Raw genomic sequence first — 144,179 nt, 5'->3', positions numbered from 1 at the left:
CAGCCAGGTCTATGACTTAAACATCCAGCATCAAACGTTGCAAGGGCTCTGTAAATGAGAGTAGAACATTCCAAGACATGTTACTCCTCAGCTCCCCTATCTCAGCTCCTTCAGGTAGTGGCCTCTCTTTTCATAGAAAAATATCCCTGTCAGGCCCACTTTTAGGATAATACTCCTTCAAGGCCAATAAAGACAAGCTGTGTTCTCACAACAGCCAGCATAAATCAACCTCACACATCTGCTCACACTCCAGGACTCACTTCTCCGTGGACTTCCAACTTATTCTTATGCTAATTATCTGAGTCCCAGTCTCCTAAAAACCTTAAAATTGAGATTTCACATAACTTTTCTAGAGCACCTATATTCTTTTAACAAACACTCATTGAGCACCAGATCCCTACCAAATAAAACAAACCATACCCCAGTTTGCAGGTTGCATTATCCAGCCTTATGTTTTTAGAATCTTAATTAGTAGTTTGTTTCATTGTATTTTGTCATTTAAAAAGCATGTTTAAGCATCTTTTATTACACTCTGGGCTGTCTTATGATACCTACATGTTTATGATTTTCATTTACATTTGACCCAACAGTCCTGTGAAGCAAGGAAAGCAGATACTATTTTCACAGAAATTAGACATTTTTGTACAGCAGAAACCAACGCAACATTGTAAAGCAATTATCCTCCAATTAAAAATAAAAAAAGAAATTAATTTAGAAACTTGTAATTTTGAAACTGTGGAGTATCTGGTGACCAGCTCTATTGTTTTCAGATGAGGGAATAGTCTCAGAGCATTGAAGGCTCTTGCCCTCTCTGCCAGCTAGTACATGACAGAACTGGAGTTAATACTCACATCTTCTGACTCCATGGCTGGTGTTCTTCCCATCATGCCCAAGTTGCCGTAATCTAACAGCTAATGCAGCCTAACAAGATGGGATTTAAGATATGCAGGTATAAACAACAAACCAGGGATGTAAGGTTGCATATAAAGAGGTCTAAAATGATAAAACCAATTAAAATATTAAAAAATAGAGACATCACTTTGCCAACAAAAGTCTGTATAGTGAAAGCTATGGTTTTCTCAGTCATGTATGTATGTGAGTCTTAGACGATAAAGAAGGCCGCGCACCAAAGAATTGATGCTTTCAAAGTGTGGCACTGGAGAAGACTCTTGAGAGTCCCTTGGACTACAAGAAGATCAAACCAGTCAGTCCTTAAGGAAATCAACTCTGAATATTCATTGGAAGGACTGATGCTGAAGCTGAAGTTCCATTACTTTGGCCAGCTGGTGCAAAAAGCCAACTCATTGGAAAAGACCTTGATGCTGGGAAAGATTGAGGGCAGGAGATAAAGGGGGTGAGAGAGAATGAGATGGTTGAATGGCATCATCAACTCAATGGACATGTGTTTGAGCAAACTCCAGGAGACAGTGAAGAACAGGGAAGCCTGGCGTGCTGGGTCACAAAGAGTCAGACACAGCTTAGTGACCGAGCAACAACAAGGGAGAAGTGAATTTCCTAGGGTGGAGATTAATGAGGAATAATAGAGTTACTCAGCCTTAGACACAGCAGCAGAGCCCTGGAGACCACGGCCTGCGGGAGCGGGGGAGATGTGTGGTTGCCACAGAGTGGGGGTAGGAGTGTGGTCAGTGCAGGCAGAGGTCAACACACGGCCAACTTGACAAAAACCTGAGTCACAGATCTGGCCTAATCAGAACCAAGAAACAGACCAATGCCCAAGGTAGGCACTATTAGGAAGACCTGAAAAAAAAAAAAAAACAAAGAAAGAAAACACTGCTAAGTCACTTCAGTCATGTCTAACTCTGTGCGACCCCACAGATGGCAGCCCACCAGGCTCCCCCAGTCCCTGGGATTCTCCAGGCAAGAACGCTGGAGTGGGTTGCCATTTCCTTCTCCAATGCATGAAAGTGAAAAGTGAAAGGGAAGTCGCTCAGTCATGTCCGACCCTCAGCAACCCCATGGACTGCAGCCTGCCAGGCTCCTCCGTCCATGGGATTTTCCAGGCAAGAGTACTGGAGTGGGGTGCCATTGCCTTCTCCGAAGAAAACGCTACATGATTCCTTTTAAAAAATCAGGAGGAAATGTGAAAAATTATAAAGATGGACGCTGGTGATGGCTGTACAACAATGTAAATGTACTCGATATCACTTAACTGTACACTAAAAAGAGTTAAAATTGCGAGTTGTATCATATGTATTTTTACCACAGGTTTTGAAAAATCATGACATAACTCAGGTTAACCTATTTCTGTCTACCTCATAGGGAAATCCTTCTGGGTCAAAAAGAGAGAATCTGTTAAAGCAGTGGTTGGGATGAAATAGGGGAAATACACCCTCCTAACTTCCTTGGAAGAAAGGTTATGAGCAACCTAGATAGCATATTAAAAAGCAGAGACATTACTTTGCCAACAAAGGTCCATCTAATCAAGGCTATGGTTTTTCCAGTGGTCATGTATGGATGTGAGAGTTGGACTGTGAAGAAAGCTGAGCACTGAAGAATTGATGCTTTTGAACTGTGGTGTTGGAGAAGACTCTTGAGAGTCCTTTGGACTGCAAGGAGATCCAACCAGTCCATTCTAAAGGAGATCAGTCTTGGGTATTCTTTGGAAGGAATGATGCTAAAGCTGAAACTCCAATACTTTGGCCACCTCATGCGAAGAGTTGACTCATTGGAAAAAACTCTGATGCTGGGAGGGATTGGGGGCAGGAGGAGAAGGGGACGACAGAGGATGAGATGGATGGATAGCATCACGGACTCGATGGACGTGAGTCTGAGTGAACTCCGGGAGTTGGTGATGGACAGGGAGGCCTGGCGTGCTGTGATTCATGGGGTCACAAAGAGTCGGACACGACTGAGCAACTGAACTGAACTGAACTGAAGGAGACACTGTAATTTTGTGGGTGTTTCTGATTCACACAATAAAAAGGGTATAACTGGTCAGGGTTCTGGGATTAGGGAAATCCAACAATCTGTGTCAGTTATGCAGACAAAGAACTGTCCATGTCAGAGATAGCTTTGAATGTCATTCGTAGGTGAAAAAACTGTTTACAATGATCTGAGCCTAAAACTTAGCTTCATTTTACATGTAAAACAGAGTATTTTTTTATTGTTTTAAATGCACTGAATTTTCTAGGAATGCAGCTACCACATAAATGTAAGGAAGAGTGGACATTTTCTCTGTCGTGACTTCACTCAGAACTGTTTATTGTTTGGAAAATCACTTCCTCACTGACAATGCCACGTGTGTATCTGAGCCATTAATACATCATCTTAGTCTCAGTCTGCACTTGTAGCTGTCGCAGTCACAGTGATTCTGTGTCGCCATCTGACTACAGCACATATTTATTATAAATTGCTGTCTTTTAATTTCTCCTTTATGGTATACTTAGGGCTTCCCTCGTTCTTCAGATGGTAAAGAATTCGCCTGCAATGCAAGAGACCTGGGTTCAACCCATGGGTTGGGAAGATCCCCTGGAGGAGGGCATGGCTACCCACTCCAGTATTCTTGCCTGGAGAATCCCCATGAACAGAAGAGCTTGGTGGGCTACAGTCCCTGGGGTTACAAAGAGTCAGACATGACTGAGTGACTAAAGCTTTCACTTTTCTTTGTTATACTTAAAAGGTTATCTTGTAAAATTATGTATGGGACTAGGTTATATTATCTATTACTTCATTTTAGAATAAAAGATATTTGCAATGGAAAATGGGAGCTGAGACTGGTGAAACGTATCTACATCTGGCCCAGATGTCTTGGTGATCAGAGTTATGAGTAATTTTCTAAACACTTAGGAGGAATCTGCTGCCTGAACAAGACCACCCCTTTATCGTTGGCCTCCTACATTCCTTTTGTGCTGGATCGAGACTCTAGCCTTGTTCAGACAGACCAGAAATAGTTCTTTCAGTAGTCTGCGACATCTTCACTGGGGAAGAGGAATATCAAATACTTGCCCACGAGAGTCTGACAATGGCACCTAGCACAGAGTGTAGTTAGTAAGAATTCTGAGGAAAAGGGTAATGATTAGCCAGAAAAAGAGAGTCTACAATATGTTGCCTGGCTCCAAAGATTGCTTCTAAATTAAGCAAAAGCTTTAATAGATACATGTAAAAAATTTACACAATCAAAAGCAAGTTGAACTTAACTATGGTTGCAATTATTTACAAGATTGATCAACTCCTAGATCATTTTGAAGAGCTGATCACATTTTTATGTGCCTTGGGGAAAATATTGAAAAAGTTATTAAAGCAAAGGAATCTCACTGGGAAACATAGTCTCTGTCCTCACTAAAAACAGTTTCCACACTTTCTTTTTGATGGCCATACCAATTTCCTTTATAATTATTTTCCTCTGATACATATTTACATCAGTTTATTTTCCTTTGCTACATTTAATTCCCTTGAAAATTAAAAAGAACATTATATATTTCTTTCAGAGCACTTTAAAAACAACTCTTCTTTGTACAACTATTTTATAAAAGCAAAGCATGCCCAAACTTAATTTCATGATCTAAACTGTAATTTGAAAAAGCCAATGGTCAATTAGGAAATTTAAATTCTAATTACTTTGCAGCTCTGTTGTTTATAATAGCAAAAAGTTGGAAAAAACTTTAATGTCCACAACAGGAATCCAGCACATTCATAAATGGAATACCATGCAGCCTCTTAAATAATCTTATGGAATTATTAATGTTATTGAAAGATGTGCATGATATATTTAAATCATGAAAACACTACTCAAGTTTTTAGAAAAAAAATAGATATGTATTTATAAAAAACTGAAATTATATACATCAAAATGCTACAAGTCATTGTTAGATTGTATTTGGGTAACAGCAACAAGTTTTTGTGTGTCTGCCTGTACTTTCTACATTTTCTGCATATATATCACTTCTGCAATTAAAAAAAAGCCTTTTCAAAATAAATAAATACATTTAACTTTTACTATATATTATATATAACACATATAGATTATATATATTATATCTAGGAGATAGTGAAGGACAGAGAAACCTGGCATGCTGCAGTCCATAGGGTCACAAAGATTCAGACATGACTAAGCAACTGAATAACAACAACTTTTATTGACTACCAATATTTTTTCTGGGGGTCTCACATTTTTTATAAGGCAACAGGAAACTAAGCAATTTGACGGAATAGGAAGGTAAAAAAGTTAAGCTCATTTTCTTTAACAGTTACTCTTGGCCATCATTATCCAACTTCATCACCCCGAAATTCCAAACTCTTCCGTAGGATCCCTTTCTCATAAATGGTATCATCCAACTAGCTGATCAATGAGACTTTGTTTCCTTTACCCCCAAATCCAGGTGCCCACTTCTGTCTAGCAGTCTCTCCATATTAGTTCCCAATTTGAGTCCCCTCCTGCCCCTGACACCCTGCCCTATGACTGCAGCAAGCCTCCTAACTCCTCTCCCTTCACCAGTCCTGTCCTGACCCAGACTTGCCTACGTTGCTGTCCTAGTGAGGTAACATGACCTGGGCTGGTCATATTACTCCCTGCTTACACTCCTTCCGCAATTTCCACCACTTTCAGGTAAAGGGAAAACAAAACCCTTCAGATTTGGTGCTTACTTATCCCTCCAGCCCCATCTCTCACGGCTCTTCTATTAAGACTCTTCCTACCATCATGAGCTATTACTGTCCTTCCAACAAGTGATGCTCTCTCACACCTCTCTTCCTTCGAACACGTGAAATCCTCTGCTTGGGCCACCCTTCCCAGTCCCTTCTCTGGCTTACTCTTCACCCTTCAAAATGCACATCTATTCTTCACTGCCCTGTGAAGCGCCTTCCAGCCACAGGCTCCATGCAGGGGAGCTAAGCCACAAGTTCATCTCTTGTACTGGAAATCACAGACTCTAGGGTGAAACTAGCGTGGTTCTGTTCTGCCACTGTCTGTCAAGACTGTGCTTTGGGCAAGGTATTTTAAATATTAAGGCTTAAATTCCTCACCAATAAATAAGGATAAAATTATAAGCTTGTAAGGGCTTCCCTGGTGGCTCGGCAATAAAGAATCCACCTGTAATGCAGGAGCTTCAGGAGACATGAGTTCAATCCCTGAGTCAGGAAGATCCCCTGGAGGAAGGCATGGCAACCCACTCCAGTATTCTTGCCTGGAGAATTCCATGGACAGAGGAGCCTGGTGGGCTACAGTCCATAGGATCAGAAAGAGTCAGACAGGCCTGAAGTGACTCAGCAAGCAGGCACACAAGGCTGTTCTCAGATCAAATGTGACAGTGTATATAAAGGTGAAATTAACTCATCCTATGTCTTATCTAATTTTCTTTATATTCTGCTGTGTGTTTTTATTTTTGTTTGCCTGTTTTGCTGTGCTACTCGGCATGCAAGATCTTCCCAACCAGGAAGCTCAGAATCTTAACCACTGGATCACCAGTGAAGTCCCTGCTGTGTGCATTTCTTACTTATGAATCATCTTACTTCCTTTTATTAGAAAGTGGCAGGGTGGGTATAAACAAATGAATACGCAACTGGAAACTCCTGCTCACCTTTCAAAACTCAGAATTGTGTTACCTCCTTCAGGAAGTCTTCCTTAACCACCTCCACTCTCCATGCCTGAGTCTCATTTAGATGATCTCCCACTTGCTCACATATCATCTCTGCACAACTCTATAATTACAGGGCACATGACTTGCTCCCTTGGCTAACTTTTCCATCCTCTTTCCTTAAGGACAAAGACGTCTTACTTTACTTGGCACCAGAAGATCCAAAGCAGTGTCTGACACATTCCAAGCCCTCAACAACTGTTTGTTGAAGAAGTGAAGAAATGGCCATTCACAACTCCCACTTCTTACAACCCAATTAATTCCCTTTAGGCTCTTTCATAGGTAATTTCCTGGGATAGTTTTGAAACTTTAAAAAATCTCTGAAGGGTCTCCAGCTCTCCTAGCAGGAGAAGAGGTATTTAAAGTTGACACCTGTGCTGTTTTCATGCCATTTGCCCAAAGAAGGCCTGCCTCTCCTTCTTGCCAATGTCAGGGTGGCTTTGATTTCAGTACCACTGAAAATATTCCTCGTCCATAAACCCTTTTTTAAATTCTTCCAGTAGTAAACAATGAATTCATCCTTTGAATTCCCTTAACATATAGGGTCTATAATTATTAATCCAACAATCACCATGTACTGCTAAGCACCTCTTTTATATTGTTATACTCAACTGCTACTTTCCTTCAGTCTGTAGTTTAACTTTCTTAAGTTTATTTCTTTTTCTCCCAACACAGAGAGTGTATTCCTTGTAGTAGCCGCCAAGTCTCGCTCATCGTGGCCTTTCCTGCAGTGCTTTGCATGTGTGTGCCCACAGATGTTTTTTAATCGACTTGAAGACAAAGAGACTCTGTTTAAGGAGCTACAGTCTCTGTTTACCAGTTCTCACTGATCCCCAACCCCTTGACTCCCTCAATCCATCCTCTGCCTTTTTGCCTTTTTTGTCCTTTCTCTGAGGGCAGATAACAACACCTTCCATCTTTCTCACCAGGGCTCCTTTGCCTTTTGACTTCCATTTGGTTTCAGCCAATTCAATGTTGTAAAGAGCAATATTGCATAGGAACCTGGAATGTCAGGTCCACGAATCAAGGCAAATTGGAAGTGGTCAAACAGATGGCAAGAGTGAACACTGACATTCTAGGAATCAGCGAACTAAGATGGACTGAAATGGGTGAATTTAACTCAGATGACCATTATATCTACTACTGTGGGCAAGAATCCCTTAGAAGAAATGGAGTAGACATCATAGTCAACAAAAGAGTCCAAAATGCAGTACTTGGAAGCAATCTCAAAAACAACAGAATTATCTCTGTTCATTTCCAAGGCAAACCATTCAGTATCACAGTAATCCAAGTCTATGCCCCAACCAGTAACGCTGAAGAAGCTGAAGTTGAACAGTTCTATGAAGACCTACAAGACCTTTTAGAACTAACACCCAAAAAAGATGTCCTTTTCATTATAGGGGATTGGAATGCAAAAGTAGGAAGTCAAGAAACACCTAGTAACAGGCAAATTTGGCCTTGGAGTACAGAATGAAGCAGGGCAAAGGCTAATAGAGTTCTGCCAAGAGAACGCACTGGTCATAGCAAACACCCTCTTCCAACAACACAAGAGAAGACTACACATGGACATCACTAGATGGTCGACACCAAAATCAGACTGATTATATTCTTTGCAGCCAAAGATGGAGAAGCTCTATACAATCAACAAAACAAAGAACAGCAGCTGACTGTGGCTCAGATCATGAACTCCTTATTGCCAAATTCAGACTGAAATTGAAGAAAGTGGAGAAAACCACTAGACCATTCAGATATGACCTAAATCAAATCCCTTATGATTATACAGTGGAAGTGAGAAATAGATTTAAGGGTCTAGATCTGATAGACAGAGTGCCTGATGAACTATGGATGGAGGTTCATGTCATTGTACAGGAGACAGGAATCAAGACCATCCTCAAGAAAAAGAAATGCAAAAAAGCAAAATGGCTGCCTGAGGAGGCCTTACAGATAGCTGTGGAAAGAAGGGAAGCGAAGAGCAAAGGAGAAAAGGAAAAATATTCCCATTTGAATGCAGAGTTCCAAAGACTAGCAAGGAGAGATAAGAAAGCCTTCCTCAGCAATCAATCCAAAGAAACAGAGGAAAACAATAGAATGGGAAAGACTAAAGATCTCGTCAAGAAAATTAGAGATACCAAGGGAACATTTCATGCAAAGATGGGCTCAATAAAGGACAGAAGTGGTATGGACCTAACAGAAGCAGAAGATATTAAGAAGAGGTGGCAAGAATACACAGAAGAACTGTACAAAAAAGATCTTCATGATCAAGATAATCACAGTGGTGTGATCACCCACCTAGAGCCAGACATCCTGGAATGTGAAGTCAAGTGGGCCTTAGGAAGCATCACTATGAACAAAGCTAGTGGAGGTGATGGAATCCCAGTTGAGCTATTTCAAAGCCTGAAAGATGATGCTGTGAAAGTGATACACTCAATATGCCAGCAAATTTGGAAAATTCAGCAGTAGCTACAGGACTGGAAAAGGTCTGTTTAAATTCCAGTCCCAAAGAAAGGCAATGCCAAAGAATGCTCAAACTACTGCACAATTGCACTCATCTCACACACTAGTAAAGTAATGCTCAAAATTCTCCAAGCCAGGCTTCAGCAATACGTGAACCATGAACTTCCAGGTGTTCAATCTGGTTTTAGAAAAGGCAGAGGAACCAGAGATCAAATTGCCAACATCCGCTGGATCATCGAGAAAGCAAGAGAGATCCAGAAAAACATCTATTTCTGCTTTATTGACTATGCCAAAGCCTTTGACTGTGTGGATCACAATAAACTGGGGAAATTTCTGAAAGACCTGACCTGCCTCTTGAGAATCCTGTATGTAGGCCAGGAAACAACGATTAGAACTGGACATGGAACAACAGACTGGTTCCAAATAGGAAAAGGAGTATATCAAGGCTGTATATTGTCACCCTGCTTATTTAATTTATATGCAGAGGACATCATGAGAAATGCTGGGCTGGAAGAAGCACAAGCTGGAATCAAGATTGCCAGGAGAAATATTAATAACCTCAGATATACAGATGACACCACCCTTATGGCAGAAAGTGAAGAGGAACTAAAAAGCCTCTTGATGAAAGTGAAAGAGGAGAGTGAAAAAGTTGGCTTAAAATTCAACATTCAGAAAACTAAGATTATGGCATCTGGTCCCATCACTTCATGGCAGATAGGTGGGGAAACAGTAGTGGCTGACTTTATTTTTCTGGGCTTCAAAATCACTGCAGATGGTGACTGCAGCCATGAAATTAAAAGACGCTTACTCCTTGCAAGAAAAGTTATGAACAACCTAGACAGCGTATGAAAAAGCAGAGACATTACTTTGTCAGCAAAGGTCCATCTAGTCAAGGCTATGGTTTTTTCCAGTGGTCATGTATGGATGTGAGAGTCGGACTGTGAAGAAAGCTGAGCACCAAAGAATTGATGCTTTTGAACTGTGGTGTTGGAGAAGACTCTTGCGAGTCCCTTGGACAGCAAGGAGATCCAACCAGTCCATTCTAAAGGAGACCAGTCCTGGGTGTTTTTTGGAAGGACTGATGTTGAAGCTGAAACTCCAATACTTTGGCCACCTGATGCGAAGAGCTGACTCATTTGAAAAGACCCTGATGCTGGGGAAGATTGAGGGCAGGAGGAGAAGAGGACGACAGAGGATGAGATGATCAGATGGCATCACCGACTCAATGGACACAAGTTTGAGTAAACTCCAGGAGTTGGTGATAGACAGGGAGGCCTGGCATGCTGAGGTTAATGGGGTCGCAAAGAGTCAGACACGACTGATTGACTGAATTGAATTGATTGAATAGAACACACAGTCAGGAGACCAATGACTGGAAGACAGAATGGTAGGGAATTGCTTTTCTTTCTTGACCAGTTCTGCAGCGTTTGAGTCCTTCCAAAACTTGAGCTTCTCTAGTGACGCCCCTCTTCTAAGGCTCTACCTCTCACCTGGGCTCCCATAACATCATTTGCTCCCTTTGTTTTGGGTTAACATCCTTACTTGATTCCCTTAACCCTGACCACACTTCAGTGAATAATCTCTTCAGAATCCTAATAGAGTGTGCTATTTCCTGCACAGGAGACTCTGGTATAGGTAGGAAAAGACTACGGTAACTTCATAGGTTATCATCCAAACCAAGAATATTTTTGAGACTGAAAGGGGCACTATTAATAATTAATTACACCATGGCAACAGGTATAAATCAGAGCTGCCTCAGGCAACCTGGAATGAATGGAGATGTTCAGTAAATCAGCCATGTAAAAAGAGAACTGTCATAACGAAGAGCTAAAATTTTTCTAAAAGAGATAATATTACAGGAGAGCATAGGATAAGTGCCAAAGGGTGGAATAGACTCTCGGTGCTACAGACGTTCCAGGAAAAGAGAGATCATTTCTCCTAGGGGAAGACATCTGAGTTCAGCGTGATGCTTAGCACTCCTTCTCCAACTAAATGATATCATGCAATCCATGTGTGCTTGGCCCATTTTGTAGATTTTCTCCAAGAAACTTCATTCCCAGTTTAGGCCCCACCTCCACCCCCCACACATACCCAGCATAACTCTCACCATTTCTTTCTGTTGCATAGCTCTGGGTATTTAGAGAAAGGAGATAATTTAAATTTTAGTCAATTATTCCTTTCCAGAAAAAACATCAAACACATTCCTTATTCAGCTATAAATCACTGTAGAAATATGCTATTTCAATTCTTTAAAAATCATCTTTTAGCTTCATTTTGAAACCATATCTGAAGGGTGGCTTATAAGCTTTACTCTCAAAACCAAGCATTCTTTTTAAAAATAACATAAAGCCTAATAAGTAACCAAGGAATATTTTTAATGTATGTGTGTACATGTTGCCTCTATAAACAAAGGTTTGGACAATTAACAAATGCTTTAAAGCCTTGTCATCCTCAACAAAGGGCATCGTTCCCTACCTTCTAGCTGATTCAAAGCCACTTGGCAAGGAAGTGTTTCTAATCCTCGTGTTGCTAGTAGAAGCAAGTTGCTATGAGCCCCAGTGTGTGACTTCAGGCTTGCCAAATCACTGCTTTGTTAGGCATTTCATAATAATGAGAATATTTCATAAAAACACACCCCTACCCAGGCCATGTGGATTAGTAGCAAGACTTTCTTTTCTCCGACTTCTTAACCAGCACAGCCTGGTTGGAATTAGACCAGTGAATGCGGGGCTTGGAATGATCCCTCTTGGGAGATCCATTAAGGTTCTATCAGACCAAGACAAAGGGGAGAGGAAAGCAGAAACTGGAGAAAAGAGCAGGCACAGGAGCTGAAAGGAAATGGTATAGACGGATGCAGACAGGTGGGAGTAAAGAGAGAAAGTCAGTGAGAGCGATACAAGAGCGGGAACAGTCACACAGCAGCCTCTTATTCCACCCCGGCAAGCCATTAAGACCGGAAGGGAGCAGGGCACGTAGAGCGATTTCAGCAGGACGCAAGGCTCAGGCGGGAGACAAGAGGACGCTCCAGTGTGCCTGTGATAGCAGAAAAATTAGAACTGACCTAAGTGGCTTTACAGATTCGTTCCATTTCAGGCCCCATCAGATTCTTCTAAGGCACTTTCAGCCTCCCACTCCCCTTATCATCAGGGAAGATCTCCAGCTGCTGGGCTGATGGATGGAGCGCTTCTCTCTCCCCTGGTACCCAGTACATGTCATATTCTGTAGGAGGAAAGCGAGTGCTGGAAACTCCCTGATGAGAATATTCTGGGTCCATATGGGATGGAACATTCTATCAGCCTGTGAATTTTAAAAACCACCCTAAGGCCCCAAACTAATCCTTCAATTATGGGCCATTGCTTGCCATGCTTTGCATGCATTATGTGAAATGGATTATAACTAATTTTTCAAAGTCAGCAGATTGTTATTTACCCATATGTTGACAATCAGTTTGAAGAGGTGGAAACTCTGTCAGCTACTCCACAAAATACACCACACCTACTCAAAAGTCCTCATTAGCAACATGTAGATTAGTAGCCAATGTAGATCATTAGTCAGCGGAGATGCTAATGTAGATTCTTTTCAGAACTATACTAAAATAATTTTTATTACATATAAAATAATTACATATATAAATACTTTAAAAATTATCCATATAATTTTATAGCATATTATATACCTGTAGAAATTTATATTAAAATGTATAATAAATAAGGTATATAAGGTATACTTTATTATATATAGATATCATAATATTTAGAAATAATTTATAATATATGCATCTAATAAGCATATGATAAAAATTATATGAAAATAATTTTATATTATATATTATTTGTATATATCAATAATTTTGTTACAAATAATTTTTAAAGTGAAAACCAAAGTAAATGTTGCTAATCAGTGTGTGTGTGTGTGTATAATATATAATATTGATAAAAACTTTTTCTATAATATGCTATGGCAAAATGTCCAAATATGTGTGTGCATTTTACAAATTTACCGTTAAAATGGTTCATTGAAAAGTAACTACATTTTTATACAATTCATTTCCATGCATCTCGCAAACACACTATGAAGCTCACTATGTGACAGGCGCTATGCTATATATCTTGATATAAAGACAGCTGGTAAAGAATCCACCTGCCATGAGGAAGACCTGGGTTCGATCCCTGGGTTGGGAAGATCCCCTGGAGAGGGGAATGGCTACCCACTCCAGTATTCTGACCTGGAGAATTCCCATGGACTGTGTAGTCCATGGGGTCACAAGGAATTGGACATGACTGAAAGCCTTTGGCTTTCACTAAACTCCAATAAGGTATAACCCGTGTTCTCAAAGAGTTTTGTGGACCAGTTTGAATGGACAAGTACCTTCACAGTATGATAAATGCCTTGATAGATATGTGCTCAGGTGTGAGGGGTGAAGGGTCTGGGAAGATGTTTCCAAAGGCGGTCTCAGCAGAAGCTGAGTTTTTAAGGGGAAAAGCTAGTTGAAGACAAGATGAGGGGGAACAGAAGGCAGGGGGAACCATATCTCGTTAAGGCACCAGAATGTGACACCATCTGATGCATTTATGCCCAGGTCTCAGGGTAGACCCAGAAGAATGATTGACAACTCGACTAGATAAATAAGGCCCTTTTCATTAAGAAGGGCTTCCCTGATAGCTCAGTTGGTAAAGAATCTGCCTGCAATGCAATAGACCCCAGTTCAATTCCTGGGTCGGGAAGATCTTCTGGAGAAGGGATAGGCTACTCCAGTATACTTGGGCTTCCCTGGTGGCTCAGCTGGTAAATAATCCATCTGCAGTGAGGGAGACCTGGGTTTGATCCCTGGTTGGGAAGAACCCCTGGAGAAGGGAAAGTCTACTCACTCCAGTATTCTGGCCTAGAGAATTCCATGGACTGTTTAGTCCATGGGGTCTCAAAGAGCTGGACATTACTGGACGACTTTCACTTTTGATTAAGAACCATGTGTGTTAAGCTGGCCACCTGAGATTTTCAGCAGTGACATAGCTTGATCAGATGGTAGAGAAAGAAAGGATGAGTTTAAGGAAAAGTGATTATAGGACAGTCTTGGAGACTTTAAGCCACCCATGAAAGAGGGGATGAAAGACAGTGGAAAGAAGGAGGTGAAATGACTCAAGCCGATTAGAAAGGAGAATCTAACATCTCAGGACTGCTTGGATTGAGAGTTTGTGGGAGGAAGTCTAGGCTGTTTCCCATAATCAAGCTAACATCAAGGGTGAGTGAGTAGTGGTACTATTCCTGGATACTGGACTTTTGGAGGATGAATATGTAACCATTGTTGGTTATTTATGTTTTGGGGTGTTTGGGAAAGAAGGATGTGGAGACAAAACATTCCATTTGGGTGAATTTTTGTTTGGGGAAGCTATATGGCTCTGGAGCTCAGCAACAAGGCCTGAATCATAAACTTGAAAATGGATACAACCATTATCTTAAGCAGATGTTGAAGCCATGTGTTCTGGGAGAAGTGAGTGCAGGGAGAAGAGCAAAGGTCAAGAACAGAAACTTGGGGTACAGCATTGTAAGGCAGGCAGCAAGTACAGATTATAATGGAGCAGTCTGAAGCATATTTCTTCTTTTAAATGAAAGGGAAAAGGTTTAAGGAGAGAGAAGCTTAGAGTGTCAGATGCTCCATGGAAGTCAAGAAAGAGTTTTTAAAAAAGAAAAAGAAATACTGTTTTAGCAATGCATTTCAGTGTATTGAAAAAAATTAAATTCTGATGTATAACTGATTGATAAATTTTAATGTGGCAATTTAATAATGAAAGTCATCGATGGATGTCAACACAGCATGTAGTCTACTCTCTAACAGTGGCTGAAAGATCACCCCCTCCAGCCAAAAGAACTGTTTTAAGGTGATACACTTTACACCATGTCACAGGCTGGGTTATCAAAAAACAGATGCTGAGAAATGTGGAGATGGAATCTATGATGAAGATGTTTATGAGAGAGCAATACTGAAATGAAAGGGAAGGAGGAAGGTTGAGAGACTTGCCCCTCTGAGTTCCCATCCCAGGCTGAGTGCCCAGCCTCTGTACCGGTGCTTCACTCAGTCCCTGAAACGGCACAGCATCAACCTGGAGGTCTCTACTGCTGAGATGGACCCTGAAGGAGCAAATGGCTCAAGGGCTCTCCCACAGCTGGCCTGCAAGCCCCTCCATGAAGGAAATCTGGGCACATTTGTTCCAGCCTCACACAGCTTGCAGCATCTTTGGCCAAACATATGAAGCACGTTTGTGAGCCTCTTACAGCTATGATTATGGGTATTTGTTAGCCAACTATTAGCTCTTTGTCCCTTATTGGTATTATAAAGCTGTTTCTCTGTCATTACAAAATATGAAAAAAAATTTTGATAGTAAAAGACATTAAATTATGGCCCTATTACTATTACATTGGTGACTTGGGTGTAAAAATCTGGGCTAGACAAGAATGTCATAATTACATTTGCTTTTGAAATTAAGTGCTGGATGTGTTTTATATTTGAAGAAAATAAATTGAAGTATAAGACAATAAGGCAGTTGAGCTGTTACGATAATATTTAACACAAAGTTGGGTTATGCAAGTTGAGAAGAACATCATTTAATAAACACTTTCCCAAAAAGTGCTCTGTAATTGGACAGCCCTGAGAAAATAGAACGAGGCAATCATATTTGGTTATATATTGCATTTATACCATTTGACATCTCCCGTTTGCAAAATAAATTTCCTCTGTGCCAGCTGTAATTAGGCGCTGAGATAAAGCTGCCTTAATATTCTGCATATTTGATCAGAGCTGCCAGCAGCTGTCGGATCACTGGCTCTGTTCTCATGTACAATGAAAACATCAAAGACATCTGTGGTTTGCCCTAAAATTAGTGCCAGAATTGGCCTCTCTCCTTTATTGTGTAACCAGATTGACTGTTTGCATAACTAACAAGGGAACCTCCAGACATTACTTCTGGGTCTGTGAAGGAAAACAGCCAAAGGAAGATTCTGGAAAGTGGCCAACATGTCCTTGTGCCCCATGTAAGACTTCAGTGTCTGGGGTTTGGAGTCAGAGAGACTCCAGGTTCAGACCTCAGTTTTTACTACTTAATTGTGAATTTAGGCAACCTATATAAGGTCTCTTAGCCGTAATGTCTTTCCTGGAAAAAATGAGAATGATAACAGAACCTACTTCATAGTTTTGTTTTGAAGAACAATGAAGGTAACTTACATAAAGTACTTAGCATATGCCCAGGGCTTAGTGAGCACTCACTGACATTAGCTATCTTCCTTCCTTCATCTAGTGCCCTTTCAAGAAATAATAACTTCAGTGGCTTTGAAATATTCACTTATACTGATAAAACAAAAGTAGGAAGAGAGCTCTCATTAGATTTAAAATCATGAATACATAACACGTACATACAGTTGTCTTCAGAATTCTAAAATTTATGGAAACGTCTTGAAGCTTTCCCTAGCAAATAGTGGAAGTCCTTTTCACTCACGTTTGCAATTTTGTAGCAGGGCCCAAAGAAGACCTTTCATTTCCTTCATTTCACTTCCTGTCGAGACACTGCCATGAAGTGATTTGTAGGGACTCTTCAGGAAAGTATATCAGATCGTTGGCCTTTAACTGCAGGTAACAGAAAGCTTGACTGGACTGCCTTAAATGATGAACATTTATTATCTCACAGAATAAGAAATCAACAGACAGACAGCTCCAGGGCTACTCCATTCAGTTGCTCAGTGTCCCATCAGGGATGTAGCTATTTCCTAGCTCTGCACTCTGCTGTTCCCTCAGGTCAACTTTGTCTTCAGGTGGGCTGCCACATGGCTGCAAGATGGCTGCCATATGCAACAATACATCTGCTCTTCCTGTGTCTCTTTTTAAGAAGAAAGAAACCTGACTCAGAAATGTCCCAGCCAGTGTCTCCTCAGATCTCACGGCTCAGAACGGAATCACATAGATATTCCTAAACCAATCAGTAGCAACAGAAACAGAATTACGGTGACTGGCTTCATGAAGCACAAGGTAGAGTGGAAAAAGATTAATTATCTGCAGAAATTTGGGGTTTTATAATAAGAGAGGAAGGTGGTGGAATATGTGTTTATCTTCTACAGTATCTGTATGATGTATAACTGTGTATAGTTATTTCAAAGCTGAAAATCAAAATCTTGCTTTTCTCACAGTCTTCCAGAAAGTACTACACCGTAAAATAAAATAAGCCACTAAGTATATTCCAGCAGGGCTCTTATACCTGAAGTACTCCAACATTTAAAATTAGAGCTATTTGATGTCCTCCTTCCTCAACCTCTGGGTCCAATACTGTTATTAACCTGGGCAAAGTAAGGTACCCCAAATAGGTACATTAAAGTCAAATCAGCCTTTCCAATTATTTTTCAACTGTCTCAATGCCCTAGCATTTTCCTCTACACCATAGCCCTCTGGGCATCCCAGAACCCTCCCACTAACAAATTGATTTTATGTCTTTGAATTCTAGTCTGCCTATACTGGGAGTTAACACCACTACCAGGCCTTTTCAAAGCTGACAGCCTATGGAAAATGCCTGCCATTGACAGAAAGCAACATGTCTTATAAAGACACCACTTCCAAAGGCATGTGGTTGATCTAAAATGCCCAGACCTCCATTTGTCAGTTAGAATTGCTTGTGTTCCCACTCTCATAAGATTATCTATGAGAATTAACTTGGGATTATATTAAAGATAATTTATAGGATTAACTGAGAATCCAGAAAATAAGACCCATATACAATTTGCAATATAGTCAGTTTTAGGGGAAAAAAATATATAAGTGTGTGTGTGTGTGTGTGTGTGTGTGTATTTAGGATTCGACTTTAACTTCCATTTTTTTCTCACTAGGATTTAGTAAATCCTTTCAGCAGATGTTGAGTGGGGAGTGGAATCTGCTCTGGTCTAGTTCTCTTTTTTTTCTGCATTAGATGAGTTTCTGCTGATTATTTCTTCTTTGAAATGATTACCTTCTTGAATTGTACTGGCCAATGCCAGTGCAACTGTAGAAAATAATTAATCAATTCCTGCTTTGCTTTTTACCCAAAAGCAAAATTTGTTTTGCTACCCAAAATTTGCTCTAAATTTTGAACAAATTCAGACAAAGTCTTCATCAATGGATTTCTAAAATAACTTTGCTTTTTACCAAGACATTTCCTCAAAATGTCTGCTACTAGTGAGCTGTGATGTTGGGATTGTTTCTCTATTTGCTCAGTCCTACAATTCTTAGTGCAGTGAGGGCTCTTTGCTCCTGATTTACTCTTGTGTCTGTACTGTGATGATAGAGGGGAACCTGTGAAGTGCAGGCTGGCTGTGTTCTCTAGAGAAAAAGATATAAGATGTGGCGAACACTGCCCCAGGGAATTAAAGGAAGATGTCCATCACACCATTGCTTATGAAAGCAAAAGGCTGGAGAAAACTGAGTGCTCATAAACAAAGGTGCGGTTGGGTGGATTATGGCGCATCCATATTATAAAATGTGAAGGCTGTGGTTAAAAAGAAGGTGGTAGTTCTGTGTGCCCCAATATAGGTGAATGCCCACAATATATTGGTGGGTGAACAAAAAACAGTTGTATAATAGTAAGCCTGATATGGTATAATTTTTATTGCACATAATGTTAACTGGAATGCAAATTGTCTAGCCTCAAGATAAAGTCTTGTTCAAAACAACTTAACCCTATTCACATAATGGAAAGCTGCCTGCCTACTAAGTAGCTTCAGTCACGTCCAACCCTATGGACTGTAGCCTGCCAGACTCCTCTGTCCATGGGATTCTCCAGGCAGGAATACTGGGGTGGGTTGCTGTGCCCTTCTCCAGGGGATCTTCCTGAGTTAGGGATGGAATCCATGTCTCTCAGGCCTCCTGCATTGGCAAGTGGGTTCTTTACTCCTGGCGCCACCTGGGAAGCCCAAGATGCTATCTATGTAGATATTAAAAAGAATGAACAGCTGTATCTATACTGGTAAAGAAATATCTCCAAGAGGGGTTGTTAAGAGAAAATGCAAGATGTTGAGCAGTGGATAAAAAATGCTAGCTATTATATAAAATGTTTAAATGTTTATTCACATATATTTGCATGCATAAAGAAGATGAAAACCTCAGACAATGTTTTAAGGGTGGAAAAACTGGATAGATAAGGAACAGAGAAAGAAAACCTGGGCCAAGACAGGCACATCTTTTTATAACAATTAACCTTTTGTACCTTTTACATTTTGTGCCATGTGGATTGACTATGTGAAATATAATTTTTAAACCTCCAGGCCTGAGGAAGTAGAGGTCAGGCAATTAGAGGGAGAAGGGGTAAGTCAAGTCCTCTGTTGCAGACAGGTTGACTTTGAGATTGTCTATTAGACAACCCAGGGGTGATGTCAGGGAGCAGCTGGCATATAAGTCTCTCAGGAGAGAAGCCAGGGCTAGAAATTTAAATATGGGACTTTTCAGCATATAGATGATATTTAAGCCCATGAGAATGGATAAGATCACCTAGGGAGAGTACAGATAAAACGAAAAGGACCTAGATCCAAGCCTAAGCTACTGCAAAATAATGCATGTTCATGGCCAAAAGTTTGGAAAATGCTAAAATTCACAGAATTAGAAATAAAAATCAGCTATTAAATTAAATCAGTGAACATTTTTGTATAATGTCTCTTTCTAGTCTTTTCTGTCTGCACCTAAGAATATGCCATTATGAACCTCCTTGTATAAAAAAGTCTGTACATTTCTAAACAAGGAGAAAGGGAAAATGGAGGAAAATAAACTAGTATTCCAACAAATCCAAAAGATTTGAAAAAGAAACACTCTTTAGGGAAGTGTCGTGTAACCATTTAAGAGCATTCAATTTATTATCTGCAGCAAGTTTCTTTAAATATCTCTTTTACCTCTCTTGGACTTCCCTGATGGCTCAGCTGGTAAAGAATCTGCTTGCATTGTGGAGATCTGGGTTCAATCCCTGGGTTGGGAAGATCCCCCAGAGAAGGTAAAGGCTACCCACTCCAGTGTTCTGGCCTGGAGAATTCCGTGGACTGTCTAGTCCATGGGGTCGCAAAGAGTGACACGACTGAGTGATTCTCACTTTCTCTCTCTCTCTCTCTCTCTCTCTCTCTCTCTCTCTCACACACACACACACACACACACACACCAGCAGCTGCAGCAGCAGCATAGTTAGTGATCTATCACTGAAGGATCTTCTGCTTTCTCTAAATACCCCAACCCCTCTTTTCCTTTGTCTGCAGGGCTCTGGCAGTGTTTCCCACTCCTCTTCCTGCGTGCTAAGATCTATATTTTCAGAAACATGTTGTGCTGGACATCCCCCAATCGCCTCTCCAGCCTCCTCCGCTATCCTGCTTTGTGGCCTGCTCTGAGTTTGACCTAAATGGATGATATCACCAGGCCCCTTTGTCTTCTGGCTTCCAACTGAGTGGGGCCAGTGGGGAGCCTTGGCAGGAAGCAGAAGGAAGAGAGGAGAGTGAGGTCAAGTTCTTTTCCCCCTGGGGTCCCTCCCTGCTGTGCTGTCAGCCTGGGTTCCAGCAGCAGCAGCGGCCGCCCCCACTCCTTGCCGCAGGAGGCTGGAGGAGGTAGCCGCTCACAGGTGTTAATAGCCCTGGGGTACTTCCGCACCTCTGGGTAGCTCCTTTAAACCCTGCCCACCCCTCTGTAAACAATCCTTCAATGAAGCTTTTTTCAATGCCCCAGCCTGAGTGTGCCATCTGTTTCCCACCAGGATTCTGACTGATACAATCATCTCAGGCTCCTTTCAGTTCTGTTTCTTTTAGCTCATTTTCTTCACTTCCACAACCAAAAACCTGACTTCCAAGAAGGCAAAACTTCTTCTCTTCATGATGAGAGCAGTGGAAAATTCATAGAGAAACTTGATGAATGAGGGCTAAGTCATTTCAGTGTCCAACTCTGTGCGACCCTATGGACTGCACCCTGCCAGGCTTCTCTGTCTGTGGGGATCCTGCCAACAAGAATACTGGAGTGGGTTGCCAGGCCTTCCTCCAACTTTGTGAATACTATTTCACAACTTTTTAAATCCCATATGAGACATTAACACAGATAACATGAATACATTTCTCTATGCACAAACCAAATCTATAAGGAGTGGCTAAGCCTAGGGAGTTGGGAGTGGGGTAGAAAGGGGAAGAAAGAAGGTAGGCTTCAGTTTTGTCTTCATGAATACTTTCATTTTGACTTCAATAGGCAGGTACTAGTTTTGAACAAAATAATACACTTTATATATATATATATATATATATATATACACACACACACACACATATAATATATATGTATATAATTATATACATTATTTATATATATATACACATATATAAAACTTTTTTACTGTAAGGAATAAAATACAGGTTCCAGGACCCTACCCCAGAAACTCTGAATCAGTGAGTCTGCAATAGGGGCCCAGGATGAAAACCAGTGTTGTTTTCAGACAGCCACTGTGCACATTTGTGTAGCAGATCCTACATGAGGGCCCTGGTAGTTGGGAGCTGACATCAGCCTACAATTCACTCGAACCAGCCCTTGAGACTTGATATTGAGCAACACCTCCTGGGAGAAGGAGTGACTTTCACTAATTTGCACCAAAGCACCTTAAGACCAGAGGAGCCTGAAGGCCCGCAGTCCATAGGGTCGCAAAGAGCTGGACACAACTGGAGTGACTTGGCACTCATGCCCCGAGGTGGCTCTCTCCTGCTTGTCTGCTTCTGTGCTCATTCTCTGCCACTTGGAACTTTGGGCTGTTGTCCTCACTGCCTTTACTAAGACTGAAACCTGAACCTGGGGCTTGAATTGGAGCTATGCTTTTCATACGGCAAGCTTGCAGTGCTCAGTCATGTCCGACTCTGCAACCCCATGAAGTGTAGGCCTCCAGGCTTCTCTGTCCCTGGAATTTTCTAGGCAAGAATACTGGAGTGGGTTGCCATTTCCTACTCCAGGAAATCTTCCCGACATGGGGATCGAACACGTGTCTCTTGTGTCTCCTGCGTTGGCAAGCAGATTCTTTACCACTGTGCCACCAGGAATATATATATAAACTACCATGTGTAAAACAGCTAATGGGAACCTGCTGTATAACAGAGGGAGCTCAGCTCAGTGTTCTGTGATGATCTAGAGGGATGGGTCACCCTGATTAATTAACTTATATACACAGTACAGCATGTGAACTGCTGGGCTGGAGGAAGCACAAGCTGCAATCAAGATTGCTAGGAGAAGTATCAGTAAACTTAGATACGCAGATAACAGCACTGCTATGGCAGAAAGCAAAGAAGAACTAAGAGCCTCGTGATGAAAGTGAAAGAGGAGAGTGGAAAAGTTGGCTTAAAGCTCAACATTCAGAAAACGAAGATCATGGCATCCAGTCCCATTACTGCATGGCAAATAGGTGGGGAAACAATGGAAACAGTGACAGACTTTATTTTCTTGGGCTCCAAAATCACTGCAGATGGTGACTACAGCCATGAAATTAAGAGACGCTTGCTCCTTGGAAGAAAAGTGATGACCAATCTAGACTGCATATTAAAACGTAGAGACATTTCTTTGCCAACAATGGTCCATCTAGTTAAAGCTATGGTTTTTCCAGTAGTCATGTATGGATGTGAGAGTTGGGCTATAAGAAAGCTGAGCACCAAAGAATTGATGCTTTTGAAAACTGTGGGGATGGAGAAGACTCTTGAGAGTCCTTTGGACTGCAAGGAGATCCAGCCCGTCAATCCTAAAGGAAATCAGTCCTGAATATTCACTGGGAGGACTGTTGCTAAAGCTGAAACTGCAATACTTTGACCACCTGATTCAAAGTACTGACTCATTGGAAAAGACCCTGATGCTGCAAAATTGAAAGCAGGAGGAGACAGGGACAACAGGGGATTAGATGGTTGGATGGCATCACTGACTCGATGGACTTGAGTTTGAGCAAGCTCTATGAGGTGGTGATGGACAGGGAAGCTTGGCGTGCTGCAGTCCATGGGGTCACAAAGAATCAGACACAATTGAACAACTGAACTGAACTGAACTGAGAGGGATGGAATGGGGAAGTAGAAGGGAGACTCAAGAGAGAGTGATGTATGTATACTTACAGCTGATTCATGATGTACTGCAGAAACTGACACAACACTGTAAAGCAATTATAGTCCAATTAAAAAAATAATTTAAAAATAACTAATTGTCTTTTTTTTTTTTCTTTTGGCTGAACCAGGTCTTAGTCGCTGCACGCGGGATCCAGTTTCCTTCAGTTCAGTTCAGTCCAGTCGCTCAGTTGTGTCCTACTCTTTGCGACCCCATGAATCGCAGCACATCAGGCCTCCCTGTCCATCACCAACTCCTGGAGTTCACTCAAACTCACATCCATTGAGTCGGTGATGCCATCCAGCCATCTCATCCTCTGTCGACCCTTTTTCCTCCTGCCCCCAATCCCTCCCAGCATCAGTCTTTTCCAATGAGTCGACTCTTTGCATGAGGTGGCCAAAGTACTGGAGTTTCAACTTTAGCATCATTCCTTCCAGTTTCCTTACCAGGGATCAAACCTGGGTCCCTAGCTGCTGCTCCTGGGAACATGGAGTCTTAACCACTAGACCACCAGGGAAGTCCCTGGAGCTAAGCTCTTGACACTTAGATCTTGCCTGTCTTTTTTTCTTACTCCACCCGAAACCCTGCTTGGATTAAGGCTGCTTAAATCCCCTGTCCCTTGGCCTTATTCTAGAGTTCTTTACTAGACTAAACTTCTGCCCTCTAATTTTTCTGGCCTAGCCCAATCCATTATTCCTTGAGCCCCAGGTTAGAAACTGCAATATTTCTCTTGGAAATTTCCTCAAGTGTTTAAATAGCTGTTTAACACTTCTCCACCACTAACTAAGTTACCAAGAATCACATAATCTGAATTTGTGCTCAGTCACTCAGTCGTGTCTGACTCTTTGCAGCCCCATGGACTGCAGGCTGCCAGGCTCCTCTGCCCATGGAATTTTCCAGGCAAGAAGATTGGAGTGATTTAGCTTGATTTTCAATCTCTATCCATATCTGATCTTTTTCTCCCCCGTGAGTAGCTTCCATTTGAAGATACATTGGAGTATTTCCTTATTTTCCTTATCTTAATGGCCATGACTTACAATGTCACCACCGCAGCCATTTCTAAAACAGTCCCATCTGCCCCAACCCTGACTCAACAACCTGACTTTTTAATAAGCCATTCTATTCTGAACTATATGTTATAATTTCAAAGTAGTCATTAAAATATACATTTGAAAATGAGGGAGTATTCCTTCAGATCTCTCTACAATGACATTTTTTAACGAGGAATACAATGTCCATGGCTGTCTCCAATTTTCTAAAGGGTTCCAGAGTGAGCTGAGGTTCTGTTTACATTAATACTCCCTGGCACAGTTCCATTTGACTCTCCCTGAAACAAAGGGGTGGTTCAGGGCCAACCACATCTCCTCCTAGTCTTTGATTCACCTACAGAAGTTGCTTCACTACTTCTGGAAGCTCAGACATCAAATAACAAACTGAGGCTCCATTCACTTTTGGTTCAGCAGACTCATATTCCATTGTCTTTCCCTCCCACTCAGGAGCAAGATTTAGTTACTCATTAATTTTCAGGGGATTTCCTAAGAGACACCAGGAAAGATTTACTGGTGATGTGGGCTGACAGCTATGAAAGCACTAACAAGGGAAGTCATAAAATCTCTTCCCTGGGAGTCTTATGAAAAGCAAAATCAAATGAGTCCTGTTGAGAAGCTGTATTAGAAGGATGTGGGCAACTTGAAACAGGTGAAATGTCAGCTGATTCTATGATTTGGTTGTAACAAATGGACTGCTAATTCAAGATAAGCAACCATCCAGTGACAGAGTTCATGATTCCCATATTCCATGAGTCTTTTAACCACAGATTTATGCTAACTACATCCTCTATCTTCTTCAGACTTAATAAAATGTCTACCTGAGTTACAGTGTAGTATTAACCATTACACAAATAGCAAGTTTAATTTGCTCTTTGATATCTGATAGCAACCTATCTCCCTCCTCCCATGTCGTTCTAATTTCTAGTAGAACAAAGATTTTCTGATGTGGGTAGAATGTAGGATGTGGCTCTTTATTATTCAAGTTCCCTGTTAACTCTCTCTACCCTTCTTCTATAGGAAAGGGTGAACCAAGAACACAGCTTGTCTGTTGTCGTTTAGTTGCTAAGTCATGTCTGACTCCTTGTGGCCCCATGGACTAGAGCCCACCAGGCTCCTCTGTCCATGAAATTATCCAAGCAAAAATACTGGGGTGAGTAGCCATTCCCTTCTCCAGGGATCTTGCCTATCCAGGGATTGAACCCGTGTGTCCTCCATTGCAGACTTCCCTAGAGGCTCAGACAGTAAAGAATCTGCCTCCAATGCAGGAGACCCAGGTTCAGTCACTGGGTCAGGAAGATTCCTTGGAGAAGGGAATTCTTGCCGGGAGAATTCCATGGACAGAGGAGCCTGGTGGGCTCCAGGTCTATAGGATAGCATAGAGTCCGACATGACTGAGTGACTAGCTGTTTCACCCCTCCATTGCAGGCAGATTCTTTACCACTGATCCACCAGGGAAGCCCTTACAGTAGCTTTAATCATTATCAAAACTGGAAGCAACCAAGCTTTCCTTCAGTTCAGTTTAGTCGCTCAGTCGTGTCTGACTCTTTCCAATCCCATGAATAGCAGCACCCCAGGCCTCCCTGTCCATCACCAACTTCCAGAGTTCACCCAAACTCATGTGCATCAAGTCGGTGATGCCATCCAGCCATCTCATCCTCTGTTGTCCCCTTCTCCTCCTGCCCCCAATCCCTCCCAGCATCAAAGTCTTTTTCAATGAGTCAACTCTTCCCATGAGGTAGCCAAAGTATTGGAGTTTCAGCCTTATCGGTCCTTCCAATGAACACCCAGGACTGATCTTTAGAATGGACTGGTTGGATCTCCTTGCAGTCTAAGGGACTCTCAAGAGTCTTCTCCAACACCACAGTTCAAAAGCATCAATTCTTCGGCTCTCAGCCTTCTTCACAGTCCAACTCTCACATCCATACATGACCACTGCAAAAACCATAGCCTTGACTAGATGGACCTTTGTTGGCAAAGTAATATCTCTGCTTTTGAATATGCTATCTAGGTTGGTCATAACTTTTCTTGCAAGGAGTAAGCGTCTTTTAATTTCATGGCTGCAATCACCAACTGCAGTGATTTTGGAGCCCAAGAAAATAAAGTCTGACACTGTTTCCACTGTTCCCCCATCTATTTCCCATGAAGTGATGGGACCAGATGCCATGATCTTAGTTTTCAGAATGTTGAGCCTTAGGTGAATGAATAAACTGCAGTACATTCACTGGGGGTGGGGGTGGGGGTGGGGGGGAATATTACTCAGCAATGAAAAGAAATGAGCTGTCATGCTATGAAAAAACATGGATGAATCTTAAAAGCTTACTGATAAACCAAGGAAGCCAGTCTGGAGAAAAGGCTACACACTACATGATTCTAAATATACGATATTCAGGAAAAGCAAAACTATAGGGGAGGTGCGATTGCCTCTTGCTAAATCAAAATGGAATTCAGCTTTGACATAAGTTCCCACACCTCATTTCTCCATACAATTTACAATAGTAATCACATGCTTTAACCAAATTGTTGGCATCCAGTGAACATAGCAACAATCCTTAACTTTACCTGTGAAATCAAATATTTATATCATTTGTACAGCAGAGGTCTCCAACTCCTGTTAGGAACTGGGCTGCACAGCAGGAGATGAGCCCTGGGTGCTTGAGCTAAGCTCCATCTGCCACTCCCCATTGCTTGCATTACTGCCTGAACAACTACCGCCATCCGTGGAGAAGTTGTCTTCCACTAAACTGGTCCCTGATGCCAAAATGTTAGGGACTGCTGTTTTACAAGTTTGCTATGGTGACCCTACCACCATCATGTACAAATGCCCCTACAGAGACATGTATCTGTGTTTTCCTTTTAAGGACTTTGTTGCTGCTACTGCTAAGTTGCTTCAGTCGTGTCTGACTCTGTGTGACCCCATAGACGGCAGCCCACCAAGCTCCTCTGTCCCTGGGATTCTCCAGGCAAAAACACTGAAGTGGGTTGCCATGTCCTTCTTCAATGCATGAAAGTGAAAAGTGAAAGTGAACTCGCTCATTCGTGCCCGACTCTTAGCAACCCCATGGACTTCAGCCTACCAGGCTCCTCCGTCCATGGGATTTTCCGGGCAAGAGTACTGGAGTGGGTTGCCATTGTTGTTACTACAATACAAATGATTTTAAACTATTCAAGTAAAAGAATGTTATAATAACTGAGTCTCAAAAGCCAAGCACCTGAGAAGAATCAGAGCAGAGATGTGGAGCTATATTTATTTATTGTACACTGAGATTTTTTAATTCTAACATTCACAGTAATAGAATAATATTCAATTATTGAGCACCTAGTATATGCCAGGAGAAGGCAATGGCACCCCACTCCAGTATTCTTGCCTGGAGAATCCCATGGACAGAGGAGCCTGGTAGGCTGCAGTCCATGGGGTCACTAAGAGTCGGGCACGACTGAGCGACTTCACTTTCCCTTTTCACTTTCATGCATTGGAGAAGGAAATGGCAACCCACTCCAGTGTTCTTGCCTGGAGAATCCCAGGGATGGAGGAGCCTGCTGGGCTGCCGTCTCTGGGGTCACACAGAGTTGGACACGACTGAAGCGACTTAGCAGCAGCAGCAGCAGTATATGCCAAACATTGTTCTAAGGGCTTTCTTATGTACCTCATTTGAGTCTCTTAACAACCCTGCGAAATACTCCTATTATTATCTCCATATTAAAGACAGGTAAAAGAAACCTGCTCAAAGTCACTGGCAAGGGAGTAGTAGAGCCATGATGAGCCACTTGAGGTTCAAATAAGCTTTTATTATCCAAAAGGGCTTTTGCATCCAGAAAAGCATGTTTGTAATTGCTTATATTTTGATTAATATTCAGCTTAACAAAATATACCTTTTAAAATCCATTTTTGTTATGAATTCTATACCAAAATAAGAACAATCATTTATACTTCTTCTTTGATTGACCCTCATTTATTGTTTATATTTGACAACTCATAAATATTCAATAACTTACACATTTAATTAATCAGATTCTCTCAAACATTCTAAATTAGAATGACAAAAACTCACCTGACAAGTTAGTATAAAAAACTAGAAAAATCTTTCTCATAGGCAATTTTATATATTTAATAAACACAGATCTTTACATTTAGGAGCTCAAATCCTCTTAAGCCTAAGACACAAACAGAATATATAGAAGTGGCTTGATTACAAACCTAGTTATTAAATATGTTCTTAGATTTAATATAAAAATATTAAACTATAAGCTTCTGATTTAGCAGTTCATTATTTCTTCCTGAAGTTACAAATTTATTTACCCAAACAAAGAGAACTGTTACCCCTCCAAAACTAGTTGTTTTAGGGGCACCGAGTATGAGCACCTCTTCCAAGACTAAGCCAGTAAACACTGGGGAGCGCCTCAGTTTGTGGTTGGATTTTATCTCCATATCTTCTGGGATTCCTAAACCTGTCCTTCCAGCTTGAATAGCTATATTTACAATCCCTCATCCCTTAAAATACCGGAGGCTTTCCAGGCCCTCGGTTTTTAATTTCCTCTTGATTAACTGTTTCAAGGCCTGGTTAATAATGCATATTTGAACCTGCTACTCAGACTTCAATTTCCCCCCTTTTGCTTTCATCTTTCTTATCAACCACTATTTTATGGCAATATTTCCCCTCTTCTAAATACCCTAAAAAACCTTCCTGTGCTTTCTGTAGCATCTCTATCTCTGGGAATGAGTTTCTAACCATTACTATCTTCAACAGCAAAGCACGCTGTTGGAACACTTCTTTTTCACTGTGGAAGTCTTACTGCAGTGTTGGGCTGTGCCTCCAGGAAGTACAGAACTGAATTGTCCTGTTCAGAGTTCCACATGAAACCAGCATAAAGTATTTTTCCCATCAGAGTATGGTCAGAACATAAGAATACCAAGAAACATTCAAGTGAGTGAAAGTCGCTCAGTCATGTCCATTTTTTTGACCATGGCATACGGCATGTGGGATTTTAGTTTCCCAACCAGGGATCAAACCCACAGCCCCCATACTGGAAGCATGGAGTCTTAACCAGTGGACCACTAAGGAATTCCCCACAGCGCTCCTTTAAGCTCTGTCCATATAGCCTCAGGCCTAAAAGCCTTCTCAAGAAGTCATATTCAGTAAAGAGGCCCAGGAAACAGGGTCAGGCATGTCTGAGCAGGAAATTAAGGGGTTCCTTGATACCCAGAATGTGGTCAAGACATAGGAGAACAGCTTCCAAGAGGGCGTGTCCCACTGGCCCTGTGGACTCCTCACCCTATGCAGAGTGATAGGCCCAAACGTGGTTAGAATGGAGGCCTACAGCCCATTTCTAGGGAAAATATCAGTGGTAGAGACATGAGTTTCCTGAAAAGTATACCCAGTGTATTTTACTAAACAAAGCTGCTCTGTTGGATGCATCTGTTCCCGAATAACTCCTTTGCATTACATTTTTTCCCCAAGAACAATGGGAAAGAACTTAATTTACTTTTCAGTATAGCTTTTCCCAAAATAAAGAAACTGTCTAAGTTTAAGTCTCAAGCTTAGAAAATAAAAAATGCTTACAACTATGAAATGGCAAGTTTTAAAAAAATGCTGCCACACCCATGAAGTTTTCCCCCGGAATTAATGTTTTGAGCACCCCAGCACACCACAGCACCCTATTACCTGAACTTCAAACTTTCTGGAGTCAATCTAGATTTAAGAGGCGACAATGTAGAATGGATATTATCTTATCTTTGATGATATACAGAGTTGATACATTTGATACCAAGGGAGAGATATTGGGCTCTGTACCAAATGATGTCTCTAAGATAGAAAGTCTTAAAACATAAAGCTATTTGCAGCTAACCATTAATGCAGATGTTTCACAATCCTTAGGATAAACGTTCCTGGAATGAAGACAACAGCTACTGCCTCCTTGCCACTGCCTAGGACCCTGGACATTCCTCTTCCTGAGTGCCACGGTGGTGGCCACACATGAAGTTGTCACCTAGACCTCTTCTCTGGGGACTGCTCCTAGCGCTGGCTTGTTTCCCAGAGGTCAAGCCTGTGTTATATAACTCTGCAGCCCTGGCAACAGTTTCTTGGTGTGGGGGCACCTGACTCCAACTGGGTCAGCTTGATTTCCTTTGAATTAGGAGAGAAAAAGAGAATGTTTCTCTTTGTAGCTGAACCTGAAGCAGGCAAATTTGGGAGCTGAAGACCAGTGATGAATTGTCCCATGCAGGCTGGGCACCAAGGAAGCGTATCTGCATAGACATAAGTGAACCAGATGTTCAGAGAAGAGAAACGAATACTCCCTGCATTCCTACAGCAGCTGCATTCCTGGCTTTGTGTCCTGTGGGTCATCACTGGAACTGGACAGTAAATTCTTTGGAGGAGCTTAAGTTAACTCGTAAGGGTTTTTGTTACTTGCAACTGTTCTACCCAGAAAGGCACCACGAGTGAGGCACTAATTTGACTCCACTCTCTCCTTTAGGCCACCATGCAAACACTCAGGAATTCCAATTCTTTTCAACTCTTAATACTCTATGTTCACTGCCGTACCTTCATTTAGGCACACAACTTGAAGTCATAGAGACCTAAATTCAAGTCCCAGTCTTGCCACTTACTAATTGTGTGACCTTGAGCAAGTTACTGAACCTTCCCAAAATAGGGATAATAGTAGTATTTGCCTCATGAAATTGTTATAAAAATTGAACAGTACTTCATGTAGCAAAACACATGACCCATAATACCCAATAAATATCTATTATTATGGCTATACCTCTACTGGTTTTATTTCAGTTCAGTTCAGTTGCTCAGTCGTGTCTGACTCTTTGCGACCCCATGAATCACAGCACACCAGGCCTCCCTGTCCATCACCAACTCCCGGAGTTCACTCAGACTCGCTTCCATCAAGTCAGTGATGCCATCCAGTCATCTCATCCTCGGTCGTCCCCTTCTCCTCCTGCCCCCAATCCCTCCCAGCATCAGGGTCTTTTCCAATGAGTCAACTCTTTGCATGAGGTGGCCAAAGTATTAGAGTTTCAGCTTTAGCATCATTCCCTCCAAAGAAATCCCAGGGCTGATCTCCTTCAGAATGGACTGGTTGGATCTCCTTGCAGTCCAAGGGACTCTCAAGAGTCTTCTCCAACACCACAGTTTAAAAGCATCAACTCTTTGGCGCTCAGTCTTCTTCACAGTCCAGCTCTCACATCCATACATGACCACTGGAAAAACCATAGCCTCACTAGACAGGCCTTTATTAGGGCTTCCCTGGTGGCTCAGGCGGTAAAGAATCTGCCTGCAATGCAGGAGACCAGGGTTCCATCCCTGGTTCAGGAAGATCCTCTGGAAGAGGAAATGGGAAACCACTCTAGTATTCTTGCCTAGAGAATCCTTTGGACAGAGGAGCCTGGCAGGCTATGGTCCATAGGGTCACATAGGGTCGGTCACGACTTAGTGATTGAACACACATACTATTATTAAAGGAGAAAGTTCAAGTTACTTAGAGTTCCCAACTCAATTGCTAATAGACTCAATCATAATTTTTTTAGGAATCTATTTTAATGATTGTAATAATGTATATAAGGGACTTTGCTTTATTACAGTATACTAAACTTATTTCGGAGAAGGCGATGGCACCCCACTCCAGTACTCTTGCCTGGAAAATCCCATGGACAGAGGAGCCTGGTGGGCTGCGGTCCATGGGATCACAAAGAGTCGGACACGACTGAGTGACTTTCCTTTCACTTTTCACTTTCATGAATTGGAGAAGGAAATGGCAGCCCACTCCAGTGTTCTTGCCTAGAGAATCCCAGGGACAGGGGAGCCTGGTGGGCTGCCATCTATGGGGTTGCACAGAGTCAGACACGACTGAAGTGACTTAGCAGCAGCAGCAAACTTATTTTAATTTAATTCAGGTTTCTATAAGGTAGGAAATATTAATATTTATAGCAGATTTGATCTACCAGATACTCTAATAAGCATTTTATATACATTTTCTAATTTAATTTATAAAGATGATATTATCTCTATTTTAAAGATGGCAGAACAGAGGCTCACAAACACTAACTTACCAGGGGACAGATCTGGGATCCAAATCCATGTCTGTCTGACTCCAAAGTCCATACTCTCTGCACAGTACTTACTATTTAATCTCCTGATTCCTGGGTATATTTTTTAAATATTCATTTCACTGTGTCAAGCCTTAACTGAGGCACGTGGGGTCTTTCTTGTATCACACTGGATCTTTCCGTTGCAGTACATGAACTCTAGCTGTGGTGCGCGGGCTCGGAAGTCGTTGCACGCAGGCTTCAGTAGCTGTGGCACCTGGGCTTAGCTGCCTAGCAGCATCTGGGATCGTAGTTCCCCAACCAGGGATCGAACCCAAGTCCACTGCACTGCAAGGTGGATTCTTAAACACTGGACCATCCTGGATATATTTTTATACTGGACAGAGATTTAGGAAGAATTCACAACAATTCTGGTATATGCTCTTGTAAACATATCGTTTCAACCTCATGTGATAGCTACCAAGAATCTATTTTTAAGGAAATAATTATCTGAGCATGTTGGGTACCCTGAAACTCTGCTATCCCTAAGTCGAACCCCTTCACTCCACCTTGCACAGCAAACTGAAATGATAATACTAGCCATTTAGATGGTGCTCTGGGCAGCTTTAAAATAAGCAGAAATTTGAATTGCTGATGTAATAGATATAAAGAGTCTGTCAATATACCAAATGTTATAGAGGCATAGATATAGGTATAGATGGAAATACATACTGAATTCACAAGATATTTGGCATCTAAGGCTTTAATAATAGGTAATTAACATGAATTTGGAATACATAAAATTCTTCTTCTTGGTAAAAAAATTTAGAATACTGCAACTTTTCCAGAACTTTCTCTTTTTTGATGGGAACCATTAATGCAGACATGTTTATAACTCTTCCTGTCTGAGGGTACATATTACTTTTAGATAAATTTAAGAAAAAGGAAACAAATTCAAAGAACTTTTGATGCATCAGAAATTAAAAATAAAAACTAAAAAAAGCATTTGCTTTTATCATTTCAAAGACTTTTGATGTTCTGAAAGTTATAAAAACAAGTTACACTGTAAGAAAATATTCTTTCCTTAAATACAAATTCAGATGAAATAAAAAGAAAATATTTTTTAAATGTGTGCTCGATGTTTAAAAAAATCACTGTCCTGTTTAAGAACAAAGTTTAATTTGCTTCAATACAAAAAAGCAAAACATATAGTTCATCTCATTCTTTAAAAACCTGACTGGTAGGTAAGCCACTTGGCCTAATGTGAAAAGAATATAATTTCTCCTACACAGTGTTTTATGTTGAGTCCTGAGAATGTGAGAATGCCTTGCAACACAGACTACTGTTTGTATCTTCTCGAAACCAAAATATGTTTGAGAGTGCACTTTTTTGTGGTGTTTAAAAAAAAACAACATTCAGGGATATTTTAAAATAGGAAAATATCTTTAGTCGAGAGTGTTGATTATGTTGCTACTACCACTATGGTATTTCCCAATCCTATTTTCCCCTCCATAAGCTTCTTCAGTGTGCATTCTCTGCTAAAATTGAGGGTCAGAAGAGAATCACATTTCTGGTTCCTGCTGATAGTGTGAACTCAGAATAGCAGCCAATGAAAGCAATCATCTGTCAAAGCTTAGTCAGAGCAGTTACTCACTAGTAACATCTCTTGAAGTGCCCCTGCTTTTACCCCCAGAAAGAAAGTTTGACGTGCTTGTTCAGTGTTTAGACCACCACCCTCTGATCTCCAAAGCTATCGTCTAGGGAAAGGATGTGTACAGAAAAATAGCTTTCTCACCAAAATTTAAGTGGGAGATAATGCACACCACCAAAAGTATTGAGAACTCAGTAATACAGGCATCAATCAACACAAATGGGATATAGTCATCAGATTTTCTAAATTCAAAATGTTTTATGGCAAAGCCATACCCTTCATTGAATAAAATCATACATATGGATACAATTGGTGCTTTTCAATAAGTAAATATCATTGGTTAAGAGTGACATGTTAGTATTCAAATTCATCAACAATACACTGAACAAAAAATTTATTTCTCAGTTTTAAGGATACTGATGGAAGGATTGGATGCAAAAAGAATGACACTGATTCTCCCTTGCAGATGAGCCATCCAGGGAAAAATACCTCAGAAAAGCAAAACTATGTCAGAATGGCACAGCATGTCTGTCTGTGATGACCTGTCATGTCATGTTAGTATTCAGAACAGCTGACCACTGATTCTCCCTGCAGATGAGCCATCCCTCAGCGGTGTACAGTAGGATTCCTCCCTGGCAAGAACACCCTATAGACAGCAGCCCACCTGGCTCCCGCGTCCCTGGGATTCTCCAGGCAAGAACACTGGACTGGGTTGCCATTTCCTTCTCCAATGCATGAAAGTGAAAAGGGAAAGTGAAGTCACTCAGTCGTGTCTCACTCAGCGACACCATGGACTGCAGCCTTTCAGGCTCCTCCGTCCATGGGATTTTCGAGGCGAGAGTACTGGAGCGGAGTGCCATTGCCTTCTCCAGCTAACCATCCTTAACAGCAAGGAAAAGCACAGAATGCCCCACCACAGACTCTAGCAACATCACAATGCCATGAAATCCATTCATTCATCTAGCAGTTCTTCATTGAATGAATTATTGGGACTTCTCTGATGGTCCCATGGTTAAGACTCCAAGCTATCATCGCAAGGGACACAGGTTTGATCCCTGGTCAGGGAACAGATCCTGCATGCCATATGGTGTGACCAAAAAAAGTATTTAAAAAAATCACTGATTATTAAGATATGATTAAGAAAAAATGTTATAGAAAGTCTCTTTACTAGTTATTCATACATCACAACTGGATCTGACTGATTTCTTGCACTTCTAGCCAATGTATTAATAGTGTTGAAGTGAAGTGAAGTGAAAGTCGCTCAGTTGTGCCCAACTCTTTGCGACACCATGGACTATACAGTGCCTGGAATTCTCCAAGCCAGAAAACTGGAGTGGGTAGCTTTTCTCTTCTGGGATCTTCCCAACCTAGGGATTGAACCCAGGTCTCCCACATTGCAGTGGATTCTTTACCAGCTGAGCCACAAACATCCATTTTACTAGAACAACTATCTTATCCTGAATCTGAAATTATACATTTGGGTTTCATTATTTTATGAGTAATTAGGGTCACCAGAATTCAAACAATGGACACTCTTTGCTCCTGGCCTTGTTTTGATGCATTTTGCATGGCCAGCCCTACCAAGGTCAATTTCTTAGACTGCCTCATATCATTGACTCTACAAAGAAATTTGCTAAAAATGTGGATATGACATTCTTGAAATGACCTCTCCCAACCCCATTCTGTAGACTGCAATTTGCACATTGCTGCTGTTGCTGCTGCTAAGTCGCTTCAGTCGTGTCCGACTCTGTACGACCCCATAGATGGCAGCCTACCAGGCTCCTCTGCCCATGGGATTTTCCAGGCAAGATTACTGGAGTGGGTTGCCATTTCCTTCTCCAATTCATGAAAGTGAAAAGTGAAAGTGAAGTCGTTCAGTCATGTCCAACTCTTAGCAACCCCATGAACTACAGCCTACCAGGCTCCTCTGCCCCTGGGATTTTCCAGGCAAGATTACTGGAGTGGGGTGCCATTGCCTTCTCCGAATTTGCACATTATGTTGACCCATTTCAAAGTGGCCCTAGTGGTAAAGAATCTGCCTGCCCGTGCAGGAGACAAAAGAGACCTGGGTTTGATCCCCGGGTCAGGAAGATCCCCTAGAGGAGAACATGTAAACCCACTCTAGTATTCATGCCTAGAGAATCCCACGAACAGAGGAGCCTGGTGGGCTGTGATCCATAGGGTCACAAAGAGTCAGACACAACGGAGCAACTAACACTTTCACATGCACGCTTGAAATTAAGAGAAGTCAAAGAGGGATCTGGCTGTTGCAAAAGGATACTGTGGTGGGTTAAAAAAAATGGCTCCCTTAAGATCTTCCCATATCCTAATTTCCAGAACCTGTGAATGTCATCTTTAGGTGAGATTGCCCTGGATTCTCTGGGTGGCCTTAACGCCAACATAAGTTTCTTTATAAGAAAAAGACAGAGGGAAGTTTAACACAGATACATAGAGGAGAAGATGATATAAAGATGGAGGCAAAGACTGGAGTGATGCGACCACAGGCCAAGGAAACTGAGGAATGCTGAGAGCCACAAGAACCTGGAAGAAGCAAAGAAGAAATTGTCCTTAAAGCCTCTAGAGAAAAGTCCTCGAGTGTTGAGCTTCTGGCCTCTAAAACTGGAGGAGAATAAGCCACAAAATCTGAGGCAATTTGTTACAGAAAACCTAGGAAGCTAACACAAGTACCTTTACTCAATTCATCAACTTGACTTGGCTGGTCCTGAAAATTCAGTTTCATTAGTCCAGTCATACATGCACTGATTCTAGATGACTACATCCCACTAATCAAATTCACAAGAAATGAAATAAAAACCAGATTATGAATCTCTTCATTTACTAAGGAAAACATCCACACTTTCATAACTGGAGCTAATGATATACTTAGAACATGTTCTATGCTTAGAGAGAACAAGATTCCTCAGACTCGAGCACTACATTTCTGGGACCTCACTAGCTTAGTCTGGGGAGAAGACAGACAAGACCTAGGGACAACGGGAGAGGTTCAGAGAAAACTGATCCTGCTATAGAACTGGTGTTGGCAAAAGTGAAAGTGTTGGTTGCTCAGTCGTGTCTGACTCTTGGCAACCCCATGGACTGTAGCCTGCCAGGCTCCTCTGTCCATAGAATTCTCCAGGCAAGAATCCTGGAGTGGGTAGCCATTCCCTTCTCCAGGGGATCTTCCCAACCTAGGGATCAAACCTGGTTCTCCCACATTGCAGGCAGACTCTTTACCATCTGAGCCAGCAGGGAAGCCCGCTAAAGGCCACTGGAAAATAAAATACCCAGTACTCTAAGAAATGGAAAAAATCATGTTTGGGACAGGCAGGTAATAGCATTGGTGAGAACAGATACAAATAACAAGACAGTGGGAGAAGAACCAACAGAGAACAAATCTCACCGTCAAGGGGTAAAGTCATTAAGGTTCAGAACAATGAATCATTATTAGTAGTAGGCTCTCCAGAGAAATAGAACCATCAGGATGGAAAAGGAGAGAGATTTTAAGGAAGATACTCACTTACCTGAGGAGGCTGGCAAGTATGGAATGGGCAGGAGGGCAGCAGCCTAGAGACCCAAAGGCAGACTAGAGCCAGAGCTCCTTCTTCCTCAGTCTTTTCTTTTCTCTTAAGGACTTCAATCAGTTGGATGAGGCCCACCCACACGTAATTTAAGGTAATCTACTCAAAGTATGTAAGACATTACTTTGCCAACAAAGGTCCAGCTAGTCAAGGCTATGGTTTTTCCTGTGGTCATGTATGGATGTGAGAGTTGGACTGTGAAGAAAGCTGAGAGCCGAAGAATTGATGCTTTTGAACTGTGGTGTTGGAGAAGACTCTTGAGAGTCCCTTGGACTGCAAGGAGATCTAACCAGTCCATCCTAAAGGAGATCAGCCCTGGGTGTTCTTTGGAGGGAATGATGCTAAAGCTGAAACTCCAGTACTTTGGCCACCTCATGCAAAGAGTTGACTCATTGGAAAAGACCCTGATGCTGGGAGGGATTGGGGGCAGGAGGAGAAGGGGACGACCGAGGATGAGATGACTGGATGGCATCACTGACTTGATGGAAGCGAGTCTGAGTGAACTCCGGGAGTTGGTGATGGACAGGGAGGCCTGGTGTGCTGTGATTCATGGGGTCGCAAAGAGTCAGACATGACTGAGTTACTGAACTGAACTGAATTCAAAGTGTGCTGATGTAAATGTTAATCACACCTTAAAAATACCTTCACAACAACACCTGGCCTGATATTTGACCAAACAACTGGGTGACATAGCCTAGCCAAGTTAACACGTAAAGTTAACCATCACTCTGCCTGTTCATGGCAGGACTACAACCAAGAGACAGAGAGCACAAAATGCAGGCTCCAGCTCTCCAGAGAAGAAGGTCAGGGAGTGGAGTGAAGGGCCCAGAGAAGCCAAGCCTGGGAATTGTTGCAGATTATGAAGAAGAGTAAAGAGTGCTAAGGACTGAACCCTTATCTATGGCAACCTTAGTACAAGACACTGTCACCAATAGAAAGAGAATATCTATCATATTTAAAGTGGGGTCAGGTCTTAGATAAAAGGGTTTGCTTAGAGTTTTACCTTAAAATATAGTTGCAATCCACTGACCTCTCTACCTTTCGCATTAAGATGTAGGTGGCTGCCCAGTAAGTGTAGAAGCAGCTGGAATCATCATTCTAGCCAGCTGGGTGTCAGCACAACTTCTGGGCTATGATGTCAGCAGGCACAGGGATACAGTCAATATCAGTTCCAAAATTCTGCAACCAGAATGACTGGAAACAAACCCAAAATAAACAAGGTGATGCTGCCATCCAAAGAATTAAAGCCACGCAGGGTGAAAAACAAAATCAGAACTATGTCTTTAAGATTTTGTTGATTGGAGGGCAGGGAGGGCGTGGTAAATAAATGTTCCTTCACCTGTCTGCAATATCATTTATTCCTCTGGAGAGAGTGGGAATCGGGGAACTTCTGAGGGTTGCCTGCAGGGGATGAGAGGAAAAGAGCAAAAGTCTGAAGGGTCAGCTTTCAAGAGAGACTTTCAGAAACTCTGGGCACAAGTAAGGTTACTTTGGATCCCGAGATGAAAAGAACTCCATGACCAAGAGTCATGAAGCAGACGCCAACAACATCAGGAGACGGCAGCCTTAGTACAAGACACTGTCACCAATAGACATTTCAGATATTTTTATACCTCATTACAGTTGTTGCAGATATCTCAAAAAATCATTATAATCAGGACTGGAGCCTGTTAGGCTCCTCTGTCCATGGAATTCTCCAGGCAAGAAAACTGGAGCTGGTAGCCATTCCCTTCTCCAAGGGATCTTCCCAACCCAGGGATCAGATCCAAGTCTCCTGCTTTGCTGGCAGATTCTTCACCATTTCAGCCACCAGAGAAGCCTGTATTCATCACTATGTACTTCAGAATTATTGTAGTTATTGGACACAATCACTTGATTTAATGGATTGATAAAGAAATCCATATATTATTTTATATCAATTTTCAGAAATACTTTATTTCTTCAATATATTTGATTTCCTTTGTAATCTTGCATGTTTTATTTTATGTATTAAAAGCATTATTCTGAAATGGGTCCATAGGCTTCATTAGACAGCCAAAGAAATCCAGACACAGAAAGTTAAGAAGCCAGACTAAAATAATCTATTATTCTGTCCCTATTTATATTTATTCATTTAACAAATATTTATTGGAACTTACTTTGTTTCATGCATGAATTCCTAAGTCAAAAGTGTTTGGGAGGAATTTGGGAGAAGGAGTTTAAAAAGAAAACATAGAAGATAGTAAAGTATTAATTTAAACCACAACATAAATGCTACAAAATTAATGACACAATGAAAGCCATGAATTTAGAGACAAATCCATTTGAAGGATTTCTTAGCACTGTGTAATTTGTTACTGCTAAGCTTCTGATTACTATATAATCAGGCTGACAGATGACTAATACTGGGCAGGTCCAAACAAGTGAATTCTGGCTTTGTTTGGGACTCTGTCTCCCCATCTCTGTGCAGAGCCTTACAGAATGTAATGGCCCTACCCCTCTTTGAGTTGTCTGTCTCTGTAGGGCTGACAAAAGTTTTATAATTTTTCTTATCTAGACCACAGACACAGGATGGATTAATTACCCAGAAGCTTAGAACACATTTACTTTATTATTCATTTAAAAAAATTATATTCAGAAGTGGAGAGAATATACAGATTTTCCAAAATGTGAAACATTTTGATAATAAAATACTTGAAAATAAATGGAAGACAGAAAAAAGTGTAAATCTGCCAAAATTCATAGAATTCACTTTAAGGAGTTGACCATTGATTATTTAAAGGAAACAGAATTATAATAATAATGAGCAGTACATGTTGGCCTTGATGAGTCTGAGAAGAACATTACATCAAAATTTGGACCTCAAAGTAGATTTTTAAAAAATCAATGAATGAAAAGACTCTAGATGAAGGCTAGATCTTAATGGAAAAGCTAGTGGCATTAAACATAGTCCCAGAAATGTGAAAAAGCCTAAAGTCAGAAACATGGAAGGCCAGGGAAAAATGAGCACAGTAACTTAACAGGCAGTGGAGGAGGCCGGTATATGCTTCCTCCTCTTTCAGCCCACACAAAGGCGGAAATGAGCAGAGAACACTGGTGGTGTGGCAATCCTTTCCCTGGTTCTAATGCTGACTTCAGTGGTACTGCTAAAAGCATGGGGAATGTAGTCTATGATAAACAATGGGGGGCATTGAAGAAAGGATCTAATAGGCTTCATTCTTCCTAGTTCCTCCCCTCAAAAGACACACACACATACACACATATACTATGTTATCCTTGCTGATTTGAAGCCATTTACTTGATAGTAAACTACTGGGGCTTAAATACTTTTGTTCCCCAAAATTTGTAGGTTGAAATCCTAACCTCCAAGGTATTCCGAGGCAGAGTCTTCAGGAAGTAATTATGTCATGAAAGCAAAGCCCATGGAATTCCACCCATGGAATTAATGCCTTTTTAAAAGAGACCCTGGGATTTGCCTGATGCTTCAGTGATAAAGAATCTCCTGCCAATGCAGGGGATGAGGTTCGATACTTGATCCTGGAAGCTTCCACATGCCGCAGAGCAACTAAGCCTGTGTGTCCCAGCTACTGAGCCTGTGCTCGAGAGCCCGGGAACCACAGCTACTAAGTCCACGTGCCTCAGCTGCTGAAGCTTGTGCGCCCTGGAGCCTGCGCTCCGCAAGAAGAGAAGCCACAGCAGCGCCTGTACGCCGCAGCTAGAGAGGAGCCCCCACTCACTTCAACTAGAGAAAAGCCAGGGAAGCAATGGAGATCCAGCACAGATAAAAGAAATTAATTAATAAAATTATTTTAAAAGAGACTCCGAAAGTTTCCTTGCCTGTTCTGCCATGCAAAGTTATGACAAAAAGAGAGCCATCAAAGACGCCAGCTCCCACCAGATACTGAATCTGCTAGTGCCTTGACCTTGGACTTCCCAGCCTTCAGAACTGTGAGAAATAAATATCTGTTGTTTATAAGCTACCAGTATTTTGTTATAGCAGTCCAAAACAGACTAAGAAAGGAATGTTGTAGGGAAGTAACTTTAACATGATCATAACTTCTCTTCCTTTAAAAACTAGATCAAGAACATATTCTTCTATACTTTCACATTCAATAATCTTACATTTTCTATTTTTACTGTAATAACATTCGTAATGGAGGTCTTAAGACCTTTTAGAGACACTTTCTTTTTTGCCAAAGTACATGAAACAAAAAAGAGTAGGTAGCATCAAAAAACATTTGAGTTTAAACATAGGCATTAAACTCCCAGATGCTGAAGTCAGTTATTAGCAAATCTACCACAGTTGTCACCAAAATTTTAGAAGGAGGTAGGTGTTATAAAAGTCATCTGGATCCTCCTTTACAGCTAAATGATGTAGTTAATGCTGTAATCTATAGTTAATCTCTTCTGACAACTTCCTCAACACATCAGCAAAGGAAATTAAAATCTTAATTAAACCCTTTTCATTACATGGAGCAATACAGACAGTGCTTTCAACCCAGCCAGGGTGATGTTGTAATTATGACAAGAACATGACAAATGTTACCCTGCCTCAGACCAAGATTCCAACCAATCATTTCTTACAGTGACATGGAGACTATCTTGGGACTTCACATCAAGCTCCAGAGACTGTGTTGGACCTTGAACAAACTTTGTGTTTTATAATGAATATGTCATCCTTTAACTTATCTAAATCTTCATGGAAGAGATGCCTATTATTTTGTCTACCCAGCAGCTATTTTTCAGGAGTTGCCTCCCTGCCATGGTCCAATCTCTAGGGTTGCAGCAGCTTTTGCAATATTTTTACAATGTGACACTGCCCCCCAAGTACGATCAGTTTGTTTTGAGAAGGGAGACTTGACCTTAAAGGAGTCTATCGGTCATTTCCCAAGAATTTTACAACTGGAACTGAGAGGAACAGATCATCTCTCCTAATCTAGTCTCCTATAAATACTAACTTGAGAACCATTACTCCTGATATGTGGTTTGAAAACAAGAAAGTTGGTCTACACTGAGAAAGTGAAGCAGATGTGGGAAGAGACCAGAGATAAGGGTCATGAGGAAAAGAATTTCTAGGTTTCCTTTTGTGCTACACTTAGTGGTTCTAGTCTTGAGGACCTGGAGCCTCTTGGATTCCATTAATTACTCCAGTTTACTCTCTTTTTATTGTTAAGCTAGTTTGAGTTGGGCTTCTGTTCCTGACACCAACAAATAAAAGTCTTATCAAATTTTCATTTATTCAATAAATATTATTTATTTAGTGTTGAATGTAAATTATTCATAATCTAGCCTATTCTAACTTTTGAAGATACACATTTCATAAACTTCTAACTTATTTCATCTAAAGAACATGTCTTTCAAGTGTCAAGAAATGCCTTCTAATCTGAGATTGGATGTTGATTCTATATACTAACCATACCTTGTATTATTTAAGAACTCTGCTCATGTCCTCATCTGTTTAGTTCCATTCAGTTCATGTATATTTGGTTGTCTGCTTTGTGCCAGATAACGTACTTCGTGATGTAGATTCAAAGATGAAAAAAGGGGTCTCATAAGCTAGTAGAAGAGAGACATTTGTAAATTGATGACTGGGATATAGACTGCCAAAAGGTACCACAGAGATTCATTCAAGGCATGAATATGAGTGTTTATAACAATGTGACTAGTAATCGACATTTATCTTTTCCCCAGCATCCTTCCCCCAATTTGTCCAGATATTTCTTCTTTATCTACTCTGTCCATATAGTGTCTCTTCTCTTCACTTAAGGGAGTTGAATGTTCTCCTGTGATATCATATTTTATCCTCACTCTGCCCACATAGACTAAGAACCTAATGCAAGCTGTGCAACTTACAAACACCTTGTGATCCATCCCCTCAAATTACCCCCAGTGAATCTCACCTCCTGGCATTCACACACGCATGTAGTCTCCTCCCACACTGAATGAGCCTGACCTATATAACTATTAGGATATTAAGGAAAAGCAGAGTATGACTTCTATGTCTTCATAATATATTATTATATGTGTTATACCTCAATAAAAAATAAAAGTAAATTTTAATAAAAAGCAAATTAAAAAAGAAAATATCACAGCATCTTTCTTGCTCCTTTAGATCACTTACTCTGGGGGGGAGCCAGATGTCATGTCATAAGAACGTTCAAGCCATTCAAGCAGCTATGAAGATTTCTACATGGCATGGAACTGAGGCCTCTAGCATTAACTTAGCAGGTGTGTAAATGGGTCCCCTTGGAAGTGAATCCTTCAGCCTAGTCAAGCCTTCACATCATTGCAACTCCAACTGACATCTTGACTGCAATTTCATCAGAGATGACTTTACTTCTGCCCAAGACATAAACCTAACGAAGCTGCTCCTAAATTCCTGTTGAACAGAAACTGTGAGATAGCCAGAACAGATAGCCATTGCTTTCTAAAGCTTCTAAATTTTGAAGTAGTTTATTATACAAGAACAGATAATTAATATCATACTCCATCCTTTGATACTACATAATTTATCCAAGGATGGACAACTAACCCAAGTAAAACCAATGAGTAATTTCCCCCAGATTTTTTTTGATGGACTATCACAGAAAGTACAAAGACAATTTAATAATTTAAGAGACCACATTTCTACCAGGTGAAGGAAAACAGTTTTAAGTGAAAAAGGATGAAGTTGACACAGATAAACAGAATAGCAGGAAGAAAGTCATGGTGGTTTAAGATGTTAATTCCAACTATTCCTGACACTCAGCTGAAACTTGCCTTTTCTTTGGCTTAGCTATTTGCTATTATTGCTTTAAGACCTTTGCATATCTTGGCCATTTTATTCTGTTGGCCCAATCTCTCACTTTAGTAGCTGTGAAAATGTCATCTCACCAATGAGACTACCCTGCCCAAACTAGATTATCCAGTGTGTGCTGTGTTTCTTAATTTATCAGCTTGGCTGAGTGCAACATTTCCTAGAATTCACTTTCTTTTATGCGTCCAGTTACAGTGGACCACAAGGACGATTCTTGAAAGATTTAGAGGATATTAGGGAAACAGCAACTGCTCTATCTTCCCCTGGATCATCCTTTAGCTCCTCCAGCTCCTGGTCCAAGTGTGTATTTTTTGTCTCAGTACTGAAGAGCCCTAGCTCCTGCAATATACGCTTATCATCATCAGGTATCATCATCAGAGGCAACAAGAATAAAAATATAGGTTACTGTTTGTCCTTGTGGGATTGCACCTCAGGCTTATTGGATTCCTGCCTGCCCTTAGTCATCTTTCCCACTTCATATCCTTCTTCCTTCCCAGTATTAGCAGAGATAGAGACAGCAGTCCTACATGGAGAGTGCTCAACTAGCTCCAACAGTTGCATAAGGCCAAATAGAGATGATAGATAGGATTCATGTGTGTGTGTGTGTGTGTGTGTGTATCTACATTAAAGAGAGAGAGTGAAAGTAATAAGATTTTGAAGGTTAAAATGGTTTTCATGAGCTTAAAGAGAGCTGAAGGAGAAAAATGTTCCAAACCAAGGAACTAGCATATTCAAAGACAAAGAAATATGAGACGGCTTATTAGGAAACATGTTTCCCAAAACAAAGATGGTAGTGGTAGCACAAAAAATTAAAAAGGTGATAGAAGTCAAATGCTAAAGAGCTTTATACACTCTGAAAAGGAGTTTAGATTTATTTTACAGATTAGCATTCACACCAAAATTTGGGTATAAAAACCACTTTCTAAATATACAAGTCAAAAATGCAAACTTCAGGATTATGTCCCCAGAGATTCTAAGTGTTCCATTGGGCCTAGGAATTTGTATTTGTAATATCCCATCCAAGTGATTCTAGCCAAAGGTGTTCTAAGGACCACACTTTGATAAACAACATAGTACAGGCTTCCCTGGTGGCTCAGACTGTAAAGAGCCTGCCTGCAATGCAGGAGACCGGGGTTTGATCCTTGGATGGGGAAGATGCCCTGGAGAAGGAAAGGGCTAGCCGCTCCAGTATTCTTGCCTGAGAAATCACATGAACGGAGGAGTGTGGCAGGCCACAGTCCGTGGGGACACAACTGAGCAACTAACAAACAAACTTAGTACAGTAGTGACCTGCTGGAGGGTTTCAGACAGGAGCATCACTTCATGAGATCTGAATTTTAGAAGGACTGCACTAGATGCAGTATGGGAAAATTTTAGGTAAATCTGGATGTAAAGAAATTGATTAGAAGGTTGTTGCAATAATTCAAATCGGAAGTAGTCATAGCCTCAACTAAAGCAAGAGAAATAGTGATGAGATTCTAGAGAGATATAAAATATAAAATCTGTTGATTGACTGGGATGATGGGGAAGCTAAGGAGAATCCTAGATGATTTTCTAGATTTTTTTCCATGAATAAGTATGTGGGCAATTAGATAAAAATACAGTTGAAAATACAGATTACAAGATTGGAATGTATCTGAAAATAATGAGCTCAGTATGATAGACTTTAAGTTCAATATACCTATGTGACATATCTTAGTGTAGTTGTATACTAGACAGTTACACGTAAACTATTAGTCAGGAACATTTCTCCCCCCACCTGATGTTACCATGTCATGGTACTTTCGGTAGAGTAACACTTCAGTCCTCCTTTTTCCTCATCACTCACTGACCTCCACAGAGCAGAGAGGCATCTGATTGATGAATTTGGAGGCAGAAATTAGGGCATGTTTAATTCAACCCATTCTTTCCTCTTCCTCTGAGATTTGCCCGCCTGTAGAATGCAAATATTTTATGTATGTGCAATTACATATAGAAAATGTATTAATGAAGGGGACTTGAGGATAGACGTTGTAAGGCTGTCCAGGCAACCACCAGCTGAGAGAGGTGATGTTCTTTCAGAGAAAGTCTTTGGAGTCATTCTAGTCTACTCAGAGTGCTGCAACAGAATACTATGGACTGGCTGGCTTATTTGTTAAACTTTATTTCCCACAGTTCTGGAGGCTGGGAGATCTTAGGAAGTCCAAGATCAAGGCACTGGCAAATTCATTGTCTGGTGAAGACTTGCCTCCTGGTCCATAGCTAGCCACCTTCACATTACATCCTCACATGGTGGAAGGGGTGAGGGAGCTCTCTGGATTGTGCTTTATAAGGGCATCAAGTCCACTCATGAGGGCCCCTTCAAGAGCTAATCACTTTTCAAAACCCCAAGCTCCTAAAGCCACCACGCTGGAGGTTAGGATTTCAACATATAAATTGGGGGGAGGGGTACATAAACTTATTAACCCATAATGGGAGTAAAGGATGAAAGAGATTCTTAGCATCAGAGACAGCCAAGATGACTCTGAGAAGCACCCAGAGAAAGTCTCACTCACCATCTACAAGGTAGAAGCCATCACCTACCTGGCAGAGTCCAGCTACTGAGAACAGGTCTGGACAGAGTCAGAGGAAGATCAGTTACACAAGGCAATCCTACATCTCCTCCTAGAGAATTCTTACCCAGTGAATGAGAAGAGAGGGGTGGGGGAAGAGCCAAAGAGCTGACTTTGAAGGTCCTTAGACCACCGATCAAGTCTCAGTCAGTGGAAAAGTGGAAATGTGGTTAAAGTTTAAAGCAGAGTCCACTGCTGTTTTTAGTCTAGAAAGCTATGGGCTGTTCCTGACACGTCATGAAGGACCTATTTTAAGGAAGAGTTGATATAACATTGTTAAAGACAGAGATGGGAGAAAAGTAAAATCTTTAATGTTGGTATTCTATTAAGTTATTCTACTCAATAAATTGGTGATGTTTATATGGACAGTTTTCTGGGGTTGAAGGTCATCATATTCTCAAAGAGTTATATGAACCAATAAAGGAAAGGAATGCACAATGATTCATTGTGAGAAGAGAAGAGGACTAAGGGCAGAACCTAGGAAGTATCCCAACCTTAAAGAGTCAAGGATGGGAAGAAGAGCCAGTAAAGAAGACTGGAAAGTCAGAAGAAGCCAGCCAAGTACGGGGGTCAGGAAGGAAGTTGTTCTGTGGTCATTTATGTTGCATTAATGCCACCTGACTGGCCCCAAGTCCCACCAGTCTATGGATGCAAATCTCCTTGCGTTCATTCCTGGACTTCACAGGCCTGACCACTTATCTATATAAGTGGTAACAGCCTTCCCCCATAAAATCTTCTCTTCTGTGAGCTCTTCAAGGTAATATTGTCTCTTTGCTGCCTGTCAATTCTGCAGTATCCAAAATCATGAAATCCTGAATAAGCTAAAAGGACTGCACTTCGTTTATTCTTCTGTGCTGTGAAACCACATTCTCTTCCCTACAAAAATGGGGAGCATGATAGTAACAGAGATGGCTGATTGTATTTGATGTCCTTTCTGTTTGTTTGCTGTCCTAGGCCATCAAAAATAAAGGCTACATAATCCAGATTTCCTTGAAGCTAGATGTGGCAATGTGATTAGATTCTACTAATAAATTGAGCAGAAGTAGCACATGCAACTTCTGGGATATTTCCTTTTCATTCTCTCCGTTCTTCCAGCTGGTTGAATACTGGAGTTACAGCAGCCATCATGAACCACAGGTGACTTTGGGAATGAAGAGGCCAGAGGAACTGATACTGAGATGTACCTCCCAGCATTTCTTCAATGAACGCTGCTAGGAGTGATGGCAGTAGATAGCCTAGAGCTCTTAGTCCCCTCAGCTGCAGAGAGCCATCTTGCTCAAAGTTACAGCCATTCCACGGTGGCCCACATCCAATGACAGATCACTGTGGGAGTATAAAGACCTGACCATTTGGACCTAACTCAAGACGACTCTGAGGGATTGGCCATGGCTGCATCACAGCTTGCATCATCACCTCTGTTCACTCCTTCTCTTTCTCAAACCAACTAGACAGGGCTTTGTGTGACTGCTTCCTCAGACTGTGGTGCTCTTTGCCCATGTAGTCATGTAGTCACAGAGTTAAATTCCTTCAGATCCCTCTGGTCTGTGTTCACAACCCACTATTTCAATAAGTCTTGCCCAGATTCTCCTCCTTAATCCTGCAGACTATCTGCCCCACCAACACTTCTCATCCTTTTTATCTACTTTATCTACTTTTTTTTCCTGTATACCTATCACCCTCTAATATACTATATCACTTAGTCACTTATTTATTACATTTTTACTTACTTTCTTTACAATAGAATGTCCAATAACTTGCAGACAAGGATCTTGGTTTTGTACACTGATGTGTCCCATGCACCTACAATAATGCCTGGCACATAGCAGATATTCAGTAGATATTTGCTGAATGAGTGAACAAGTGAATAATTTTCAAGGAGAATTTGGCAAAATTCACTTTTCAGGATCCCCATCTCAGAAACAGTTTAGGAAGGATTCCTTAGCAGCAGATTCACAAATATAATATATTCTACACTATCTAATAAGACAAAATTGGTCATGTATTTTTATGGAGTACCCTAAATCATTCCTTTTATAGTTTACATTTATTAGCATTTCATATACTGACTCACACATACACGTAAGTATTATGAGGCTTTATTTCATAGGTAAGGCCTATGACTTCTGTTCCAATGAGATAACCATCAAAAAGATTGATTCTCCCTAGAATAGGAAACTTAGAAAAAACAAACCTGAATTTCTCAAGTGTGGTAATCCAGGACAGTTTGCTGGACTACATGATAGGGTACAGTTACTTCTAACAGGAACTGTCTGTTTCCAAGTACAATTCATTGCAAATGAGTTTGGAAACTTTGTTTTGCTTCATGTTACCAGCTTCTGAAAGAGGTCAGTATTTGTGAGGTTTCAGGAAGTTTCCTTTGAAATCAGCACTCCAGTAGAAACATGAACTAGATCAACTGAGCACCCTTGGAGTCAGCCTGAGGATTTATTTCTGTAACTCTGAACTCTTGGGGGGATTTCCTCTCCTGGGCAAGTTCCCACTTTTTCCATTTGTCTTAAGAGTTAGTAAAGGTTATCCAAATGTCATTGGGTGAAGTAGAAAGTCATAGAGTTATGAAAGAATATAATTCAAACCAGTCATTTTTATAAAAAAATAAATAATTTTAAAATATTTACAAGTATAAAAGATCTTTATGAATAAAATAATTATTATTTAGTAACAAATTATTAGCTATTAAAAGTACTGGTGCCAAGATATGGAATCAACCCAAGAGTCTATCAAAAGATTAATGGATTAAAAAATATTGTATACATATATGCAAACTTATACAAGCAATGGAAATAGTACTCAGTTACAAAAAAGATGAACCTTGCCATTCACAACAACATGAATGGACCTAGAGGGTATTACACTAAGTGAAATATCATAGGAAGACAAATACTATATAATTTCACTTATTTGTGAAATCTAGAAAAAAATAAATAAACATAAGAAAACAGAAATAGACTCATAGGTACAGAGAACAAGTTGGCGGCTGCCAGAGGAGGGGGATGAACGCAATAGATGAGAGAGATTAAAAAATATAAATTTCCAGTTATAAAATAATAAGTCTTGATATGTAATGTACAGCATAAGAATGTAGGCATTAACATTGTAATAATTTTGTATGGTGACAGTTGATGACTAGATTTATAGTGGTGATCATTTTGCAATATGTAAACATATCAAATTATTATGTTGTACATTTGAAATTAACATAATATTAAAAATCAATTATACTTCAATAAAAAATAAAGAAAAAGATTATATAACAATAAAAAAGTACTGGTGAGTATACAAATGTTAATTATATTCTTTTTTTGGGGGAGGGGAATGTTAATATCTTTGAAGAAAAAAGGTAGATACTCCATCACTGCAGTTCTTTTGTTACCCCTGGAATATTATTGCCCTCAATTTACCACCTCAGTCATTCAGACTCTATGAAGCAATCAGAGTTTGGGATGTAATTTTAAAACATTAGGCTATGCTCCAAATGTAGTTTATCTTTGGGCAACTTTTCTAAACTTTCAAGACATTGTTCTGCAGCAAATACTAAAGATTCTTTAAGAGAAAGATTGCCTTCTTTAAAAATGTATTAAGAATCAAGTTTTAAAGACCTCACTGAACCATTGTTTTGATCATTTTAATAGTCTCCAACTGGTTTTCAATGAAATATTATCATCAAATGGGTAATCAGAAAGTCAGTGGAGGGTAACAATTAGAAGCTGTGCTTTACTCCAAGCTGTTGCTGCTGCTGCTAAGTCATTTCAGTCATGTCCGACTCTGTGAGACCCATGGACGCCAGCACACCAGGCTCCCCGGTCCCTGGGATTCTCAAGGCAAGAACACTGGAGTGGGTTTATTTTAAGCAGTTATCTTTAACCAGGTCTTTTGGTTAAAACCTCCAGGAAGATTCCCCTACCTCCCCCATCTACCCGTCTTCTGCTGTCTTAATATTATTTTCTCAAACTCCTTGGCATTCAATACAGACTTTACTAATCCCTTGGCCTTAGTAGCCAGTCTCCTTAGTAAACAATACATAGCTCCTTGGCTTACTCATTAAAAGCATATTGTCATTCACAACCCAGCTTCTGGAATATTTTTGAAGTGGATATGTATTGCACTGCCCAGACCCATCTTTAAGGCATTAATTTCCCGTTACAGGAGTGTTGGCTACTGAGGACTCCCAGCTGAATTCCTCTTCAGGCGCTGCCCACTGCCAAAGGAAGCTGCCTCATCCAACATCGTCTCCCCTCCCCTCAGTTCAGTTCAGTTCAGTTCAGTTCAGTCGCTCAGTCATGTCTGACTCTTTGCGACCCCATGAATCGCAGCACTCCCCTAGGAAAACTCAAATGCAAAAACTGGCCCACATACAGGGGTACAACTGCTCTCTCATTTCAACTCGAGAATCTTTGAAAGAATATCCTAGCTCTAAAGCTCTCCATGCAATTACAGCGGCCTTTGTTGCCAATGCATCGCAATACAACTTCTCCTTCTGTCCAGTTCCACTTCTTATGCTCTCCCGAAGGTGTTGATCCTTAAGCCACTTCCTGGTAAATTTCCTGCTGCTGCTGCTAAGCCGCTTCAGTCATGTCCGATTCTGTGCGACCCCATAGACAGCCCACCAGGCTCCCCCATCCCTGGGATTCTCCAGGCAAGAACACTGGAGTGGGTTGCCATTGCCTTCTCCAATGCATGAAAGTGAAAAGTAATCTCTATTTCAGAGTCGGTTTCCTAGGAAACCTGTGTCCGATGAATATTCTTTGGTCATAATCAAACCACCACTTTTAGTTATCATTTAATAGTCTAAAATGTTGATGGTGACTTGTGTATTAATCGTAACAGACTAACTTCTCTAATAAACAATACCAAACTGTTAGGGATGTAATCCAATAAAAATTTGCTTCTTATCCAACACTGTATAGTGCACTGTAGTTCAGAGGGGAGAGGGACAGTCATTCAGGATCCAGACTCCTTCTGGTTTTGGGCTTCACTCATTTCTAGGATGGAGAAGGCAATGGCACCCCACTCCAGTACTCTTGCCTGGAAAATCCCATGGGCGGAGGAGCCTGGTAGGCTGCAGTCCATGGGGTCTCTAAGAGTCGGATACGACTGAGCGACTTCACTTTCACTTTTCACTTTCATGCATTGGAGAAGGAAATGGCAACCCACTCCAGTGTTCTTGCCTGGAGAATCCCAGGGACGGAGGAGCCTGGTGGGCTGTTGTCTATGGGGTCGCACAGAGTCGGACATGACTGAAGCGACTTAGCAGCAGCAGCAGCATTTCTAGGAGTTCTGTCCTTCAACTGAAAGGTGAGAGAAAAAATGAGAACACCACAGGAAGGTTTGATGGCTTGAAAGAGTGCACATCAATTCTACTAACCTTCCATTGGCCAGAACTCTATCATATGGCTGCTCTAAGACAGGGAGGCTGAGGATCAGCAGTTTCTGCTATTCATTTATAGAATTCTTGGGATTTTCATATCTTCCATTTTCCATGACATGTGACATTCTTGTATCAATCTTCAACTTGTAAGGACTGAAAATGTCATCTTTATTAAAGAGTTTAAAAGATTCACGGTGTCTCCCCTTTGATAAAAGTCTCTGTATGGTGTGGATGTGCATGTGCGCAGATGCGTGTGTGTGTGTATCTTTAACAAATAAGGGATATTTTTAAATAGGAATATTTTTTAAAAAACAGAACAATGATATATATATCACTTTCACACCCAATAAAATTAAAGATGATTCTTTAATATATACAATATTCAGTATGTGTACACATTCTGACTGTTCCTCAAAAGTCTTTTTCTGAAGTTCTTTTAATTCCTGGACAGGTACTGATGGTTGTGTCAGAGTTCAGCAAAGTCTTCCCAGAACTTCCGCAGGATCCACTTATTCCTTCTCTTTGAACTGCTCTGAAGGCCTTTGTCAAAATCAGAGCCATGCCTATTTAAAGACTATAAACGAAACCTGCCTGGATTCTCTAACATCAACTGATATTTTACTTATATTTTCTTTTCCTTCTTCAGATAGTGTTCATCCATTTCCTTAGTTATCACTCTTTTAAACATGGCTCTGGCTAGCCCTTCAACAGCAACTCTTACAAATGCAAGTCTTGGGGCCACTCCTGCTACAGTCTTTCCAGGTCTAACATGATTTGTAGGAAACTGCTTCTACAGTCTGAGAAAAATCACTTTTTAAAAAAGGATTAAATCTTTAAGTTCAATAATAAGGGTATATGTTTACTCAATGACTTGTTTCAAATAGCATCTTATATCTTCAGATTGTATTTGGGATCTTATGTAAAACCAAGTGAATTGATTTCAAAATAAAATCTTAAATTTCTAATTTTTTTTACAGCTTCTAATGTAGTACAAATACCACCAAGAGGTTAGAAAATAAACTAAAATGACTGACCCAAGTTACTTTACATCTTTAGCCCCATTTCTTCCAGTACTTGATTAAAGGTAAAATGAAGCTTGATAGGAGATTGCTAAAAATAATTTCTAGAAGCCAATTGATAATAAATCTACTAGTGAGACTATTTTAAATTCTATATCCCTGTGGGAATTTGAACCTTAGGGACTTTAGCTTCTGCTATAAACTCTGTCAAAGCACAAATTCAAACCCTAACGTTTGATCCATTTTCTGCACATGACAACGTCCTACAGAGTTCAAGACAGTACTAACATCCACAAGCGCTATGCCCCTTGGATTTATTGGGATTTTTGGCTGCAGAAAGGAGAAAATTCAGCTTCAACTAGCTGAAACGTTGAAGTGAATTTATGGATTATGTTGCAGGAAAACTCAGAAATAGATATGACTTCAGGGACGCTTTCATTCAGCCCAGCAGGTCAAGAACCAGGACAAGCACCAGTTTTTCTCCCTCAAAATTTTGGCTCTGCTTTGTCAAGGTTGAGTCCTTTTTTTTTCACCAGGCCCTCACTTTGTAGTCACAAAGATGGTTGCGAACAACTCTGAAGCTTCCTTCTTCAGGTTCATTTTCTAGCAGAAAAGTGGGAGTTTGTTTACCTAATTACTCAAGTCAGTTCTGAGAATGGAGACTCTTTGCAACTTACTGGACTATTTCATCTATGAAACAACCATTGGGTCGGGGGATGAAATCTACTGGCTGGCTTATACTAATCAGGGTCTACCCTTGGAGCTGTTGGAGGAAGGGTCAGTCCCATTCAAACTGGATAATTGAGAAATTCAAGGTATTACTAGGAAGAAAGAAGAGATTATTGAGAAGGAAGCAACACATGTTCACTACAATACCAAATCTAAATTGACTGACTTGGGCATTCTATCAAAATAAAATACAAAGTAAATTATAGCTTTAAATAAATTGCATTTTTGCTTTATCATACCTGTCCTCAAAGGAATTCCCCTCTGATGTCCATGCCAAGGGTGAACATCTCTGCACAATGTTCAAAGCCCATCACAATAATATCCACCTTCAAGGCGTACGTTTCTTATCAGCTATGTCTCTTCAATCTCCCTCCTATAAGAACTGGTGATCCTATACTTTTGTGAAAAAAAGTCTGATTATAAAAACCATAGATGCTAACTTAAAGTTCAAGCAATACAGAAGTGACTAAAGTAGAACACAGAAGTCCACCATATTTGGAGTGAGCATTCAGTTCAGTTCAGTTCAGTCGCTCAGTCGTGTCCGACTCTTTGCGACCCCATGAATCACAGCACAGCAGGCCTCCCTGTCCATCACCAACTCCCGGAGTTCACTCAAACTCATGTCTGTCGAGTCGGTGATGCCATCCAGCCATCTCATCCTCTGTCATCCCCTTCTCCTCCTGCCCCTAATCCCTCCCAGCATCAGAGTCTTTTCCAATGAGTCAACTCTTCGCATGAGGTGGCCAAAGTATTGGAGTTTCAGTTTTAGCATCAGTCCCTCCAATGAACGCACAGGACTGATCTCCTTTAGAATGGACTGGTTGCATCTCCTTGCAGTCCAAGGGACTCTCAAGAGTCTTCTCCAACACCACAGTTCAAAAGCATCAATTCTTTGGCGCTCAGCCTTCTTCACAGTCCAACTCTCACATCCATACATGACCACTGCAAAAACCATAGCCTTGACTAGATGGACCTTTGTTGGCAAAGTAATATCTCTGCTTTTCAATATATTATCTAGATTGGTCATAACTTTCCTTCCAAGGAGTAAGTGTCTTTTAATTTCATGGCTGCAATCACCATCTGCAGTGATTTTGGAGCCCCCCAAAATAAAGTCTGACACTGTTTCCACTGTTTCCCTATCTATTTCCCATGAAGTGATGGGACCAGATGCCATCATCTTCGTTTTCTGAATGTTGAGCTTTAAGCCAACTTTTTCACTCTCCTGTTTCACTTTCATCAAGAGGCTTTTTAGTTCTCTTCACTTTCTGCCACAAGGGTGGTGTCATCTGCATATCTGGGGTTATTGATATTTCTCCTGGCAATCTTGATTCCAGCTTGTGCTTCTTCCAGCCCAGCCTTTCTCATGATGTACTCTGCATAGAAGTTAAATAAGCAGGGTGACAATATATAGCCTTGACATACTCCTTTTCCTATTTGGAACCATTAGAGACAGAATACAGATGTCTGGTTGTACACATCCACATTTTTTTAAGGCAGAAATCATGACTTTCACATTTTAATTGGGCCGTCCTACCTCTTGTCAAAATGGCTTCATCAAGTGGTTGTATCAGAAATATCTTACTTCTGTTTGTGGTGGTTGTTTGTTGTTGTTGTTGTTTTTGCCTTGTTTGCTTTCTTCTCTGCGATTTAGATCTCTGTCTATATGGATCTCAGTCATCTTTCAGGGCCTAGCTGAAATCATACCTCTTGATCCCTACTCCCTTTTTAAAACTGAACTTCTTGAATGGTCATAAACAAAATATAAAAACACAAAGAGTATTTTAAAATTTCTTTCCTGACTTCTCTAGTTCAAATGGACTTTATTCTCTATTTAGAGCCTACACTACACAATCAGCATGTAACTATAAATTATTTATATAGTTTGTTATTGTTCCATACATGTAGGAGTAGGTGAGAAGGGTGTGGGTAGAACTGTTTTATGGAGTCCTGGGCTAGGGTGTGGACTTAAAGAATCATGACATAGCAATGAGTGCAAGGGAGGTGTGGAAACAGCTAGCCCTGAGAAATTACAGAAAATTGGGCCATAAATTTAGAGCAGGGGTCTGAATCAACTCCTGAAGCAGGCTTTGTACACAAGCTTGAAGTCAGAACAAGGCAGTATGTCAAGGCCAAGAATTTGGTTAGATATCTGGAAATCTACAGGAATGGGAGAAGGCATAGATTAACAATGAAAATGATGATATATTACGCTTAATTAAAATAATGTGTGAAGCATAATTGATGTATAACATCAAAAATATCAAAGCAACACAAAAATTGTCAATTTTACCCAAAATTGAAAATGTGACTATCTTTTTGGCTCAGCAATTCTAATTCTAGGACGTTATCCTATAGAATGATTCATACAACAGGACTAAATGAATGTATTCAACACTGTTGATAAGAGAAAGAGATAAAATGGAAACAACCCAAATAATTATCTACATGCTTATCTGCCTACACTCTACTATTCAAACATACAGTGGAATAATAACCAGCTATTAAAACAGAGATAGATCTGTGAACATTGTCACGGAAAGGGGTCCAAAATGTATTTTAAACGAAACTTTCAGAACAATATATAAAGCATGATTTCTTTAAAATATAAATTATAGGCATTACTCATATGTTAAATGAGTTTTTAAAAAGTTTTTGAAAGCATCATCATCTATTTGTATGAAAATCACCTAAAGGACCTAGAGTACATGTTAAAATACATATTCTTAGACTTCATATAAGATCTCCTGATCTATTAGACCATAGAAGATCTTCTACTGAACTACATACTAGACCTACTGAATCATAGTCTCTGGTGACTGAACCCTAGACTCTGCATAACAATCAACCCACATGAATCTTGTGCCCAGTACCGTTTAAGGATTACTGGATTGATATAGTATTAACAGGGGTTCCACCCAAGCCAAGGAACTTGGAGGGCAAGCAAGGGTGAGCGAGGATGTGAGAGGTCGAGGGGGGTGGGGTAGAGGGCTGAGAGCTTTCCCTTTCATTTTACTTTATATTCTTTCGCACTTAAAAATTCTTTATGAGAATTCATTACTTAGTAATTATCTGTATCTACTAGAGATTTGTGAGGTTTAAAAGACAAAAACATTAAATATGGATTTTCTAGGTCTTGTAAATAAGAAAATACATTACCAGTTTAGCTCATTTGAGAGTCTATTCATTTAGCTATACATCAGCAAGTATAAATTTGGGTATTTTTTTACTCATATCTGAAAGATAACAGAAACAGTCATATGACAAGTTGAGCAAGAGCCACTATCTTGATCTAGGGAAGAGCTTGAAATATTTAAGGGAAAGTAAATAACTCCGTGAGGCTAGAGAAGAATGAGCAGGAGTGTGTCGTACCAGACTAGGGTGGAGAGATCACAAAAGCTAGATCATGTGTTGTTTTGTAAAGAATTTAGATTTTATTCTAGGAAGCTGGTGATTGGTTCTAAGAAGGAAGTGATGTTATCTCCTTTGCAATTTAAGTGATAACTTTCATATCTTTTGATGTGATATTTTCATTTACAGGAATTTTCCCACAAAAATTTTTTCAAAGATGTTCCTAATTAGAATTTTACATTGAAGATAACCCAACAATACAGTGAATGTGTAAGCAAAAAATGACTTAGAAATACATGGAATAGCAAGGGAATTCCCTGGCAGTCCAGTGGTTAAAGTGAAAGTGAAGTCGCTCAGTCGTGTCCGACTCTTTGCGACCCGTGGACTGTGGCCCACCAAGCTTCTCTGTCCATGGGATTCTCTAGGCAAGAATACTGGAGTGGGTTGCCATTTCGTTCTCCAGGGGATCTTGCCGACCCAGGGATCGCACCCAGGGATTGGACCCAGGTCTCCCACACTGCAGGCAGACACTTTAACCTCTGCACTACCAGGGAAGCCCTTAAATACAAGAATCTAAGTACTAACATAAAAGATTTCAAGGGAGGAAAGGAAGCCAGGTTGAAAGAAGAAGGGGGAGGAGGCGGGAGAGGGGGGGCGAAAGGAGTGGCCTTACAGATGCCCAGGCGTTATGGGACTTTTCCCTGGGCCTCCAGAGAAGGAAGGACTGGAATTCGGCCCTACCAGAAATCAGACCAGACCAGAACCAGAATTCGAGTTCTCTGCCAAGAGGAGGTGATCAGTCTCCAATCCTCAGCTCAGGCTGAGGGCCCTTCAACCAGATTCCTGCGTCCAGGACCGGGGGACTAGAAAAACAGGGAAGGATAGCAAGGGTTAAGGAGAGGAAAGAGAGAGGGAAGGGGAGAGAGGTCAATAAAGTCTCTTGTTCCTTACCGGTTCAGGCGCTTTGGCCAGTTGTCCGCGTCAGGAGGAGACCAGAGACAAAAGGGTCCCACCTGCGGCCGCTGGGTCTGGTCCACTGGCAGGCAAGCTGGCCCCTGAGTACCCCCAGTGGTCAGGATGTCAGTCTCAGTGAAGAAGAGTCCCTGCCAGAGTCGCCATTTGTTGCAGGAAGGCGGCCTCTTCCAGGGCCCGAAACTGGGCTCTTGTCTAACACTCGGAAATGAATTGTCCGAGGAGACACATCTGCTGACAAAGCAAGAGATTTTATTGGAAAAGGGCACCCGGGTGGAGAGCAGTAGGGTAAGGGAACCCAGGAGAACTGGACTCTGCTTTTCTGCAGTAGGGGTCATGGGTTGGATCCCTGATTGAGAACTAAGATCCCATAAGCCCCAGGGTGTGCCCCCCCTAAAAAAGAAGAAGAAATATATGGAATAGATATGGCTATTAAAAATTATAAATATATGGGACTTCCCTGATGGCACAGTAGATAAGAATCCACCTGCCAATGCAGAGGACAGGAGTTCAATCCCTAGTCCAGAAGATTCCACACGCCACAGAGCAAGTAAGCCTGTGCACAACTACTGAGACCACGCTTAAAGCCTGCATGCCTCAATAAGAGAAGTCATCACAATAAGTCCATGCAACTAGCCCTACTCTCCACAACTAGAGGAAGCCTGTGCGTAGCAACGAAGACCCAGGGCAGTAAAACAAAAACCAAAAATCAAAATTATAAGTATAGGGACTATAAAAACACACTGAAATAGTCATACGAAATGAAGTCAAGCAAAACAAATATTTTAAGAGATTAAATCTACAATGAAAAGAATGTCTTTGTTTCCACTGTTATGTGTTTACTTTGTCCTAGCGAGGTTCCGATCATGGTACATAACATGTATGTTTGATTTAAAGAAGGAATTCAAACAGTCGTAAAAGTAAGTATGTATATTAACAAAGATTAGGGAAATAAGGTATGTTTGGGGTCTTAATATTTATTGGAAAATTGGCTTTCTGTAAAGTTTTTTATGATTATATCATAACAGCAACCAAAAAATCAGATGCTATCCTTTAACAACAAGAAATATTTCAGGGAACCCTATTCTCTCTAGTTAAACTTGATTTAGACTGAATATATTATTGTCAGTTCAGTTCAGTCGCTCAGTCATGTCTGACTCTTTGTGACCCCATGGACTGCAGCACACCAGGCCTCCCTGTCCATCACCAACTCCTGGAGTTCACTCAAACTCATGTCCATTGAGTCGGTGATGCCATCCAGCCATCTCATCCTCTGTTGTCCCCTTCTCTTCCCACCTTCAATCTTTCCCATCATCAGGGTCTTTTCAAATGAGTCAGTTATTTGCATCAGGTGGCCAAAGTATTGGAATTTCAGCTTCAATAACTATTGTAATAATATACAAAATAACTCTTTCAAGGATATAGAAATGATTTTCACTTTGGATATATTACTCCAAATGGTGAAAAGACCACTTCTTGTTATTTATGAGTTATATTCATCAAATTACTGAAAATCTGGTATAATCTATACTTCCTATTTTTGAGAGGAATCAGTCGTGTAAATGAAAAGGCAAACACTTCATGAACCAGTATAAGGATTAGGCATACTTCAGTGCAGACAATAATTGAATATGATACCACATTATTGATATTTCTATACAGATCTAAGTCCAATATGGACCTTAAAAGGCCTTAAAATTAGCTCTCTACCAAAAGTTAATATAATCCAAGACACTATCAAAAGGTATAGATGAAAGTATACTATCAAAATAAGTTTGATAATTAGATTATTGAAAAGTATACATGAAAGAATTATAACAAAGAAGATGGACTAGATAAATAACCAATCAATGTTTATTCAGTACCTAGTTCCTAAGTGGCCAGTGTTTAGAAAAAACCATATGGAAATTCAGGCATAATCAATAGTTTTCAACCAGTTATACATATATTTTAGAATCTTCCTGATGAGTTTTTGAAAAACAGACCACGTAAAGCTCCCAGCTAGAAATTTTAAACTGTTAGGCCTGGAGTAAAATTTGTGCTTATGCATTTTTATTAAAATATTTCTTAAGTGTGTCTGATGATCATGGCTGGGGGAGAATCACTCAGACAGAGCAGTCATTATAGATTAGATTGAGCGGACAAAATACCATAAAGAAAGCCCGAATACCTACAGCTGTGCTTTGCCACATGGAAAAGTTTTAAGCAGAGAAGAGTATGGGACTTCCCTGGCAGTCCAGTGGTTAGGACTCTGTGCTTCCACTCCGGGGTCATAGGTTCAATCTATAGTTGGGGAAATAAGATCCCACAAGCCATGCAGCACAGACTGAAAAAGAGGAGAGTAAATTATTTACTCTATGAGCATAAACTGAGGTGGGAATGGGCACGGTATTGTTTGGGAGACAGCAGGTCGGCCATTTTCCAGTGAATTCAAGGTAAATAAAGATGGTAGTGTATACTGAATGAGGTAATTACAAGGTAATTGTTGACTTTAAAAAATATAATACAGTAGAGGACTGAATCCAGGTCTAGGGGTTAGGAAATGAATGGGTGATGTGGAATCAAGGTAGTGAGTATTTAAAGCAGTCATTTGAGAATTTTGCAGGGGAGGGAAAGAAAAAAATAGAATGGAATTTGAATAGGAAGAGAAGGATCAAGAAAATATTTTTCCAAGACAAAGGAGTCTGAAAATGTTTGCAGGCAGAAAGAGAAATCCAGAAGAGAAGAAAAAAGCAGATATTATAGAGTGGGTACAACTGAGATTCATATCTCCCAAGTGTTTTTAATGTATTCCTTTAAGGACTAAAATATATTACAGTAAAATTACACGTTTGATTAGAATTAAAATTTGAGTAAATTTAAGGGGAATGGGAATCACTGACAACCAGAGTTTCCCAAACAGCTGAGGACAGAAAGTAGACCATAGAGTCAAAGAAAGTTTCTATCAAGTCTATTATCCTTCCATTCAATCCTAAATTCACAAACTTTGTGGAAGTAACTTAGATGCAAACATTGAATGGAAAATTTCAAATAAGATGTAGACAAGTACATATGATTTGAGCTAGAACTGAAGCTCTTCCTCTGCTCTTTGCCAGAGGAGCAGGTAACTGGTTCTGGCGAGTGCTGCCCTCTGCTTCAAATCTTGCTCACTGACTTAACAGCCTCTTTCTTGGAATAATCTCTTAACGTTTATGTACTAATGACTCCAAAGCAGACCAAAAAAAATTTAATCTAGGCTTTATAATGAGATTGGCTTGGTTTTATTACAGAAACTATGATTTTTTTGAAATGGTTTATCAATTCAGGATAGGGTAGGACAACAGCAGCTACTATGAATAGGATATGACTTGACGGAAATTATCCTTGAGCAAAATTATTCTGTAAAGTAAGGTAGGAAGGACTCAAGTGGGTAAAAGAATATAGACAGGTCTGTTAAGCTCTTGCTATCCTCTCAGATATGAGGTGTTGAGGGTCAGAGCCAAATTGCAAAGTGTCTTTAATTTTATATCATTGGATATAAAATTTCACGTAATGATTTGAAGATTACAGTAAGGTATTAGGCTATGTTTTATAGGGTGGTTTACTGTCTTTTTTTAACTTGACTATACTTATAAATACAAAATACTGTCACATTTTATTATTTCATTTGATCCTCATGAAAATTTTCTGCAATTGAGAGAATAGAAGTTATTTTTCCAGGCTGTTTAAGAAAGTAACCAAGATTTGGAGCAGCTTAACAAGTTAATTCCTTGAACAAATGTCTGAGTGCCTACTATATGCCAGTCACTGTTCTAGTCAGGGTTATATAGTTTGCTAACGCTGGAGCCAGAGTCAGAATTCTTGATACAGGATGTTGATGGAAACGTAGCCGCACTGCATTTATTTACCGGTGCGCTTCAGAAGGCCACTGGCACAAAGCCCAAGATGCAAGTCTTGGGAAATATAAATGCTGGGTGGGGCATACAGAAAAACATACGCCTTTTGGGTATGACCTATAAAGGAAAGGTTTTTATGTTTGACAAGTAGCACATCTCATACATTTTTTTTATAGAGCAGGATAATGTATATATATTTTAAATACTTTTAACTACGGATTAAAGGTTTAGGCTTCTTAATTATATAGCCCACGGAGGGCAAGGTATGTGTCAGCAACCATGATAAAACACATTTTATGAAGCAATTTTAAATTTCATAAGTGTATAGCTTGATTTCTTTGTATTCTTAAAAGAATTTGCAAGCAAATACATAGATACTTTATATCTCAGTCATAGAGACATCGGAGGTGTTCTATTAGAAGCTCAAAGAGTTCAGACAAAGCACTCAAGATAATAATAAAAAAAAAACCCACTAACACCACCAAATCTTATTTTGAAACAGAGATCCTAAATTGAGGTTTACAGTAGTCATTTCTGACATGTAAAAGCTGGTTTTCAAAGTTGTCTGCCTAGTGTTTTTCTCACAGACATTATTTTTACTTTAGACTGGATGTAAGAAACTTTGTTCTTTGATAAGTATGCCTTCAATACATTTAAGTTACAGAGTCCAAATCTTTCTCAACAAAATGTTTAGGGTCTACTTGACTTGATTATATTAGCATAAAAACACTAGCTATTTGCATATACTCCTACACACACTTAACACACACATATCCAGTTTCCAATTTTTTAATTTTAAAACTGTATATTTTAAATTATCATTACAGGGAGATTAACACTGACTAGAGAAAGCAGGGCACGATAAGTGTGTTTCCTCCATATCAAGTCCTAAAACTAGAAGCAAATGTCACACGTTTGGAGGTTTGTACACAGTGCTGTAAATATAGTTTCCAAGGTCCCTGTCCACAGGGCTTTCCTGTTTTGCCAGGACGAAGAACCCTGCTCTCCACACGCTGGTGTGGTCAGACTCACCAACTGACTACCGAAAAGGCACATTTCTTTGTCAAATTTATTTGGCCCTCTGTCCTTGAATCATAGTTACTGGTTTTATGGTCCAGGGCAAATAGTCTTGAACTATTTGCAGAGCCAAGACATCTGCATCGGATGCATCATAAATCCAGCAATCTAATCCCCCACTCCCCGACCACGCCGTTTCTTTTTGAATGGCGATGAGCTGTAAGTCAAGGCCATGAAAAGCGGATCTTCATTCCGACTAAGTGTGGGTGACACCTCAAAGGTGTTTCTTCTTCTACCACTGGATGGGAAACCTTGGGACGTCTCCTCGCACAGGCCACCTCTAAGAAGCAATGGCGGTGACACTGTCAGATGAGACACTGAACCCATGCTGTCAATGGCCGACCCCTAAATGCACATCCCCCAGCCTCGCGCTCCAGCCGGAAAGCCCAGAAACCGCAGGGAGCTTAATCCATTCCAGCAACAGTGCAAGTTCTTGGAAGCGCAGATTCCCGCCTCTTCCAGGCCGCGCGCAGAAATCAAACTAGACGCAGGCTCCCTGGGGGCCTTGCCGCGCGCGCTCCGCTCCCTCCGCCGGCCTAGCCTCGGCCGCCGCCCGCCCAGCCGTGGAGCTGGGCGGGGCCGCCTCGAGGCAGCGGGGCAAGGCGGGCCGACCAGGAAAAGACGCGGGAGGCACGCTCTGCGCAGGCGCGCGGCGCCCCGCCTCCTCAGCGTCGGCTCTTGGGCGGGCGGCGCGGGCCCTCCCACTCTCCCCCGCGCCGCCGCACCGCCCCGGCCCTCGCTTCACCCCGACGCCCGGGCGTGCGCGTCCTCCCGCCGGCCTGCAGGCCCGGGGCCTCTGCCTGCCAGTCCGCCGCTGCTCCTCGCGGCCCCGGCTCGCGTTCACGCTGTCGCCCGGGCCGGCGCGGCCGCGGGCAACCGCTCCCCCTCACACACCTACCCCGCCCCCTCCCCGCCTTTTCCGCCCTCTGGTCCCCCTCCCTCGGCCCGCCGCCGCTGCTCCAGATGAGGTGATGGCAACGGCCAACTTCGGCAAGATCCAGATCGGGATTTACGTGGAGATCAAGCGGAGCGATGGTGAGCCTCGCCGCCGCCCCTGCCGTGCGGCCCCGCTGTCGGCTGTGCGCGGCGGAGACGCGGGCGCCGGCCGCCTCATTGATTGCTCCGCCGGGCTGTGGGGGCGGGAAGGCGGCGGCCGCGGCGCTTTTGTGTGTGGCGTGTGTGCGAGTGAGGCCAGCTTGGGGTCCGCCCCGGGTGCCGCTGCAGTGCCGGACCGGGGAGGAGCCCTGCGGGAGGCTGGGCCGGGGGGAGGCCTACGGGGAAGGGCCCGGGGGTCTTCGGGGGTGTGCGTCGGAGGGTCCCCTGTCGGGGGGCCCCCCGCTCCTCCCCCGCGATCTCCATCCTCCCCGGGGACCGCCGCCCGGGGACCGCAGGCTCCGATAGGATTGACCCAGCCTCGCGGCTCACCCCGGCCTTTTCATTTCCCGGCCTCATCTGAGGGGATGAGGGGTGAGGAGATCGTGAAGACCAGAGATTTCAGCATTTAGGGAACCGACTACTGGTCCGAGGCCAAGGTGGGAGAGAAAGGCCAACCCCATTGGTTTAAACTGTTCGGTTGTCAGGTTTCTTCGTCTTTCATTTCTCGAGCATGTCTCTTTCTTTTTTGCCAGTCCCTTCCTTGGAAGAAGGATGGGGAGCCTGTGGTGCTCAGCCATGAATAAGGGTGGGGGAGCGAAGGGAAGAAGTATTCGATAAGCTTCTCAAAGGTGATGAGACTAAAAGGGAGGATGATCCTTGTCTGTGCGAGGCACTCCTGAGAGGGTGGGGGTGGACGACCGGATGTTGATAGTCTCACACCCTCCTGAGAGGTAACCGAGAGAAAAGTGTCAGACGCGGTGGAGGCACATGCCTAATTAAAATTATAAAGAGAGAAAAAGCCCTAGGCTTGTGTCTCTTTCTATAGGTTTCTCTTGGGGTAAATGTTTTACGCCCCTAACCAGCCAGGTTTGGAAATAATTTATATTGTAAAGGAGAAAACGCATGGAGGCGGGTAAAATTATGTTTCAGTCCAAACATTGAGCGAAGTAGAGGTGTGTAATACCGAGAGGCGTGCGGTGTATCTTATCCTGTGCCTTTAGGTTATGGCTTATTATCGTTTAGCCTAGTCAATGGTAACTATCGCTGTCTGATCTACAGCCTCTACCGAGAGGCTTCTACCAGGTTTGACCAAGTTATGTGAAGCTTAGATTGACTGTCTTGTTTATCTGTGATAACATATATTAGAAGACCCTGTCCAGCTAATGATTTTTTTCCCTTTCCTTATATCTGACATAATTTGTGTCAACATTATTACGCAGTATGTGAAAAGATAAATTATAACACATAGACCTTTAGAAGTTACCCATAACACTGACGGGAAAGAGATGTCTCTCTCACTTTGGTTGGGGTTTCTTCGTGTTTTCTCTTCAAATTGCTTTCCTTAAGCTGTGCTGTTACGGTAATTTCATTTTTAGGTAAATGCAGGTTCACTGTATACTAGTAAAAGTAGGGTTTATATATATTGTTTAAAATTTGGGGGAGAAGCAATAAAATGTGTGAGTTCTTTACATTCTAAGACTTTTAACTGTGATTGTAGGTTTAACTGTAGAAGTTATCAGAAAAAGTATCATGATACTTGAAAGGTTTGGTTAATTTTATGTTTTCTGGGCTAACATCTTTTTAAATGTGTCAGACTGGAAACAGTTTTGGTTTGGGGGGGATTCTAGGATATTCTTTACTTAGTACTATAATTAGTACTCTTTCTGCCTTCATCTTCTGCCTATACCAGAAACCCAGACATCTAAGAGCTTTGTGTTCTTACATAAGTGCTAGTAACCTAAAATCACATTTCAAAGCAGTTTGCCCTTGAGAAATAATTGAAATCATTACGGTGTATCTCATCTTAACTTACAGTCATGTATGTATTTATGTTCCTCAGGTGCATAGTAGAGTTGAAGGTAACAGATAAGCAGAGAACTTAAGGGAATGATCATTTGCATTGGGTAGTGCTGTTTCACAGTAGAAATTGATGTCTGGGAGACTCACCTAAAGCCTTCCCTTTTTCACTTTAAAGAAGCTGTTTTGTTTCCTCCCATTTCTATGGTGTATCTGTTTGGATAAGACATTAGTGATCATTGTAACAGAAATAAACTTTGCAGTTGAATGAGCACTAATGTAATGCCTGAGACAGTGGAAACCACATGAGTGAAGAAGGGCTGTTCTAGACTGCTGTTCACTGGTGATTTGATGTTTCTCTGCATGCTTGCTAAGTGGTGATCCTTGTCCTTGTTTCTGAGCATGCTTCTCCCATCTGTGATGCTTATATATTAAAAAAAAATATTTCCAGGTAATTAATGTGGACTTGTTAGTATCTTTCAACATCCTGCTCAAAACTAACTCCCAGTATGTTTTCATTGATTACTAAAACTGGATGGCCAGTCAGTCACTGAATTCCTAAGTCATTAGGAGACTCATGAGACAGCATATTTCCTCAAGTATTAATGTTTGGGTACATTTTTCTTAATATTATGTTTTCAGACTGCACCAGAGAAGGGGTGGTTTGGAGAATGCTATTGATGGATGGCAGACTACCCACTCCCACTTCAGCCACAGCCTGGGCATTACAGGATTTTAAATTCCCAGAATTCATTTGCTCCTTGATGAGTTCCTTGCATATAGGTTTTGAGTGAATTACTCATTATTGGACTTAGTTTTCTAACATTGTTTTGATTAATCATTACGACAGAATCTTACCTGGAAGGAAAACAGTTCCATCTATGCTCATCCTGTGCTGCCACTTCCTTATTCTGCTCCCCTACCCCTACCCCAATGCCTCATACAGGCCTCTTAGTTCAAGATTCCCAGTGTTGATTGAAATTGAGTGATTTAGCAAGGCTTACTGACTGTTTTGGTATTCTCAGATGAGAAGTGACAGGTTAGGCGTGGACTTCTAAGATAAGTCCTACCCACAGGAAATAACCTGGTATGAGATTGGACTTTCTGGAAATGAACACTCAATGTTTGTTTTCTTGTATGTGTCTTTCTATTATCTTTCTGATTCAGTTTCTTTTTGAAATCTAATGACTCTAAAAATTGCAATGTTAACTGTTGTGTAGCTAGGTAGTCTTCATTAGGAGACCACACACACGCACACAACTGCACTGTTAAATTATTTCTTGTTTGTTCTACAGTATCTTTGACTATCCTTTGGAGGCTGGGGGAGTGATGAGAAATGTTTTGCATATTTGGAAGCTGCAGGCACAATGGAATTATTCTTCGAGGTATCTTAGTCACATAATTGATAAATGTGATCTGAAGAGAATCATTCACTATTTCAACCAGACAGATCCTTGGAGATAATCAAGTTCTCATTTTTAAAGATGTGGAAACTGAGTCCCAAGTTACTGTAAGTGACTTGTCTAGATTCATACAGTGGAAGCCAAGAACCTGGCTTAATGTAGCATAGAAACCAGAGTATCAACAACTGTGACAGGAAAGGAAGAATTCTGTATTATTTGGGAACCATATACAGCTTTCTCTAGCCTAGTTAAGAAGTAGGAAATTGCCTCTCACTCATGGGAAAACCACTGGAGAGCGTTATAGAGCCCAGTTGGAATGATCCGGTAAAAAGTGTTGTGGTATGTTTACTAGGTCACAAAACTCAAAAATTGTGAGAGGAAAAATACATCTGTTTCTTAATTAAACAGTGAAAAGAGTGCTTTAATTAAGCATCTGAAATCCAGAGGAAAGAAGATTTCAAAGGACCCGTCAGGAATCTTGAAGTTTAGGGCAGGCCATCTTAGAAAAGATTTTAGTGACCTAATTCGCTACCTGTTTTGCCACATTTATTCTTCTGCTTGTTTATTTTTCCATGTCATTAGACAGGCTTTTAGAGAATGGACTGTGATTTAGTTAATTAAAATGAACCTAGCTCCTTTTGGTACAATTATGTGATTTTGATTATGGAGTGAGTGGAATGGAGGGAATTGTGGATTCAGTTCAGGTCAGTTCAGTCGCTCAGTCATGTCCGACTCTTTGCGACCCCGTGGACTCTAGTACTCCAGGCTTCCCTATCTATCACCAACTCCTGAAGCTTACTCTAACTCATGTCCATCCAGTCGGTGATGCCATCCAACTATCTCATCCTCTGTCATCCCCTTCTCCCGCCTTCAATCTTTCCCAGCATCAGGGTCTTTTAGTGAGTCAGTTCTTCACATCAGGTGGCCAAAGTAATGGAGTTTCAGCTTCAGCACCAGTCCTTCCAGTGAATATTCAGGACTGATTTCCTTTAGGATGGACAGGTTGGATCTCCTTGTAGTCCAGGGGGCTCTCAAGAGTTTTCAACATCACAGTTCAAAAGCATCAGTTCTTTGGTGTTCAGCTTTCCTTATAGTCCAACTCTCATATCCATACATGACTACTGAAAAAACCATAGCTTTGACTAGACAGACCTTTGTTGGCAAAGTAATGTCTCTGCTTTTTAATATGCTGTCTAGATTGATCATAGCTTTCCTTCCAAGGAGCAAGCGTCTTTTAATTTCATGTCTGCAGTCACCATGTGCAATGATTTTGGAGCCCCCCAAAATAAAGTCTCTCACTGTTTCCATTGTTTCCCCATCTATTTGCCATGAAGTAATGGGACCAGATGCCATGATCTTGGTTTTCTGAATGTTGAGTTTTAAGCCAACTTTCTCATTCTCCTCTTTCACTTTTATCACAAGGCTCTTTAGTTCTTCGCTTTTTGCCATAAAGGTGGTGTTATCTGCATATCTGAGGTGATTGTTATTTTTCCCGGCAGTCTTGATTCCAGCTTCTGCTTCATCCAGCCTGGCATTTCACATGATGTACTCTGCATATAAGTTAAATAAGCAGTGTGACAGTATACAGGCTTGATGTACTCCTTTCCCTATTTGGGACCAGTCTGTTGTTCCATGTCCAGTTCTAACTGTTGCTTCTTGACCTGCATACAGATTTCTCAGGAGGCAGGTCAAGTGGTCTGGTGTTCCCATCTCTTTAAGAATTTTTCACAGTTTGTTGTGATCCACACAGTCAAAGGCATTGGCATAGTCAATAAAGAAGAATTGTGGATTAATGATTTCTTTTTACATGGTGATTAGCATGATGTTGGTTATATATTTTAGGTCTTCATAATTTTTCAAATAGGTTATCTACCTGAATCCTCCTAGAAACCCTGTGAGGTAAGTAGGGTAATGGGCTGGCAGATTCATTGCTTTATAGGTGAAGAATCTGAGGTTGGAGAACTTGCCAAGATCATGTGGTTAATAAAAAGACTTGACTTGGACCAAAACCTGAGTCCTTTTGCTCCCAGCTCTCTTTAGATGCTGGCAAATGTTTGCTGATGATAATATGAAGTTTATCACTTTGTGTACTTTGATTTTTTTTTTCTTTTTTGAGATATAAAAGCCTCTTTAGCTTTAGATAACCTACAGTTAGTAATGTTGCTTAGATTTGCCCAACAGGTGAGATCAAATTGATTTGTCATATTATATTAACTATAAGTGTTAAGATTCTTGAATCTAAGGCTTTAAAGCCCCTTTTCAATAGTCTGTCACTTGTTGCTTCCAGAACTACCACAGAAAGAAATCTATATTCTTTGCCTAGTCACTTGAATTTTGTGACAGAAATTTTTGAACTGTGGGGAAAGGCTATTTGTTGTTTTGTGTGTGATAATTTTTTAAATATCTAGAGAAAATAGCAAAGAGCCAGTTAAGCTCATTTCCATACTTGTAGGAAGAAGGCACAAGTATGGAAAATCCAGACCAAGATTTCTTGAGAGATCATCCAGACCCATTCTTTCTAGTCACAAGTATACTTGTCATTAATATTACACTTGTCTTTTGCAAAGCTTTATTCTTAGAATTAACCACCCACTTTGCTTCTAACACCTGTATCCTGTAACTTGAAGTAATCTTTTAAGCTGTTTGCTTGTTTTGAGATTGTAGTTTTGAGCTTGAGAATAGATAGTTTTTAAATCCTGGGTAAAACTAGTTTTTCACTCTTGTGGTCCAGAGCAAATATAGGAGGGTAGCCCTTCTGTCACACACTAACTCTTATAATTAAAATAGTACTAATATTATTATAGTGTCTAAGTGAAAATAGATGTTAGAACCTCACCATGTTAAGCATTTAAGTGCTTAATTACACATAGTGGATGCTGTGCCATATACTGTATGTATGAGAACTAAATACAAATTACTGATCATGGGATATGTATAGTGAAAGCTTACACAAACTGAAATGGAGTATCGTTTCATTGTTGGTTATCCTTTCATTTAACTTTTTGCTACTATCTCCCAAGGGTAAAGGCTTCCCAAGTGGCACTAGTGGTAAAGAATCCGCCTGCTAATGCAGGAGATGCAAGAGACACGAGTTTGATCCCTGTGTTGGGAAGATCCTGTGGAGGAGGAAATGGCAACCCACTCCAGTATTCTTGTCTGGAAAATTCCGTGGACAGAGGAGCCTGGCTGGCTACAGTCCATGGGGCACTCAGACACGACTGAGCAACTGAGCACACACACACTCAAGAGTAAAATGAGGAGAGGAGTGTCCCTTCTAACAGTTGAGCTTCTAAATCTAGTCCGGGCCTTTCCCATTTGGGGTATTGCGTATTTTTCTCTGTACCTACTGCAATCAGCTTGCTGTTCAAATGGGCATTTACTAGAGTGTGGGAGTATTTTTGTGTATAGACCTTAAGTGATTATGCAATATCACAAAATAATGTGATCTCATAATTCTTTGTTCCCTTATTACAGAATTAATTAAATATGCCTTAAAAATACTTAGTTTATTTATTTTTGGCTGTGCCGGGTCTTCGCTGCTGCTCAGGCTTTTCTCTGGTTGTGGCCATTGGGAGCGACTCTAGTTGTGGTGACTTCTCTTGTTGGGAGCATGGCTCTAGGGACACGGACTTCAGTAGCTGCAGCAGGTGGGCTCAGTAGTTGCAACTCACGGGCTCTAGAGCGCAGGCTCAACAAGCGTGGCACGCTAGCTTCGTTGTTCTGTGGCTTGTGGGATCTTCCAGAATCAGGGATCAAACCTGTGTTTCCTGCATTGGCAGGCAGTTTCTTTACCACTGACCCATCAGGGAAGCCCGAAATATGCCTTTGTTCATAGTTGCATATAAGGCATTCTGACAGGTGTTGAAGTTCCTGCCCTCAGAAAGAAATGAATGATTTTTACGTAGTATGATTAATACTGATAGAACTATGCTATTCTGTGTGTACATCATTACCACTTTTTTGATATGGATTCTTAGATTACACTGTCTAACTTATGAGTCTTCAGGATGGAAAATATATGTCATACATGCTGCCCCTTTCATGTCCTCTGCCCTTGATAGTATCCATTATCTCTCATGGCATGCTTCCCTGATGAACCAATATATTCACTCTCAGAATTCTTCTTAAAATATAGCACCACCAGTCCTGGTAGCCCTTGTCAGTCAGTTTAAATTGGCATTATTTGTCATTCCTAGCCTATTTTCTATTCTCTAATATTCATTTGAAATTTTTACTTTATGCCTTTTAATCTTTGTTTCGATATCTAAAGGAGTAAAGTTTTTTCCATTTGAAATTTCTGGCAGGCCAGTCCCTGGCAGCAGGTTCCTCGCTGGATGTCCTATGTTGGGATGCTTGTAAACATAGGGACCGAGGAAGCAGATAGAGCCAGCTGCCTGCGCTTCTGTGTAATTTGAAAACAGCCTCCTCACACGGTGTGACCAAGGGACTGTAAGAATCAGGCATGTCCGTGGGCTGTGTTTTACTTACTTTCGAAGACTTTGTCTCCAGGTTTTTTTTTAATTGGTTTTTGGCATTAATTTTAACCAGATTTCACCTAAATAGGATTTTTTAAAGGAAAGTTTGCATCAGGATGGGACATTCTTGAGGTAAAAATGTGTCCACTGTGTATTCTATGAATGAACCCTTTGATTAGAGCTCTTGGCCAGGAGCTACGTACTCAGCCTCATCCAGATAGCTATGTCTTCCATACTGCCACTTAAGTTTTGTTTCTTAAAAAGTACATCCGCATGTTATTCTTGATACCTGAAGGGGTTTAACTTTTATGCCTTTTATAATTCAGTTGTTTTGCTAAGTGTATAATATCCAGTATCTTATTTGACTTTTGTGACATCCCTATAATGTACACAGTATCTTCCCCATTTTACAAAAGCGAAACCCTACACTTGAGTGTATAAACTACTGTAAAGTGTTTAAGCCTAATGACGGATTATTTTAGATATTCACGTTATATGTGTTGGTCAAGGCTATGTAGTAAGTGTATTTTAGGGATGTAGAATATGTTTAGGGAACATAAATGTTACGGGAGTTCTGTTTCTAGCCTGGGTAGAATTAATATAGTGGTTCATGGCCCTGATAGCTTATTAAAATCACATGTAGGGCTTTGGAAAAAACAACCAAATATAAACAACTCCCCACCTGTCACCACCAGTATCTGGGTACTTTGCCCAGAGATTCTGTTTTAATTGGTCTGATGTGAAGCCAGGCCTCAGTATTTAAGACAACTCCACTGGTGAAATAGCTTCATACACATTGATGATTCTAGTATACACCCAGAGTTATGATCCATTATGTTAGAAAAAGTAGCATTTTCTAACAGTGATCTGACAAGACCTCATGGCAAGTGAAGTTAAAATGACGGAAGATGAACAGTAGATTGTTTTGGGGGGAATGAGGGATTCCAGGCATATGTCACCACATGTGAGCTGGAAAGGAGGACTGTCAGGAAAGGGGCATTTAAACCTGGCATAGTAGGGGTTCCCCGGTGGCTCAGTGGTAAAGAATCTGCCTGCCAATGCAGGAGACATGGGTTTGATCCCTGGTCCGGGAAGATCCCCTGGAGAAGGAAATGGCAGCCCACTCCAGTGTACTTGCCTGGGAATCACAATGGACAGAGGAGCCTGGCAAGCTACAGTCCATGGGGGTCACAAAGAGTTGGGCATGACTTAGCAACTGAACTGCTGAACAACGAGGAGATAGATGAGGAAAGGAAGAAAGGACGAGTAATCTGGGGCACCTTATTAAAGACTTGGCAACAAAGGTAAGGTAATGCATCTCGGAATTAACTTCTAGGACACTTGGGAACTACTGTAGGACTTAATCTCCTAAGAGCAGTGATAGGAGTTAGCTAGTGATTAGTGATAGATTAGAGGGGGAGAAGTACTGAAAATGAGAACTAGCAAGGCTAAGATTGCATCAGTCGAGGAGGGTAAGCAATGATTAAGAAACAGATGAGATACAGAATACTGTAAAAAGAATTGATGCTGTATGCATATATCACTTGTGCCGAATAAAGGGCAGATGTGTTGAAAAGAATGGACTTAGCATTTGAAAAGTCTGAGTGTGGGTTATAAAATCTCTTCAGTCTGTTTAATCAAGCTAATCCTATTCATGAATACAGCATAGAGAACTGTAGAGCCGGTGTCCAGTGTGCTGTCAAAGAGCATCCAGCTCAAGAGTGTTCATAGTTTTGCCACTAGTATCTTGAAAGTGAGTGAGTCTAAGGTATGAGTCACTTCCAGTAAATGTTTATATGGAGATCAGGAATTTACTTAAGCTATAACTGCTTTGCCTGCTTAAGAAGACTCAGTTATAGTGTATTAGCCAAGACCCTCTTAGAACTCCTAGAAGGGAATGGAAAGGAAAAACCGTACTTAAAGGATCTGGCTTTGGCTCTTTAAGGGGTGGAGTGTTTTGATGCTTAAAATGCAGCTGCTCTCCTTTACTTTTCCTTTGCTCTTATTTTTGGCCTATTTTTTCTGCCCTGACTTTTTTTACCTTCCCTTTTCATCCTCAAGATTCTGAATGTCATTTCAGCATTTAGAATCTCTTAGCTACTATTTGCAGTTTAGGAGTTAAAAATTGGTTTTTCCAGTAGTCATGTACGGATGTCAAAGTTGGACCGTAAAGAAGGATGAGTGCCAAAGAATTGATGCTTTCGAATTGTGATACTGGAGAAGACTCTTGAGAGTTCCTTGGACAGCAAAATCAAACCAGTCAATCCTAAAGGAAACCAGCCCTGAATATTCATTGGAAGGACTGATGCTGAAGCTGAAGCTCTGATACTTTGGCCACCTGATGCAAAGAGCTGACTCATTGGAAAAGACCCTGATGCTGGGAAAGATTGAGGGCATAAGGAGAAAGGGACGACAGAGGATGAGATGGTTGGATGGCATCACTGACTTAATGGAGACAGTGATGGACAGGGAATCCTGGTGTGCTGCAGTACATGGGGTGGCAGAGAGTTGGACACAGCTCAGCAACTGAACAACAACAAAGCAAAGGATGAGTAGACAGAACCCAGTGGATTTTTGGGGCAGTGAAATTATTCCTTATGATTCTGAAATGGTGGTTATATATTGTAAATTTGTCAAAACTCAAAAGAAGATACAATACGAAGAGTGAACTGTAATGTAAAATATGTACTTTGAATAGTAATGATGTGCCAGTATACGTTCATTGATTGTAACAGGTGTTCCCAGTGTGGGATGTTGACATTATGGGAGGCTGTGCATATGTGGGGACAGGGGATATATGGAAGATTTCTGTACCCTCTGCACAGTTCCGAAAACTACGGCTCTTAAAACTACTTTTAAAGGAGGGAGGTGGGTGCACGCTTCAGGGGTTAAGTCAGAGCTACTCTTGAAATAATTGACCCATTAATGACAAGGATTTATACATTTTAAGAAAAAGAACCCAATAGGGTTGCAGTTGGGTTAATTTTTGCTCTTCACTTTTGTTAGGTTTAGTCTGTTGGCCAATATGAGAGACTTGGGGTTTGCTGACCGAATTTTTAAGTGAGCTGTAGTGCAGTGAGAGGATTCAGATAATGCTTACCAGCTTTAGCTCCATCTCTTTACTTTGGCCTACAGACATTTCAAGTTGTAACTCAAATACTATAACAAATGTCCAAGTAGTGTACTAGAAGCTTCTTCCTTGAAATTAACCAAGGTTTAATTTAAATAAGAGTTTACCTGTTCTAGTTAAACTTTAGGTAATTCGTGCTCTTAAGATATGCATATGAAATCTAACTGTGTGTCATGCTATGAAAACTTAGTTGGGCGTGTAAATAGCATTACATTTTGGAAGGTGAGGAACATGATATTTTTAAGCCTGAAGTTTACTATGGACAGCCTAAAGAGAAATGGATATAGTTATTTAGCTAAGTGGTTCTTAGGAAATTGGAACAAATTTGAAACCCTGATTAATGAGGTAAGTCTTAAAATTTAAGCACAGACAGCTCTCTAATGAAATACTCCTGTTGGTCAAAACTTGCTTATTTTTCTATAGTGAGGAAATTGACTTGTCCAAGGTCGTACCTAAAGTAGCAGAAATGGCAACCCACTCCAGTATTCTTGCCTGGAAAATCATATGGACGGAGCCTTGCGGGCAACACCCCATGGGGTTGCAAAGAGTCGGATACGACTGAGCGACTAACACACGTGAGATTGGAACATAGATGATCTGCCTGTAATTCCTCTACTCTCTTAATTCCTTCAGAGTTCTTTGTGTACTATGAATGTTGCAGGCATTGGAAGTCAGATCATTAATTGAATAATGCTTTTACTTTTCTTTCTATAGCAGAGATTGCCTTCAGGTGTTTTTATTAATCCAGCTAGCATTTGCAACATGACTTATGAGTCCCTTCGTCTGATCCCTTTGAGGAAATAAAGGATTTCCCCCTAGAAAAGACTGCTTTGTTAGTTATAACAGAATATTAAATAGCTATTGTACCCAGTGAAAGTACTCTGGCTATAAATTCTTCTGAAAAAGAAGTTCTAGGGGTTTCCCCGGTGGTCCAGTGGTTAGGATGCTGTCCTTTCAATGCAGAAGATGTAGGTTCTGTCCCTGGTCAAGGAGCCAAGATCCCACATTCCATGGCAAAAAAAAAAAAAAGACTGTCTGTATTGCCTCAGTTTAGGCTCTCACTCACAGACTTCCACAAGTTGGACAAGTACACAGGCTGGCATGTGGAAGAATGCTTCTTATTGAGCAACTACATTGTCAGGGAGATATAACATACCTACTTGCTAGGAGTCCACTGGTATACTTGGTTAATTTGGGGGCCTATCTAAGATTCGGTCATCTTTATTCTTATGAAACTGTTGTTTGAAATTATTTGGGGATAATATGTGTTGCATTTTTACACATTGCTTACCATCAGTTATAACCAGTGTTGAGAGCTGACTAAACACGGCCCTAGAAGTTGGGATGTAGTTTTGTTAAGAGTGATGCTCATCAGAAAGTCTACAAATAGTAAATACTGGAGAGAGTGTGGAGAAAAGGGAACCCTCCGACACTACTGGTAGGAATGTACATTGGTGCAGCCACTATGGAAAACTGTATGGAAGTTCCTTAAAAAGTGGAAATTAACAACATTATGGACGTCCCTCGTGGCTCAGATGGTAAAGTGTCTGCCTACAACGCGGGAGACCCAGGTTCAAACCCTGGGTCGGGAAGATCTCCTGGAGAAGGAAATGGCAACCCACTCCAGCATTCTTGCCTGGAAAATCCCATGGAGGGACTGAGCAACTTCACTTTCACTTTATGGCTTCCCAGGTGGTGCTAATATTAAGGAATCTGCCTGCCACTGCAGGAGACATAAGAGACGCAGGTTTGATCCCTGGGTTGTGAAGATCCCGTGGAGCAGGGTATGACAACACAGTCCAGTATTCTTGCCTGGAAGATTCCATGGACAGAGGAACCTGATGGGCTACAGTCCATGGGGTTTCGAAGAGTCAGACACAACTGAAGCAACTTAGCACAAACTTCATTAAAAACAAACAAACAAACAAACTAAAAATCTCATTCCTGTGCATATGTCCAGAAAAGATGAAAACTAATTCAAAAAGATAGATGCACCCCAATGTTCATAGCAACAGTGTTTATAATAGCCAGGATGTGGATAAGTGTCCATCAACAGGTGAATGGTTAAAGATGTGTGTGTGCGTGCACCTGTACACACAAAAAGAATATTACTCAGCCATAAAAAAAAAGAATGAAATATTGCCACTTGCAGCAACTTGGATGAACCTGGAAACTACCATACTGGGGAATTCCTGGCAATCCAGTGGTTAGGACTTGGCATTTCCAGTACGATGGTCCAGGTTCAATTCCCTGGTCAGGGAACTAAGGTCACACAAGCCATGAGGTGTGGCCAAAAAGAAAGAAGGAAATTATCACACTAAGCGAGGTAAGTCAGAGAATGACATGTTATATCATTATATGTGGACTTTAAAAAAAATACAAATGAACTTATTTACAGGACAGAAACAGACTCACAGACATATAGAAAAAACTTGTTACCAAAGAGGAAGTTAGGGGAGAGATAAATTAGGAGTATGGGATTAACAGATACACGCCAGTGTATATAAAATAGATAAACAACAAGGATTTGCTGTATAGCACAGGAAACTATATTCAGTGTCTTGTAATAACCTAAAAATGGGAAAGAATCTGGAAAAGAATATGTATGTTGTATAACTGAATCACTTTGCTGTACACCTCAAACTAACACAGTATTGTAAATCAACTATAGTGCAGTTGAAAAATTCTTGGTGTAAAACTAAAAACCTTCCCTGCTCTTTTGGGTTTAATTAAGAGCCATTTCTTAACTAAATTAAAAGTAAATAAAACTTATTTTCTTCCTACCCCTCATACCTTTCCTTGTTTATCTACGAAGATGCATCTTTCACTCTCCAGTTTCTAAATGTTGGTGTCCTTCAGGGCTTGGTCCTAACCCTGTAGTACTTGCACGGTATTTTCTCCAGGTGAACTTAACGCTCCTCTTCACCTCAGACCAGCTGAAGACCTGTACTATTTGTATGTCTAAGGCGTTACTGATTCAGAGAAGGCAATGGCACCCCACTCCAGTACTCTTGCCTGGAAAATCCCATGGATGGAGGAGCCTGATGGGCTGCAGTCCATGGGGTCGCTAAGAGTCAGACATGACTGGGTGACTTCACTTTCACTTTTCACTTTCATGCATTGGAGAAGGAAATGCAACCCACTCTTGTTCTTGCCTGGAGAATCCCAGGGACTGGGGAGCCTGGTGGGCTGCCATCTATGGGGTCGTTAGGAGTCGGACACGACTGAAGTGACTTAGCAAGCAAGCAATGTGTTACTGATTATTTCCATTTGGATAGCTCATAAATAGCACAAATTCAGCATGTCCAAAACTGAACCTATTACCCATTCCTCAGATCTATTTCTTCAGTATCTCTAGTCACTTTCATTCACCCTGTTGCCCCAGTCAGAAACCTAGATATTTTTCTTGACTCCTTGTTTTCTCTTAACCTCCTATCCTATCATCAGGTTCTCTTAATTTAACTGCTTAAGTACTTCTTCAGTCCATACACTTTTTTCCCCAACCCTCTACTATACTTTGGTCAGGCTAGCATTATGTCTCATCTGCCACAAATTCATAACCCTAAGGTCTCTCTACCTATGGTTTGGTTACTCTTTCAGGATGACCTTTCAAACATAATCACCTGCTTAAAACTTTTTAATAACTTCCTCTATCTCGATTACACTTTGGATGAAGCCCAGGTTGTCTGCCTTCCTCTCCACTGTCATTCCTTGCCACTGACCTGAGGCCCTCCAGACACACTGAACTCTTAGAATTTGTACCTAACGTATCGACCTACTGTTGTCTCTGTTACACATTTCACCCTTCTTTGACTCCTAGACCAGGATGGGGCCCCCTGCTCTGTGCTCTCTGAGTCCACCTGCTCACTCTGTCGGAAGAGTCAGGGCGGTCTCCTGGGTTCTCTTGTCTCGTCATACTCCGGTTCTGTCATCTCCTCAGTGCCTAGCACAGGACCTCTGTATACTTCATAAACGATCTACTTGCTAATTAAAAGAGTAAATATCTAGCTGTGCTATTCTCTCACTATGTCTATTCAGATTTTGACATTCTGGTAAAAGTCGATTTGTGTTCATCCTCCAGATATTAAGAATATGACTTAACTCAGTACATGTCATTGCTTTTCTTATCTATTTATTTGGCTGCTCTAGGGCTTCATTGCAGCACACAGCCTCTTTGTTGCTCAGAAGGCTTCTCTAGGTGGGGTGAGAGGGCTTATCTAGACACAGTACAGAGACTCAACAGCACACAGGCTTAGTTGTGATATGTGGGATCTTAGTTCCCCGAGCAGGGATCAAACCTCGGTCCCCTGCATTGGGAGTTTGGAGTCTTATCCATTGGACCGCTAGTGAAGCCCCAGATGTCATTACTTTTTTAAAAATTTATTTACTTAATTTTGGTTGTGCTGGGCCTTCACTGCTGCACGGGCCTTCCTCTAGTTGGGGCAAGTTGCAGTGCTTAGGCTTCTCATTGCAGTGGCTTCTCTTGCAGAGCACAGGCTCTAGGGAAAGTGGGCTTAAGTAGTTGCAGCCAGTGGATTTGATGGTTGTGGCTCTTGGGCTCCAGAGCGCTGGTTCAGTAATTATGGCACATGGGCTTAGTTGCCTCGCAGCATGTGGGATCTTCCTGGAGCAGGAATTGGACCTTTGTCCCCTGCATTGGTGAGTGGATCTTTACCCATTGGACCACCAGGGAATCCTTGCTTCGTGATTTTATTTTCATTTAATAACCTTTGAGTATGTAAATAACAATTATTTTTCTTTTTTAATTTTTATTTTATATTGGAGTATAGTTGTGTTAGTTTCAAGTGTATTATTCTTTTTCAAATTCTTTCTCCATTTAGATTATTCAGTTCAGTTCAGTCCCTCAGTCGTGTCCGACTCTTTGCGACCCCATGAATCGCAGCACGCCAGGCCTCCTTGTCCATCACCAACTCCAGGAGTTCACTCAGACTCACATCCATCAAGTCGGTGATGCCATCCAGCCATCTCATCCTCTGTTGTCCCCTTCTCTTCCTGCTTCCAGTCCCTCCCAGCATCAGAGTCTTTTCCAATGAGTCAACTCTTCGCATGAGGTGGCCAAAGTACTGGAGTTTCAGCTTTAGCATCCTTCCTTCCAAAGAAATCCCAGGGCTGATCTCCTTCAGAATTAGATTATTACAGAATATTAAATAAGCAGAGTTCCCTGTGCTATCCAGTAGGTCATTGTTGGTTATCTATTTTAAATATAGCAGTGTGCACATGTCAATCCCAGACTCCCATTCTGCACTGTCCCCCCTTTCCTCCATGGTAACCATAAGTTCCTTGTCTGAGTCTGTTTCTTTTTTGTAAATAAGTTCATTTGTATCAGTTTTTTTTAGATTCCTATAAGCAATAGCATATGATATTTGTCTTCCTCTGACTTACCTAACACTTATTCTTTTCCATAGCTGTATTTTATTAGTGATTTAATATGCCACTAAAGGCTATGCCCATTCTGTAGCTATTGTACAGCTAGGACTATACTGAATAACCTTGAACTTAAACATCATTTTTTACATGCATGATTATATCTGTAAGATAAAGTCCTAAAAGATGGATGATCTCTGGGTCAGAAAATTGGACATTTTAAAAGTTGATAGATCTTGCCAGTTTGCTTTCATAAAGAGTTTGTGAATTTACCTTCTTCTCTGCAAGAGTGCCTGAAGTTTCCTCATACCCCTGTCCATACAGAATACAAAAATACATTTTTGAGCTTTGCTAGCTTGGATCATGGAATTCATACTGGGCCTAGAGAATTTTTTTTCTGAAGTTAAATGGCCCATAGAAGGTAACAGGTAGTGTTTATGAGATCTGGACATATAATGAAAAACACTCAAGTTCTTGTGTTGTGAAAGCCAGTATAAAAAAACAAGATTTCGTGTATTGTGTCTGATTATGAGCAGAAAGTGATTTTTTTAATAAAAAATTTTGAAAAATGGACATTATTGTTTTTAACCTAATAAACTTGAACAGCCTTACTAAATAATTGATTGGGATGTTTCAAACTCTGAGCACAGTTAAGTAGATTATACTAATGAATTATTTGCCTATATTTCTATCAGTTTGTACTTGATTAACTCACTTAAGTAAATTATCTAATTATTTTAGACCAGAATCAATTAACTTAATCTCTGTAGAGACAAAAAGACTAGTGATTGCTTATGATTATTAGTGATTATTGGAGGAATGCATAAAAGGATACTGTTTTGAGGTATCCTTTTGAGGTAATTAAAATGTTATAAAATTGACTCTGGGAATTGTGTTTAAAGTCAAATCTCAGACCCACCAGAGACGCTTGGAGGGTGCAAACAAAACCTTGTGCTCATCAGGACCCAGGGAAAGGAGCAGTGACCTCCACAGGATACTGAACCAGACCTGCCTTTGAGTGTCTGAGTGTCTCCTGCGGAGGCACCAGTCAGCAGGGACCTGCTGCGGGGACAGGGGCTCTGGCTGCAACAGACCTGGGTGGCATGGCCTGTGGCGTGAAGTCCTCTTGGAGGAGGTCGCCATTAGTTCCACTATAAAGGCGTCGAGCAGACGACCCACAAACTGGATGATAATTATACCAAAGAAGTTCTCACATTATTGCAAAAGTTCTAGGGCCCACAACAGATTTCCCAACCTGGGGATCCTGCAAAGGGACCAAGAACCCACAGGGAATTTGACTTTGAAGGCCAGTGGGATCTGATTACAGAACTTCCATAGGCCTGGGGAAATAGACTCTTGAAGGGCACAGCAAAACCTTGTGCGCACCATGACCCAGGAGAGAGGAGCAGTGACTCCACAAGAGACTGGCCCAGACTTGCTATTTCAAATCCTTAAAAATGATGCTGTTAAAGTGCTGCATTCAGTATGCCTGCAAATTTGGAAAACTCAGCAGTGGGCACAGGACTGGAAAAAGGTCTGTTTTCATTCCGATCCCAAAGAAGGGCAGTGCCAAAGAATGTTCAAAGTATCGCACAGTTGCACTCATTTTGCATGCTAGCGCAAAGTAAGGCTCAAAATTCTCTAAGCTAGTCTTCAACAGTACGTGAACCAAGAACTCCCAGAAGTTCAAGCTGGATTTAGAAAAGGCAGAGGAACCAGAGATCAAATTGCCAACATCTGTTGTATCATAGAAAAAGCAAGAGAATTCCAGTAAAACATCTCCTTCATTGACTATACTACAGCCTTTAACTGTGTGGATCACAACAAACTGGAAGATTCTTATAGAGATGGGTATACTAGACCACCTTACCTGCCTCCTGAGAATCCTGTATGCAGGTCCAGAAGCAGCAGTTAGAATAGGACATGGAACAACGGACTGGTTAGTACATCATAGCTGTATAGTGTCACCCTTCTTATTTAACGTATATGCAGAGTACATCATGCAAAATGCTGAGCTGGATGAAACGAGCTAGAATCAAGATTGCCAGGAGAAATATCAATAACCTCAGATATGCAGATAATACTACTCTTATGGCAGAAAGCAAAGAGGAACTAAAGAGCCTCTTAATGATGGTGAAAGAGGAGAGTGAAAAGGCTGGCTTAAAACTCAACATTCAAAAAACTTGATCATGGCATCTGGTCCCATCACTTCTTGGCAAATAGATGAGGAAACAATGGAAACAGTGAGAGACGTTATTTTCTTGGGCTTCAGAATCACTGCAGGTGGTGACTGCTGCCGTGAAATTAAGAGATGCTTGCTCCTTGGAAAAAAAGCTATGACAGATCTATAGACAGCATCTTGAAAAGCAGAAACATTACTTTGCAGACAAAGGTCCATCTAGTCCAAGCTATGGTTTTTCCATGCTCATGTATAGATGTGAGAGTTGAACCACAAAGAAGGCTGAATGCCGAAGAATTGTTGCTTTTGATCTGTGGTGTTGGAGAAGACTCTTGAGAGTCCCCTGGACTGCAGGGAGAGCAAACCAGTCCTACAGGAAATCAGTCCTGAATATTCATTGGAAGGACGGATGCTGAAACTGAAGCTCCAATGCTTTGGCCACCTGACGCGAAGAGCCGACTCATTGGAAAAGACCCTGATGCTGGGAAAGATTAAAGGCAGGAGAAGGGGCTGACAGAGGACAAGAGGTTGGATGGCATCACTGACATGATCGACATGAGTTTCAGCAATCTCCAGGAGTTGGTAAAGGACAGGGAAGTCTGACGTGCCGCAATCCACGGTATCACAAGGAGTCAGACACAACTGAGCAACTGAACAACAACAGAATCGGTGTGGCCACTATGAAAAACATCACGGAGGTCCCTCAAAAAATTAAAAGTGAAACTACCATATAATCCAGCAATTCTATTTCTGGGTGTTTAGTGGAAACAAAGTTCTGTCTTGGAAAAATATCTTCATTTTCCATGTTCACTGCAACATTATTTATTATAGCTAATGCATGAATTTGACTTGATGGGTGGATAAAGAAGATACAAGGGGGGGGCGGTGTGTGTGTCTTCATATATGCAATGGAATATTCAGTTGTAAAAAGAAGTGAAATCTTAACTTTTGCAACAGCTTGGATAGTCTTTGAGGGCGTTGTGAAGTGAAGTAAGAAAGAGAAAGACAAATACCATATGATCTCACCTATATGTGAAATCTCAAAACAAAAATTTAACTCATGTGCCTGAAATAGATTGATAGTTGTTTAAAGTGGGAGGTGGAGGGGTTTGAGGGTTAGGAAAATGGGAGAAGGGGATCAAAAGGTACAAACTTCCAATTATTAAATAAGTAAATTATAGGATATAATATGCAATATGGTGACTAGTTAAAATTTTATTCTGTATTTGAAAATTGCTAAGACTATTCTCATCACCAGAAAAAAAATTGTAGCTGTGTGTGGTGATGGATGTCAACTTATTGTGGTGATCATATCACAGTAGATACAGATCATTATGTTGTATACCTGAAACTAATACAATGGTATATGTCAATTGTATCTCTGTAAATAAAAGGAAAAAAAGTAAAATTCCAGGTGAAGGAGGAAAATTTGCCATTTAAAAGTGTACAGTTCAGTGATTTTAAGTATATTCCAAAGTTGTGTGACTGTTAACCACTGTCTGATTTCAGAACATTTGCATCACTCCAGAAACGAAACCTATACCCTTTTGTAGTCCATTAGTTGTCACTGCATTCTCCTTCACTTCAGCCCCCAACATCTGTTAATCAGCTTTCTGTCTTCATGGATTTGCCTGTTCTGGACATTACATATAGGTGTGTTAGTGTTAGTCGCTTAGTTGTGTCCAACTCTTTGCAACCCCATGGACTGTAGCCCACCAGTATTCTCTGTCCCTGGAATTCTCCAGGCAAGAATACTGGATTAGGGAACCACTTTCCAGGGGATTGAACCTGGGTCTCTCCCAGGGTAGCCCCCAAAAGTAAAACTGTTAGTCATGTCTGCCTCTGTGACCCTATGGACCATAGCCTGCCAGGCTCCTCTTGTTCATGGAATTCTCCAGGCAATAATATTGGAGTGGGTAGCCATTGCTTTCTCCAGTGTATCTTCCTGACCCACGGATCGAACCTGGGTCTCCTGCATTGCAGGGAGATTATTTACCATCTGAGCCACCAGGGAAGCGCCTACATAAAGGTGGAATCGTTCAGTATGTAACCTTTAATGTCTGATGTCTTTCACTTAGCATAATCCATGCTCAGAGTTTATCCATGTTATAGCATGTTTTGTCACTTTATTCTTATCTGTGTCTGAATAATAATTCATTTTATTTATTCAATCATCAATTGATATTTGAAATGCTTATTTACTGTGTGGACATAATATTTTTAGCTTTTTGGGGTATATATATTTATACCCATGAGTGGAATTGCTGAATCATGGGGTAACTAATGTTTAACTTTTAGAGGAACTGCCATGCTATTTTCCATATTTTCTGTTTTACACTCAAACCAATATTTGAGGGTTCCAGTTTCTCCACACCCTTGCCAAAACTTGTGTATCTTCTTTGGAGAAATCTCTTCAAATTCTTTGCCCACCTAAAAAATTAGGTTTTTTATCTCTTTATTGTTGAGTTGTAAAAGTTGTGTAAATATTCTAGATAGTGTTTTCTTCCCACATATGTGCTTCGCAGATATTTTCACCCATTGCATGTCTTTTCTCTTTCTTGATTAGTATCCTTTGAAGCACAACAGTTTTGAATTTTGGTGAAGTCCAGTCTGTCTGTCTTTTGTTGCTCTGGTTTTTGGTATATCTAAGAAGCCATTGCCTAATTCAAAATGTGATCCACTTATAGGTACTTTTACTTCTGCAGTCCTTTTCTTGCCCTGTATCGCCTAGAATATTTACATATGTTCTTCTTTGATCCTAACATTCATTCTTGATCTTTTAACAGAGAGCAGATTAATTTAGCATTATCAGCAAATACACTGCAGTTTTTTTGATATGGGATGGTTTTGTGATATATTGGAATCCTAATTGTGAAGTCAGCTGTCCTTGTTACCAGAGTTGAAAGATTCCTGTAATATGTGTAGATATGCATATGTGATATAATATATCTAGGGTTTAGAGGAACCTTAGTAAGCACAAACCCACTCCAGTGCTCTTGCCTGGCAAATCCCATGGACGGAGGAGCCTGGTAGGCTGCAGTCCATGGGGTTGCTAGGAGTCAGACACGACTGAGCAACTTCACTTTGACTTCAGTTTCATGCACTGGAGAACGCAATGGCAGCCCACGCCAGCGTTCTTGCCTGGAGAATCCCAGGGACGGGGGAGCCTGATGGGCTGCCGTCTCTGGGGTCGCACAGAGTCGGACACGACTGAAGCGACTTAGCAGCAGCAGCAGTAGTAAGCACAAAATCAAGCATAGAGAGATGTGGGAAGTCGAGTTTAAACTTGAACTGTGGTAAAGGTGATTTATTTTGGTTTGGTTTCTTTCATGGTCATATCCTTAATATTGTTTTTAAACAGATCAATGGCATGTAGTTCGAATTATTTAAAACCCTTCTAGTTGTACTAAATCATCTAGGAAGAGAGAAAAATAAATTCATAAGAAGGAATTTCCTTTTAAAAAGAGAATGTGAAAACTCCATAAATTATATCTCTATACATACTGAAGTAAATACAGATAAATTGGTATGATATCTGGGATTTGCTTCAAAATTGGTGGTGGGAGGAATGACAATAGAATTGGCTATTTGGTAGAATTAATGGAACTGAATGAATGGTGTCCGTATGTAATTTTCATAATGGCTTCCCTGGTGACTCAGTGGTAAAGAATCCACCTGCCAGTGCAGGAGAGATGGCTTCCTGATCTGCCATGATCCACTGGATAAGGAAATGGCTACCCACTCCAGTACTCTTGCCTGAAGAATTCCATGGACAGAAGAGCCTGGCGGGCTACGGTCCATGGAGTCACAAAGAGTTGGACATGATTTAGCAACTGAACAATAACATTTTCATAATATATTTAAATTCTTTAAATAAAAACATAAAAAGATGCCCCCATAAACCTAATCTTTAGTTTCAGATCCAACTTCCAAATATTACCATATGGATTTCCTCTGATATTTCTAATTAAATTGGTCAGAAATGGAATCCATTGCCTTTATCTCCAGATTCCTGGTAGCTTCCTTGGTGGTTCAGACGGTAAAGACTCTGTCTGCAATGAGGGAGGCCCAGGTTCAATGCCTGGGTCAGGAAGATTCCCCTGGAGAAGGCAATGGTAACCCACTCCAGTATTCTTGCCTGAAGAATTCCATGGACAAGAGGAGCCTGGTGGGCTACAGTCTGGGGTCACAAAGAGTTGGACATGACTGAGTGACTAATACTTCACTAAATTGGTTGATGGAAGCACCATATACCTGGTTTTCTGAGATAGAAACTTCAGACATTGCCAACTTCCCTAATTCCTTGAAGATTTTTGCTCCTGTCACTCTCTCCTGTGCTCTTCCTATCATAGTATTTGGTAATTGCATCATTCATATATAGATGATCTTTCTAGTACCCTCTCCTCTTGGTTCTTTGAGCTTGTTTCCCCGTTCCCTCCCATCTCTTCGGTTCCCCTCTCTTCCTTCTAGTGATCTTGCCCTTTGCCTTAGCTCATCACGTTCCTGCCATCTCCATAATCTCAGTTTCAAGCATCCCAGTTTTCAGTCACCTTTCTGTCTTTCCAGCATATTCCCTCTTGTATCCTGACTCAACTAATCTTTTGACCCTGCCAACATGTATAATCCTACTACTTTTTTTATTGTTCCTATCTTTCCTTCATGTCCTCACTTAACTTTCTTACGAACACTCCCTTATATGTGTAACTTAAACCCCCTTGTCCTCTCTTTTGATTAGCAGAACCTCAAATCATTCCCTTATTTATGCTTGAAACCTCCTTCCCTTTCTAGATTGTTTGAAAATGACTGGAGGGGAAAAAAATCATAATTATGCTAACTGGTCACAATTTAAATTCATGATTCCCTTTGAATAAGCAATCATATCTCTAGTCCATTCATTCTTTCCTAGCTGATTTGTCATAAAACCGTTAGTGTTTATTTATTTACCCACACTCTGAACAGATGACCTCGCTTGCTATTTCAGCACTGAGAAATTCAAGCAATCAGGAAAGAACTTTTACAAACCTACCATCTGTCCAAGTACCGGGACTTGCACCTGTAAATCTTCCTTCCTTCCTTTGCCATGGATAAACTCTTTCCTACGCTTGTGCGCTAGATCCTATCTCCATTTACTTGCCCAAAATTACTACTTCATCAGTTCTTTGTGCTATATCATCATTATTTTCTTTTGCACTGAGTTATTTCCATCAACATATTGGACTGTTATTTTTCTCATCTGAAAAAATGGTGACTCTTAATCCCACTTTCACATTCAGGCATTGCTTTTATTTTACTTGATCTGTTAACAGCATTTGACACAGTTGACTCAGTCTCTCATCATTGAAATACCTTCTTAACTTGACTTTTAGGACTTTATTCTTTGGATTTTTATTTCTCAAACTCCCTGAAGCTGGAAAATCCAGCCAAGATTAAGGTGCTGGCCGATTGGATTCCTGGTAAGCGTCTTCTTTCTGTCTTGCCGGTGGCCGTCTTTTCACTGTGTCCTCATATGGTGGCGAGGGAACATCTCCATTTAACCCTTTGCAAAACCACACGTCCTCCTAATATGAGGACCCTGCCCTCGGACCTCATCTAACCTTAATTACCTTCCAAAGACACCATCTCCAAATACCATCTCACTGGGATTTAGAACTTCAGCATGTGAATTTGAAGGTGGGGCATGAGGACCACAATTCAGTCCATAGCAGAGGATCTATGGGCGACATTCTGAGTCTGGACCACTGTTTAAAACCACAGCAAGACAGGGTTGCACCAAGGAACACTTTTTTGTATAGTGGTCAAGAATGTGACTTTTAAAATTAAACTGGTTCATTTTCAGTGATGAGTAATTTAATAAAGGCTTGGCATTTTCAATTAAGCTTTCTATTATATCTGTAGCAGTTTTTAATGTTTAAGTTAGATACCGTTATTTGTCGTGGATAGGTATTTCCCACGTTCTCTTCTAGGGTTAGCGTGTATTGCTGTTTCTAGAGCCAGTAGCGAGTTTCTCTTCTAAGTGTTATAAGAATCATGTAAGATTTGCCTCCTAGTGGAATATTCAGATTGTTTAGCCTCTTTTTATCTGTGAGAGGTTTGGTGGTATTTTTGCTTTGGGGTTTTTGGCAGGGTGACAGGTGTTTTTTTGTTTTGTTTTTTTAAAGATTGTAAAGTTACCAGTCTGCTTGAGTCCGGTTGGTGTTCACGTTAGCACATCTGCAAAGCACTTATTGCACTCCATCACCTGAATTCAGACCTTAAATTCCCTAATGAAAGCTAGGAGTGTAGGTGAAAACTATAGGGATGGTCAAACATTTTGTAATGTTTTCAGCAGCTTTCTTAGTTATGTTTAAATCTGTTAATAAATACATGTACAAATCTACATTGCCTGGGTTACTGCTGTTGAAAACTGTTGAAAAACATCCCAGAAATCCCTAGCTCTTGTTAGAATGTAGTTAAGCATGAGAGAAGATGATGTGTATATGTAGATACAAAAAGTTCACAGACTGATGTAGCTATATTGGCATGGAATTCCCTTTTGAGTAAATTGGAATTTAAGCCAGGGAGCAATTAGGTAGCACTGCTCAATATATGCAGCAGATATCTGTGAAAGTAGTTCTTCACAGCTTTGGATTAGTGCTTGCTTCGGGAGCACATATCCTAAAAAATTTTGAACTATGCAACATGTTATTTTAACACTGCCACTTTTAAAACTTCACAAATCTTTTATTGTTATAAACAAATGAAGAATGATGTATTTTGGATATTCTGTCACCCATGCGAATGACATTTAATTAAAATGTATTGAGATTTATTTAGTTATTCAACATTAGTTAATATACTCTATGCCTTTATTTAATGCAGTTTTCCAAGTTCAGTTTTTATGTTTTCTTTATTAATGGTTTTGGACACTTTTTTAACCCTCTCTTCCCCCCAACCCCAAATATGCAGCGTAATGTTAGAAAACAGCAGTGATTTAATACTATTTAATGGGATCATGGACCCTTTGTGACATTTTTATTATTATCCTTATGGATAAAAATGGATGGAAATTTCCTAAACATCTGCACAGTGGGCTCTTCTAAATGATAATTTTACCCAAATTGTTAGTGTGCAGTGTGTTTCAAGCATTTCCATAAAAACCCAACAAGATTTGAAGTTACCCATCAGCCCAGAGAAACTGAGCAGTGTTGAATTTTCACATGCCTTTTCAAAAACAATGGACAGATAAGGTAAGATGTGCAAGTTTTGTAGTTTGTTTACAATATAAATGAGGTTTGTCCCATTTTTAAGTTGTATTTTCTTTATGAAAATTTTTAGCTGTACCATTCCCACTTTTCAAAGTGGCTTTGAAACACAAATTTCAAAATGTGGCTTTCAAAAAGTGGCTTTGGGTAACACAAATTTTGTTGGGTAAACACAATTTTGTGTTTAAAATTGTGTCAGAATTCCAGCTTTGTGTTTAAAGCCTAAAAAAGGAAATAAATGCTAGAACTTTTGAATTTAGTTATAAACAGTAACATCTTAAATGTGATAAACCACAACAGAAAGGTCTCTCTGTTTGGCAAAGTCACATTCCCCAGGGACTCACTAAACAGCAACAGCACTGTTAGCAGCATCAGCTGAGGCTTTGTTTGTGCCCTTCTCTAATGGCTCCTTGTTCCCCCAAAGCTGTTGAAGAAGGTGTGATGCTTACATAGTCCTCATTAAGGATTCTTTTCATCACTGCTTAGATTAGCTGACGAAACCTACATATCAGAGTTTGGGAGTTTGACTTCTACTGGATCTGCTATAATGATCCCTGAAAAATCACCAGGTTTTTTTTTTTCTGTCCTCATTTATTGGCTGGTGGCATCTAGGAATAGATTGACATGTACTGTTGGAGAGAATATAAATAATTTATCAATAGCTTTGCAGTAGCTGGCAAGATAAAACATAATGTATGGATATTTGCATTTAACATTTTTCTAAATAGTGCTCATAGTAACATCCTTTGATTGTCAAATCTAGTCTTTCTATTTTAAAGCAGCACTTTGGAAATCTCCATTTTTCCCAGTTTTTTCCCACTGAAATATCATCATGTTCCTGAAGGAGCATCCTTTTAATAAGTTGAAGAAAGGAATTGTATGTTTTAAAAGACAGCTTTAAAACAAACCTCCTTAGATAACAAAAGTTAATTAACATAATATGTTTTGCTATGATTCTACTTGAAAAGATGCACTCAGATTTGCATTCTACACTGGCACTGGTTCTTTTAGCTAAGCATACAGGTGATTTCTTTTACTGGAATCAATATTTTGTACAAAATTTAGAAATAATAAGAAACCTATTTAAGACAGATTTTAATCACATGATATGAGGCTTCAAATGTTTTGAATTTAATGTGTTTTAAGAAAATTTATCAGGATTCTCTTCTGGTAGGAACTGACTTGGAAGAAAGTGCTTCTTTCAAATATTTATTTACCAGCTACTTTGAATTGAGTAAGCATATGCATTTTACTCATCATTTGGAAACAATATTATGCCCAGCACTTGTTATGAATGTGTGATTTTATGATTCAGAGCAATATTTAATTTTTTGTTTTTCCTGGTATGGATATTTATACTGTAGTCCCTGCTTGCAGAGAGTAGAAATAGTTTCTATTACCATTTTTTGAAAAGTCAGTGTAAAAAAAAGAGCCTTTCAAATTATGCAGTGGTGTTCTATTGAAAACTGAGGAGGTTACTAGATGTTTTACCAAGAATAGATATACTGGAGAACTATTTATTTAAAATTATTAGCATATAAGCTAGATTTGTTTTCCTTTCATTTTCACATGAATGATCAGTGACTACTAGTTTATCTAAAATTTGTGTAAAATGTTTTAAAAATATTTTTAACTGATGATATTTATAAAGCATTGATTTTTGTCATGTTTTTAAATTTATCAAACTTTAAACAAACATAGATACTAACTTTTAAGGGTTTGTCAGTTGCCATTGTAAACCATCACCGTGCAAGTTTTATTTTTACTAATCATTTAGTTGTGTTATTCTTTCATGTTTCAGTTTTGAAATGTTTATTTGCATCTTACTACTTTAGAAATATGAAGAGGAAATTTCCCATAAACAGCTCAAAATGGACTGATAAAAGTGATGTTTGCTTGAAAGACTTGTTGCATGTATACTCATGTAATTAAACTCTGTAATTAGAAATAGAAAAAAAAGCATGGAGTTTTTAATCCTAGGTATGTCAAAAACAGCTGCAACTTTTTATTTTTAAAGCATGGGCTTGAATTATTGCTTTTTCATAATTTTCCTTACGTTCTACCACTGTATTATTTAATATATATGTATTTGTTAGCATTTTAAATATTCAGACATTTACATGCTTGTAATGATTTTTTATTAGTATTCTTGGATGTTTTATTTTAGCTCTTGCCTTCTGCATTTGCAACTAAATTATACTTTATATGCTAGACAAGGTTTATGCCAGCCTAATTGGTTGCTGGTATTTCTTAGCCTCACAGCTGCTGTGAATTCAGCTGTGAACTACATATAATAGGATCCTGTTTTCAAAGACCAAAAGGCAATTGTCAACATGTAAAACTTGTTTTTGACAAATATATGAGGTTTTATGGCAAATTAAATAACACTAATAGCAACCTTAAGTAACCATCTTAATTTTAAAGGTTAGAAAATCCTGAAATGTAGAATTCATATGTTATTTTTTCATCACTGGGTCAAAGGTGGCTTGAATTCAGGTGTTCTTCTGTTCATTTGCAGATTTTTTTCTTTTTTTAAAAATTATTTGTCTTCATATTTACTAACAGATTTTTGAAAATTGAGAGCTGAAAGTTGAGGCTTAAAATGATGTAAAGATATTTCTTAAAAGGAGCTAAACATAAAACTTTGAAATAAAAATTGCTAATTCAAAATATTTTCTATATTTACATTACTTGACTTAGTAAATATTATTTTATAAATTATTCTGACATCTATATTTGGGGTGAAATTTATATTTCTCTTAGGTTTAACCATATGAAATTGTCATTTTTGGGGTTAAAAATATGGACTGTTTTTTCCTTCTTATAGTTATGATAGTTCTTATGTGGTTTAATTATATTTAAAAATCTGTTAGTTCTCAATAGTAGAAACCAAGAAGATCTGTTTTTAAACAATACATTTATCTCCTGAGGTCAGTAATCTGTTTCTGAAAGTCAGATGTTTTGTATAGAAAATGCTGCTTGGGAATCTATTTGCCTTTATTATAAATAGGAAAAAAGTGTAGTGTTAATCATCAACTCAAACTAGGACTTCCTCGTGGCCCAGTGGTTAAGTCTCTGCACTTCAATGCAGGGGACGCGGGTTCTGTCCCTGATTGCAGAAACTAAGATTCCATTTGCCACGCAGTGCCATTTTAAAAAAAAAAGTAACTGACATTATAAATCCACCTGCATATAAACATTTAACAAACAATAAATAAGGGTACCAAATCCATTCAGTTCAGTTCAGTTGCTCAGTCGTGTCCGACTCTTTGCGACCCAAATCTATTACATACACAATAAAATCTTTTCTTCCATTATAATTGCTGTTTCCCTGTCCTTACTATTTCCTTTCAATATTTTCTTAAATGTTTGGGACCTCATTCAGCACTGGGCCAAACAAGGACTAAATAAATATAAAAGGCTGTGGAAATACATTTAGGACAAGCACACTGTGTCAGAAAGTAGCTGACACCGAGTATCATGCTTGTGTTTTGTATCACTTTGATACTTGGTGTGCTTTTTTATTGTGATTGTGACCATCTATCAGTTATATTTGGAATGTAACTCAGAACATTTCTTTGCACATTCTTGTTTAAAATGCAAATTGAGTTTTGGCATGTACAGATATAATTCTTTTCCTATTTAAACACTGGCCAAAATATCTTAGATTGAGAAATAATTTTTTGAAGTTTGGGTATTAAAAACCAAGAGGTGCTTTCATGGGAAAATGATTAGAAAGACATTTGCAGGATTTCCCTGTTTTTGTCAGAACTTTGCAACTATTTTTTTACTTCTCTGTCAACATGACATTTTCTAACTGTAATTTGTCTTTATAGGTAGGTTGAAGTAATGCTGAAAACTTTAAAATCTGTCTCTAGATTATCAAGTTTTAAAAGTAGTGTTTTGAAACTGTAAGAGTTATTAATTTATGTAATAGTATTGATTTTAATATTATAGTGTGAACTTAATAGGTTTCAAATCTAACTTTCATTTTCTGTGAATATGAAATACGACTTAAAGATGGATTGACACTTCTGGTCAAAATAGTAGAATAAAATTCATGTACTTGCATCCATATACCGCAGATATGAGAAAACCTTTAAAAAGACATAGCTGAGCTCAAGAACAAGGTATCACCATGGCAGAAATACTAAGGGATGAGTAAGGCTGAGCAGGTGGTGCTGGTGGTGGTGGTTTAGTCGCTAAGTTGTATCCAGCTCTTGTGACCCCATGGACTACATAAAGCCTGTCTGTGGGATTTCAGGCAAGGGTAGGTAGCTAAAGTTTGATTCTGAAGGATGGTGGGGGACCAAAAAAAAAGAATCAGAGTCAGGTTCACTGTTTGAAGACAAAGATTTGTGATTCCTCTTTAAAGATGCTGATAAAAAAAAAAAAATTCCTGGTGATTTGCTCCCCAGAGCTAGATTTAAAGGAAATTTTCCTCCAAGGGAGGCAGTCCAGTCTAATTAAGGTAGAAATACAAGGGTACTACTCAGCCACTGTGCACTGGCTAAATCAGACCAATTATTTGTGGCTTTATCTGTTCTGATTGGTGATGTATCTCACAGTAGGATTACTGAGAGTCAAAGGATCATAAAGAAAACTAGAAAATAGTTTGAACAATAACAAAAATACTACCTATGAAAATTTTTAAGATGTTGCTAAAGCTGCTCTTGGAGAGAAATGTGTAGCTTTATTTGCCTATAAAGAAAAAAAATGATAAAGATGAATGAACTAAACATCCACCTTAAGAATTTAAGAAAAAATACCTAAAATAAGTTGAAAGTAATAAATAAGGACTAAAAACAATAATTAAGTATTTAATAACATATAATAAAGGGGCTCAGCAAACAGAAGTGTTGTTCTTGGGAAAGATAAAATTGACAAATCTCAGATGATTTATCAAGGAAAAAAGTTGAGAAAAATAGGAATAAAAAGTGATTATCATTACTGTATGCCCCAAATGTGGAACCATAAAAATATAATTATCAAAACAATCAAGAATAGAAAACTACAGCAATCTTATATTAAGGAAATTGAGTCTTCTCACAAATAAAACCCTAAACCAAAGTGACTTTAACCAGTATCCACCAAACACTCAAGTTTCAAATAATTCTTGTTTTATACAAAGTATTCCAGAATAAGGTTGGGATGAGAAGGCAAAACTTCTGGCCAGTATTAAGCTTGATAAATGATGTAAAACAAAATATTCAGTGCAATTCTAATCAGAATCTTAACAGGTGGGGTTTTTATTGCTAATTTATTTATCTTTGGAACTTGACAAACTGATTCTAAAATTTATACAGATCTGCAAAAGTCTTAAGAAGACCCAAAGAAACTTGAAGAACAATAAGAATATCTGGTAAAATAAGCTCTTACTTTACCAGATAGCAAGATTTATTGCAAAGCTATAAGACAATGTAGTTTTGATCCAGGAGTAAAGAAATAGACTTGTGTGGATGCTTGGAATTTGATGGGTAGTTTTGCAGATAAGTAGAAGGAAGGGCTTTTCAGGAACCAGCACTGGAGAAATTTGTTTTTCATGGGGAAAAAATGAAAATTGTGTTACTATACCCAAAAATCAAAATAACAGTGGATTACAGCCTTGAATGTAAAAGGCTTTGTAAAACTTAAAAAAAAAAAAAATTTATTAGGGTGTAGTTGATTTACAATGTTGCATTTGTTTCTGCTCTATTGCAAAGTGTATCTGTTTTATATATATACATATTCTCTTTAGATTCTTTTCCCATATTGATCATTACAGAGTATTGAAAAGAATTCCATGTGAGTCCTATAAAACATTAGAAGAAAATATAAGAAACTTTCTTAATGACCTGAGTCTCAGGAAGAATTTTTTGACATAAAAAGCCATAATTGAGAAATATATATGTATATTTTTTGACTACATTGAAATTAAAACTCATCTAGTTCATCAAAAGACACATTAAAAAAGTGAAAAGATAAGCCACAGCATTGGAGGAAGTGTTTGTTACCCATGTAACAGAAGATTATCACCCAGGAAATATATAGCGAATTTCTGTAGAGAAGTAGTTTAAAAAAAATTTTTTTAAACACATGAATGGCCTGAATGCCAATGAACTCGAAATAGGCATAAGCTCATTAAGTTAGAGAAATTAGAACCACAGTGTGATATATTAAATCTGACAAATATTTTAAGTATTATTTTGAATATGAAGTAATTGGTAGTGGGATTACAAATCTTTACAGGTACAGCCACTATAAGAAACATAACACTAACTGGAAAAGCTGTAGATGTTTCTACTCTATATTTCTTCTCATTGTATGTTCAGAATACTTGTATATTTTTCTCAGTACACCTATGTAGGAATGCCTGCAGCACCAGTCCTAACAGTAGAACCATAAAAACAGACGTCCATCAACAGAATAAATTTTGGCATATTCATATATAGTGAAAATGAGTGGACATAAAGGGAGGCCTGGTGTGCTGCGGTTCATGGGGTCGCAGAGAGTCAGACACAACTGAGCAACTGAACTGAGTGAACAGTGACATAAGTGAATCTTGGGGAAAAGTGTTATGCAAAAGAAAGCCTTAAAAGTCGGGTCCATTTATGTACAGTTTAAAAATAGGCCAACTTTAGGTTGTTGTGTGTGTTACGTTTGTAAGTGAAAAAACTATAAAGAAAAGCCACAGTATGATTATCTCAGATATCAGAGTTTTGGTTACTTGAGTTGGAGGGGAAAGGGGGAGAAAGAAGGAGTTTCACTGGGGTGGGGGGTGGAGTAGGGGGATGTGAGGTTTCAAAGGTATTGATTCTTAACCTGGCTCATGCACAGGTGTTGCTCTATTATGTGTTAAAGTGTAGATGTGAGTGTGAGCTTAAAAGTTACAAGTTGATGGGGAATTAGAGTCAAATGACAATTTAGGATAGAGTATAGGAATATTTTCAAACCAGAGAAATGGGATGATCACATGGAGGGCCACATGGGAAGATTGTCACAGGTTCTAGAAAAGGTCTTTCTAATCTTGATTTGTCTGTGAGCTTGTGATTCTGTATCTGTAGTTGTCTTATTATTAACAGCAGTGCATGACTGTTAAGAACATAGACTTAGGATAAATTACATCATTGTTCCACCACTTCGTAGCATCATTTTCCCAGTCATCCAGGCTCAAATTTTCCTATAATACTTACACATTATTTATCACTAAATCGTGATTTTTTCCTTTTGAAAAATCTCATATATCTGTCCCTCTTTTTATTATGTAACACTTTTGTTTACAGGTGATTACCATTTAACTTTGGAAGAAATCGTAAATTTTTACTACAATAAAGTAAAATATTTGAGTATCTCAGCTGAGCCTTATATCAAAGAGACAAAAATATCTTCAAAGGCATTTTGGGAATTCAGTCTTAGAAATTTTTTTTCAAAGATATTATTTGGTAATAGTAATAAAGCCCCCCCATGCTGCATAGATGCTTCAGATATATCTAGTTATCTAATCCACTGACAAAAAGCAAACACTCAAGACTTCATTGGTTCATTCAGATCCAGTCTTTTTATTCATTTCTTATTGCTTCTTGTTGGATGAGTAAACGGAACTGTGGTAGAGATAAACCAACATTTTCTTAATTCTACCCTACTAAATATCTAGAGTTTAGTCTTAACTGGTGGATCAGCTGCTTTTGACTCGAGAATTTCTATACAGTCAGCAAAAACAAGACCAGGAACTGACTGTGGCTCAGATCATGAACTTCATTGCAAAATTCAGACTTAAATTGAAGAAAGTAGAGAAGACCGCTAGACCATTTAGTTATTACCTAAATCAAATCCCTTACGATTATACAGTGGAAGTAACAAATAGATTCAAGGATTAGATCTGATAGATAGATAGAGTGCCTGAAGAACTGTGGATGGAGGTTCGTAACATTGTGAGGCCATGATCAAAACCATCCCCCCAAAAAAGAAATGCAAAAAGGCAAAATGGTTGTCTAAGGAGGCCTTACAAATAGCTGAGAAAAGAAGAGAAGCTAAAGGCAAAGGAGAAAAGGAAAGATAGACCCATTTGAATACAGAGTTCCAAAGAATAGCAAAAGGGATAAGAAAGCCTTCCTAAGTGATCAATGCAAAGAAATAGAGGAAAACAATAGAATGGGAGAGACTAGAGATCTCTTCAAGAAAATTAGAAATACCAAGGAACATTTCGTGCAGATGAGTACAATAAAAGACAGAAACAGCATGGACCTAAACAGAAGTAGAAGATATTAAGAAGAGGTGGCAAGAATATACAGAAGAACTGTACAAAAAAACTCCACGAGCCAGATAATCACAATGGAGTGATCACTCACCTAGAGCCAGACATCCTGGAATGTGAAGTCAAGTGGGCCTTAGAAAGTATCACTACAAGCAAAGCTAGTGGAGATGATGGAATTCCAGCTGAGCTTTTTCAAATCTTAAAAGATAATGCTGTTAAAGTGCTGCACTCAACATGCCAGCAAATTTTGAAAACTCAGCAGTTGGCGGCAGGACTATTTTCAGGTCAGTTTTCATTCCAATCCCAAAGAAAGACAATGCCAAAGAATGTTCAGGCTACCACCCAGTTGCAGTCATCTCACACACTAGTAAAATAATGCTCAAAATTCTCCAAGCCAGGCTTCAGCAGTACAGGAACTGAGAACTTCCATATTTTCAAGCTGGATTTAGAAAAGGCAGGGGAACCAGAGATCAAATTGCCAATATCTGTTGGATCATCGAAAAAGCAAGAGAGTTCCAGAAAAATATCTGCTTTATTGACTGTGTGAAAGCCTTTGACTGTGTGGATCACAAGAAACTGTGGGAAAGAGATGGGAATATCAGACCATCTGACCTTCCTCCTGAGAAATCTGTATGCAGGTCAAGAAGCAACAGTGAGAAGTGGACATGGAACAACAGACTGGTTCCAAATAGGGAAAGGAGTACGTCAAGGCTGTATATTGTCACCCTGCTTATTTAACTTAAATGCAGAGTGCATCATATGAAATGCTGGACTGGATGAAGCACAAGCTGGAATCAAGATTGCCAGGAGAAATATCAGTTACCTCAGATATGCAGATAACACCACCCTTATGGCAGAAAGCGAAGAAGAACTTAAAGAGCCTCTTGATGAAAATGAAAAGGGGAGTGAAAAAGTTGGCTTAAAGCTCAACATTCAGAAAACTAAAATCGTGGCATCTGGTCCCATCACTTCATGGCAGATAGATGGGGAAACAGTGAAAACAGTAAGAGATTTTTTTTCTTGGGCTCCAAAATCACTGCAGATGGTGACTGGCACCATGAAATTAAAAGACACTTGCTACTTGGAAGAAAAGTTATTAAAAGGCAGAGACATTACTTTGCTAACAAGTGTCTGTCTAGTCAGAGCTCTAGTTTTTCCAGTAGTCATGTATGGATGTGAGAACTGGACTAAAAGAAGCTGAGTGCTGAAGAATTGATGCTTTTGAACTGTGGTGTTGGAGAAGACTCTTGAGAGTCCCTTGGACTGCAAGGAGATCCAACCAGTCCACTCTAAAGGAAATGTCCTGAATATTCATTGGAAGGACTGATGCTGAAGCTGAAACTCCAATACTTTGGCCACCTGATGCGAAGAACTGACTCACTAGAAATGACCCTGATGCTGGGAAAGATTGAAGGTGGGAGAAGGGGATGACAGAGGATGAGATGGTAGGATGGCATCACCGACTCAATGGACATGAATGAGTTTGAGTAAACTCCAGGAGTTGGTGATGGTCAGGGAAGCCTGGCATGCTGCAGTCCATTTGGTTGCAAAGAGACACAACTGAGCTGAACTGAACAGGAAGATTCCACATGCCAAGGGGCTACTAAGCCCAGGAGCTGCAGCTATTGAGCCTGCATGCCTAGAGCCCATGCTCTTCAACAAGAGAAGCCACCTCAACAAGAAGCGACCACAACTAGAGAGTAGCTTCCTCTTACCACAGCTAGAGAAAAGCCCATGTAGCAGCCAAGACCCAGCGCCGCACCCCTCAAAAAAGAATGATGCCTTTTGAAGCATTCACATGCTCTCCCCTATTCTCATTAGTGTGATAATTCTGTTGGGAATTACTTGGAGATCCCAATCTGTACTGCTCTTCAACAACCTCAAGCATAGCCTCTCCGTTTCCTGCTGGATGTTTTTCTTATGGTAGTTCAGTGCTCAGATACATCTTCTTTGGGGTCCTTTCCTATTGAAGAAATTGTTATCCATGTGTTATGATGACCTTTATAGCAATAGTCTTCTTGGCCCTACTAGTGGATATTATGGTTGGAGGCTGCTAAAGGTGATGGGTGGGGGAAGAGTGGCTGCTGGGTCTCAGCCTCCTGCTCATGTTAGAGAGATGGTGATAAATTCGGGGCTTGATGGAAGCCGTGGTAGCTCCTCTTAGGGGAACTTCTTCTGGTTCAGGGAGTACATTTAGCTGATAGCCTCAACTATTAATATCTTTAAGGCTCCTTAGCTTTTGAGCTGAGGCCTTCATGTTTGGAGGCCTTTACGTCCTGGGAAACCTCCGTCTAGTGACTGGGTATGGCGTGAGTACTAGAGCATTTCCATTTTGGCCCTCTGTGGGACTCCTTTAATGGTCAGTCTTTGCTCTGGAGCTCCCTGAAGGGCTGGCCAAGACTGTCAGATCTGCCTCATGATCTGAGACTTTCTTTGCTCAATCCTGCTTTATGTCCCCTTTCTTTTATAGGTTGCAGATAATGCATCACAGTCTGAAAGTTTTCCATGACCAGTCCTGTTTCCTTCTCCTTTTGTCTTTTACAGTAAACCTTTTGTTCTCATAACTATCTCAACATCTGCTTCCCAGAGGACCCAACTGACATATACTATTAGTACTGGTTATTTACCTAATTTCTGTCCAAATCAAATTTCAGTGAGTGTTATCTAATTTCCCTAAAAAGCTTCTCCCTTGAATCCTCTCAGTATTTTCCAGTTCATCATTTCCCTCCACTCCCAATACTTGCTTTCCTAATGTCCACTTAATCTGAATAAATGACACCACTATTTATTCAGTTGCTTTTACTTTTGTCTTCACATTTTAGTTCTTGACCCATTTAGAACTTTTTGAGGGGAGGGAAAATAACTGTGAGACAGAGATCAGTCAGCAAAACTGGAGAATTACGGTAGTCAGGGATGAATGAGGTCACAGAGGTGGGGAGGGGTCAGATCCTATAGGGCTTTGTTTCAGGACATTTAAGGCCATTGGAAGTACTTTGGCTCTTACTCTGTGTGAGATGGGAGCCACTGGAAGGTCTTGAGCAAAGGAATAGTCTGACTTGGTTTTTACCAGGAATGTTTAGAAAGAATAGGCAGTAGAAGAGAGAGAGTAGTTGGGAGAGAATTGCCGTAATCCAAGATTAAGGCCTTGGTGACTTATACCAAGGTGATTGCAGTGGAATTGGTGAGAAATGATACTATCTGGGTAAAACTCAGGCCAACATCATTTTATTTAAAAAGAAAAAAAAAACTCTAGGAGTTTCTGGGTACACAGTGAGCGTTGAGGATCTGTGCTACAGTTTATAAATGTTTCCAGGGGTATTTGGAATTTAAGCCACACAGTCATCTTCCTTGTCAGCTTAGTTTTAGGAGAGTAGAGAAACATAGTGATAATAGCAAGTGCTTTTGCATGTGACTGAGGTTCAAATATGTGCCAACTAATAGCTGTGTGACTGTGAGCCTCAGTATCTTCATTTTAAAGAAAGAAATCTCTACTTCAAAGATATGTTTGTAATGTTAAATGAACCAGTGTAGATTTTAAATGAGCCAATCTTTGATGTATGTGTGCTTACAAAGTAGTAGGTTAAAGGTCTAACCTATCATATTGGTAAAAATATTTTAAATTGATAATGCTCAGTGTTGATGAGGATATAGAATAGGCCCCATTGTTGGTGGGAATATAGAGACCAATTTTCAAATAACTATCAAAATTTCAGTTTCCTTAACCCAGTCTGCTTCTAGAAATTTAGAAATCTAGGATGAAAACATTCATACTATCTACTTATACTCAGTGTAACATGTTTTAATGGCAAACAATTGGAAACAGTTTAAATTCTTCTTAGTAAAAGAATAAATTATGATGTTTTCTTTTATAGAATGCTTATGAAGTTGTTAAAATTAATATTGATCCATAATGCTGTTGTGGAAAGATTCCAATATATATTTTAGTTTTTTAAAAAGCACCAATATACTGCTCACAGTATATACTTAAATTTTCAATATTTGAAATTTTAACAAGATTATATGTATTCACTTAATTTTTATATGTGCCCACATATAAAATAACTAGACTTTTTTGACTCAGAATCCTTTTCCTAATAATTTCTAAACAATTTGATCAATTGTACAGGGAATGATAGTGAAATTTAAGTTAAAAGTATTTTGTATCTATATAGAATTAAAAATTGCTTCATGAATTTTTGTTATGTGTTCTTCAGGATCATTGTTGGCTCACAGTAAGGACACTTTAATGATTCAAACTGTTGTAACAGTATAAAATTTCAGGCATTCCATGCCACGTGTAACCATTTATCACATATGCTGAAAATAAAACTTTCAGTCTAATTTCTTGAGTTCTTGGTCTTGACAAGTGGCAAATTCATTTATGGTTCCATAGACAAAGTTCATTCCCCAGTCCCAAGAATCTTGCAGATCCCTCGTATCATAGTCTTTTAAACTTGTAAATTATAAAATTATTTTTGACAGTGTTTAGGGATACCATAATTTGTAGCATTTTAAAAGTGTATATTTTATTCCCACTTAGGCCGAATACATCAAGCAATGGTAACATCTTTAAATGAAGATAATGAAAGTGTAACTGTTGAGTGGATAGAAAATGGAGATACAAAAGGCAAAGAGGTATGTTCATTAGGTTAAATTTTATTTCTAGTCTTAAAATCAAGATTCCAAATATGAAACAAAACAGAAAACTGTATAGTTTAATATAGTGCATGTATCTGCTATCATTCTTTGAAAAACTTTCAAAGTGATTAAAAAGTTGCACTCAAAGAAAGGTAGATACCTCCTGCATATCTCATGTAATTAGACATATAATCAGACCACAAAGTACTACTTTAAGAGAGATTCTTTTAAATAAATATATGTTGGTTGTAATTCTAGGTAATTTAATTTTTAAGGTAATATCATTAATTAGACTGAAATTGTTTAACATTTATCCTTTATGTATAAATTTATTTGAAAATGAAAGATTGTCTAAATTCACTCTGAAAATATCTGCATTTTTAAAAACAGATTGACCTGGAGAGCATTTTTTCACTTAACCCTGACCTTGTACCAGATGAAGAAATTGAGCCCAGTCCAGAGACACCCCCACCTCCAACATCCTCAGCCAAAGTAAACAAAATTGTAAAGGTTAGTGATACAATTTCAGAGCAGGGTGTGTGTGTGTGTATTCTTGTTTGAAATTCGACTGTGAAGAGTATGTATTTGTTTGCTTTTAGAAAAACCTTAATTCTTTCTGCCATCTACATGTATATGTACACACACATACTTTAAAGGATTGAAAAATTATCTAATTCACAATTCTAGATCCTAGAAATTTCATGACTGGTTAGGATTTTTCCTAAGACTAGTAGTTTATTAGAAGACATTGGTCAAAATCTTTGCTTGTTAGTGTTTGTTGAGTGAATACATATGATTTTGATAAAAAAAAGATTAGTTTCTTTTTCATAATAAATTCCCATTTTAGTAGTCTTTTCAGATAGTAATTCTGCTGTTTAGATTTATTTTTTTAAATGAGATGACAGTTTAACTATTTCTGTATTATCTGTGAAGATAAATTTTAAAGCCATGCTATGCCCCTCCTAACAGTTAAAAATATATGTGATTTTTAAATTATTTTAAAGTAATTCCTCTTCTCTATTGAAATGTCTCAATGCTAAAACTTTGTATCAAAATACAACTTTTAAAAAATCAGATAGTCCCTGACAGTTGTTAAATCTGCAATTCTTTGTGTTCAAAAATTTTCACTACATTGTTGATTTTATCTTATACAAAGATTAATAAGATTTTAGCCCTGTAGGAGCTCTCTGTCTTACATGGAAGACATTCATAGGCACCCACGTATAATATGATAGAAACTCAACAATATCAGCAAAATTCTGATATGAACAATACTCTGCTTTTATGAACATAAGACATTTTCAATTCATATAATTTCAGCATATTGAGAATCACTGCTTAGAGATCCCCCTTAGAATTACTCCCTTGTAAATGGACTGTTTTTCATATTTGGCTTCACAGCCTTGAAGGGTCTTCATAGTTCATCTTTCTTGATATGTCCTTAGCAGCCTTTGCTGTATATTAGAATCACCTGGAAATTTTTCAGAATACACTGATTCCTAACCCCACTCCTAGAGATTCAGTTTTACTTTATCTAAAGAATAGCCCTAGCATCAATATTCTTTTAATAGTAGCCATCTGATTTGATGTGCAGTTAGCATTGAAACTCACGGCATTATTTGGTATCTTTATTTTAGATGAAAAAAGTAAAGTCTTGGTAAATAAATAGTAGGACCAAAAACTTGCAAGTCTAATGAAACCTTTTATTGAAAACCAACAGTGTATTTCATAGTATTTTGATGGTTCAGTTTAACAATGAGCTGTACATTGCCTAAAAATTCTGTTTTGTTACTTACCCCTGACATCCAAAGGTGAAATTTTGGCAGGATAGCATGATGATTAAAAAACACACACTTTAATGAAATTATTTAATCTATTTTTGCTTCAGTTTCCTCATCTATGAATCCAGAATAGCAATAATAGTGACCTCATAGGGTTGTTGTGAAGATTAAATGAATTAATACATAGGAAGCCCTTAGAACAGTACCTGGCTCATTTTAATTCCTGCCTGTTTTGGGACAGTGGCAGGATATTTAAATAAACTTGAATATTGATGGCATTACTGCTAATTTATTATAAGATAATTTTAGCTTTTCTCCATTTATTTTTTCCCTTTTTTCCATTTAGTTTTGTATTATTGTATGTCTATATTTTTGTTTAATTAAAGGAAGCTGATTATGATAGATGTATATATGAGGAATAAAGAGAGAAAGTAAAATGAATGTTTTCTCTATTATAGAATCGACGGACTGTGGCTTCTATTAAGAATGAGCCTCCTCCAAGAGATAATAGAGGTAAAATTTTATGTACTAATTTTGCCTATGGCCCTACCAAGGTAAATCAGAAGTAAGTATTACCCCTGGTGGTGTTATTTATTTAAACTTTACATGGCTAATTTTTAAGATTGGTATCTTCTTGATTTCCCAAGACAATAATGTCAGTGATATCTAAAAAATGATTTGTAAAGGTATATGATAATTGTGAAACTCCATGTTATGTGCACTTTTGATTCATCTTATTTACTCAGTCATTTTTCAGATTTGAAGAGAGTATTATGAGAAAGAAAGGAATGGGGAAGTAGTCAGTTGATTTAACAAGGGTAAATTTATCATTGACATTTTTACATAATTTTCTGGCTAACAGACTTTTTAAAAGTATCATGGGTAACTAAAGACAAGTTGAATAGGGACTCTCATATGTTTTCAGCTGAGTGATGTAAAGCACAGTTAATTCTTTTCTGCTCTTCAGAATGGTCCTTTCTAATAGTGATGTTTCCTTGTATGTACAGATGATGAGACAGGACAGCCATAGGTATTAGGGGAGATGTTCAAGATAGAGGGAAAGCCCCACACTCTCAGCATTATTCTTTGAGTCTTGTGAAAATATACATTTCTTTGTAAAATGTGATGTTTATATTTAACTCAATATTGTTTTTTCCACTTTTGTAACATCCACAGTGGGAAATTCTCTGTTGAAGATTTGTGTGTTTGAGGAGCAGAGTGGGATTTAAAATACAAAGAGGGTTGAAATACTTTTACATTGTTACTTTCTATATGTCTGAATTGTTTGAGTTTTTCGAAATGAGAGTGCATATAAAATCTATATTTTGCCCACTTTTAAAAAAAATGATTATTTAAAATCAAGCTTGGCTTTGGTTTTTATATAAATTATTCAGATTGAGTTTTATGGCTACAATTACATTGGTAACACCTAAGTCTGTACATGTTATTTTGAATACCTTTCAGCTTGTCAGTGTACTGAACAGAATTGATTATTACATATATTTAAAAATTGTGTTTCCCTTTCAGTGGTTGGTTCTGCACGTGCACGGCCTAGTCAGCTTCCTGAACAGTCTTCCTCTGCACAACAGAATGGTAGTGTTTCAGATATATCTCCAGTTCAAGCTGCAAAAAAGGAATTTGGACCCCCTTGTATGTAAATCATGTATCAAGGATTCAGTCATTTAAGTCATACATGTAACTTCTCTTGGTCAACTTTTTAAGTCCCCAGATTGCAAGCTTAATCACGGGTTTTATTTTTACCATTGTGGAAAATTTTTGCTGTTGTTAGTCTGTTAATGGGGTTTTTTAATGTATATTTCAGAAGAAAAAAATTTATAAATATAAAACTGTAACAATGTTTCAGTTGCTTTAAAACTTAAAATTCTGGCCAGATGATCTTGACAGATGTTACAGAAGAAATATGCTCCTTTATCCTTATCAGTTCAAAGATCTTTAATTCTAAACCAAGAGATGACATGTGGCAGTATGTTAGAGTCACTTTTCATGACTCTTACTCGTATTTTGTCCTGTTCCTAGTTGTGTTAAAGCAGCTCATAAGTAAGTTCACATATTTGTCCTGGGCATGTTTTGTCACTGTGTACCTTTTTTTGGATGTATGTGGTAAAATTACATTGATACATAAATTTTTTCTTTATAAGTACAGTACTCTAAAAAGAAAACTATGCTTCTACAGCTCATCTCTTTCTTCTAGCACGTAGAAAATCTAATTGTGTGAAAGAGGTAGAGAAATTGCAAGAAAAACGAGAAAAAAGGAGACTGCAACAGCAAGAACTTAGAGAAAAAAGAGCCCAGGTTTGTAACGAAAACATATTTTGTTTATGCACCAACCAGATTTTACTGTGTCAGTGAAGGTGATTGGCTTATGAAAAAATAACTCTTTCAAAGATTTCAATATAGTTCCTTAGATTGGCATTGAGGAATAATATAAACTCTTGAGAAAATAAGTTATTAACAGATTTTTTTTTTTACTACATAAATTTCTCGTTTAGTTGGTAGGTCTTAGTCCTGAAGCTTTTTCATTTTGAATAGTAAGCCATTGTGCTGCATAATTCTAATAGATTTATAACATCAAGAATAATAGGATTTTAGGTTTTTTAAAAGGACTAAAAATGCATTCTGAAAGTACCAGTTAAAGTGTATGGTTATACTATAAATGTTACTATTGTTTTTCCATGGTTAATAAATTGAACATATCATAATGAGAGAGTGGAAATTTGTTGTATGTTGATTTATGCTAGATCTTGAGAGTGTAGCTCTGTCATGCCCCTCTTCTCATGTTTCCTTTAGATGGTTAGCAAAATTTTACCAACAATGAAAACTGCGTGGAGGACTGGTCTTTTATCTCTCTACAAGTCTTCACATTTTTTACTGTTGTACAAATAATTCCTCCATTGTGCTTATATTGTAACTATTATAATTCTCAGAACTCGTTTCCTGTAATGAAATATCAGGATTGTTTCCTTATTTAGGAGTATGTTCAAGTGCCCTTAATCATAAAGATGTTGTGTTGTGGAATCAATATAATATTCAACCTGAATAAATCAGCTTATATCTGAAAGTGACCTGAGAATGACCAGTTGGGTTTTGAAATAAATGATGCTGATATCTACTGATACTTAGCACAGATGCCACCTGGTGTCTCCTGTGGGTACTTCATAATATTTTTATCTGTGAACTCTTTATAAAATTGTACTTCTCAATTGATATAGTTGGTGTTATTTCCCAAAACGTTAATTGAAAGTATGTTACATTAACAGTTTTGAAACTGAGTTGCACTCAAAGCAAATCTGCAATGAAATACATGGGGAAAAAAACTGACTTAAAATATTTAATAATTTATACTCATGGCCTGGCTAGGAAAGGCTGTTAGCTATTGCTATTTGTATCTTAATCTGAATTTTCTCAGTTTTGAAGCAAAAAAGTAAATTGCTGTTAGCATTCAATAATTTGAATTTTAAAGATTTTAAAAATTGTCTTGGCTTCCAGTTCCTTTAAATCCTATATCCTGTTGATTTGGAACTGTTTTATACCATGCCTTAGTTTTTTTTTAAGAGACTCAGTAAAAATAGGAAATGAATATAAGTGAATCCAGAGTTCTATTTTCCTGAAACATTGAATTAGGAATTGGAAATAAGAATCTGATTAAATGCATTTTTCTAAGAATTTCAGCTTTTCTAGAATTCTTTTTTGATGTTTAGGATGAGTAGTGTTTCTCTTGCTCAGTTTTCTAGGACAATTAAGGTATGTGTATAACATTTGAAATAAGACAAGGGTGGGTTTAATAAGCAATATTTGGCTTGGAGTTAACAGATTGCACGTAGATTAACAGAATTGTGTTTTTAAAATAAAAGTAATTTCTGGGCAGTTACTGATCTTGAACTCTGAAACTATATCACATCTCTGGTTTGGGTTTGGGCTTGGCTATTACTAGTGACACAATTTATTATGTTAATTTTAATTTTCAAACCATGTATAAATGCAACAAATGCTACTTTATTGTAATTATAATAAATGATGAATTCTCTGTCTTACAGGATGTTGATGCTACAAACCCAAATTATGAAATTATGTGTATGATCAGAGACTTTAGAGGCAGTTTGGATTATAGACCATTAACAACAGCAGATCCTGTAAGATTCTTTGTAAATGATTGCTCTGAAACTTTTTATGCTGTGAATAAAAATATGTTTGAAATCCCTAAATTAATATTGTACTTAGATTTAGCTGTGTAACTTTTTCCTCTTTTTATGGGTGTTCCTTCTCCATATTTTAAGAAGAAAATCAAGAAACCATTGAGAATTCCCTGCTGATGCAATGGTTAGGACTCCAAGCTGAAGGCCTGGGTTCAGTCCCTGGTCAGGAAGCTAAGATCCCACAAGCAACTCAGTGCAGCCAAAAAAAGAGGAAGAAACTTTGTACATTTACCCATAATTCCCATAATTGCTATATTAGACATGCTTCTCTCAGAGATACCCAGTTCACAGCAAAGCCTTCAAGTCCTTGGTGGTTGTTCGGTCACTAAATTGTGTCTGACTCTTTGCGACCCCATGGACTGCAGCACACCTGGCTTCCCTGTCCTCCACTATATCCCGAAGTTTGCTCAAGTTTAAATAAAAACTTAATTAGTAGTAAGTGGGAATGATGGTGGGATCAATAGCCCAAGCCAAGAGGAAATAACTTGGAATTGTGATAAATGATGGTCAGAAAGCACATGGGTCTTCTGACATCCTTGACTGTAGCTCTGCCCTAAGAAGGGCTTTGCTAAGCAACCATCACTTACACTTTCATCTCAGTTCCAAGTTTATTTCCTCTTGGCTTGGGCTGTAGATCCCACCATCATTTCAACTTACTGCTAATTAATTTTTTATTTTTAAATAAATGTCATTTTGGCTTTTACAGTAAGTAATAATTATTGAGGAATGCTGTAAACCAAAACTCTAGTGCTTAAAAAATGTCTTATTATGCATTCCTTTCCTATTAAAGAATGAGAATTTACTAGACAGGGAATACTTTTGTAATTTGTATTTGTGAAAAATAATACATCTGACCTAGCATACATGGAATGTATTGGGTACACAAAATACATTTATGTTAGGCAGATGTATTATATATGATTTAATAGTAGTTCATAACATCTGAGCTCGTGTATTTTAGTTCTTGTTGCCCCTCCATTGTTTAAGTGACATCTGAGCTCAGACTTTACAGTAGTGTTTGCAGAACTTTTTCTGAAAAGGGCCTGATATTTTTGGCTTTGTGAACCATATTTTCTGTGTTACAACTTCTCAATTCTGACTTTGTAGTATGAAAAGCAGCCATAGACAATACGTAAATGAATGGGTATGGCTGTTTCAGTAAAACTTCACTAGTGACTTGGGTTAGGCTTTTAGGCCATACTTTGCAAATTTCTACTTTATATCAAATATCATTACAAGACAGATATTGGGATCATAAGTTTTATGAAAAAATATTTATGTCTAATTAATTGGCACATTATGAAATTGTCCAAGTTATTTTGCCTAATAATCTTCTGATAATCCTGTTTCTTGTCTATAGCTAGTTATCTTTGCCAACAACTTTCCCTCCAGTTCAGTCTGATAGGAAATTTTACTTTTATTGTATACAGCCCATCTTGACATGAATAAGGTGGCTTCTTAATGTGAACCTGTTGCAATCAAGAGGAGTAGTGATGTCTGCAAAGTTATTTTCTAGAGGTTTACCAAATGACAAAATCAGCAAGTTTCCATTATACTTTGAATTTTTTAAATAATTGTGTCTGATGACTCTTAAAATTAGTGTATTATATATCCTATTTTTGCTGTGTATAAATTTCTAAAACCTTAGAAATATTGCATAATTAACTTTTCAGTGTTTTATAATTCACCAATAATAACTAGAAAACTTATTTCTAGATTGATGAACATAGGATATGTGTTTGTGTAAGAAAACGACCACTCAATAAAAAAGGTATGTTTGTTGAGTTCTAATCAAAGGTCAGTTTTTTTTCTGTTTGCGGTTTATTTTGATAGTAGCAGAAATCAAATTGATTTGGAAGAGTTAAATGTAAATCATTTGTATATAAACGTTAGGCAGATTTCTGTGGTTAGGGCTCTTGATGTGTTATTGCTGTAAGACTCTGCCTTTCCTGGCTTTATGGAAATCTTTGTTTTTTTTTAAACTTTGTTGTTGAAATAGTCTATTTGAATGGCATATTTATGGGATAGTTATATTTACAGGGTTATACTACTTTTATCTAAATTCTTACTAAAAATAATTTTTGTTCAGTAACTCAAATGATGTGAAAATTACTGGCCGTTGATTTTGTTATTTATTCTTTTAGAAACTCAAATGAAAGATCTTGATGTAATCACAATCCCTAGTAAAGATGTTGTGATGGTACATGAACCAAAACAAAAAGTAGATTTAACAAGGTACCTAGAAAACCAAACATTTCGTTTTGATTATGCCTTTGATGACTCAGCTCCTAATGAAATGGTTTACAGGTAGGTAAATTTGTTGTAAATCATAATTTGTTCTTGTTCTATGTTCAGGGTGTTTACCACCACCCTGAAACTTATATTGATCTTGGCATATCTCTCCAGAGGTGCAGTATCCTTTTACCCCCTGAGTTTAAACAAATAAGAATATTTAATAAACACAATAATAAATACTAATACTTGTTTTCTTTAATGCTCCCCAAACCAGTTTTCATTACTGATTAACTTCTACCCTATGTAACACACCGTTTGTACGGATAAGGAATTTCTAGACAACATTTTCTGTACCTCTAGAGATGGGATGTGGTTATTTTTCCTTTTTAATATCTGCAGTATTTCAAAGAAATTTAAAATAACTTATACATCAGACACTTATTTGTCTAAACATTTATTGACCACTTAAGGAAAAAAACTTCTGAAATCTACATGCATTTGCGTAGTTTATCATATTTAAACTTTGGAATAGTTTTAGTACATGAAATTCTTATGTGTTCGCATATTTAACCTACAGACAATTCAAACTTACGTGTATTATGCATTGATGTCCCACATTTTATCCAAATTTAGATTTTCATACATAGTTTGTAAACATTTACTTCTCATTATTTAATAGGTCAATTTTAGCAGCATTGTTATTTCAGTCTATATTAAATGCTCTTGGCAGTTACTTGAATGCTATGCTTCATTGCCCTTTTATTTTATAAATTTGACTGGAAAACAAAATTAATTCATGAGAATGCTAACAAGTTATGATAAATGAGATCCTGTTAAGATCAACTCCTCTGGTCTTAAGCCAGTAAACTGGGAGTTCAGCTCTAAAGAGGACAAAATTAAAGAGTACGTGAATGCTAGATAGAGGTATTGTGAAGAATTTGTTTAAAAAGGGAATTAAAATTATAATTGTATATTTTTTACCTTTCTGAGAACTGAGTCCTCTCCTTCTCCCTCACTCCCTGTCTCCTTCCACTACTGTCTCATAAATATATCTGTCTGACTTTTATAATCACTTTCAAGAAATCATTATAAAGGTATGTTTCTGTGTAGGTGCTAGATTCAGTAAACATTTTATTTCACCCTGTATTTATGCTTCTTAATTTTACCAATATTAATTCTGTCCCCTTTCTCTTATCCTTAACTTCTGTGGATTGAGGAATTAGGCTTTTTTCCTGTCCTATCACCCTTCAGACTCATTTCTAATTCTGTTTGATTCGAACTTTTTTCTGCTTCTTTTGTTCTGTACTTTGTCCAGTTGTACCTTGAAAAATCAATAGAGCTGTATAAAGTGTTCACATATGTTCTTTTGAAGCCTGTGTAAAAAACCCATTTGTTTTGTATCATGCTTTTTAGAGCACTGCTCAATGAAGTATTTTTTTGTCCCTCCTTACCTTTTTAATCTTGACTCCAGCAGTGATTATACTAATACTGGGCATCCTTTTCCTGAATCAAGACTGTCAATTCAGAATTCATTGTCTTATCAGGATTGTTTATATTTGCTTATTTATAATATTTGGGCATCCTTTTCCTGAATCTAGACTATCAGTTCAGAATTCATTGTCTTAACAAGCATCGTTTACATTTGCTTATTCACATTCAGGAAAAATTTACCACTTTTATACTTGTTAAGATAATGTTTTTGTACTTTTTTTCCCCTCTAGCTTTTCTTTTCTGAGATTACCAGTCTTGATTCTGTTTTTGTTGAAACCTTTGATACATTTTTGAGTTTGGGTTGGGGTTTTTTGTTTTGGTTTTCATGTATGTCCTATTTGTCTGGCTGATATTACCATATTTAGTTGTTACTTTTTAAAACTTTCCTATTGTCTTCTATTAATATATATGTCTTTAGCTCAGCTACTATCAGGTTTTTTTTTCCCCTCTGGCAGTTAATAACTTTGTGGCCATTTTTTATTATGGAATTATTGCTTGAAGATACGGGTTAAAGAGCTTTAAGCAATTCTAGCACATGGACATTTAAAATTTTAAATCAGTGGACTCAGTTGTGGTCTTAGAGTTGAGCCTACTGGTTTGTTAAAAATCTTGGTATAAGATTTGTTTATTAATAACACTAGACACTAATTTTATTACTTATTTAATTTAAATATTAACAGTACATTCTGATTGGTGCATTTTATTTTTAAGGTTTACAGCTCGACCACTAGTGGAAACTATATTTGAGAGGGGAATGGCTACATGCTTTGCTTATGGGCAGACTGGAAGTGGAAAGACTCATGTAAGTAATTCGTTAGTTACATCCTCGTAGGAAGCGGGTTTGTTTTTCTTATACTTTAATTGTAAGACCTAAATTCTTTTTTCTTTTTAACATATAGACAATGGGAGGTGACTTTTCAGGAAAGAACCAAGATTGTTCTAAAGGAATTTATGCATTAGCAGGTAACTCCTTTTTGGGTATCATTTATAACATTCTTCTTGAATATTATTCAGGTGGTTGGGGAAAAGATTTGGAAGTACAGTGCAGAATTTTAAGGGTAATTAATGCTGTCCTTCCTACGTATTTGGTCAGTTTTAGGTTATCAGACTGGTTTGGAAAGAGCTTTGCTTTGGGGGCAGAAATCTTGATTGTGTGTGTTGTAATCTGACACATTGTTGGAGCTTAGTATTGTTGAATAGCAGCTTTGTGAAAAGTTCCCATTTGGTAATTATGAAAGTACCCTTATTGTGACCATCTGTTCTTATGCTATTTATAAAGATAAGTAGTAGCATTCTTTTCTTGAATATGAAGGTGAGTGACTTCTAAACTGTCAGTGTAGACAAACTTACTATTTTTTTGAAAAGTTAGTATCCACTTTAGTCTTCATTTTTATTATTGATACTATCATTCTAGGTAAGCATAAACTGATTCTTCTGAAAATAGAAAATTTGAATTTCTTTTTAAAAACAATTTTTTTGCATCTTAACAAATTTTTTCCATATGAAATTATTGGCAGCTCGGGATGTATTTTTAATGCTGAAGAAGCCGAACTATAAGAAGTTGGAACTTCAAGTGTATGCAACCTTTTTTGAAATTTATAGTGGTAAGGTAAGTTGAAATTTTAAAATAATTTTGTGGTTTAAAAATACATAACATAAAATTGACCATTTTAACTATTTTTTAGTGTAGAAGTTCACCAGAATGGAGTGCATTCACATTGTTGGACAGTTGTTGCCACCACGTAATTGCTATATGTATTTAGAATATTACTTTAAAGTTTGTGTGTAAGATTTTTTTTTTTTAATTCCCTTTGAAATTCTTTAACTTCAATATCAATCATTATTATTCTAATAACAATTACTACCAGGATTCTCTGAAATAATTTTTTAGACTCTGAATGACTCATTTTTATAGAACTGTTCTTATTTCCAAAAGCTTTTTTTTTTTTTTTTTTAGGTGTTTGACTTGCTAAATAGGAAAACAAAATTAAGAGTGCTTGAAGATGGAAAACAGCAGGTTCAAGTGGTGGGATTACAGGAACGGGAGGTCAAATGTGTTGAAGATGTACTAAAACTCATTGACATAGGCAACAGTTGCAGGTAACTCGTTTTAATAAAGAGGAACAATTTGATGATCCATTTTAGATACTTTGATTATAACTTGAGAGCAAAGCAAGATATTATTCAGTGTATCTTAGAAGTAAGAATCATTGTTCATCCAGACTTTTTAAAGTGTGCCAGGTTAAATTGCAGTAATCTCATTATATTTGTGTTGTTAATTCACAATAGCTCTTTCGTATTTAAATAGTAAAAATGGGATAGTTTTTTGTTTCTATTTTTAATGAAAATACGGTGGCTTGCACAAACTGAACTTTTTACATGTCAAAATGTTCTTAATTACGTTGTAGAACGTCCGGTCAGACATCTGCAAATGCACATTCATCTCGGAGCCACGCAGTGTTTCAGATTATCCTTAGAAGGAAAGGAAAACTACATGGCAAATTTTCTCTCATCGATTTGGCTGGAAATGAAAGAGGAGCTGATACTTCCAGTGCAGACAGGCAAACTAGGCTTGAAGGTGCTGAAATTAATAAAAGCCTTTTAGCACTCAAGGTAAATAAAGTCCTTTTAATTGTGAAAAGTCTCTTACTTTTGACTTTAATTTTGTTTACTCAGTTACAAAATGATATTGTTTGTTTTTTCTAATAAGAGAGATTATCAAAATTTAGTTGTTTATGTTTGCAGTTATAGATTTTTTTTTATGTTTGCAGTTATAGATTTTTATTGCTCCCAGAAATTTTCTTTATACATATTATTTGTTCTTTTTAGGGTAGTTAAAAGATCTGTTAGTTGACAGGCTATTTAGGGAGATTCTAGGGAGCCGTAATCATTAATCAATTTTTTTTCTTGAAGGAGAGCAAGGAACCACAAAACTAAGCTAAGAAAGTTTCTCTGAAAAATGTGGAATGGGTTTCAGAAAGTTAGGCCAATATTATATATCTCCCTTGACTAACAAAGAAAAGAAAGCATTCTGTTTTTTATTTTATGGAAAAAGTTTAACAAAGCTATGACAAATCTAGATAGCATATAAAAAAGCAGAGACATCACTTTGCTGACAAAGCTCCATAAAGTCAAAGCTATGGTTTGACTATAGTCAAACCAGTAGTCATGTATGGATGTGAGAGTTGAACCATAAAGAAGGCTGAGCGCCGAAAAATTGATGCTTTTGAACTGTGGTGCTAGAGAAGACTCTTGAGAATCCCTTGGACAGCAAAGAGATCAAACCAGTCAATCCTAAATGAAATCAACCCCGAATGTTCATTGGAAGGACTGATCCTGAAGCTGAAGCTCCAGTACTTTGGCTACCTGATGTGAAGAGCTGACTCATTGGAAAACACTCATGCTGGCTGGGAAAGACTGAAGGCAAATAGAGAATATGGTGTGGCAGAGGATGAGATGGTTAGATAGCATCAGCGACTCACTGGACATGAAGCTGAGCAACCTCTGGGAGATAGTGAAGAACAGGGAAGTCTGGCGTGCTGCAGCCCATGGGATCACAAGAAGTCAGACATGACTTAGCAACTGAACAACAACAGTTATCTTACTGCCTGTCACTTCTAAACACCAGTCATAGTCTCTGGCAGAATCTCTTGGAATTAACAAAGTAGTCTTTTGGTTAGATTGTTTTATGGGGTTTGTTTCTGGTGGTTTTATTTCCCAAATTTCTTTTTCTTGAATAAGGATTTATGAGAACATTTTTACTGTGCTGTAAACCTCTTGATAGAATTTTCAGAGCTGATCAGATCTTAAATGTTAGAGTTATTGTAAAAGATCTTTTAAATATGTTCGTTAAGATTACTCTTTATAAGAAGAATAATCCATGAAATTTGCTTTCTTAATTTTCAGGAGTGCATCAGAGCCTTAGGTAGAAATAAACCTCATACTCCTTTCCGAGCAAGTAAACTCACTCAGGTGTTAAGAGATTCATTCATAGGTGAAAACTCTCGTACCTGCATGGTAAGTTTGCTTGTTTTGTCTTAATCCTAAATGAATAATTATACAACATCTATGGGAAATTTATGAAATACATTAATGGGATTTAAAGTCTTCTACTGTGATACAGTGAAACTTAAAAATGTGGTCCCTGCTAGTCTGATAGGATTGTATTACATTTATAATACATTCATGCATTCTACTAATTACAACATCTGAGTCCTCTTGAGATTGGTTTCCATTGCTTTCTGTTTTCCTTACATATTGATCACACTTCTCTTTCTCCATATGTCTAGAATTTGGGATTATTTAATTTTCATTATGAGTGAATATTTTACAGACATTCTGGATTCTCTTATGTTCTTCTGAAGATTATTAGTTTGTTGTTGTTACTGTTATTTTAGCAGAAAGTTAACTTAGCTAAACTCCAAACTTGTCTCCCCTGCTCTGGGCAGCAACTGACCTTGAAATCTCTGTTTAGCTCTTTTAGACTTAGCTATGTTTCTTATAGTTGGCCTTGTGTACTCCAGTTCGGGGGTCAGGCAGAGATTTGGGTAATATGTGTATTTGGGTAGAGTACTCATGTGTATGTACACACACACACACACACACACACGAGTTTGTGGTTACTTCTCTTCTGGGACAGACTTTACTTCCCAGCTGCTATGGTGCCCACCTCCAAACTGTGCTTTATTTATTTAGCTTCTTAACTAGTGAAACTCCAGGTTTTTATTGAAGTTTTAGTTGTCCAATGTGACAGCAGCACAATTTGCCCTTAGGCCCTCAAAAAAAAATTTATCAAAAAGAGGGGCAGTCAGTACTCAGTGTTACTCCCTTCTTTGAGATGTTGACCTCCATTCTCTGCCTGATGTTTGATCGTTTTGTGGTGCTGTGAGAGCTGTTTAAATTTTAACTGGAGTTTATAATTACTATATGATTATGGGACTGAGTTATCTTGGAGTTTCTTTTCTTTGGATGACCGTATTAAGGTTAGACCTTAAAGAACCACGTGTCAGTATTACTGTCATCCGTAACATTTTCTTTATCTTTGCATTTTTCCCCCATAGATTGCTACAATCTCTCCAGGAATGGCATCTTGTGAAAATACACTCAATACATTAAGATATGCAAATAGGTATGAGATATGGTTATTTTGAAATTCGAAAGGAGTAGAACAGTATATGATTTGCTTTAATATCTTACAGGGTAAATCTTATTGTTCTTTCCATTTTCAAAAAAATTTTTGCATGATATTTGCTGAAATGATATTTAAAATCATTTTATCACATCCTAAAAATAAAAATAATTAGAAATGTGTTGAGTAGCTTGAGATGACAGTTATATTTTTAGTAGAATTGGTCTTACTCAAGAACATGATACATTTTTCCATTTAACCAAGTTATATTTTGTAGTATTAGTTCTCATTATGTTAAGACTCAAAAGTGAGTGAGTGTCAGGCACAGTCTATATTTAAATTATTTTGCTATATGCTAAAAAATTATTTCTGATAATGTTAAATGTTATACATGGGGAATCTAGGGATTTAGTAGTGATAGCACTGTTCTTTGTGGTGTTCTATATGGGTTACATTTTATTATTTATGAAAATACTGTTACAAACTTTAATAGACAGTTGGATTATTACAAATGAGAGGACAAAAAGCATTATACATGGTTAAAACAATTTGTTCCCATTGCTCTTGTTTTAAATGACTATTTATATAGCTTTAAATTTCTGTTATCACATACTGCATTTGTGATTTTAACCTAAAGATAAAATTCCTCTTTGTATTCCATTTCTAGTGTGGCGAGTCTTTTAATTTTGCTAAACATGAGTATTTGTACTGTTTTTTTTTTGTTTTAGTCACTATTGAGATTTTATTATTAATCTTTCATTAAGATATTAAATATATATCCATATAGGAAAGTACCCAAACATAATATAATGAATACTTCCTACTTTACATAATATAATATAATGAGTACTTACAAAGTATAAATTCTGGTCATCAGACCTGGAAATAGAACATTTCCAGACCCCTAGAAAATTCCCCATGTGTCCCTTTCTGATCACATATCCTGAATAACATGCCTAAATCCATAAATCTCAATCCATTAATCCATTATCCTGATTTTAGAATAAATGCTCAATTTTCTTTCTTTCTCTCTTTTTAAATAGTTTTACTACCTATGAATGTATCTTTGAACAATATAGGTAGCTGTATTTGAACTTCACATAAATGAGAACATCCTTTGTTCTTTTGTATTTTGCTTTCGCTTCAAGAGATTTTAAAAAATCATCAGTAGAAACTGTTGGAAAGTATAAACTTACCTTTTGCCAAAAGATGAAAAATCATAATTTCTTTAAAAATATAATAGAATTTTATTTTTAAATTTAATCCCTTTTAAACTTTGAATTATAAAATCCTAGCTATGATCGTTTAATCATTCTTTGTAGTGAACATTTTTGGTATTGTAAGGTTTTTATCACTAATTTAAAATGCTTCTTATTTCAGAATTGTTCATGGGAGAGATGAGGAACAGCTTAGTGTTATAGTCCAGCTGTAGAATTAAAACCCTCATGTCTTCAGACTTCTGTATTTGTCTGTTCCTCTAGTTCATTTAGACCCAAGTAAAATATTTTAATTTATTATCATGTAATGTGATTCATTTGCAACATTACTAACCATCTGGGACAAACAGTTCTGTCTTTTATTTCCATATCTCTAGGAATAAAGATTTTCAACCTCCTTTGATAGCTCATTTGAGGAATATAATTCCTGCATATAGTATAGTTCAGCTTGGGCAAGAGAGCTTTGAATAGAGGGAAAATGTGTAGTTAGGGGCTAAAAGGGTACCTAAATGAGGATACTCTGAGAGAATAAGATAAGTAATGGGGTTGGGAGTAAAAAAGTGATTAAGTCAGTATTAGAAATTTAGGTTTGTCAGCATGTATGTAAATAAGCTTTCCAAAGTGACTATAAAGGATAAAGGGCAAATGAATGTGATACTGAACCTTTCAGAGTAGACATTACCAAAAGGTCAAAGAAAGATCTAAGTGTAAGATATTACTGGTTTTATCTATGTGACTATTTTGATGTGTATAAACAGTAATTTCATTTAGTTTAATTTGAGAAATAATGAGAAAAATAGAGAATATGGTTGGTATATATTGAAGTGTTTAAACATAAAATTTGTACTCAGCCAGGTTTGAACCTCAGTTATGCCACATTCTCACTGAATGAACTTGGGTAAGGTACTTTATTGCTGTGAACCAATTTCTTATCAGTAAAATGGTGGTAATATCACAACATTGTCCTAATGGTTAAATAATGTCTAAGAAATACTAATCATGCTATCTGCTGATAGAAAGTAATTAATAAATATTGCTTGCTATTATTAAGTGGGATTGGCCCAAAGAGGATATAGGAACTCAAAAAAGTTGGTGCAGAAAACCCATGATTTGGTTAATACACCTGTTAGAGATATTGTCCAAAACAATTAAAATTCCATTGCTAAAGGATTTTCTTTGCCATGATTCATCATCTGAATCACAAAACACAGAAAATTATTTGAGTGACTTTTTTCAGTTTGTTCCAAAGTTGCTTCATAACTAATACATTCTAGGTGCATAGGAAAGAAGTTAATTCATTATAAAGATTGTATGCCATTAGGACTTTAATTCTCTTCTGTCCTGTTTGAAGAGACTGCAAGACTGTTGTGGACTCATTAATGCTAATAAAATACTCATGGTTATTGACTACAGAAGGAAATTAGACACGAGTGGTCATGTAGCTTAATACAGGGCATTTCAAATTTAGTTGATGGTCTAGTTAAACTTCTAGAAAAGATCATGGGAAAAGGAAGAATTATGGAGTAGGGAATCAATAGAACAGAGGGGTTCAAAAACCTCTAAACTTTAATTTTTAAGATAGTGTAAATGTATTGTCACAACAAAGTTGATCCTTTTCTAATCAAATTAGTATTACATGAAAACTTGAAATGTGCATTCCTGTCTTTACAAGAGCATTTTCTTTTAATTTGTTGCTGTTTTGGTGCTGCAGAGTAAAGGAGTTTGGAATTAGTCCATCAGACATTCCCTTCTCACAGGGTAGTGGCAGTCGCCCTGATCTCTCTCCTTCTTATGAGTATGACGACTTTTCTCCTTCGATTACCAGGTCTACTTTATTCTATACATATGATGTTTATTTCCATAGTTTCTTTTGGATTGTGCTATATATAAATGTTTCATAGTATTTACTTTCATGGCATATACTTCTTTTGTCCTGAGCCATTTTATTTTTCATTTTGTTTGACAGGTGGTGGTTATACTGCATGATCTTAATTTTTACATACTTTATTCATTTATTTGCTTTAAATGTTGATTTAGAATTCAGGCTTCCTTTTCCCCCTCTCATATTTTTAAGGATGATGTCATCTTTCCATATTTATTATTGAAGGATAGACTGTCTTATTTAAAAGGAAAAGTTTACATTCTTTCTGCAAGGAAATAACAAGGATCCTCTTGACTTAAAAAATGGACACTCGGGGGCTTCCTTAATGGCCCAGAGGTTAAGAATCCATGCTTCCAGTGCAGGGGTGCAGATTCAATCCCTGATTGGAACTAAGATCCCATATGCCGCATGGTGTGACAAGTAAATAAAAATTAAATTAAAAAGTGTACCCTCTCCCAAATGTGTAAATTTGAGTATAACGGGGTAAACTTTTTTTAATGATAAAACTTTACAGCTTCTGATCTTTATGGATTAGAAATATTTCATGTGTAGGTATTTTAATTTTAATTGAGCCTTGTAACTACCAAAAATCTGCAAAGTATATTAAATTCTTTGATTTTTGGAGGACTTCCCTGGTGGTCCAGTAGTTAAGACTGTGCTTCCACTCCAGAGTGGTTTCGATCCCTGGTCAGAGAGCTGAGACCCTACCTGCCACACAACGCAGCCAAATAAAAGAAAAAAACCTGATTTTTTACAATGATGCATTTATTAATCTAAGTACTGTTGTTAACATTTTTAACTGTAACAAATGTCTCTTATTTATTTTGAAGTTCTGAAAAGCATACTTTGATTCTCAATTTGTTACGCACAGCAATTATGTTTGAAGTAATTATATAAAGTTGTACCTAAGTAAATTCCTAAAGTTTAATATCTCAGCATACCTTTAATATTTCCACAGATTTCAGTTAGATTGATCTGGAAAGCTGACATCATCAATATTAATATGTTAATTGAATTGCTTTTATATTAAATAGGTTGATATTTCTTGTCCCTCACGAGTCTTTGTTAATTAAATATACCTCTTGTGTGTTTATAGGGTTAAAGAACTGACTGTGGATCCAACTGCTGCTGGTGACATCCGTCCAATAATGCACCACCCCCCAAATCAGATTGATGACTTAGAGGCACAGTGGGGTGTGGGCAGTTCCCCTCAGAGGGATGATCTAAAACTTCTTTGTGAACAGAATGTAAGTGACATAATATAATGGTAATTATCTTAGTTGTTTCATACATACCAGAATAAGTGAAAACTGTCCTCTAAATCAGGAATCAAAAAACTAAAGCTTGTGGGCCTGCCATCTATTTTACAAATAAAGTTTGTTGAAGTATGGCCATGCTCATTAAGAACAGAGGCGACGTTGACCAGATAGCCCACAAGCCCAAAATATGTACTAAAGTTCGCTGACCCCTGATCTGACTATTCTTTTTTCCAGATTTTATACTGATTAAAATTGGGCGATTTATTTTTAGCTGTGCTGGGCCCTTCTTGCCGTTCGGGCTTTACTTTAGTTTCAGTGAGCAGGAGCTACTCACTAGTTGAGTTGCACAGGCTTCTCACTGCAGTGTACAGGCTTTAGGGCACATGGGCTCAGAAGTTCTGGCTTCTGGGCTCTAGAGCACAGGCTTGATAGTTGTGGCTCACTGGCTTTGTTGCTCTGCGGGATGTGGAATCTTCTTGGGTCAGGGATTGAACCCGTGTCTCCTGCATTGGCAGGCAGATTCATTACCACTGAGCCACCAGGGAAGTGCCTAAAATCGGGGAATTTTTAAAGTAATACAGGAAACAGACAAGTTTGAGAATTGTACCTGTAATATATCCTATACATAAAGCTTAGAAACAAGATTAACTTTAGACACATGGATATATACTAAAAGGACTCATGAACTATATCAAAAATGAAAAAAATCTGACATTTGTTACACCTAGCTGCTTTCTGTATTTTAGAATGTTTGGGGACATTTCATTATTTAAAATTTTTATTTCCCTGTTGCTCAAAAATAATAATGTATAAGGACAAAGATGTATTTAAAAAATAACCAAAAAGCACAGATATTTTCACATAGTTACTCAACTTATTTTTAAAATGTATAATCTGTATAGTTTTGTTTCACTTTTCCCACTGAGAATCCGATAGTGGCATTTTCTTATAAAAGATAGCATTTAGTTATTAGTTGCTTATTACCTCATGACACATATTTGCTAAGCATTTTATTAACTGACATAATCCTCACATTTTCTAAAAGATTAAGTAATAAGTGCTGAAGCCAGGCAGGATTGAAGAGTCTGGGTCTTTGTTATTCCCGAGTGAATCTTATGTCAGCTAAATTTATTGCTTGCTGCAATAAGATATTCTTTAAAAACAGTATAAGTTTAATGTGTTAATACTTCCAGCAGGTATTTTAAAGTCCAAATATTCTAGAGTAACAAATGAACATACTAATTTTGTTATCATGTTCCAAAATACTTCCTGTTACTAAAGCTGGACTTACTGCAGCAGTTCTCAACCAGGAATGACTTAGCTCCTCTCCAGGGAAAGAATGTATGGAGACATCTTTGGTCATCCCAAGTGGGATGGTGTTGCTAAGATCTAGTGGGTTGAGGGCGAGGGGTGATGCTCAATATCATACAATGCACAGGGACATCCTCCCTCCACAAACCCCCACAAAATGTCTGTGATGCTGAAGTTAAGAAACCTGGTTGAAATAAGAGTTCTCAACTTTGAACCATAGACGATAAATAACTAAAAATGAAATCCTGGTGTTAGTCTATCCTCTGTCCCCCAAAAGCTTTGAAAGAGACTGTAGTTGCTTTTGAAATCCTTAAAGCAAACCCTGCCTTGCTCCTACATATGGTGCCTTCAAAGATACAGAAAACCAGAATGAGATAGGTACTCCCTACAGCATATCTCTCCCGTTTTATTCTTGTATCTGTTGGGTCTCTGTGGGACCTTAATTGGGAGAACTTGGCTAGGTCACTGGAACTAATCTAGACAGTTTTTAAGCGTGACATTATGGGTTCTTGCAACCTTCTCCATGTATGAGAGAGGGTGAATTGCTTTCAACTTTGCCTTCCCCAAGGAACTATCTTGAGATAGTTCAAGTATTGATGCATGTGTTACATATTCTTACTGCTATATTAAATTTTAACAAGGTAGGTAAAATGGACTCGTGTCTAGGACATACTCTGGAGATAAAAGTAATACAGTAGTAGACAGAGTAAGAGGATAATCAAGTGCATTAGAATTCTGTAAGTAGTTGTATAGATAAAAAAAGTTCTCTGCGTGGACTGCATGGAAGTGATAGGAATTTGCATAGTATCTTGAAGCAAAGGAAAGATAAGACGTTCTGGGCTTGGCAGGGAGGTGGGTGGGCAGATAAAATAAGTAAAGGTTTTTGATTGTGGGTTTACCAGAAAGACATAATGTGAGAGAACCATGCCTGCGTGTCCTGATTAAAAACAGATAGATGGCTCTTTTCGCAAAGAGAAAATTAAAAATTCTTTAGCTAATGTGATTATATAAACTTGTAGGGATGGTAGCATATTGATGAAAGAGTCAAAGGTCTACAATATTTAATTTAACCAAGATACACCCATATATTTAGAATTGTGTATTTTGTTCGAAAAATGTTGCTTTCGCACTGACATTTTATAAAACAATTTTAAGTGAACTTCTCTATCATTGTGGCTGCATTTTGAGGAAATAAATCATTAGATACTAGAGTTGGGAAGGAAGCTCAAAAAAGAAAACAAAGCTGGAGAAATTTGACTTGTTATAGGACCAAAATATATGATGTGTACATTTATAGGTTTTTGTGGATGAAGTAGAGTCATGAATTATCCATTAAAACTTCTGTAAAAAAACAATAAGTAAATTATGTAGTGTAATTCAGAGTTTAAATTTAGTAAGAGTTAAGACTTTCAGAATACGAGTTTGATAGTCACAGTCATGAAGGATGTAATATTTACATCTCTGTTGTACTGAAATGTTATTTTAAATGAACATTGAATGAACTTAAAACTCAACATTTTGCTTCTTATACTGAAAAGAAATTTAAGACATATATGTGAATTGTTAGTGAAAGTAAACAATGCTGAGGAAATATTTCAGTATATTTATAGCCTGTGATAAATGTACTTTTGAAAAGTTGCACACCTGAAAGAGACTGCTTTTTTAGAGTAATTCTGTAGTAAAGCTTGGGCTAAGTGAAAACTATCTCTTACTGATACATTTAAGTTTGAGTTGTCTTATTGAATGTTAAATATTTTTGACCCATGAAAAGAAATTCTGGTTTTGCCGTTTGTTTTTTATTTTTAGTCTTTAACATTCAGACTTCCTCACTTTCTCAGTTGCATTTTCGTAAATGACATAGAAAAATCACTTTTTTATTATAACACTTAAAATATAAACTTATGTCATGGTTTTTAAACTTTTTATTTTAAGGAAGAAGAGGTTTCCCCACAGTTGTTTACTTTCCACGAAGCTGTCTCACAGATGGTAGAAATGGAAGAACAAGTTGTAGAAGATCACAGGGCAGTATTCCAGGTGAAGTATGGCAGAATCTTTAATCACATGTTTTTCTAGAAAAATTAACTACTAATGACTTTTGCATGTCACACTAATCTAAAAAAGCCCTTGTTTATGTTTGTGCATATGTCTATTTGTAGGGCATATGACAGTAAATTTTGAATAGAATGAATGATGACTACAAACAAACTTTCTTTGCAACTCTGGTAAAAAGATGTAGTTGATTTCTACTATTCTCCCACTTTCTTTGCTTTTGTTAGTTGTCTATTTTTAGAGGAGTTGATCTTCTGCCCTCCTTTACCTCTTTCTTCATGGTAGGCAGTTGGAAAACTCTTCTAAAGGGTATCAGAGCAGCTGAGGAAGATTTAGTCTTTGCAGAAAAGGAAGGTTATTTCAGGAGAGTTACTGCACTGACTGAGCTACCAGTTGCAGATGAATGAGGGGGAATATATCCCTTCATATAGCCATAACTCCTTAGGTATTTATCATATTGTGTGTCAGCCTATTTAAAAAACCTTTTACTGTATGATCCTCCCCTCTTTATTAAACAAGAAAATATTCTGGAGGAGATACCTATTTGAACATCTTTATGGAGACTGCATGGTCGGCTTGCTCCTGAACCCCACCCCCTTCCCACAGTACTATAAATCCTTTGTCCTATTAACCTGTATATCCTTCTCTGATATTGAAGAAATCTTTATCTGTAAACAAATATTAACATTCCTTAACTCTAGGCAATTCATGTACTTGGATGAAGGGCTCAAAAATATGAGAACTATTTATAATTGTAGAGTTGGATACACAATGATTAAAACTGTTAAAGTCAACCCCTTATTATGAGACTCTCCTAAGAGCCCTAGGTATTTAGATTAAATCAAAAAGGACACTTGTAATTTTGAGAAAATTGTTAGAATAATATGAACACCCATAAAACTCAAACAGGGTCCCCTGGTGGCTCAGTGGTAAAGAGCCTGCCTGCCAATGAGGAGATGCAGGTTCGATCCCTGGGTTGGGAAGATACCTGGAAGGAAATGGTAATATGCTACAGTATTCTTGCCTGAGAAATTCCATAGACAGAGGAGGCTGGCAGGCTACAGTTCATGGGGTTGCAGAAGAGTCAGACATGACTTAGTGATTAAACAACAAAACTCAGTTAAGTGAGGCTTTCAAATTCAAATTTATGCTTGATGTGTCAGAATTAAATTGGTACATTTATAGACTAGTTGTGTGTGCAGCATAGTTAAATTGGTTTGGAATTCAGCAGTAGACTTGTGAATGCTTTATTAAAGTGAAGTATACTTACCTTACTCAAAACAGATTTCTTAAGAAGTGTGCCTGTCTTCTTACCTGATTTGTTTCAAGTAATTTAATAAATTCAGCAACTAAAACTACATTTATATATAGTTGTCTATGCTCTTATTATATATTCATATATAATGGACATATATATATATAGGGGATATATATGTATATGCCCTTAATATATATTATATATTCAAGTGATTTAATAAATTCAGCAACTAAAACTACATTATATGTAGTTGTCTCTGCCCTTCTTGAATGAAGTGTCATGTGAAGCCCATCATTTCTCACTTTGCCATTTTATAATGAAGTCTAAAATTTGTTTATTGGAAGAACTGAGTATTCTGACTTTCAGTCTGATAGTCTTACAATTCTATTCACTGTTCCTCCCTTCTGTGATGTGCCATTTTTCACACTGGGGTTTTGTTTCTGAAAATTAAATGTATAGCTGAAGGAAAAGAAAAATAACTGGGAGGTTGTGTGCGTGTGTTTTAATCAATGGATATTTAGTCTTCTAATAGATGGTGATACATAGTCTAGTTGTAATTAGTAATTAAATTACATTGGTGTTTGGAAAAGTGAAATTGTGTGTACCATAAAAAGTTAGAAAGTGTCCATATTTATATCCCCTAACTCTTTAATTTAAAATGATCTGACCTTGTTAATAATCTATGGTTCATGGCATTGTGAAAAAATGAAATTCATGAATTCCACATATCTAAACTGAGTTAACAGTGGTTTCGTTAAAGCGCTTATGAATAGTAGTAATTAGTTACTGTTTAGTGGTTCACTTGACTCTTCTAAAATGGGCTTTCTTGGGAATTCGTTGGTGGTCCAGTGGTTAGTTAGGCTCCGCACTTTCACTGCTGAGAGCCCAGGTTCAGTCCCCGGTCAGGGAACTCTTAAGATTGTACAAGCCACAGAGTGCAGCCAAAAAAATGGGAGCTATCCACTGTTTCCTTACAGTGAATAGTTTTGAAGAGCTGCTGTGTCGAATTTATGATTACCTCTTTGTGCAACCTCTGTGAGGCCCAAATGGATGTTAATTTCAAATAATTTACAAGTTATAGTCTCCCATAGGCCTCATGAGATTGCTCAGAAGTTTTTATTACACCTGTTTTAGGGATAGCTGAGGTTTTGAGATTTACTCTGCTCGTTGATGGGTGTGCATGCGTGTGTGTGTCATTGGTGGGTGTGTATGTGTGATTCATTCCCACTCGTTTGTGTGTTTGCTTCATTTCCTTTCCCAAACCCCACTTATTGGGATATGGGTGTGTGTGTGTCTGTGTTTGATTCATTCCCTTCCCCAAACCCTGCTCAAAGTAAAAATAGGACATTTTTTTTTCTATCATGTTTGTATTTGAATGTAAAGAAATATTTCTTGATTTTATTCTGTAAATAAAGATGTTTTATGGTTATATTTCAGAGAATACTGTTCTGAGTATGTTTGATTATATTTAAGATAAATTTATAAATTGGTTTCTGTCTTATAAAGAGGCTTACTGGATTTTTTTTGGGGGGGGGGTCATTTTAGGAATCTATCAGATGGTTAGAAGATGAAAAGGCTCTCCTAGAGATGACTGAAGAAGTAGACTATGATGTGGATTCATACGCCACGCAACTTGAAGCTATTCTTGAGCAAAAAATAGACATTTTAACTGAACTGCGGGGTAATTCTGTTTTCATTTTATCGTTTGAAATCTGCCTAATATTTGTATGTAATTAGTGGGAGGATTTCATATTGTAAAAAGACATCTGAAGTGAAAATTATGGGCACGTTTAGCATCTTTCTAGAGTTATAAAGACCAACCCACTGTTCCGTTTGTTTTTTTTTCCTGAAAATGAAACATGAAATATTTCAAGTGCTCTCTAGTCATCTTTTTTGTTTTTGTCTTTGGAGAAGATAAAGACATCTTATGATTAAAGAGGGAAAATATATTTTAACAAGTTTTTAAGTTTTATATACCCATGCAGAGCTTTGGTAGGCCAATTCTTTTCAGTATTATTTTCCTTGGTTTAGATCTATTCCAGGTCATCTTTCTGTCACCTCCTACCTGCATCTCCTTTCTGTGTGTATTTTTGTCATGATTTTCCTTTGAACTCTCATTTTAAAAAATGAAGGGGAAGGTTCCAACAGCTACTCTTTCTGCTTTGCTTATGAAGGGAAGCATGTGGCTTACTCACATGCCATGTCTCCTTTCTGGGCTTTTTAGTTAGCTTATCTGTGCGACTTCAGATAAGCACGCATTATGTGTGCTGATTTCTCAGGCTTTGGCAAATCAGCTGTCTTCATTTATATGCAAGTAGGCTTCTTTGGGTGTACATGCAGTGCAACATGAAACTTGACTGAAGTTGCTAGATTTTTTAGCACCAAGCAAGCTGCGTAAGTTTTTAAACTAGGTTCTTTGTAAAGTTAGTTATTTGCAATTATATCCTATAGAGTCAGCAGTGATCATTTTGCCAATTTAGAATTGTTTGTGCAGATGTAGGGTTTCTAAAATTTGCTGTTTTTCATGTTCTTCATATTCAAGCCTTGATTTAACGTGTTTTGATCATTTTTCTAATCTGCCATAATGCATAAGCAGCTTTCTGTGTGCATTTTATTCAGGAGACAGATGACAATGTATCCTAATTTTTTTTTTTTCACTGCAAGATGTAGATTTCAACTTAGTGCCCTTCCTTTTCTCAGGATTCATGTAAATATTAAGTATATCCAAACTTTGAAGAAACTACCTAAATATTGTATAATTCAGTCCTTAGAAAAAAAAATTTACCAAATATAATTTTGATGTTAATATAAATTTGAGAGCTATTATGTTAGCAGGCATCAGAGCCAGAAGTCCTTATATTCCTTTCTAAATTTCAGAAAAAATCAACTTTTTCAACATCATTGTACTTAGGAAGAGGGGAAAGAAATCGAGATTCCAACACTGTCTTTCTCTTTTTTTGAAAGCCATAATCTGCACTGTTAACACATTTTCAGTTGGGAAACTGTTGGAAGGCGCCATCTCCTGTGCACTGTGCAGGGCTCACAGCCATCCCTGGTCTCCACTGACGAGGTGACAGTAGCGCCACCCCAGGATGACAGTCAAAACTGTCTGTAGACGTTGCCAGTGCCCCTGGGAGGGGAGCAGAATTCACCCCTAATCAAGAACCACTGTTGTAGAAAGATGTCTCATCTTCACACAGCTGACAGTTACTTGCCTCTTCTGATTTTTACTTACCTATTTCTTGCTCTTACGTGACTCTTAATCAGTACATGATAGAACAGACAGTAAGACAGAACTGTAAGACCAAGAAATGTATAGTCTGTAATCTCCCTTCATCGTACCTTTTGTAATCCCCGATAAGAAAAAGTAACATGTCTTAAAAATTCAAGTGAACTTAAAATTTCATAGCTTAAAAAGGTAAAACAGGAATTGAAAGTAGACATTTTCTAATATTCTGAGAAGAAATAACTATTTTACATACATATATAGCCTCTTTATACTGTAAAAAGGAACAAAGAAATTAAAATTGAACACTGTAAAATATGGCAAATAGAACAGAAATCTGTTGTGAAGGTAACAACAACAAAAAAAGACCCCCACAAGCATTTCTCAGAATCTATGAATCTGTTGCTATACCTGAGCACGATGTTTACTTCTGAGTTTCTGGACCACAAAGAACAAAAGGAAAAAACCCTGAGTTGATATTGTAAGAGGTGACTTGATAGGATGCATAAAATTGTATACTGCATTGCATATAATGCAAAACTTACTTTCTTCTTTTCTTTTTCCAAGATAAAGTGAAATCTTTTCGTGCAGCTCTGCAAGAAGAAGAACAGGCCAGCAAGCAAATCAACCCGAAGAGACCCCGTGCCCTTTAAACAGCATTTGCTGCTGAAGGATCCCCAGAACCCTCGCTACTGTAACATAACAATGGTTCTCAGCTGTAAGGGCCGTTTGAAAGTTTGAAATCTTAAGTGTCTGTGGAAAATGTCTTGTCCCTTCACCTGAATGACATTTCAATTTTGTGAAACACTCTTTTGTCTACAAGATGCTTCTAGTCAGGAGGCACAACCAAGATTTGGGAATAGTGAAGCATTTTGTTTCATTTACCCAGATAGTGAGTTACTTTTGGAGATCCTTGCCAATTTTATTTTCTATATGATGAAGTAAGATTGTGGACTTGATCAGAGGTGAATAGTAAGGGGAAGCCACAGCATTTCCTTTTAATTCAGTTCAGTTTTCTTAGCAAGACTGAGCAGTTTTAAATCCTTTGCGTGCATGCATACCTCATCAGTGATTGTACATACCTTGCCCACTCCTAGAAACAGCTGTGCTCACCTCTTCCTGCTTTGTGCCTTGACTAAGGCTATTACCCTAAATTTCTGAAGCACAGCCAAGAGAATTACATTCCTTATTTGTCATTGTAAATTACCTTTATTGTGTGTACATTTTTACTGTAATTGAGACATTTTTTTGTGTGTGACTAGTTAATTTTGCAGGATGTGCCATATCATTGAATGGAACTAAAGTCTGTGACAGTGGACATAGCTGCTGGACCATTCCATCTTATGTGTAAAAAAGTCTGGAATTATGATTTTAAAACCATATAACATGTGGTTATAATTTTCTTAGCATTTTCTTTGTAAAGAACTAAAATATAAACTAGTTGGTGTATAATAAAAAGTAATGAAATTCTGGAAAGAGTTTTATCTTAGGATAATACATATATACGCAGTGTGTGTTCCAGTGTGGTATTAACAAGACTAATAGTGCAATTTGATCTTTACCAATACCATTACTTAAGTTGAAGTGTCCATTAGCACCCCAAAATGTACCTTTTAAATGGTACAGTTAAAGGAAATTGGCTTCTGATGCATGAATATGTACATGTACATTGAAAGTAGTCCATAATAGAACTGTTAGGTTTAAGTCAAGTGTAGACAGTACATAACTTATGTTGAAAAAGAATTTAAGCTAAAAAAGAGTTGACTTCGCCGTAAAAGGGCAGATCTAACGCAAGCTCCACCCATTACCTAATGTTTGATGTTTCACCACTATTTGGCGAGAACGACCAAATTCTCACCAATCAGTTCATCTAGGGCATGCTACTTTTTAAATGGTGGCACTTATTTTTACAGATTGCTATTCCAAGGAAGAAAACTGGCCACTTTTCATGTAAATATTTTGTTAGAAGATTTATCTGTCTCTCTAGGAGTTTTCCCTCAGTTCCCAGGATAGTGTCTAGGAGTACATTAACAAAAAGTCTCCCAGGGATATCTTGTTTTGATTTACTCTAGGGAACTACCAGCTCATTCCTGTGGGCTAAAGGGAAGCTATGAATAGAGAGTCATATGAGCCAGACTCCCTACTTCACTGTCCATAGAATTCAAAGGGTAGTTATGGAAAATCCTAACACCATGGTGAAAAGCTCCTCTGTAAACTTGAAATCTAGTACAAATGTAGATTTTCACAGTGTGCTTATTATTAATAAATTAAATCTGTGTAATGAGTTTTAGAGACAATTTACTTCAATACAATCACCTTTGTTTTGGAAGGAACTCAGGTTTTCTTGCAGCTGTGAGATATGTTCTACTTGTGTTTATTTCAAGGAGAAGAGGAAGAATGGAGAACTGTTAGTACTGACCTTACAGAGAATGTTTAAAAAGGTAGTTTCTGAGCCTAATCAACCTTCAAAGGGCATAGAGAGATACGTGAATTTACTCATTTTAAGCACAACAGACTAGTCTTAATTTATTATTTAAATTAAAAGGGTACTGTATCTGTGGAAGGTCTCCTGAAATTGAAATACACTGCCTTATACTATAAAGGCTTCATTCTGAATAGCATTCAAGGTATATTAAACATTAGTACCAGAAAGGATCTTGGTAGTATAACCCATTCTTTCCGTTTTACAGATAGGGAAATCTGAAGGTTATAAAAGGGACTAAAACTCGGCAGGCAATTCATAGGAGGACAGGGAAATAAGAGGGAAAGCTGAATTAAATCTTTAAAGATAGAGATGGTACAAGTAAGCTAAGTAGTTTTGTGCGATTTAAAAAAACCTACTCTTAAGCTTATGTAGTATTTATGTACAAAAGTGGCTTTATGCAGTTGTTATTTAAAGACTAACTTAGATTTTTTGGATCTGGATTAAACGTTCTTTACTTTCTCAGACTTGAAAACTGATATTCCTATTAATAATTAAAATTAACTAAAAATATACATTATTTTAGTTATATAGGAATGTTTTAATATATAACTTTGAGGCCAGATTTCTAAAAAATCTGTTAGGCAAATGACCTAGCTTTCCTTCTAGGTTCACTCGCTGTATGGACCCCTGTTAAAGTAATTTGGAGATTCCTTCTATTAGGTATAAAGAAAACCAAATGTCACTGAAAATATTTTTATTAATTAATTTCCTTATATAAATAAAATAGTCAACTACTATAATTCTTTGTTAAAGGGCATTTACGATATTGAGTATAATATTGATAATGATTTAAACATTGTAGCTAATTAAGACTTATTTATGACATCTATTGAAATTTTTAATTACCCAGAAATTATGAATCCTGGGAACCTGTGGTTGTGGCAGAATGGCTGATTGGGTTGGTTTGTTTTGAAATTGAAGAGCAGAGATTTTAACTTTAAAGTCAGTTTTGATTTGTAAAACTCTGAAATTTTAAGTCTATGACTTTTTTGTATGAAAAAAATCATACAGTCTTATAGTTCATTTTATTCTAGTTGAGATGCTTATTTACAAGGAATGCCTAGAAGTAATATATGCCTGCCACCGTGCGGTGGCAGTAGCAGATTCAGGCTTACCTAAAACCCTGATGCAGCCTGTTAACACTACAGGATTGCTAGAGGGATAGGCAGTGAAAGAAACTGTACGGGAAAACAAAGAATTCGAGAAGCAAAATAACATTTTAAGACAACTGCTTTACTGTACACATGAGTAACAAAAAGAAATGGTATGGGGAATATGTGACTAAATTAAACATTTCAACTTTTTTATGACTTCAAGGACAAAGGCCTAAAGAGCTGAAAGCCTAAAAAAGGTTCTCACAATAATATATAACACAGAAAATCAAAGGGTACCATCTTTATACACTGTTAGAAATAACTTGAAGTGTAAAGTTGTGCGTATCTGCGGCTCTTGAAGATTATTATCACCCTGCCTTGTATTATATATTAAACCAAAACAAACAAAAAACAGCAAAAAACAAAGAAACCTTGGACACTTAGAATTGACTTACTTTCTTAAAAATTCAGAGAACTAAATGGTGACAGTAGCAGTACATCAAAAGCAGTCAAGCACATAGTGTCCAAGCATAGTTCATTTTCTCAAACTATTAATATATAATTCCACTTTTTCTCCTTGAGCTTGAAAAACTTCTCTTCCAGATAACCTAAGAAAAATGGATACCTTCTGCATTGAATCCATGTAGCAATCTGAAAAAAAGAAACCAAGTGGGATGGTATTGAAATGCTAGTTTGTAGTAAGTAACAACACATACATAGTCCCTGTACCATGAGTTCTAAAACAGAAATACTCCTAAGATATCAGTAAAGAAACTTTATTCAATTAAGTTTATGAGATGTATATTGGTTAAAGCCACCTCATTTTGGTGTCTCTCCTGTCGTAGCCTATATGTCTTAAAGCATGATGAATTTAACTAAAATAATCTTAGACCTACACTAACCCTGGCCTAAGAGCACATTGGTACTTGTTCCATTTCAACCTGGTAATGAATGCAAAGCTGTTTGGAATTAGAGACAGGAGAGAGATGAATGGCTAATCTCATGTGTCCTTTCTTCCTCTCAGAGCTCAGTTATTCAGACTCAAATGCTTCTCTCTGGATACCTATGTACTTATCAGATCACTGTTTTAGTAAGCTGCATGTTTAGTAACCTTGCAGAAAATTAATAAGAATGAAGGAAAATAAGATGAAATATTTCTATTTAGACCTGCCTGAGATTATTTTCAGAATGGCCCGTAAGAACCAACAAGATGGGTTAAGATATCTAAAGATGGGTACTTAGGGATAATGTTCAACTCCTGGCATTAACATCTCATGAAGACAGTAGTACTGCTAGCCTGCCAGTAAAATATAAGTGTCATTTGTCTCAGTTACATACAACTGTGTTTCTAGCATAAAAAGTAAACCAGTGACTTTATCAATCTACCCTCTTTTTTTCAGCCTCTAGATCTTGGAAGCTTTAAAAATGAATTGGTTAAAGAGACAAAAATTTATGGTTTTTTAGTTAGGAAATCAAAGTGTTAGTGATTAAGAAACAATGAATGCAGGTCAATTATTACCTGAGTATTTGACACCTTACTCTGCTTTCGTAAGATTTACTTGCTTAATCGAAGGAAAACAAATTTTGCTCTATATTGCCCAGTTAATTATGACACCATTCTTTCTTTCTTTCTTCAGGTGTATAGAACTTGCCTCAGTCCATGAAATAAGTTACCGAACCAGTTAGAAATGATAACCAGATATGATTGTAACTAATATTATTTCATACTTAAAAGCTATTCTCAGTAAAGAAGATGCAACTATATGTATTGTGATTCTTCTACCTGAAAGGCTACTTTGAAGACTATTAAGACTATGAATGGGAGTTGGGGGAGGGGGCTGGAAGGGAGAAGCACACACACCATAACTCACACTGTCACAGAGGTTATCTCCAGGCTTGGACTGTTTTCACTTACTGTTCTTACAGAAAATGTTCATTCTGCTGCAGCTAACTAGCCTCCATCTTCTACACCAAATACTATTCCATGCCATGGAAGTGCTATGCAATAACTCCCAGGTAGCACCTTATAACCGCTTAAAAGCCTTTAAGTCTCTAAATATGAAGGTGTCACAGTAAAGAAATGTAAACATGTAGTAAAAGGAAAATGTAGTTACCTGATGAAATCATCTATGTCCATGGAACGGGCCCGCTTGTCACTAAAACCTGTGCTGGTTAGGATTTGCTGTATTTTATCTGCTATGCTGAAATCTTCTGGTATTATCTATCAATACAAGATTCAGAATAAATGAACAACATATCTTTAATGAAGTCACCTTGACTCTTTTTTTTTTTTTTCAGTTCAGTGAGTCGTAAACAGTCCCCTTATCTCTTCATGATAGTTTTGGAAAGCCTATCTGTCGATAAGACTTGCATCTCTTAATTCATTAAGTGGTTGATGTTCAGCACATACCAAATATTCGTGTATACTGCCCTTTTTCTTCTTAGAAATTCTGAAATAGTTGTTTCAGGATTCGCAGAGTACTTCATAACATAATTAAAGCTGTAAACTAAGTTTTACAGCAGTTGTTAATATCTTTTAAAAATAATATTTTCTTGGCACAAATTTCATTAAATGAGCTAGCTAGTTTTTCTCAAAGATAGCCTCTCTAACCCTTGAGAATGCTTCACACTTCACATCTTCCATCCAAAAACTTCTTAATCCAATTTAGTATTTCCTGTGTAGGTAGTTGTTCAGAGATTGTATTCATAAAATGGAGGTAGCTACGCTACTGGTACATTAAACCACGTAAGAACTGAGTGAAAAAAAGGAAATTTGCTTTTATCTGCCACTCTGTTTAGATTGGAAAACTAAAAAATTATCAAACATCATAGTCATATATAGATGTCTCTGTGTTTACACAACTAAAGAAAATGTTGCACAGATAATGGTAGGAGACATGAGGTTCACAACCAGAACTTGCCATTTATCCCTTACTTTATTCTAATTATTTCAATTTCTGGGTATGAAAAAAAAGTCACTGAGAAAAAGGTAACTTTAAATTTTTAATTTCTATGTGAGCAACAAGCAAGAAGGGATGGCCCCAATTCAAAAGCTAGCAAATACGTTTAAGCTGAGTAAGTTATACATGGTTAAAATTTGGGAGAAAATTATGACTCAACTGAATCTTTTTATAGCCAAAAGAAAAAAAACTGTCAGTAAAAAAGGACAGGGTATTCAAGGCTGCTCAGATACATTCTACAAAGTATACAGCAGCACTGACCTATTAAAGAGTTGGCGTTCTCCTGTTAGATACTATCTTTTAAGGGTCCTATGAAATGTTCAGAATTAAAGAGTTTTGTAATGATATATGAAACAGGAAATGGACATTTTAAAACACAACAATTTATTGAAACAACAAAGACATTTTGTGCTTACCATATTATGGATCGAACAGTGAATTCTGTAGTTTTTTTCCAATAGCTGTTGCACTGCACTTGACCTATAAAATGGGTCATAAAGAAATTATGCCACTATTATTCCAAACAGATTATAAATTTCTTTTACTATAAGATTAAGCCTGTGTTCCACATGGTAAAATTAAAGAACTAAAAAAGGCTGAATATTTAAACTTCTGAAATAATCACAACTACTACTATTTAAATAATAGTATCTTATACATATCTTAAGGAAGTTTTAGATTACAAAAAACATAATCTCAAAAATTAGTTTTTTCATTGTGGCTTTCACCATTTTTTTTTTACCTTGGGCCCCAAATTGCTATTATATTTTTCCAAGTTAAAATGCCATGAATCTTTCAAAAGTGTGGGAAGGGGTCCATCTGTCACCTCATTTTTTCCAAAGAAAAGCAGATGTGGGGTATAGTTTTTGGGTTTTTCCCATTTTTCATAAAAAACAAACCTGATCTAATTCCCAAGTCCAGGAACTTTTCTTCATTAAATTCTCCTGCCTCCCAAAGTACAAAATTTTAAAGTGTGTCTGGACATGGATAATGTGTATGCTTTAGGGTAATACTGTTCAGGAAAATGACCAAATTTTAGCGCTCAGCACAGTATCTGAAGCACTGATCCCTCATATATCATAAATTAGTAAAATACTTACTTAAATGCAGCAGACAATGTCTTGTTTTTCCTAACAAAGGTGATCCTTACTAGGCCATCCCATTCCTGAAACAGTAGATGGTATTTTCTTAGAAAATATTAAGCCCCACTGATACCTAGTAGGTACAATTTTGTCTTACTATATAAAACTAAAAGCCTTCTGAGGTGATAAAAATGTTCTATATCTTGATGTGTCTGGTTCATATATACAAAAGTAAGATCTATACTTGATTTTCACACTTTTGTGTACCTCATTGATTATTTTACCCTCAATTTTAAAAATAGAAAACATATTTGTGCCACATCGGAACAAAGAACATTGCATTTATTTAAATCTAAGTATCGTTTTCAAAAGAACATGACTTAAAACAGATGTGATTTAGAATACAGCCTGTGTAATACATCTAGCTAAACCTCGCAGGAATAGCTGACAGCCACACCACCGCCACCAGCTACTGACCACATAAGCATCTTTTTATCTAATGTGATTGCAGTGAGATTTTACATCAAGTCATATGGCTTTCTTCTCTTTTTAAATGGCAAAAATTAGAATTCTGATTAAACAGTGTTACCCATACTATTACTTTAACACAACTATTTTCATTTTATCTTGTTTCCCATGTCTTATTCAAATAGATACATGTTTTCTGTAGATGTAAATCTTCAGCAAACTGCAATGGTATTCTAATCTTTATCTTTGCAAACATTTTCCATGCTGTTTTGAGTCTTCAACAACTATGTTGTGTCAAATATTCCATCTACTCCATCACAGGATGTACTATAATTAATATTCTCCTATTTAGACATTTAGGTTGACTCATTTTTCTGCTGCTACAGACACACATCTTCCACCTTGGACTTTTTTTCCTTTTACTGAATGACCCTATTTTAACCTCACCTGAAAATTGATAGGTGGTGGTGGATTCTTAGGTTCTATCCTTACGACACTGGATTCCACCTTGGGTGGTGGTCTGAAGTTATTCTTTCCAACCTGTTAATCAGAAAATGTTTAAAGTAGTCCTCTCAAAAACAACTTTAAATAATAATCAGGACTTCCCTGGTGGCGCAGTGGATAAGTGCCAGTGCAGGGGACACCGGTTCAATCCCTGGTCCGGAAAGAGTCCATGTGCCAAGGAGCAACTAAACCCGCAAGCCACAACTACTGAGCTGGCATGCTTCAACTACTGAAGCCCACATGCCTAGAGCTTACGGTCTGCAACAAGCCACTGCAATGAGAAGCCTGTGCACCACAATAAAGAGCAGCCCCTGCTCGCCACAACTAGAGAAAGCCCACACAAAGCAACAACTGCAGCCAAAAATAAAATTTTTTTAAAAAAGAGTAATCATACATGCTCTCCTCACAGAAGGCACAGCTAGATGTTCAATGATGAGTTAAGCCCCATCATTTCAACAACAGTCACTTACTTTCATTAGATGGTCCACACGTGCCAACAGCTGTGTGTTAATTGACAGTCTGCAGTATAACTTATCTCCAGGTTTTGCAACCAGTCGGAGAGCAAATTCTCTTTGAAACATTAGCACAGCACATCTGAAAAGACAGCAGAAAGGAATAAACAGAGAAAGGTCATTTTCAACTATAAATGTATTTTAACTTCAATGACTTTTCTTAGGTGGGAAACTAAATCAATAGCTGTGGTTAATAATAGCTGGCCAGAAGGGACAACAGTTTCAGCCTGAGCCTTATTCCCATAGAATGACGGGCCACCTTTGTTTTTCACTGTATAATGGCTGTAGCTCTAACCCCTTGTGAATGTAAGCCCTCAATGATCAGATGAGAGAGTATTTCAGGTTAACAAAAGTTTCACGAAACTATAATCACCTGGTTGACATGAAATAAATGCCCTCTGATATATTCCATTCCATGTCATTTTTTAAAAAAGTGACAGTCATGGCTCATTAAATTTATTTTATACCTACTAAGGAGTTTTTGACCTGCAATTTGAAAATCACTGCTACAGAGTGTACTAGAAACCAGTTAGCAAGGACACTTAAGAATCTAGACATAAGAAATTTGACCTGGGCTAACAACAAAAGCGTAAGAAAATATGGAAAGGCCATCTGGTCTCAGAAGCACGACTCAGACCACACCTCTCCCAAATAACTCTAGCAACTGCTAAAGAATGTGAGAGAGCGAGCAGCACACAAATTGATACTTTCTACAAAACAAACTCTCCAGTAGTTTTTCAACTGAATTAACCTTAATCTTTGGCTATCTGTGTTCATGGCCTAAACTGTAATTTTTCTAAGGCTTGGCAGTAACTTTAGTCTTCTTGTCACAAACCTGAAAAAAGGTCGGTGCAACAACAGCTTGAAGACAAAAGGAGATGAGATCTGGAAAAGAATTAACAGGTTATTTCTGGGAAAGACCCACCAGAGAACCATTTAGTAAATATAATGTTCCTACATTTTGAGAACATACCTGATAAGGCAAATTTGCCACACAAGCATCAAAGAATGGCAGATCTGTTTTTAACACATCACCCACCATTACTTGAAGTTTGCTGGCCAGAGGCCTGATAATTTAAAAAAAAAAGCAATTAAAAAGAACATTGTTTCATGAGATTGAAATGTACTTTAATTCTATTATGTATACTCACGTGCCCTGAACTCTTTTGTGAAGTTCAGCTACTAGCCTTGGGTCAAGTTCACAAGCAATTACCTAAATTTTAAAAAAAAAAAAATTTTTTTTTGTAGGTTAATTATGGAGAAATCTTTTTCTGTTAACTCAATAGGAACTTACATTATTTAAATGAATTAAAATTCTTTTCCCAATTCCACCATCATTATTCTTCAATTGTACTCTACCAGTGTATTTTAAAGAACTTACCTGAGGAGAATTTAATGAAGAGATGATTTTACAAAATGCAGCAAGGGGGTTAAAAGGAACAACAAAAATCACCAGAAAAGTAGGCAGCCAGACTACATGACTGTTCTACCCAAATACTTCACAGGATTACTGTGCTCATATGGCTCCACGCTTTGTAATTCAACTGATGATGAGAAAAAATACAAAATATGTCTTTGCAGTAAATGTTCTTTGGAAGCATACAAAGCAACTGCTCTGAAATGAGTAGGTCACTTCTCTCACCTACTAAGATCCAAAGCATATAGCAGAGATAATTTCTCAAGTAAATGAAACGGGATACCACATAGGCTGAAATTTTATTTCAGTATAAGCTGAGGTTTTGCGGACTTCCAGGAAGACCCTGTCTACAGAGCACATATATGTGAGGTTTAGGTCTGCTTAGCTCCCAGATCCATTCTCCAGCTTTGCTGTACCTGTAGGGTAATATAGTCCAGCTCCCTCGCCCTTTGACTTCTTGTTGGGCTAGGCTAATGGAAGGCATTACTGGTTCCAAGGGGTGGGGTTGAGTAGTTCCTAATGCCTGCGCCTGCCTTGCACAAGTTCTGGCAGTGGCCGTGTTTGGCTACGAGTGGTCCCTGTCCCTGCTCTTTCTGGGCTCCGGCAACACATTTCCCTCCTCTTGTCCCTTGAGGTTGCTCGATGGTAACTGTTTCCTGCTGTTGATAGTCCCTAGGTTTTTCACTAAATGTTTACTGGTTCCCTTAACATTCTCACATCTTGTCAATGGTCTCTTCACTGAACTCTCCTCAGATAAGTTCTCTGTTGCCTGCATCTACCAGAAGACACAGCAATGATCTGACTTAACTGGAACTGGATCCACCAAGAGACAAAGAAGGTACCAGCAGCAGGCAGGTGACACTCCAGTCTCAGAGGCCTGTGCTGGATCTCCTCCAAAGTTCCAAGTCCAATAACTCCAATCCCCTTGCTTTGTTCCCCTGAGCCGAGAGGTGGTAGCTGCTTTTTGTAATTCTACTCTTGGGTTAACCTCAGTGTTTTATTCTCTTGGTCCTCTAACAACCATGTAACCAATTCCCTGTACTGAAGTATCCAATGTCATACGTTTTCCTGATTGATATACTTATGTTTTTTTCTTTTAATCCATTAAAAAAAATTGAGACATAATTGACATAAAACATTAGTTTCAGGTATACAACACAGTGATTTGATATATATATAACATTCATGACCACAATTACAATTTTTTTCTTGTGATGAGACTTTTTACTCTCTTTGCCAACCTTCAAATGTACTACAGTGTTGTTAACTATAGTCATGATGATGCCCATTACATCCCCAGGACATATTTATTTTATCCTGGAAATTGGTACCTTTTGACTCCCCCCAATTTGCTCATATTTTATAAAGTTTCTAGCAAAGGAGCAAGAGTTATTGTTAAAATAACAGCAATTCATTAAAACAGATTTATACTTGTAAACCACCTAAACTTACTCACATGATACCTGATACCAAACACTAAATCCTCTCTTTACCTTTTTTGCCTTTTCCAGCAACTTTACAGTCATATTGCCAGTTCCAGGTCCAACCTCCAGCACCACATCAGTTGGTCGTAAGGCAGCCTACAAGCAAGCACAACTACTTTAGCTTTACAGGCACGTCTGAACACATAATTTAATTTACAGCAAAATAGCTTTACTCAAAAGTGCACAGTTAGGAGATCTTATTCTGACTTCATTTTTAGGAGATGGCTTCATGATCTATGTTTAAAAAAATTATCTCATTAACATTAGGCACAAGTGGAAATTGAACAGTTCTCCTAACTTGGGGCAATAGTTAGGAGTCAGAGAAGTAGGAACAGCAGTTCTGAGTGGCATTCTCCTTCCTATCTTTGAAATGATTCCAACAGCACCTTGTTACCAACACTATTATCACTAGGTTCAAAAAGGAAGGACCAAAATGATGAACCATAGCATGTTGTACTGGTATTTCTCAATTCCACATCCATGTATGGTTTCAGGGGTGCAGAAGGATCCAGAAATTGTACACAAAAATTAATGTCAGTCCAGTGGTTAGGACTCCATGCTTCCTCTGCAGGGGGCCGGGGTTAGATACCTAGTGTGGGAACTAAGATCCCACAACCCTCAACATGTGGCAGAAAAAAAATGTATACGTATGCACATAGCTGGAGTATTCTGAGTCTGTAACTTTCATCACATGCACAAAGGAATTCATGAGCCAAAAAGGTTAAAAAGCTAGGCCAACTCTCATTTTGCATACAACATTAAGTTGACATCTCTCACCCAGGTAATGTCCTTTCTACAGCGCCAGGATACTTCCTTTGCAACCATGAAAGTAATCTTCACCACCTATTGTTTCACATCCTAGCTCCCAATCATACAAAACAATAAGAAAACATCAATAACCCATGCAGGAAGAATACTCTGAAGAGTTTACATGTGGCATTGGCTTATAACATGCAGGTTTCTCTGGGGAACAAACTTCCAAAGGTGTCTGGATATAATTTTAGGGTTTGCAGTAAACAAAAACTAACAGTGATAGATGCTGCCTAGAAAAAGTGATTGGTAATAGAAGAAAAATCTGGAATTGAACAGGTAGAAGTGTCAAGCTAAAAAGTAAATAATCTACAGAAAGATAAAAGAATTTGGAGTCAGAACCCGAGACTCACAGAATAAAGCAAATCATATTGAAGAGAACTTGCGAATCCTACACAATTCTTCAATTCATTCCACAAGTATTTATACAGCATCTATTTTCTGTCAGGAATCCTATCTGTGCTTAGATATTCCTAAAATTAAAATCAATAACCCAGTAACTCTCTCCCTCTCCTCTTTCGCACCCACCTTATCGATAATGCTGTTAACAATGAGAGGATTTTTCAAAATATGCTGCCCAATCCCCGTGTTGAACATGAGTCCTGCAATAAAACATGAAATAGCCTTAATTTCCCAACTAAAAACATTAGACCGTCCCAGAGAAGAAAACAGGATAGCTAGGGGACGGTATCTGCTCCAGCTAGGGGTGCCAAACGTCACGCTAAGGAGCTGGATGACAGACTGTTTTAAGGCCACCCCTTCCGTGAAGGAAAGTCAGAGGCGGCGCGCGGGGCCTGCGCTCGTCGCTCGGGCAAACCCGGGACTCGCGCGCTCCCGGCGCCCGGTCTCACTGTCCCCGCCAGAACTCCGCCCGTGCCCCGGCTCGGTCCCACCGGAAGTCCCAACCCAAGGGACCCCAGCTCTCTCGCGGCTGTCCCCACCTCCGGCGCTCTTCAGCTGCCCGCGTTGTTGTTGCCGCTCGCGGCGGCGGCCGCTAGCCGCTGATTTGATCTTCGGCATCTCTGCAGGCAGAGAGCTCACAGGCCGAGGAAGTCAAGAAGGATCCGAACCCGCAACCTCTAGTCTCCGCACCACGTGGGAATCACCAGCCCGCACCACCAGCACCCTATCGGGCCACGCGGGGGTGGGGCGAAAACACGCCCCTCGGTTTGCTCCGGGGTCCGCCCCCAGAAAGAGGGCGGGCCTTTGGAGCCCGATGGCCGCCTGGAATAAGCTCGGCCTCCCGGGAAGCCTAACCTCGGAAGCCTACAGATCCCAGAAGACACCGCGCTGCCGATTCTGGCAGTTTGGATTGGCTAGTTTAGAATCGGGGGCGGGGCCTTGCCCCAACACGCACCAAGCTAGTTAAATAGGTTTGGGTGTGGGACCTCAAGGAAGTGGAGGAAGCTTAGGTTACGTAATGCAGTTAGGCTTGTGGATGCTTTATCAGGCTAGGTTGTTGAATCGCTCAAATCCAAAGAAAATTTATGTCATGTATTTCTCTCGTGTATCCCAACCGAT

At 38.5% G+C, this 144,179-nt stretch overlaps 2 protein-coding genes and 1 long non-coding RNA gene across 10 annotated transcripts; 1 reads left to right on the top strand and 2 right to left on the bottom strand.

The window, feature by feature from the left end:
- Positions 1-52,542: 52,542 nt before the first annotated feature.
- LOC132657945 (uncharacterized) lies at positions 52,543-63,801 on the bottom strand. Its single transcript, XR_009596758.1, has 2 exons — positions 58,243-63,801; positions 52,543-55,316 (listed from the first exon to the last, which is right to left on the bottom strand). It is a non-coding gene; the product is annotated as an uncharacterized LOC132657945 (long non-coding RNA).
- A 117-nt stretch (positions 63,802-63,918) lies between these two features.
- Positions 63,919-135,689, top strand: KIF2A (kinesin family member 2A). 8 transcript variants are annotated; one of them, XM_015101283.3, is made up of 21 exons: positions 63,919-64,250; positions 102,694-102,788; positions 103,182-103,301; positions 105,031-105,085; positions 106,100-106,165; positions 106,785-106,885; positions 108,628-108,723; positions 110,503-110,557; positions 110,931-111,093; positions 113,224-113,314; positions 113,412-113,475; positions 114,030-114,121; positions 114,470-114,612; positions 114,921-115,125; positions 116,419-116,529; positions 117,573-117,640; positions 120,569-120,682; positions 121,836-121,986; positions 125,242-125,343; positions 128,162-128,297; positions 130,410-135,689. In XM_015101283.3, the coding sequence occupies exons 1-21, from the start codon at positions 64,187-64,189 to the stop codon at positions 130,493-130,495; spliced, it is 2,178 nt and encodes a 725-aa protein (XP_014956769.1). In that variant the 5' UTR covers positions 63,919-64,186; the 3' UTR covers positions 130,496-135,689. The 8 variants fall into 8 exon arrangements, with proteins under 8 accessions (XP_014956769.1, XP_042089694.1, XP_014956766.1 ...); XM_042233760.1 differs by having other exon boundaries at positions 106,767-106,885; XM_015101280.3 differs by having other exon boundaries at positions 106,100-106,222.
- DIMT1 (DIM1 rRNA methyltransferase and ribosome maturation factor) lies at positions 133,540-143,796 on the bottom strand. The gene is made up of 12 exons (XM_015101287.3): positions 143,600-143,796; positions 143,187-143,260; positions 141,858-141,944; positions 140,099-140,160; positions 139,921-140,014; positions 139,783-139,832; positions 138,906-139,029; positions 138,379-138,471; positions 137,482-137,546; positions 136,798-136,861; positions 135,536-135,642; positions 133,540-134,072 (listed from the first exon to the last, which is right to left on the bottom strand). The coding sequence occupies exons 1-12, from the start codon at positions 143,676-143,678 to the stop codon at positions 134,030-134,032; spliced, it is 942 nt and encodes a 313-aa protein (XP_014956773.2). The 5' UTR covers positions 143,679-143,796; the 3' UTR covers positions 133,540-134,029.
- Positions 143,797-144,179: the final 383 nt, after the last annotated feature.

This window comes from Ovis aries, chromosome 16 (genome assembly GCF_016772045.2).
Source record: "Ovis aries strain OAR_USU_Benz2616 breed Rambouillet chromosome 16, ARS-UI_Ramb_v3.0, whole genome shotgun sequence".
NCBI lineage: Eukaryota > Metazoa > Chordata > Mammalia > Artiodactyla > Bovidae > Ovis > Ovis aries.
Note: the sequence above shows the minus strand (reverse complement) of the source record. Positions and strands in the feature narration are given on the sequence as shown.

What these genes read in the sequence shown, in the direction of transcription:
- KIF2A (XM_042233759.1), top strand. Translation starts at nt 64,187, where the DNA reads ATGGCAACGGCCAACTTCGGCAAGATCCAGATCGGGATTTACGTGGAG. An exon ending in TCCTCCAAGAGATAATAGAG is followed by an intron (nt 105,086 to 106,099) that starts GTAAAATTTTAT and finishes TTTCCCTTTCAG; the next exon opens with TGGTTGGTTCTGCACGTGCA. An exon ending in ACGACCACTCAATAAAAAAG is followed by an intron (nt 110,558 to 110,930) that starts GTATGTTTGTTG and finishes TTATTCTTTTAG; the next exon opens with AAACTCAAATGAAAGATCTT.
- DIMT1 (XM_015101287.3), bottom strand. Translation starts at nt 143,678, where the DNA reads ATGCCGAAGATCAAATCAGCGGCTAGCGGCCGCCGCCGCGAGCGGCAA. An exon ending in ACATTGTCTGCTGCATTTAA is followed by an intron (nt 136,862 to 137,481) that starts GTAAGTATTTTA and finishes CCCATTTTATAG; the next exon opens with GTCAAGTGCAGTGCAACAGC. An exon ending in GACATAGATGATTTCATCAG is followed by an intron (nt 134,073 to 135,535) that starts GTAACTACATTT and finishes TCTTTTTTTCAG; the next exon opens with ATTGCTACATGGATTCAATG.